This window comes from Staurois parvus, unplaced genomic scaffold (assembly GCF_062004578.1).
Source record: "Staurois parvus isolate SC_StPar_1 unplaced genomic scaffold, SC_StPar_1.0 ptg000019l, whole genome shotgun sequence".
NCBI lineage: Eukaryota > Metazoa > Chordata > Amphibia > Anura > Ranidae > Staurois > Staurois parvus.
The window spans coordinates 17,959,310-18,078,104 of NW_028317815.1; the positions used below are offsets into that span (position 1 = coordinate 17,959,310).

The following is a 118,795-nucleotide window of genomic DNA, read 5'->3' on the forward strand; positions in this document are numbered from 1 at the left end:
CTCAGGGAACTTGCTTTTCTGAAAGCTTTGTTGAAAGACAACATGCAACACAGGGTCCACATTTTAGCATAGCAGTTCTCTATAAGAAATCACAATTTCCTGCAGTTAGATATTTAGCCACCAGTTGTCTGAAACTGAATCCTTGCAATAGGATACTATCACAGCAATATTATTTCCCATTATTGACCCAAAGTTGGAAGAAAAGTACATCATACTCTCCATCACTTACTAGAGGGTCTCCATGGTTCTGCTCTTCTCTTTTACCACACCTCTAGCAGCTCCAATCAAGCATAAATACCCTGCAAGGGAAAGGAAGGAAACTCCGAATGGCTGGAGAAAGGGCATAGTCCCACCCTAAAGGCATACTAACCTGCTCTTATATGCTTGCATGTCCATCACAAAAGAAGTGTGTTACTTACTTCAAACTTTGGAGTAGTGGCAAGCAACTGGTGTGTAATGTTACACTCTTGTATTTTTTTGTACGCCAATATTTGCTTTAGGTTCTCTATGTGTTTTATCATATTTTACCTCTAGTATGGTATGTGTTTATTATAAGTCCTCCATAATAAAGTAATCATATTATTACAAATAACTAAAGTAACTATGCAATTAGATGAGATGCTTAATATCTTCAAGTCAGACAGAAACAGATATTATCTTCTTGTAACACTCATTTATTTCCGTTTTGTTTTAGTTTTGATGATCTTCTGGTTTTAGTTTCCTGTATCTTAAGCACTTAAACGCTCTGTTTGACAAAGCCGTGTTCCCATATGAAAGGTTCATGGTCACTTTGCGGTAAGTGCCACAGTGCATGTTCAGTAAAATAATATTCAAGCCATGAAAAACACAGAGTAGCCAGAGCCTTTGTCTAAGCATGAAAGTGATCAATAAGCTGTCTCTGCCATAGAAGAGAGGAAATAGTCACTTTTCCCACTGCCCACACTGCTGGATGCTGCTTGGTAGGTGAGCAAGCTTTCCTTGAAGTGGAGGTGACAATTGCTCTCTTCTTTGGCAAGGACAGCTTATTTGTCATTTTCATTCTGCGCAGATGGTAGCTTTAAAGTAATGTGTCAAAATAATTGTGTAAATGTGTATTTTGTATTTAATACATTGCACATAATCAGCATAACAAAAACTATTTTTATAAAATAACATACAAAATAAGCATTCATATTGAAGCTGTCATTTGCCGCAAAATTGTCACAATGACATCTATGACTTTGCTGTCTGTAGACCTGTATGGATTCAGGAACATTCATGCTAGCAGCTATAGTGAAAGGGGGTTCCTTGTGCAGCTTGCTCTCTCCCTTCTTCAAGTGGTGCAAGCTTTGGGTCTGGGTTGCCCAGCTCTTCCTCCTTTCCTTGCGCTGTCTTCCAAATGCTTTCCAGTTGTCAGCTCTTCCTCCTTCCTTGCGCTGTCTTCCAAATGCTTTCAGTAGTGTAAGAATAAAGCACGCCAGTAAGATGCATGTAACCAACAGTGTGCTGACAGAGAACCACCATGGTCTATACCTCTGTAGGTAGATGATCAGATCCATGAAGGGGGAGATCCCCCCCCATCAACCTGTTCCTTGCCTTACTCTTAAGACATTTGTTACATGTGCATTATATTAACAGGTGGATTACTGCAACACACCACATTGAGGAGGTGTGAATATGCATTTATAGTTTTCCATAATCTCTTCATGAATGCCACTGAAATTAATTCCAACATTTAATTCTTTTATATTTTTCTTTTAACCACTTGCCCTCCAGAGGATTTACCCCCCTTCCTGACCAGACCATTTTTTTGTGATACAGCGCTGCGTTGCTTTAACTGACAATTGTGTGGTCATGCAACGCTGCACCCAAATGAAATTTATGTCCTTTTTTCCCACAAATAGAGCTTTCTTGTGATGGTATTTGATCACCACTGCGTTTTTTATTTGTTGCGCTATAAGTAAGAAAAAAAATGACAATTTTGAAAAAATATATATATTTGTGACTTTTTGCTATAAAACTATCCAATAAAAAAATGTGAAAAAAATCGAATGTCATCATACATTTAGATCAGAATGTATTCTTCTACACGTCTTTACTAAAAAAAAATCCCAATGCGTATAAATTAATTGGTTTACGTGAAAGTTAGAGCGTCTACAAATGGAGGTGTATATATACTGGAATTTTTATTGTTATTTTTTTTATACTAGTAATGGCAGTGATTAGCAGCTTATAGCAGGACTGCGGGACTGCGATGGGCATTCTGACACTGGGGGGAACTGATTAACTGCCACGGACATCCCCAGCGACACTAATACAGTGATCAGTGCTAATAAAAAGCACTGACACTGTACTAATGACACTGGGCAGGAAGGGGTTAACATCTGGGGCGATCAAAGGGTTAACTGTGTGCTGTGTGTTACTAGGAGACATGCTGTGCAGAGAGATGCAAAGCAGCATGTCCTTGCTGACAGGAGAGAGATCTGTGTTTACAAACAGGTCTCTCCCGTCAGTGTTATTCATCAATCGCCGGGTGCCGGCGGAGAATCTCCAGCCGGGACCCGGTGATTGATATCCCTAGCCACCAATGGCAGCGCGGGTAGGGCGGTGCGTGCGCACCCCCTACCCTGAAATGCAAATCATGTATATATACGTGATTTTGCACAGACCTGACGCCTGTAGTAGTACTTCTACTATACTGCGGCAGGAAAGCGGTTAATGTTCCTTGCAACAGAGTCTTAGGCAAGGTTACTTTATGATTTTCTGATTGGAAGGTCAAGACCACTTACATGGTATTTCACTTTGGGATGTTGGGAGAGAATGATGAGGAAGCCAACCATGAAGGATTAAGAGGCAAATGCTGTTTTGATTTGTGAGCAGTGCAAGCTTTCATATTGTGTGGGGGCTATAGACTGCATACACATACACCTCATAATAGCTCCAGGGTCTGCAGCCCTCCTTCATCAACAGAAACGTGACTTTTCCAAGATCTCAACATCCTCTTAAGCTAGCTATATACTAGTAGAATTTTGGCTTGAATTTTTTGCTCCTGCTCTATTTTTTTTTTTTTTTTGCACACGTGTAATGTAAAAGTAAGCATTTTTGCCCATACAATTATTTTAAACCCCCAGAACATTATATATTTTCTGAAAGCAAAGACCCTGTAGATCAGGCATGTCCAAAGTATGGCCCGGGGGTCGGTTTAATACGGCCCTCCAACAGCCCTCCCTGCTCTGTGTAATGTGGCCCTCCCACGGCCCTCCCTTCTATGGCAGACAGTCTTCTGCTTGAGAGCAGAGGGCAGTGCGCATGCCTGACTGCGGCGCGTTCTCCCTGGTCTGTGTAAATGCGGCTGTCGCACGGCCCTCCCTTCTGTGGCACAGTCTTCTGCTTGAAAGCAGTGCGCATGCGTGACTGCGCTACGCTGGGAGCGACAGAGGGCGGTGACGTCAGGGCCGGGCTTCCAGCGTGAAGTGTGTTTCTCTTCCCCTCCCGGCTGCCGAGCAGAGACTTCAGCTCCAGCTACCTTTTTCACCCTTCACATTAGTGCAGGTAAGTTTTTTTTAAATTTATTTTCAAGACATTGTGAAAACTCAGCTGTCAGTTGATCTTAATGTTATGAAATGAAAAGTATGTCGTTTGCAATTAACTTGGCATAAAATAATTTATTTGCATTTAATTGTAATGGTTCAAAGAATGTTCGGAAAAATGTTCGGCCCTCCACCATGTTCACTTCATCCAATCTGGCCCTCTTTGAAAAAAGTTTGGACACCCCTGCTGTAGATGATTTTAGTTAGAGGTATCAGAGTAAAGGGGGCTGAATACAAACGCATGCCACACTTTTCAAAAAATTTTTGTAAAAATTTTGAAATCCATTTATCATTTTCCTTCCACTTCACAATTCTGTGCCACTTTGTGTTGGTCTATCACATAAAATCCCAATAAAATACATTTAAGTTTTTGGTTATGACATGACAAAATGTGGAAAATTTCAAGGGATATGAATACTTTTTCAAGGCAATGTACATTTGCACACCCTGTGGTCTATCACCTGCCCTCCAAAGCAACTAACCAAGCACAGATCTGTTCCATCAGCTGCTTCCCTGGCTGTTTCAGCCAGGAAATGACAGCTCTGAAACTGGAAGTGATGAAACCATTGTCATTCCAGCTTAATTCACTGCAGAGGATGTTCCTCAGTCTGTTCTTGCTAACCACTGTTTGATGTAGTCCCAGGATCCTGGGAACCACGCAGATAAGTGTCAACTGGGTAGGACTGCACTGCCCGCACTGTGAAAGCAGTCGGGTGGCTATATAGCTGTCTTGATCACTTTCACTTTACAGCTGAGAGCTGGCTGAAGAAAACAAGCAGAAACTTGTGGCTGCTACTGCAGCTATGAGTTTGTGCTGAACCCTTCACTCTTTGGACATACTACATACAATATTGTATGTCCAAAGAGTAGAGGTGGTTAAGAATGTTTGTTTTGTTTTCTAATCATAAGTGGGGTCAAATCGACATTCATCTTCGACTGAAGTGGAGAAGGATGGAAAATTTTTCTTAAATTAATTTCTAATAGTGAATTTGGTTTTTAATTTTATAAAGTCATTCATTCCAAAATTGAATGTTAAAAGCATGAAAAATTTAAGTACTTTCCAACAAAGCTGTCAACCGTACTGAAAATGCTTGTACAAATTTTAATAAGAATGTTCATTAGAAAATCTGATAGTGTATTGTCAGCCTTAGGATCTCTTCACAGTTTGAAAATCATGTCAGAGGCAGATGGACAGGGGATACTCTACATCTGCTCCACCAGGCCCCTACACATTATATCCTCTACTGACAAAACTGGTAAGGACTCCTCAGTTTGTTCCTTAGTATAGATTGTTTAAAACAGGTCATCATTTTAATCTACCGGAAATAAAAATCTAGATGCACTAACATCCTTCACTTGCTCCTTGGATCCTGCTAATAGCATAATACACTTTTCACAGGAAGGTTTATTCCAAGAACTTGAACACCATTTATATTACATTTGCCGCATTCCTTTTTTAGTATGACAGAATAATCAGGAGACTCATTCAAAGTGTGTCTGTATAAGCAGATGGGAAAACACATGTTGGATGAGATAGCAGCAGAATGAGCACCAACAACTGTACACAGAGGATAAACAGAGATCAGCACACTAGCTTCATTTTGCAATGTATACAAAAAATGTGGTTTACCTCTACCAGCAAGGATTTGTACATCGAAGAGGCTGCCCTCACCATTGCAACAATTTTCCTGGTATCTACATTTCCGCTTTCTACATTGTTCATGATAAGAGGGTACAGAGGAGAATTGTGTTACCATCTGATGAAGTAGCATGGCCAAGATAAGCAAAAATAAACTCCACTCCAGGCCATGGGAAGCACATACAGTATAGCTCCCAGCTCTTCTAAATTGTGTGGATGAACAAAGCAGGGTCCCTGGTAAAGTTGGCACTGGAATGGGAGTCACTTGAGGCATTGGAAAAGGCATCCAATGCCTCCATAGCCTGCCTATTTGTTCTTCCCTGGCTGCTGCCCAAAGGTCAGGAAGGACCAGATGCCATGCACCTCCCCTGGATAAACGCCCACCAGCATTGAAGATGATCCATCCTCAGGAGAGGGCCAGGCGCTTTCCCCACTCTCACCCACAAGCTGGGAGAACAGGCAAACATGCACAGCCAGAATCACAACCAAGAGCCAAGAAAACTCTAGGGGGCAACATCTGGACAAAATAGAATTGGATGCCCTCAGGTCTGGGGGAGGCATCTATTTAGGTAAACAGATGCCAACTATATTACTGATCCAAAAAACAAAACAAACATGACTGTAGGTCAGAAACAAAGTGAAACTGAAGATGAGGTGGATAGGAACTATTTTTTAGCTTGTGTTTCCTGTTGAAGGAGGAGCCAATCATCTCTCGGATAGCTGTCCTGAAAGATGATTGGAAAAACATTAGTTAATATACTTTACCCCCAGCTTCTGCCCATGGCGGTAGGTGAGGGCAACATTACCATCATTCTCATTCCAGAAGATCTTGCAAGAAAGCACTCCTGCACTGTACTGCATTCCCCAAAATATCATTGGGTGGATGTGCCACCTATTGCAGTACAGAAGGCAGTGGCAAGGTGTTACACTATTTGCCTTATAAAGATCAGGGAATGTAAAACCAGTTTGATGCAAAAGGAGGTCAAGTGCACCCGTGATTATATGAAGATGCATTTCTAGACATAGATAAATTGCACCCAGGGGCGTGTAGGCAGGTTGCCTACTGTGAGTTAGCATGGCTGCCGGGGGAGGTAAGTGGTAATGCCTTTGCCGCCATTCCTGATCTGAATTTGCAGGCTTTTTGGGTCATACCCACCTGTCCTGTGTGATTATAAGAGGGACAGGGGTCTGGATCCTGGGGGGGCTTCACTTAGCCTAAGAGAACCGCCAGTGAGGACTGCTGGGACCTGCAGTTCTCCCTGAAGACACCATCAGCATGGATATCCCCATTATAGACTTTGCCAGTGATGGACTCTTATCCTGTACAGGTATGCTGGGGTGGCCACAATTACAGGTAGGTACAGTTTGTAAAAGATTGTTTTCTATGAAACTGTTGCAGTGCATTTTTGCAGTAAAGCGTAGAAAGGTTATTCTGCTTTGTCTGAAATTATTCAAAGGGTTGTATGAAAGTAACCCGCATATTACACATAGCCTTCTACAGTTTAGGTCAGTTAAAGCACATTGGGGTATGAAGACAGCTCTGCAAGAGTTAACATGGTGCAGAGTTAAAACAAGCAGTTGCTATGAGTAACAGAAGTCTAGTAACCAATACTAGCAGCCTGTTGTGAAGCATGGTACCAGTGTCAGGTGAGGCATCATGGGGAAGAAAGGGGATTTAAGTGAACATGGCATGGTTGTCAGTGTCATACTGGCTGGTCTGATTATTTCAAAAACTGCTCATCTACTAGGATTTTCATGCATAACCATCTCTAGGGTTTACAGAGATTGGTCTGAAAATTAGAAAATATCCAGTAAGCGGCAGTTGTGTGGATGAAAATGCTTTGTTGAGGTCATAGGAGAATGGGCAGACTGGTTGCTGCGACATTCAGATGGTATGGTCAGAATTTGGCGTAAGCAACATGAAAGCATGGATCCATCCTGCCTTGTAGCAAGAGTTCAGGCTGGTGGTGGTGGTGTAATGGTGTGGGGGATATTTTCTTGGCAGTAGCATGCTGTACATAATAAAGTGGCTGCTGAGTGTAAATAAACAATGTGTAATGTGTGTAAAGTGTGCTGCTTTTTACTACAGATTGATTTGTTTCTTTTCCCTGCTAGTAGGTCTATGTGCCAGAGTCACTATAGCAGGTCTCCGTGCCGCAGTCACTATAGCAGGCCTACGTGCCGGAGTCACTATAGCAGGCCTACGTGCCGGAGTCACTATAGCAGGCCTACGTGCCGGAGTCACTATAGCAGGTCTCCGTGCCAGGGTCACTATAGCAGGCCTACGTGCCGGAGTCACTATAGCAGGTCTACGTGCCGGAGTCACTATAGCAGGTCTACGTGCCGGAGTCACCATAGCAGGCCTACGTGCCGGAGCCACCGTAGCAGGTCTACGTGCCGGAGCCACCGTAGCAGGTCTACGTGCCGGAGCCACCGTAGCAGGCCTACGTGCCGGAGCCACCGTAGCAGGCCTACGTGCCGGAGCCACCGTAGCAGGTCTACGTGCCGGAGCCACCGTAGCAGGCCTACGTGCCGGAGCCACCGTAGCAGGTCTACGTGCCGGAGCCACCGTAGCAGGTCTACGTGCCGGAGTCACCGTAGCAGGTCTGCGTGCAGCTGTTACTAAAGCAGGTCTGCGTGCCGCTGTTACTATAGCAGGTCTGCGTGCCGCTGTTACTATAGCAGGTCTGCGTGCCGCTGTTACTATAGCAGTTTTACATTCCAGTGTTACTATAGCAGGTCTGCGTGCCGCTGTTACTACAGCAGGTCTGCGTGCCGCTGTTACTACAGCAGGTCTGCGTGCCGCTGTTACTATAGCAGTTTTACGTGCCACTGTTACTATAGCAGTTTTACGTGCCACTGTTACTATAGCAGTTTTACGTGCCACTGTTACTATAGCAGTTTTACGTGCCACAGTTACTATAGCAGTTTTACGTGCCACTGTTACTATAGCAGTTTTACGTGTCGGTTACTATAGCAGTTTTACGTGTCGGTTACTATAGCAGTTTTACGTGCCGCTGTTACTATAGCAGTTTTACGTGCCGCTGTTACTATAGCAGGTCTACGTGCCGCTGTTACTATAGCAGGTCTACGTGCCGGAGTTACTATAGCAGGTCTACGTGCCGGAGTTACTATAGCAGTTTTATGTGTCGCTGTTAATATAGCAGGTCAACGTGCCACTGTTACTATAGCAGTTTTACATTCCAGTGTTACTATAGCAGGTCTGCGTGCCGCTGTTACTACAGCAGGTCTGCGTGCCGCTGTTACTATAGCAGTTTTACGTGCCACTGTTACTATAGCAGTTTTACGTGTCGGTTACTATAGCAGTTTTACGTGTCGGTTACTATAGCAGTTTTACGTGCCGCTGTTACTATAGCAGGTCTACGTGCCGGAGTTACTATAGCAGGTCTACGTGCCGGAGTTACTATAGCAGGTCTACGTGCTGGAGTTACTATAGCAGTTTTACGTGTCGGTTACTATAGCAGGTCTACGTGCCGGAGTTACTATAGCAGGTCTACGTGCCGGAGTTACTATAGCAGTTTTACGTGTCGGTTACTATAGCAGTTTTACGTGCCGCTGTCACTATAGCAGTTTTACGTGCCGCTGTTACTATAGCAGTTTTACGTGTCGGTTACTATAGCAGTTTTACGTGCCGCTGATACTATAGCAGGTCTACGTGCCGGAGTTACTATAGCAGTTTTATGTGTCGCTGTTAATATAGCAGGTCAACGTGCCACTGTTACTATAGCAGGCTTACGTGTCGGGGTTACTACAGTAGGTCTGTCAGTGTTACTGCAGTAATGTGGTCTGACTAGGCCTCATTTCAGCAGAAACTTGTCTCCTAGGGTGCCCGGATCTGTCAGAGTTAATGTTGGGGGTTGGTAAACCGGCCTTAATAACTGTGTGAAAACTCTCCCCTCAGAGTCTGTCAGTAACAACAGACAACTGTCTCCTGACCGCCTGTCATGCGACACTGCTGCCCCACACCAACAGGCAGACACGTGAGAGGAGGTGTAGCCGGATAATAGAAACTCCTCCCGCCATTGTGACAGAGCCACGCCCGGTAGGGGGGGATCACATCTCCCCGCCTGTTTTGTCAGTCTGAGGCGAACAGGAAACGCATCAGCAGGCGGAGAGACCCCGAAGGTCGTTATACCACAACGGGCACCGAGAAAACCGCCACTTCTAACTGCCCATAGCGTCCCGGAGAGAGCAGAACATTTCCTGTCAGTCTATAGTTCCTCCCCGGGGCGGAGCCCATCATAGCTTAGACCGGAGCGGGGCGGGCCTTCTCTCGGTAGGCGGCCTCCTTGTGACGTAGTAGATGAACCGGCTGACTCAGGTAGAGAAGGAGGCGGTTTGATTTGCGAGTGTTCCGGCTTCCTGCTTGCTGTGTCGGTAGTCCGTCCTCCTGTCACCGTAGAAGATGTCGGGATTTCAGTTTAATCTCACCGCGCTGAAGGAGCCCCTGGGGTTCATCAAAGTGCTGGAGTGGGTGAGTTATGAGGAGAGTCGGGCCTGTGCGGGGGCAGGGAGGCGTCAGCGAGCACCTGAGGTGACCCGTGATGAGGAGGGGGGGGGGAAGTCGGGCCGCTCATCTTGGACACGTGTGAGTGCGGGCGGTGACAGTCCGTGTGTATTCCCTCGGTGTCCGCCCAGACAGCCTGTTTTACCGAACACACTGCCCGCCGACTCGTCAGCTCCAGCCCGCCAAGAATCCTCTCAGCATTGCTGCGTGTGATGGAAGCGGCCTCTGCATACAGAGGGGCGATCCCTGGGATTCTTGTCATGGCTGGGCGCTGGCTGCTCCTTATTTGCCAAGTCTGGGTGGAGCCGCTGTCACGAGGAAGGCTTGTCCGACTGACATGCTGCTCTTCACAGCTGTGTGATAATGAAAGTGGGTGGAATTCCTCAGCGATCGCGGGGTCAGCACCGGCCGACCATGCTAGGAATGGGGGCGACTGAGCTAAGTGGTCTGCCTGGATATACACCTTAAAGTAGAAGGCTCAGTTCACATAGGCGATTTGGAATCACCGCAATTCTGCCTGTGTTTTAAAATGCGTTGTCATTTCATTGACCAATAAATGCAAGCGATTTTGGCCTGACACATGTCACACTGGAACTCCTTTTGGGCAAAACTCTTTGCACGATTCTTTATAGGTGAAGTTGGAGTGAGAATTGCCACGCATTTAGATGCCAATGAAATGAATGGCACATGAACACGTTGATGTGCGATTTGACATTGTGTTCTGAAATTGCGGGCTATTCTGTCACGATTGTTGCATGACAAATCTTGCTGCTACTGTGCATTAAAAAATAAAAAATTGTGCAAAAAGTGTTGGCTAAAAGAATTTCCAGAACTTATTTTGGGCGACACATGCTGGGCTAGAATCACCCCAACATTTTTGATGCCAATGAAATGAATGGCATATGAACAAGTGTGATTTGACATTTACCAGCGTGTTTTGAAATCGCAGGCAGAATCGTGATGATGCAACGACCCCTAAAAACAGAGGGCTGTTCTGCCATGATTGTTGCGCGGCAAGTCTCGCTTCAACTACACATTAAAAAAAATCGTGAAACGCATGTTGCCCAAAATAAGTTGCAGAACTTCTTTTGGGCGACACGTGTTGGACAATAAGCGCCCCGCTTTTTAGATGGCAGTTCAATAAATGGCATGTGAACATGTGCAATTTGACATTTTAACAGTGTTTTAAAATTGCAGGCAGAATCGTGGCGATTCAATGACACCTAAAAACACAGGGTTATTCTGCCAAGATTGTTGCGCGGTAAAGCTCGCTTCAACTGCGCACAAACAAAAATCATGCCATGCATGTTGCCCAAAAGAAGTTCTGGAACTTATTTTGGGCGACGTGTTGGGCCGGAATCGCCCTGCATTTCTAGATACAAATGAAATGAATGGCACATGAACACACTGATGTGCGATTTGACATTTGAAATCGTGGGCAGAAATGCGGCAATTTAAAACGCCTATATGTGAACAGAGCCTGACTAAAGGCGAAACCTTTTTTTAAATATTTGGATAGAATGGAGAGGGATTAGGATACCTGTCAGATTTAATTGCCGTCTCCACCCCTGTTAGGGAGATTCCCTTTCTCTTTGTCTCATTTACCATTATCATCAAAAGTGAAGAGGGGAAATCTTCCAATGGGGGCATTGGTTCTGGTGACCTGAAGGTCTCCAAGGAATTTTTTTTCAATTTGCAGAGGTTTTCTCTCTGCTTTCGCTATGGGACAGAGAGTGAATGGAAATCTCCAATGGGACACAGCAAAAAATAATCTGATGGGTTATAACCTCCCTTACTCTATCCAAAATTGGGTGGGGGAGGATTTTTAATGCCGAGCAGCCGCACATATACAGCCCTGTTAAATACTACTTGCTGTGCTGAGACTGCACTCCCAGCATGGTAGCCAGCAGTGGTCAGTAAGCTCCCAGGGCATACTTGCAATCACAGCAGTCACATGACCTGAGGGCCCGCCTCTGGCTTTTAGAACCCTTAAAGAGCTGGGAGGAAGTTGGTACCAAAGGGTTAAGGCCTGGTTTACACAGACTTAAGCTTGTAGAAGAGCAGTGTGAACAGCAAGATTTTTTTTTTTTTTTTAGCTTAATGTGTGTGTGTGTATATAAATAATCATAGAAGTGATACAGTGCAAATAATAAAAATGTGAAAAAATATATATTAAAGTTCAACAAAAAAGTTCCAAATTAAAGTCCAATATCCCAAAAATTTGTGAAAAAAAATATTTTATAGAACTAACTCAAATTTCATAAATTTTCCAGCATGCTCACATCTTCAGTGAAAAAAACCTTTGATCCACGTTCACCAAATACTGTGAATTCCCGAGTTAAGACAAAAAAAAACAAGCCTGCAGGTGGGGTGTGGTATCCTCAGAAGTTGTAATAGTCTTTTAAGCAATTTCTCACTGACTCTCCTTCCCAGATATTTCCACATATAGCGATAAAACAAAGGATGCCAATGATATATTACTATATAACGATAAAAAAATATATAAAGTGCCAAAAAACCTTCCTATACTCACATAAGGTGGTTAGACACCAATTTTCATGGAATTACTTGCTTCCCAAATCACAGATGATAATCCATCCTTAACTTCCTCCAAGCTCTCACTCATGGACGGATGGATGGATAGGGGTACTTTTGTGACCAGCTTGTAACTCTCAAGCCTTCGCCAATAATTCTTCCTTCGTTTACCCCGAATTCATTCTCGTGGACGTAATATTGTTAAAAAAAAATTTTAATACTCAAGTGATGCTCCAAATGCACTCACATTTTAAAACTGAATATAAAGCCTTTTTGTAAATAAATCAGGACTCAAACTTGTTCCAATAGCCCTTCTGACAATTCCAGCTAGGCAGACATAATTGATCAGCTTTGGCAATGAAGAACTGGCAAAATTGTGGAATCAGATCTCTTTGCCCACACTAAAGATGGCCACGGAATGCCGCATCAGCGTGCGTTCCACTCACTGGATATGACATCACACGTACAGGGTCGGAACCGGATGTTAAGTCAACGCACTTCACCTTCCCACAAGGCGTCGTCATGGATATATTTTGTATATAAATACTCGCCTTGTAAAACAACTCATGCAGTTTAAAATAGAAACGAAAGACAAAACCTTTTTCTATTGATATAAAAAATTTTAAGAGCAGCCTAAGTTCCCAACAACGAGAACTGACCACACTTTACTCTCATGCTTAGTTTGGTCAGTTTTTAATAGGACTGCAGAGGGATAGGCAGGAACACCAGGGATTTCACACAAAGGAAGCAATACAAAGAGAACAGGTTACTTTTTCATACAAGTACATGGTACAGCAGGCACATATCAGGAATATGAAATGATGGGTTTATGTACGCTTTAAAATCCTCAAGGCGGGGGTCAGCAATCAGTAGATGGTGATCTGCCAGTAGATCTCGACCAGGTGACTGGTAGATTGCAGTCTTGGATTGCTGACCCTCCATCCCAGAGCATCAAGCAGAGTGCAATGTAGAGGGACTACTTGTAAAGTTGGAGCTGTAGTAGGGAGCAAGAGCTGCATAAGCCAATGTCTCCTCTAGTGCTGGCTCCTGTCCTATGTGGAGTGATACCAATTGTACTCCCACCTATTATCCCAGCTAGCGGTCTCCAGAGTGGTGCGAGTAGCAGGAAAGAAGAGATACACTGATGAGCTGCGGTTTGCGACACAGTAGTACAGCAATTAGAGCTTTCAATCTGTGCCTGGTGGTCTTTGATTTCTCATGTTGTTCAGGTAGATCTGTAAGGCTTTATTTAGACATGGTTGGGGGTAGGTGACAGAAATGCACGGTTAAGCCATGTTTATACTGCTGCCCAAGCACTCCTCACCCCCAAGCAAATGGGGAAGCACTGCAAACGCCCTACAACCACATGCAATACACATGGTTGTGCTGCAGTTGTCAGCAAAAATGGGGTTAAAACAGGTGGTGAGGAGACAATGCTTTCTCACTGCCTGTCAGTAGCCACTGGAGCATGAGCTGGATTGGCTTCAAAGGCGCATTTCTAAATCTACCCTTAAAGTACCTTTTCAGCTCCAGTTTGTATCTGTTGAACACAAATCCTAATAGGACTGTTTGCCACCTTAAACACGCTGTTAGGCTTCAACACTATTTGAAGCTTGTTAAAAGCCTGCTAGCAGCTTGTTTAAAGTGAAAACCAGCACTCTCATTAACATCTGTTTATAACAAGAGGAGCTGAAGGGAGATTTTAAAGGCTTAGAAAAAGATGCTGGAAGCGTGGCAAAAAGCTTTTTGAAAGTTTCATAAAAGGTTGCTGTTCACACTGCTCTTATAAAAGCTGAAGTCCAAAGGAAGCAGGCCTTTGCGTTATGGCAGTTTGCATTGTACAGTAGGGGCTCATTTATACCGGAAAGTCAGGTGTATTTTTAAATGCAGTACGACTGCATATGCAAGAAAAACAAATGTTTTCCCATGAGCCTAGTTTACAGCATTACTGTAAATGCTTTAAAAACAAAAAAAAATAAATAAATAAAGTACAGCATGCTGTATTTTTCAGCACCATAAACAGACCTATTCAAACACGAGTAAATGCAACTTGAAGAAGATTTATTGAAATTAAAATTATTTAAAAAAAAACGCACTGTAAAAACGTTATCACACTGAGAATGCATGCACACCCTCATGGAGAAACACACAATGAACACAGATTATAGTGTAAATGAGCCATGAATCAGAAAGTTTGGAGCTCTGTTCATATAGGCACCCCATTCCTGACTCTAGACAGATTGTTTGCTGTGTTTGATTCAGAGTGGAAAGTGATGTCGTATACACAAAACAGCTATGACATTCTGACCACCCACCATTAGGGCCGCCGGTAGGGGGGTAGCACCGGCCCTCCAGAGGGGGCCCCAAAAAGTAGGGAAAACCAGTTTTGAGCAAGACAGGGAGAGGGATCGGGGCAGGGATAGTAATCACAGGAATGATGCCCTGTGTCTTTGTCTCTCCCTGCAGCAACTGAAAGCTAGTTGCTCCCCTCTCCCTCCTGACAGCTTTTGGCAGCTGTATGGAGAGACACAGCATCTTTCCTATGATTGCTCCCTCCGCCGCACCTAGAATTGCCACATTATTCAGACTGGACTGAGGAGTTGTGTTTGAGGTTCCCCAGGTGTCCCACTGTCACGTAATGTCCGGTGTTCATTTCGGTTTCAGTCTGCATGAAACCAGGACACATTATTCAGACCAGACCATGGGCAGAGCTTCAGGGTGGCAATACGGCTTCCCTGTCACACCTGGACAGAAGGGGTGTTGGGGCCAGCATTAACTTGACCCATCTTTTCCACTTGCCGGCATTCAGCTGCTGCAGGAGGAAAATACAGGTGAAAGATTTTAGCAAGCACTGCCGGCTCTCCTCCTCCCAGTGGCTGCTGTGGGCAATGTTTCAGGATGGACAGTGGGGGAAGGGGCCGGTAAATATTTAATTTACCAACCTCTTCCTTTTCCGATTGGACACAGTGAGTGATCAGTACCAGTCCCCCACTGTTTGTATCTGAAGTATATTAACCATTTGCCCTCCAGAGGATTCTTCCCATCCTTCTTGACCAGGACATTTTTTGCGATATGATGCTGCTTTAATTTAACTGACTATTGCGCGGTCATGCATTGCTGCACCCGAATAAAACTTGTAAATTTTTTCCCCAAAAAATAGTGCTTTTTCAGTGGTATTTGATCACCTCTGTTTTTTTGCACTATAAACAAAAGAAGAAAAAAAAGTTGAAAAAAAGAATAGTTTTGATCTTTTGCTATAAAACATATCCAGTAAAAAAAATATTTAAATCAAATTTCGTCATAGCGGTAGTTCTGCTAAAGTGCGGTGGGGAACCGGTTAAGTTATATTATGTTTGTATCAACTAATAATGGTTTTTTAGTGAACACATCTCTCATATATATATATATATATATATATATATATATATATATATATATATATATATATATATATATATATATATTTTATTTTTTTTGTGGGGGATTACTGTCAGGCTGTACAGCAGCCCTGCCCACCATAATCTGTTGATCCATGAATTCCACTAGAGCTCCGAAGTTATGCAATGGCGTCTGACACCAAGCTGTCAGTAGCTGATCTTGTAAGTCCTGTTAGTTGTAAGGTGGTGCTTTCATTAACTTGTTTATCCAGCACATCTAAGGCTGAAACAACTAATCCGCAAAATCAATTAATGAAAATTGTTGACAATTTTTTTTATTATCGATTAGTTGACCTGCATACAAAATGCATTATTGGTTTACATGTCAGTATAAACTATCCATATCAGTAAGCGCCTGAGAGCTTGTGAATATGTGAGGAGCCTTGCATCATAGGACATGTAGTCCTAGCAGGAGAAGGAAGGGATTTAAAGTGATTACAAGGCCCCTTTCACATGGGGTGGACCTGTCAGCAGAGCCGCTTGCTCAGCGAGAATCTGCCCGCTGAGCAAGTGAATGACAGGTCCTTGTCTGCTCTGCTTATGCAGAGCTCGCTGTCCTTTAGGGGCTGTTGAATGGAAATGGACCACCTCTGTTTCCATCCCACTGTCATCTAGTCCGATCTGCCAGATGGATGGGGAATGGATCCACATCTGTCTTTTTTTTTTTTTTTTTTTTTTTTTTTTTTTTTTTGTGTGTGTTTCCCTCAGATGGGATGCAGGTGGGTGTAAATGGACACGTCTGTTTACACCTACTGCTCCATAGAGAGTAATGGAGCATCTGATTGGGGCCGCTTGCAAGACAGACAGGTGGACCTGATTGGTCTCCTTGTGCGAAAGAGGCTTAACGGAAGAAGGTTTTTTTACCTTCATGTATTCTATGCCCAGGCCCCCTTCTTCCATTGCTCTGTTGTCCAGTTCCAATGCTCACATGCCCATTGTAAGCGCTTTTGGCTCTGGACACTAGGCAGCATGGGCATCCTGACTGTTCTGCAGCTTACACAGCCCCATATACAACAAACTGCGATTCACTGTGGGTTCTGACACTTTCTATTGGAACTCGCATTAATTTTTTTTAGCAATTTGAGCTGCAGTAGCTCTTCTATTGGATCAAACTACAAAGGCCAGCCTTCGTTCCCCACTCACATCTGTGATCCTTGGCAGACCATGACCCTGTCACCATTTATTTCTACTTCTTTAGAATTCTCGCCCAGCTTAGTTTTCTGCAATACCCCCCCCCCCCCCCCTCAAAAAAAATACATGTTCCATCATTACTCTCATATAACATAGAAAACCATCCGTTATATCCCCTGCTATCATTATTCCCATTACCCCCCTCCACCCATCCCCGCCCTCCCTGAAGCCTACCCCTTCCCCCCCAAAGAAAAAAATAAATAAATAAAAAATAAATCCACCCACTCTGCATCTCTCCATTACATATTTTCCTAAATAAGGGTTACTTTCACATATCCCACTCTACTGCTTTGTGTATTTCACCTTGGGCTCAAAATCTTCCCATTTTCCCCACCTCCTATAATATACCTCCATCTTGTCTTCTTGCATATAATAGTTTCTCCATTCTACATATCTGATTCACTCTTTCCGCCCAATCCTCTTCTCTCGGCACCTCTGAGCTATGCCAAAACATAGGTATTAGACCCTTTGCCGCATTTAGATTATACCATATGCTTGAATCTTTGTATTTGTTCACTGATAACTCTGTACCACGTAACAAACACAACTCTGGATCCAATCCTATCTTTATCCCAGATATTATCCCAATTAAGCGAACCATTGTCTCCTTGAACCTAAACCAAAAACCTTGAATCTTTGGGCACTCCCACCATATGTGGTATAACGTACCTAACTTTCCACACCCCCGCCAACACACTGGTGTATTCTCCCCACTCATCTTATATTGTACGTTCGGTGAAATGTGCCATCTTGTTAAACACTTATAATTTACCTCCACCTCTCTCATGCTTATGTTCTCGTGTGTTAATCTATATATTTTCCTCTGTTTATCTTCGTCTATCTCAATTCCCAAGTCCCTTTCCCATTTTGTTATATACATTAGCTTTGTGTGTGTGTCTAACTCTGTGAGAATCTTATAAACTTTTGCCGTGCCCCGTTTCCCATCTACACGTGATTCCAACAACCTCTCAAACATATTCCAATCCTTTCTCCATCTCAAAGGTTTCAGAAGACTCCCAACAAAGTGTTTTAATTGGTGATATCTCCACTCATCTATCTTAATAAAAAGTTCCCTTTTGTTTTCTCAAAACACCTTTCAAATATAACTCCGGTCTCTTATTTGGACAATAAATATTCGCAATTGTGCATTCCATTTCTTGTAACCTACCTCTCAAAAACCGAAATCTCCCCTCCGTATCTATTACTCTTTCCTCCAGCTCAAAGCTTATGTTTTTTGCAAGCCCTATTGCTACTCCCTTTTGGTCTCTTAATTGGGGAATCTGCGTAAAACCATGTTGGGTAGTTTCTAGAATTCAACTTAATGTTTGACTTAATCTCGAGATGTGTCTCCTGCAAACAGACCACAGAAGCTTCTCTATGTTGCAACTCCTTGAATAGCTTAAATCTTTTCCCAGGACAATTCAGCCCATTTATATTATATGTTATAAACCGTAACTCTTCCATATTTCTTGTATCTCTTTTTTTAAATTTTCTCTTTTCCACCCTCAATTCCTTTGTACTTCCCTTCCTTATGCAGAGTGTTAATTTTAATATCCCTTCCCCATTCCCTCCTACCCACCCTCCCCTGTTACTCCCCTCCCTTCCCAATACCCCTCCCCCCACCCCTCCCATTTTTAGGCCTCTAATTTGCCTATTAATCATTTGTGAGTCTATACCCACCCTTTTTCCACTCTCCATAACAGATGCCCCAAATCCTGTCGTATAGTTGTCATTTCTTGCTTTAAGACTTTTTCAGGTTTTTAAACATTTCTGCCATTTCTCTCTTGTTCGGCACTTGTAAGTCATTTTCCAGGTCCTTCCTCTCTGTTTTCTGACTCTTGTTGGCTACTACTACTATTCAGGCCCAACGATAATCTAGGGCTGTTTTCCAGGCTGATTTCCATTTCCCCTTTTTCACTTGCACCTTGAGACCTTTCTGGAGTCACATTCCCCTGGGACGTATATTTTTAATCGTACCTCTCTGGGAACCTTTAAGTCCGCTTCCTTTAACACCCTTATTCTTCATCCCTTCTGTGTATCTATTTCTCTTTTATCAGCCTAGAGGGAGACTGTAGGATATATATTAGGGTGCCAGCATTGGTCTGTTCTTTATCAGTTAACCCTTCCTTTCCTCTTCTCTTCCAGGGCCAATAACCTCTTATCTGCTTTCAAATGTCTTAAAATCCCCCTGGGAATCCCCCTGCTCTCCTTTGCAGGATTTTAAAATACATATTACACAGTCTAAGACACCATAGATTCATGGTTTACTATCAACTTAGGCCATCTTCACTCACCCTCCTTCATGAAAGTTCTCCTGTGAGCTGGCCCCAGACCACTGCTGTCCGCTTCTCTCTCCTGTGATGTGTCCTGGGGGGATTCCTACAGGGTCCCTACAGTCCCCTGTCATCTGCTGGTGGGTATCCGACCGCTGCCTCCACTGCCTCTGCTGCCCGGCGGGTTCGGGATTAAACTGGCGTCTTCCTCTCCTCTCTGAGCGCCGGCCGGCTTCTCCCCTTCCCAATGCTCCTTTGCGGCTGACCTCGTGGTGTCACTCCGTCACCTCGGCAACCCCACCGTCTTCTCTCAAGTCGCCGGGGGATCGTATCCTAGGGATCGGGCCAGCTTCCACTCCTGTCCCTCTCCCAGCTCCAGCATCCCACGTCCCAGGCTCAACTGACTCGGGTAGGGCTCCACACACCGCTACATTAGGGTTCTCGGGGTGGCGGCTATGGAGGTTTACCAGACAGCACTCACAGCGTGCTCTCCTGCACTGCCATGCTAAGGCTCCGCCCTGGTACCTAAATCTGTGGATCTAACATTTTGATTCTCTTATCAATTTGCTCTTTTAAGTTAACCATGTCTTCAATCTGCTGCTCAAGAGATGTTGGCAATTCATGGTTTTAGGCCGGCCATGGCAACAACCTGTGTTTTTAGAAATCTAGAATACAGGTTGGATTGGCTTAAGGCTGACATTTACAGCAGATGCCCCTGAGCAGACAATTTTAGATTCATTCTCAACTTTATCCTCAGCCATCACTTATGTAGCTGTTGCCTAGAATGTCGAACAGGTCAGCTACGTTAAATATTCCACTAGAAGAGCAGTACGGCTAAATACTTGGTTAGGAAGTGCACCAACTAAAGGTAAACTGTGGCATTCTGTTTGATGGAGATCTTTTTTTGCTCCAGAACTGGAGTCCATTTTGGATCATACAGCAGATAAAAAGAAACCCTTCCTGGTCAAAAAAGATTCAACCAGCTAAGCCTTTGTGTTTTTTTTCTTTTTTGTTTTTTTTAAACCGAAGGACAAATTTCAGGGAAAGAAGAAAGCTTGGTCCTCACAATAGTCAAAGAGCAAAGGAGAAGTACTTTCCCATCCTCCTGCGTAGTCTGTAAAATCCCATTGGCTGGTTCCTCCCAGTGGGGTGAAGATTGCAGGGGTTTATGCCACAGTGGGAGGCCATGACATCAAACTGGTACATTTTTAACCATTTGCCGCCCGCCCTGTGGCCGAATGGCGGCCGGCAAATGTCATCAGCGTTCCGGGTGGACGCCATATGGCGTCCACCCGCACATGCGCAGATCGCGCTCCTGCAGAGCTACGCAGCGGCGCGATCTGTCACCGGCCGTGTACCTCGGACACGGCCGATGACAGATCTGAGTATCGGCCCCCGTTGCCGGTACCATGTGTCAGGGATCTCCTCGATCCCTGCCGCGATGGTCCCGGCGCAGGCGCAGTGCACCGCCCTGTGCAGGGACACGGGCACTAGGTCCGGGCCGGCTGCGGCGTTCGAGTTCGCGCATGCGCAGTAGAAGCCGCGGCCGCCCGCTGGGCACCAATGGCAGCGCGGGGCGGGATATTTAAATGGCCCTGAGCTGTCATTCAGTGCCTTCTGGTCTTCCCTGCATCCTGTGAACCTGTGATCCTGTACCCCTTGTAAGTTTTGACCCGGATTGAACCTGACCTTGCTGCTTTCTCCTGCTCTGACCCTTGCTTTGCCTGACCTCTCTCCTGGATGCCCCCTATTGGATTTGACCTGCTGTTGCTGACCTGGCGTGTGACCCGACCATTCTATGCCCGCTGCCTTGTACCTTGCCGTCCTCTCTGTTACCTACCCGGCCCGTCTGACCTTGCTCATCCATCCATCCATCCCTTGCAGTGGGGTCTTCCGACCTCCTCACATCAGACTCTTCCCCGTGGGAGCCCCTTGCGCATACTACTACCACTGACGGGCGCACCCAGTAGTCACGACCTGGTCTCAGGGAGCTCCAAGTCCATCCCCACCATCAGGGGCCCTGGTGAACAAGCACCCTGGGACTTAGATTCCGTGCGCTGGGGGCGCCTATTCAGTGGAGTGCTAGTAGTACCGCCGGGCGGTCCCTTACAGTACCAGAAGGCCATGACTGAGTCTAGAGGAGGTCCCTCGCCGCTTGAGGAGATCTGCAGGCACCTGTCTAATTTGACACAGGCCGTATCGGCCCTGCAGGATAGATGTCAGCAGATTGAAACCCAATTCCAGACCTGCACTATATCCGTTCCCGTCCCACAGGCCGCGGTCCCCGCACCTCCAGCCGTAGCAGCCCCTGTGCTGGTGTCTGGGGCATCCGCACCACTCCCGGCGGCCGACCCCCGAGTACCCTTACCGGAGCGTTTCCACGGGGACCGCACACGCTTCAGATCATTCCGCGAGTCCTGCCTCCTCTATTTTGAGCTACAACCCCGAACCTTCGTGACTGAATCCGTGAAGGTGGGGTTCGTCATCTCCCTCCTGCAGGGTGAACCCCAAGACTGGGCCCATCGATTACGGGGAAAAAATGACCCTCACCTCAGTTCGGTTGTCAGTTTTTTTGATGCAATGGCCATCCTTTATGATGACCCGCAGCGGGCAGCTTCTGCTGAAGCTACTCTGTACACGCTCCGGCAAGGCCGCCGAGCGGCGGAGGAGTACGCATCTGAGTTTAGGCGGTGGATGGGGGATACTCGCTGGAACGAGTTCGCACTCCTGCATCAGTTCCGTATAGGCCTATCAGAAGGCCTGAAAGATGAGCTCGCCCGGGTGGAGGTACCTGAGACTTTAGAGAACTTAATAGCACTGACCATTAAAATTGACCGTAGACTGCGGGAACGCAGGTTTGAGAGGTCCGGCCAGGGTCATGGAAACCCCTGGGGATCATTTCAAGGTCCCAGTCAAACACCTAGGCCAATCATCCAAAACCGGCCACCTGGAGATAACCCCGAACCCATGCAACTCGGCCTGGCACGGCCTAAACTATCCCCAGAGGAACATCTGCGCAGACGATCCCAGAACCTGTGCCTCTATTGTGGCGAAGCTGGTCACATGGCACGTTCCTGCCCGCAGAAACTGAGTAAGTGCACCTCTTCTTCCTTATCCATTGGCAATGTTGGTCCATCCCAATACTTAGTGGTACCCCTTTCCTTTCAGCTTCCAGAAAGGACCGTGGAAGTATCGGCCATAATTGACTCTGGGGCATGCAGCTGCTTCTTGGATATTAATTTTGCTCACCAGCAGGGTATTCCTCTCCTATTGAAACAGAAGGGGTTCAATATTTATTTGGCCGACGGTTCCCGAATAAAATCGGGGGTAGTGAACCAGGAAACCCCCTCCATCACCACTATCATTGCCGGCCAGCACCAGGAACTCCTCCGCCTGGATGCTATAGCTTCACCCCTCTTCCCAGTCATTCTGGGGCTCCCATGGTTACGGGCCCATAACCCCCAGATTGACTGGGAGACCGGAGTAATCACGGTCCCTTCCCCATACTGTCGGGTATACTGCCGCACTTCGGGCCCGGGGGCCCCCCATATCCTCCTGTGCTCTGAGGGGGAAGCTGAATTAAAACAAGTAATCCCTGCAGTCTACCATGGGTTTCTAGATGTGTTCAGCAAACGGGGAGCCGATACTCTACCCCCCCACCGCCCTTATGACTGTCCCATTGACCTGTTACCCGGCTCAGAAATTCCTTTTGGGCGAATCTTCCCCCTTTCAGAGCCCGAATTGGGGGCCCTAAAGGAATATATCGAGGATAGCCTCCAGAAGGGGTTCATCCGCCACTCCACTTCACCGGCGGGGGCGGGAATCTTCTTTGTTGAAAAGAGAGACAAAACCTTAAGGCCGTGTATCGATTACAGGGAATTGAACAGGGTCACGATAAAAAACTGTTACCCACTACCGTTAGTACCAGAGCTGTTCCAAAGTTTAAAGTCAGCAGTGGTTTTTACCAAGCTGGATCTGAGGGGGGCGTACAACTTGATTCGCATAAGGGAGGGGGACGAGTGGAAGACGGCCTTCCGCACCCGCTTCGGTCATTTTGAATATCTGGTCATGCCGTTCGGGTTGTGCAATGCTCCGGCCACTTTTCAACACTTTGTGAATGATATTTTTAGGGACTTTCTGGATGTCTTTGTGATCGTTTATTTAGACGACATTCTGATTTTCTCCCCGTCTTTGGGGGAACACAGAATACATGTAGCAAAAGTATTGGGGCGGTTGCGGCAGCATGGGTTGTACGCCAAGGCAGAGAAATGTTGTTTTGAACAATCCAGCATTGCCTTCTTGGGCCTGATTATCTCCACTGCGGGGGTCGCGATGGATCCCCAGAAGGTCGCTGCAATACTGGATTGGCCTGAACCCACAGACAGCAAAGGCGTCCAACGATTCATCGGCTTTGCAAATTTTTACCGGAAGTTCATCAAGAACTTCTCGGGTCTGGTCTCCCCCATTACTCAGCTAACCAAGCTAGGAACCCGATTCAGATGGACACCAGAAGCGCAGGGAGCTTTCGAAGCCTTGAAGAAGCTGTTCACTTCGGCACCCATTTTGGGTCACCCAGACGCCGCCCTGCCCTATATCTTGGAGGTAGATGCATCGGAGAATGCGGTAGGCTCCATCCTCTCCCAACGAAAAGGCACCAAGGAACTGCTCCACCCTGTAGCGTTCTTCTCACGGAAGCTTACCCCAGCAGAGAGGAACTATGATATCGGTGATCGAGAGCTACTAGCGATCAAAACGGCGTTAGAGGAATGGAGGTACCTGCTGGAAGGTGCGGTGCACCCCATCTTAATATTTACTGACCACAAGAACTTAGAGTATCTGAGAACCGCCAAGCGTCTACGCCCGCGACAGGCGAGATGGGCACTATTCTTTTCAAGATTCAACTTCCACATTACGTACCGGCCAGGATCAAAGAACACTAAGCCGGATGCGTTATCACGGATGTACGAAGACGCCAAGGAGATCCCAGTACCCGACACCATCCTGTCCTCGGGTAACTTCTTGGTCCTTCAGTCGGACCTTTGTTCCATGCTAATGGAGGCATCCACAAACTTCTCTACCCCAGGCGGAGGGCCGCTCCAGAACAAGGGGGGACTCCTATGGAGGGAAGATCGAATTGTGGTGCCGGAAGAAGCCCGAACCCTGGTCTTGGGGCATTGCCACGACCACCCGATGGCGGGGCACTTTGGCCCAGAAAAGACCCTGGAACTTCTCCGACGCTCATTCTGGTGGCCAGACATGGCTAAGGATTGTAAGGGCTATGTAAGGTCCTGTGTCACCTGCCAGAAGAACAAGCCATCAAGAAACAAGGTTTGGGGTCTGCTGCGACCCTTACCTATTCCTGAACGACCTTGGCAAAAGATCTCATTAGACTTTATAGTCGAGCTTCCGCCATCCCGAGACCACACGGCAATCCTGGTGGTCGTGGACCGCTTGTCCAAGATGGCCCACTTCATCCCATTGAAGAAAACCCCCTCGGCGGCCGAGACCGCGCGAGTCTTCATTCGTGAGGTAGTCAGGTTGCATGGGGTCCCTGAAGACATTGTCTCGGACCGAGGGGTCCAGTTCACGTCCAGATTCTGGAGAGCACTGTGCAAAGCCCTGGACATCAAATTATCTCTCTCCTCTGCGTTCCACCCTCAAACTAACGGTCAAACCGAAAGGACCAATCAGACCTTAGAGCAATACTTAAGATGCTATACTTCGTTTACTCAAGATGACCGGCTGCCACTTCTACCTCTAGCGGAATTTGCGCATAACAACGCCCGCCACTCAGCAACAGGGCAGTCCCCGTTCTTTGCCAACTATGGCTTTCACCCAGTCTTCCTCCCGGATTTGGTTTCGGAATGCCCAGTACCAGCAACACAAGATGTGGTAACGTTCTTCGCTGCGAACAATAAGAAGCTTCAAGAGGCCATCAGTCGGGCCCAGGAAGACTACAGGAAAGCATTCAACAGGAAACGGAGAGGAGATCTGGTATTGCGGCCTGGGGAGAAGGTTTGGCTGGCGACGTCCAATTTAAAGATGCTTTGCCCGTCAAAGAAATTGGGACCCAAATTTATAGGCCCCTTCTGCATTAAACGGATGGTTAACGAAGTAGCCTACGAACTCGTCCTCCCTGACACGCTCAAGATCCACCCGGTCTTCCATGTGTCCCTGCTGAAGCCAGTGGTCCCAGATGCCTTCCCTGACCGGGAATCTAGACCCCCGGAAGCGGTAACAGTCGAGGGAGAAGAAGAGTTTGAGGTTGAAACAATCCTGAAGTGTCGAAGGAGGGGAGGCCAGACCCAATTCCTTATCAAATGGAAGGGCTATGGCCCTGAGGACAATTCCTGGGAACCAGCCCATAATGTCCATGCACCCAGACTTGTCCAGAGGTTTTTTCGCGATCACCCGTGGTGGAGAGATCGGGTGGGCATCCGGAGGCTGCCCGTAGGGGGGGGGCAATGTCAGGGATCTCCTCGATCCCTGCCGCGATGGTCCCGGCGCAGGCGCAGTGCACCGCCCTGTGCAGGGACACGGGCACTAGGTCCGGGCCGGCCGCGGCGTTCGAGTTCGCGCATGCGCAGTAGAAGCCGCGGCCGCCCGCTGGGCACCAATGGCAGCGCAGGGCGGGATATTTAAATGGCCCTGAGCTGTCATTCAGTGCCTTCTGGTCTTCCCTGCATCCTGTGAACCTGTGATCCTGTACCCCTTGTAAGTTTTGACCCGGATTGAACCTGACCTTGCTGCTTTCTCCTGCTCTGACCCTTGCTTTGCCTGACCTCTCTCCTGGATGCCCCCTATTGGATTTGACCTGCTGTTGCTGACCTGGCGTGTGACCCGACCATTCTATGCCCGCTGCCTTGTACCTTGCCGTCCTCTCTGTTACCTACCCGGCCCGTCTGACCTTGCTCATCCATCCATCCCTTGCAGTGGGGTCTTCCGACCTCCTCACATCAGACTCTTCCCCGTGGGAGCCCCTTGCGCATACTACTACCACTGACGGGCGCACCCAGTAGTCACGACCTGGTCTCAGGGAGCTCCAAGTCCATCCCCACCATCAGGGGCCCTGGTGAACAAGCACCCTGGGACTTAGATTCCGTGCGCTGGGGGCGCCTATTCAGTGGAGTGCTAGTAGTACCGCCGGGCGGTCCCTTACACCATGTGACCTGCTGTGACCAATCACAGCAGGTCACATGACAGTTGTATACAATGCATGGCTTCATTCATGCCATCCATTGTATACTGGTGTCTAGCTGTGAATGGTCACAGCTAGTCACATGCATATGTCATGTGATTTAGCTGTGGCCAAATCACAGCTAAGCACAAAAAAAAAACCCTGAATTAATCGATTGTCATTCAGGTAAATGCTTGCTTATAGCAAAGTAATTCTTTGCTATAAGCAAATTGTGCGTAAAAAAAAAAAAAAAATATATAAAATACTGATCACTTCCCCAAAGTAGTACCGTGTTACTATGGTAACATTGTACTACTTTGGACATTTGTGAAATCTTAAAAAAAAAAGAAAAAAAATTAATAAAAAAATATATATATTTTTTTTTTTTCATACTGTCACCAGTCAGTGACCCTGATCACCGCCATGCCAGTTATATGATGACGCTGTGCTCCATTGGTGACAATATGTAAAAAAAAAAAAAATAGTGAAACTAATTTTTTTTTAATTTTTCGAAAAATTCTGACAAAAATACAACTTCAAAAAACCCGCCATGCCTCTTATGAAGTGTGTCGGACTGTCTACTTTGCAAAAATGGGTCATTTGGGGGATATCTATACTGTTCTGACATTCTTGGATCTCAAGAAATTAGATTGGCTGTCAGTACTTCAGGATTGATCAATATTCAGATCTATACCATAGTTTGTGAACTCTATAACTTTCCCACAAACTAAAAAATACATCCTAATTTGGGTTATTTTCACCAAAGACATGTAGTAGAATACATCATTTTGCAAACTTATAACAGAAACAAAAAAGTGTGTGTGTTTTTTTTTTTTTTTTTTTTTTGTTAATTTAGCAAAAAATAAAAACCCCAGCGGTGATTAAATACCACCAAAAGAAAGCTCTAGTTGTGTGAAGAAAATGATAAAATTTTAGTTTGGGTACAATGTTGTATGACCGCGCAAAGTGAGAGAGCGCTGAAACCTGAAAAATGGCCTGGGCAGGAAGGTGTAAAATTGCCCGGTATTGAATTGGTTAAATACTCTTATCAGGGGTATGTATTCAAATTTACCAAAGCCCTCCTAGAAGATTTTTGGTGAAAAACCACCTGAAGGATCCAGTCTAAGCTCTGGCGAAGAAGTCCCTGATGCTATAGAGCAGTGGTTCTCAACCTTTCTAATGCCGCGACCCCTTAATACAGTTCCTCATGTTGTGGTGACCCCCAACCATAAAATTATTTTCATTGCTACTTCATAACTGTAATTTTGCAGTGGGAGGAGTAGTGCCACGTCATTGGTATCAGTGGTAGGAATAGTGCCCCATCATTGGTGTCAGTGAGGAATAATGCCCCATCATAGGTGTCAGTGGGAGGAATAGTGCCCCATCATTGGTGTCAGTGGGAGGAATAGTGCCCCATCATTGGTGTCAGTGGGGGGAATAGTGCCCCATCATTGGTGTCAGTGGGGGGAATAGTGCCCCATCATTGGTGTGTCAGTGGGGGGAATAGTGCCCCATCATTGGTGTGTCAGTGGGGGGAATAGTGCCCCATCACTGGTGTCAGTGGGGGGAATAGTGCCCCATCACTGGTGTCAGTGGGGGGAATAGTGCCCCATCACTGGTGTCAGTGGGGGGAATAGTGCCCCATCACTGGTGTCAGTGGGGGGAATAGTGCCCCATCACTGGTGTCAGTGGGAGGAATAGTGCCCCATCACTGGTGTCAGTGGGAGGAATAGTGCCCCAACACTGGTGTCGGTGGGAGGAATAGTGCCCCAACACTGGTGTCGGTGGGAGGAATAGTGCCCCAACACTGGTGTCGGTGGGAGGAATAGTGCCCCAACACTGGTGTCGGTGGGAGGAATAGTGCCCCAACGTTGGTGTCAGTGGGGGGAGGAATAGTGCCCCATCGTTGGTGTCAGTGGGGGGAGGAATAGTGCCCCATCGTTGGTGTCAGTGGGGGGAGGAATAGTGCCCCATCGTTGGTGTCAGTGGGGGGAGGAATAGTGCCCCATCGTTGGTGTCAGTGGGGGGAGGAATAGTGCCCCATCGTTGGTGTCAGTGGGGGGAGGAATAGTGCCCCATCGTTGGTGTCAGTGGGGGGAGGAATAGTGCCCCATCGTTGGTGTCAGTGGGGGGAGGAATAGTGCCCCATCGTTGGTGTCAGTGGGGGGAGGAATAGTGCCCCATCGTTGGTGTCAGTGGGGGGAGGAATAGTGCCCCATCGTTGATGTCAGTGACACCAATGATGGGGCACTATTCCTCCCACTGACACCAATGATACTTGCCTTGCTGACCCCTGCTCCAGCCTGGGCTCGCTCGCTCGCTCCCTCTCCCATGGTACAGACACTTACCGGTCAGATGTCTTCCTTCTCCGGCCGCTCTCCTCCTCTTCACTCGCTTGATCTTCGCGGTGCCGCTCGGCTCCTACTCTCCAAGCTCCACCTCCTCGCCGGTGATTGGCCACCTGTGTGCCTCTCCTGAGCTACAGTTCCGGCGGCCAAACACCGGCGAAGGTGATCCCGGGGGTGTGTCCAGATGACAGGGACGGCATGTCATCCCGCCCACACCTGGAGACGGATAGAGGAGCAGTGTCTCGGTTCCTAAGGCCATCGGAAATATGTGTTTTCCGATGGTCTTAGGCGACCCCTGTGAAAGTGTCGTTCGACCCCCAAAGGGGTCGCGACCCCCAGGTTGAGAACCACTGCTATTGAGGGTTATACGATTGCCACCAGAAGAAGTGGAACAGGGATTCTACCTTTGTGTTTCTGGTAGGGACAAATTTGCTTTTATTCTCAATTTAAGGCCTCTATCCAAGTGTTGGAGTCACTTTTTTGATCTGATTGCTTTAAAGTCCAAGAGCAGGGTAAATGGCAGTTACCTTAATGACAAGCATGGCCTTAAATGTATAAAATATCAATTTTATTGATCACGTCACTCCAATAAAAAACCATACCTAAAGGGCATGATAAACTAAACAATGTAGGTTAGTTGGCTCCTATCTAAATTGGCACTAATATGTGTGAATGTGAGTTAGGGACTTTACATTGTACAGTCCTTGAGGGTTAGGGACTGATGTGAATGTATATATGTAAAGTGCTGTGTAAATTGACTGCCTTATAAGTACCTGTAATAAATAAATATACACAAAGATGTCCGGACATCATACAATGAATGTACTGCAGCTCTCCAGCATAGGACTTAAGTCTGTAAGTTAATTAGGTAAAAAAAAGACAAATAAAATGTTATGTGATGTCATCTTGGCAACTCCCCCTTTCCTCTGCTCGAGCCATAGTGGGACTATACAGCCACCTTGACAGGCACAATGAGTGCTCAGATACACAGGCAATTCATGCAGTAAAGAGAGGCATTATGAAGGTGATTGTCAGAAGTGGTTGGCCATGTCGGCTGAGTGCGGTAAGGTGTCCATGAAAGACACTGATATCCAGAGACTGAGACTGCTATGCCCCATGCAGTTTGATTGGGTCTGTGAATCCCTGCTTTACACTCACTGGCTACTTTATTAGGTACACCTTGCTAGTACTGGGTTGGACCCCGTTTTGCCTTCAGAACTGCCTTAATTCTTTGTGGCATAGATTCTACAAGGTGTTGGAAGCATTCCTCAGAGATTTTGGTCTATACAGTGGGAAAAATAATTATTTGATCCCCTGCAGATTTTGTAGTCTGCAGGGGATCAAATAATTATTTTCCACACTGTATTGACATGATTGCATCATTCAGTTGCTGCAGATTTGTCGGCTGCACGTCCATGAACAATTGATACAAGGCAGGATGGATCCATGCTTTCATGTTTACATCAAATTCTGACCCTTCCAGCTGAATGTCGAAGCTGAAATAGACTCATCAGACCAGGCAACATTTTTTCCAATTTTTATTACTCAATTTTGGTGAGTCTGTGCAAATTGTAGTCTGTTTCCTGTTCTTAGCTGACAGGAGTGGCACCTGTTGAAGTATTCTGCCGCTGTAGCCGATCTGCTTCAAGGTTTGATGTGTTTTGCGTTCAGAGATTTGAGTTGCTGTTGCCGTTCTATCATCTCGAACCAGTCTGCCCATTCTCCTCTGACCTTTGACATCAACTAAGCACGTTCGTCCACACAACTGCCGCTTGCTGAATATTATCTCTTTTTGGACCCTTCTCTGTAAAACCTAGAGATGGTTGTGAGTGAAAATCCTAGTAGATCATCAGTTTTTGAAATACTCAGACCAACCCCTCTGGCACAAACAACCATGCCATGTTCAAAGTCACTTAAATCCCCTTTCTTCCCCATTCTGATGCTTGGTTTGAACTTCAGCAAGTCATCTTCACCATGTGTAGATGCTAAAATGCATTGAGTTGCTGCCATGTGATTGGCTGAATAGCAATTTGTGTTACCAAGCAATTGAACATGTGTACCCCATAAAGTGTCAGGTGAGTGTATATGTACATGCTCAATCACCAAGAGCTTGCTCAGCGGACTAGTGATTTGCCAAAATACTGGATCAGGCTGACTGGTAGTGGTAAAGTGTCCATGAAAGACGTTTGATATCCTGTGAGCGCTGTGCTCTGCAATGCTTGCCTGTGGCTACTAACCTTTTCACTAAGTGAGCTTGCTTTTCCAACGTTAGCCTTACTAGGCTATCAGTAGTTACCCATTACCGCATCCTACTATTGACTTGCCTTGCTTGCACTAAGCCATTCTATCCATGTAATATGTATATAACCACAATGTTGTATGGAAATGATATGCTTTTGGAAGGTGGACATTAAGTCATAGTAAGTCATAAATTAGTGACCAACACCACTGTTATGCAATTTATGCTGCTTTCATGCCTGCATTTTTTGGAACTGTTTAGCTTAACCGCATGCCGCCCAGCCACTGTACATATACGGCGGCACTCACAGGCAAAACCACGGTTTAAGACGTGTGTTTTTTAAACAAATAGGGGGTTCGCGTGAGGCGCGCCGCCGCCCTATCTGTCCTGCGGATCACCGCCGCAGATGTCAGTCGCCGGGTCACAGCCGCTCGTTAGCGGCTATGTCCCGACGATCGGCGGCAAACTGTGACAGACAGCACAGCTGCAGTAGCTGTGCTGTCTGTCACTTCCCTGAGAGCTCGAGGATGAGCTGATCGAGAGAAGAGTTTCACTTTCTCGATCAGCCTTGTCCCGCCCAGTACACACCCCCGCCCCCTAGTAAAACACTCCCCTCACTCCTATAACCCTTCCCTGCAAAATAAAGTTAACCCCTTCCTCCCCATTGCCATTAGTACAGTGTCATTTTTTTTTTTTTGCACTGATCACTGTATTAGTGTTTTTGGTGATGTCGGTGACCCCAAGTCAGTACCCCCAATGTCAGAATGTCCGCCGCAGTCCCGCCATAAGTCCGTGGTCGCCGCCATAAGTCCCTGATCGCCGCCATAAGTCCCTGATCGCCATCATAATTCACTGATCGCCGCCATTATTAGTATAATAAAAACCTAAAAATCCCAGTATCTTTCCCGCCATTTGTAAACGCTATAACTTTCACGTAAACCAATTAATTTACACGTATTGGGTTTTTTTTTTTTTTCTTTTAGCAAAGACATGTCGCAGAATGCATTTTGGCAGAAATTTATGACTAAATTTGATTTTTGCATTTTGTTTTTTACTGGACATGTTTTATAGCAAAAAGTCCAAAATATTGTTTTTTCCTCAAAATTGTCAACCTTCTTTTTTATAGCGCAAAAAATAAACGCACATGCGATCAAATACCACAAAAAGAAAGCTCAATTTGTGGGGAAAAAAGAATGTAAATTTCATTTATGTACTGTATTGCATGACCGCGCAATTGTCCATTAAACTAGCGCAGCGCTGTATAGCAGAAAAATGGCGTAAGTTGCAGTATTTATACCATAGTTTGTAAACGCTATAACTTCCACACAAAGCAATCAATATACACTCATTGGGATTTTTTTTACCAAAAACATGTAGCAGAATACATTTTGGCCTAAATTTATAACCGACTTTGAGTTTACTATATATTTTTTATAGCTGAAAGTAAAAAATACTGTTTTTCTTCAAAATTTTTGGCCTTTTTATGTTTATAACGTGAAAAATAAAAAGCGCACAGATGATCAAATACCACCGAAAGAAAGCTCTATTTGTGCGAAAAAAAGGACGTAAATTTCGTTTGGGTGCAGCATTGCATGACCGCGCAATTATCAGTTGAATTAGTGCAGCGCTGAGTAGCAAAAAGAGGCCTAGTCATTAAGGGGGGTAAATCCTCAGGAGCTCAAGTGGTTAATATTTCTGCTGCATACCAACTTACTGCTTTAGTTCTCTATCCATCTATGTTGTTGCAGCCTGTGCTTTTTTCCATGTGACAGGCAGTAGTGGGAATAAGTGTGACCGTTCTCAGCAAACATTTTCGTGGATAAGCTATAGGCCTGTGCTATTTATCCACCAGGAATGGGAGGAAACAGTTATTTGCTAATAACCATAGTGATTTGGCTATTGGGATACCTATTGTAGGCATCACGGCTCAAGCTTTCTCTGGGCATGAGTATACTGCAGCCCTGACTAATTTTTTTTGGTTATTTTTGACCTAATGAATTTATCCAGACTTTAGTTCTGTGCCAGAAAGCTGCGCTACATTCGTTATGACATCCGGATGTCTTTTTGTACATTGTTTAGTTTATCATGCACTTTAAGATATGGTTTTCATTGTCCCAAATAAAGGCACTGGGTTTTGGGCAGCAATAGTAAAACTGAGTACATTTTGTACTGGTTTTATGTTTTTTGATGTATTCAATAAAATTAATATTTTATAAATTTAAAGCCACACTTGTCATTAAAGTAATCACTATTTACCCTGCACTTAGACTTTACCCAAGTGTTGGGGTTGCTTTTTTTGTTCTTATATGTTTTTTTGGTTACAATGACAGCTCCAGATCCAGGGGTGTTACATTGCATTGATAGGAGAATCTGCATATTCCTATTTCTTTATCTCAGAAGTTTCTCAGGCTAGAGCTGAGGATGGAGGGTCAGATTCTTCATTTGCAGTTCAGGGCCCTACCCTTTGGCCTGTAATCTGCTCCACGTGTGTTTACAAGAATGATGGCAAAGGCACTGGCCTCTCTTCAGTTTGAGGTGGGTGCGGTGATTCCTTATCTCCACAATCTCTTCTTTGCAGCTTCAGAGGAGAAATTGCAAGCTCAAATTAGTTTGAGCTTGCAGCCACTTGGTTGCCAGGGTGGATTGTGAATCTTCAAAAATTAAATGTAGATCCTGCACAGGAAGTGCTGTTTTCTAGGCTGTTGGATCAGTTTGATGGAATAGCTAATCTTTTTATGCTGGAAGACAAGTGGTGAAATTTCAGTCCTATCAGCCCCTGTCCATCAGGAAGATGTCAGCTTTGAGAACTATGCCAGCCAGTCAGTGGGTGAGATAGCATTTCTGCCCACTTCAGTTTTTTTTCTTTTTAAAGCTTGAGATCACCAAGTGGAGTCTTCTGATTCCTCTGCCACCAAAGACTTTTTTTCCTTTGTGGGAATCCAAATTGTTTTTGGAAGGACCATTAACCACTTCCCGACCGGCCGTTGCATATAAACGGCCGGACGGTGGCAGTACAGGGTCGGGTGGCCGTTTATGAACGGCCTCCCCGCACCCTGCTTGTGCGCGCTCCCTGGGAGCGCGCAGCACCGCGCTCCGGTGCCCGCTGTGTCCTCCGGACACAGTGAAACACCGATCGTCGGACGGGACCTCTATACAAGGTCCCGATCATGTGATCACTGATTGGCCAATCAGTGATCACATGCAAAGTAGTAAGCAAGATGTCACTTGTGACATCATTGCTTACTACGTGTGAAATCTGTGAATGATCACACAGGTCACATGGTACAAGGCTATTCACAACAGCCTTGTACCATGTGACAAGGTGTGACCAATCACAGCTCACTCTGTATTTCTCAATGAGTGCAGGAATGCACACAGAGAGAAAGAGAAATGATTGATTTTACATCCTATATGGGTGTAAAAGCAATCATTGTAAAAAAAAAAAAATCTTCATCACCCCCCACAAGTAGTACAGTGTCACCATGGTGACACTGTACTGCTAGGGTGACAGTATGTAAAAAAAAAATAAATAAAAAATAATATAAAAAAAATAAAATAAAAATGTAAAAAAAAATGTTTAAAAATTATAATTTTTGGTTATAAACTAATTTGTTTTTGTGTTTTTTTACTAAAAAGATAACGAAATACATTTTGGCAAAGATTTATGATGAAATATTATTTATTTGCAAAATTTTATTAAAAAAAACACTTTTGTTCAAAATTTTTGGACTTTTTTATTTACATAGCAAAAAAAATAAAAATCCCAGCAGTGAATAAATACCACCAAAATAAAGCTTTATCTGTCGCAAAAAAAGGGTAAAAAATGTATTTGGGTACAGTGTTGCATGACTGCGCAATTGTCATTCAAAGTGTGATAGCGCTGAAAGCTGAAAATTGCCCTGGTCAGGAAGGGGGTAAAAGTGTCCGGTCTGGAAGTGGTTAAAGGTCTACTGCCAAAACGAGACGAAGTTAACTTCAGATACAAGTTCCTGGAGCTGGGGAGCTCACTTTAAAGGAAGGATGGCACAGGGAAGCTGGTCCAAGACAGATGCTTCAAGGTCCTTGAACTGGAGAGAATTAAGGGCTATTGCGATGACCTTTATTAGTGTTCTTTAACCCCTTCACGCACATCCTGGCGTCTGGGCCTACACGCTGAGCGCCCGCACATTTGCGTTCATGTAACAAAAAACGCGCTGAGAGCGCGCTCCCAGCACACATTTGCGGTACTCACGGAAAGGTCCCGGTCCGCTCTTTCGATCGGGACCTTTCCCGATCATGTGACGACGCGTCACGGTGGTCACATGATCCCTAAACCACACCCCACCCGCCTAGTCTCCCGGCGTCTGAAAATCTTAAGGCATCGGCGGGAAGGGGTTAAAGATCTTCAGGGTTGCCGTGTGCAAGTCCCCTAGGACAATGCCATGGCAGTGGCATACTTTAACAAGCAGGGAGGCACGAGGAGCGAAGCCCTTCAGTTTTTAGCAACAGAAATTCTGATTTGGGTAAGGTGACAGTTACTTTCCTTGTCAGCGATCCACCTCAAGTGCACACTTAATTCAGTTGTCTATTTTCTGAGCAGACACCAGGTTCAGGAACTGCTCTTTGAACCCGTAAATCTTTTCTGTTCACCAGAGAGCGGGGACAACCAAAAGTAAATCTTTTGCAACTTGAGAGAATGCGCAGGTTCCTCTGCTATCTAAAGAGAGACTGCGGTTCCCTGGGAATGGACGGTCTGGCGCATTCATATAGATTTCATCTGTTATACCTTCCCTATTAAGGAATATTGAAAAGATATTCATCCTTATAGTTCTTTTTTGGCCCCGAAGGCATGGTTTTTAACCCTGCTACAGCTGGTGAGCAAACCATATTGGCATCACCCGCTCACAGGACTTTCTGATACAGGGCTTGCTACATTACCCAGAAATAGCCAGGGTAACACTCACAGCCTGGTTTCTGAAGAAAAGCTCTTGAAGAAAAAGTTGTTTTCGGAGTGCTTGATGTCAACCTTTTTGTCAAGTCAAAATAACATTTTTAGAGCAATCTATAACATAAAAAACAAAAATAATGTGGTTGCAGAAGTGTGCACACCCTCTTATAACTGGGGATGTAGCAGTGTTTGGAATTAAGGAATCACATTCAAAATTCTGTTAAATGGGAGTCAGTACATACAAGTCATCATTTAAAGTGCCTTTGATTAACCCCAAATAAAGTTCAGCTGTTCTAGTAGGTCTTTCCTGGCGTTTTCTTAGTCGCATCCTACAGCAAAAGCCATGGTCTGCAGAGAGCTTCCAAAGCATCAGAGGGATCTCATTGTTAAAAGGTATCAGTCAGAAGGGTACAAAAGCATTTCCAATGCATTAGATATACCTTGGAACACAGTTAAGACAGTCAAGTGGCGAAAATATGGTGCAACAGTGACAAGAATTGGACGTCCCTCCAAAATTGAAGAAAAGACAAGAAAACTGGTCTGGGAAGCTGCCAAGGGCCTATAGCAACATTAAAGGAGCTGCAGGAATATCTGGCAAGTACTAGTTGTGTGGTATATGTGACAACAATGTCCCGCATTCTTCATATGTCTGGGCTATGGGGTAGAGTGGCAAGACTGAAGCCTTTTCTTACGAAGGAAAACATCCAAGCCTGGCTAAAGTTTGCTAAAACACATCTGAAGTCTCCCAAAAGCATGTGGGAAAATGTGTTCTGGTCTGATGAAACCAAGGTTGAACTTTTTGGCCTCATTCCAAAAGATATGTTTGGCACAAAAACAACACTGCACATCATCAAAAGAACACCATACCCACATTGAAGCGTGGTGGCAGCAGCATCATGCTTTGGGGCTGTTTTTCTTCAGCTGGAACTGGGGCCTTGGTCAAGGTAGAGGGAATTTATGAACCGTTCCAAATACCAGTCAATATTGGCACAAAACCTTCAGGCGTCTGCTAGAAAGCTGAATATGAAGAGGAACTTCATCTTTCATCATGACAATGACCCAAAGCATACATCCAAATCAACAAAGGAATGATTCACCAGAAGATTAAAGTTTCGGAATGGCCCCACCAGAAGATTAAAGTTTCGGAATGGCCCAGCCAGAGCCCAGATCTGAATCCGATGGAAAATCTGTGGGGTGATCTGAATAGGGCAGTGCACAGGAGATGCCCTCGCAATCTGACAGATTTGGAGTGTTTTTGCAAGGAAGAGTGGGCAAATATTGCCAAGTCAAGATGTGCCATGCTGATAGACTCATACCCAAAAAGACTTGAATGCTGTAATAAAATCAAAAGGGGCTTCAACAAAGTGTTAGTTTTAAGGGTGTGCATGAGATAGTGGGAAGCGCTTTATCAGGTCCTGTGTTCATGTCCTGGTGTTTTGTATGTCCTGGTGTTTTGTATGTCCTATGGATCAATTAATAAACACTATATTCATCTATCCTCCGGTGTGCGGCTGAAACTTCTTCCTATTGCAGTGTGCACACCCTTGCAACCGTGTTATTTTAGTTTTTTATTTTGAATTCCCTCCACCTAAAAAAGATTTCAGTTTGGTGTTCAACTGAGTTGTACAGTTTATAGGTTACATTAAAACTGGAAAATTCTGAAATAATTTTTTGTCTTTTACGTGCATAGATGTCATATATTTTGACTTGAACCACTAAGTGTAGCTTGCACTGGAATAAATATGCAGCCGGATTTTGTTGAAGGGTGTTTAGTCAATTTAGCTTGGGGGGGGGGGGGGGGGGGGGGGGATGTTGTAGACATGGGAAACGCACACTTTTTTTGAGAAAAAAAAAAGTTTTCAGCCTCTTTGTAATATTCCTTTGAGCTTCTGAAGCTAAATTTAGGTATACTTAGTTGATTAGAATTGTAAACCAGTATAGCGTTTCTGTAAGCTTTGGCCTACTTAAAAAAAAAAAAAAAAAATTGATTCATTAATTGAACTGCTGACTTTATTATATATTTTTGTCCCCTCTAGTTTTTCTCAATCTTCTCTTTTGCAACATGTGGGGGTTACAAGGGAGAAACAAGCCTATTTGTGACATGTACAAATAAGTCATTAACGGATAACCAAACGATGACGGCTCAGTTTGGGTACCCATTTAGGTAAGTTTAACCACCCAGTCTGTGTTTTCTGACAAGTCTTTTGTAAATTCTAAATGGGTTATTTTCATCTATTTTCTTCAGTTGTCCCTCATGACAACTCCATGAGAGAGACATGGCTGCCATTGTTAACCATCTTCTGAAAATGATAGTTTCAGTGCTTTGATTTGCTGACCTGTAATAAGTATGCAGCAAATAGTCAGGACTCCCTAATCTGTATAGTTATTTTGGGTCAGTGACTCAAAGCATTGAAGTCAGAAAACTAGCATGACATTAATATCATTAATGGTAACTAATGCTGTGTTTTATTTTGGATAGAACTAGTGTCAGGCTTTTAGTGCTATTCGGGACTCCATTAACCCTTTTGCTGCCAGGACCGTACGGACCTACAATACTGCTTCTAGCAGGCCAGGTCTGTACGCTGTACAGATCTACATTCCTTTTCTGCTGTAAGTTCATGGTCACTTCAGTGACCATGAACTTATAGCAGAGATGTTCATCAGACTGCTGAACAAAACAATATTTCCGATTAGCGGCTAACAAGCCACTGATCAGAGCTATGTTTCTTTCCTGAATGAACAAGGTCAGTAGTGATCACTCTGTTCGTTCATCACTAGCACATAGTAAACTGTCTCTGTACAGACTCTCATTCATTACAGTGCAGCTCAGGTTACAGAGAAAGGGACTGTCTTCAGTTCCGTTCTGTCTAAAGAAAAAAAAAAAAAAAAAAAGGCATTAAGGTCCCCCCCCCCCTTTATTTATATATATATATATATATATATATATATATATATACATACACACCCTGATGTCTCTCTCCAGAGCCCTACCTGAAAAAGAAATGCGTCAAAATGTCTTTTGCCGCTGAAGCCCACGTTCAGATCACGCTCTAGGAGCTAATGACTGGGTGAGGAAGCAAGTCGCTGCCTCCTCACCACCTATTTTAACCCCATTTTTGTCAACAAATGTGCTACAACAGATGAGGTGCTTGCTAAGACTTGAATGTATAGCATTGAGAAAGCGGAATCGCTACAAGTCAGGTCAACTGTGCTGCGGGCGTGCAGCAAAGCTTTACGGCTGCAGCTTTCAACCACTTGCCGCACAGTCATATATCTGCTACGTCATTGAACTTCAAGTGGTTGTACCGCCTTCCGTGGCTCCACCAGGAGACCCAAGCAATCGACTTGCGGAGTGTATTTTTAGCAAAAATTTTGTTTGATAAACATTTGCACAAATATCATGGAGCCTTAAGTATCCATATCGTGGAGCCTTAAGGATCCTTCTTTTTATTCTACTGGTCCTGTGCATTCAGAAAATATATGGTTTGGAGGGGTTTTTTACAAACTCTGAAAGCTGTTAAGGAAAAATTCAAAAAAGCAATGGAAAAATTGCAAAAATAGTCCGGCCAACTGAGTTTATAAAGTGGAGCAGAGGGCCTGGCAGAAAAAGGGTTAGAGATTTACCCTCACTGCCTGTCTTGCTGACAAGGTTTTACCAGATAGGAAGTGAGTGAAACTCTGCAGCGTTCCCTTTACTTCTTAGTGAAACTTTTGTCAGACAGAAAACAAAGGTAAATCTCTAAAATGGAGACCCAAATAGCAGTAGAAACACAGCAGGAGGTCTACTACTTCCTCACTGGAACAAAAAAAATAGAAAATGTTTTGGGTTTGATTTTAAATATGTAAACAAGTTTCTTGTATTTACTCTTATCAGCAATTTCTTTGGACTGCCAAGGGTGACAATGCTACTCCACCAATAGATATAATATGGTGATATGTCACCTTGGGACTGAAAATGTTACTGGCCTGGCTCATAAGGTAAAAATATGCAAGGGGAGTGTTAATCCAGTATAGTCTCTGCCACATACCATATCACAAGGTTGCACCAGAATATCTGATTAACTGCTGTATTCAGTCTCGGTTACAGACCTGCACTCGTTTCTATTCATTATGAAATAGAAACTGGTGGTGGCCCAAATAGACTTGAAACAGGTCTGTCTGCTCCATTAATGTGGTGCACACCACTTCTGACTGTGTATAATGGAGCAGGAAGCTTAAATAATCCCCCTGAAGGTTTTTATTAAGAATACAAATTCTTACATTTTTTTTTCTGTTTGTCTTCAGGCTGCATACTGTTTTATTTAAAGGATTTGATCAGATCTGTAAGGAGATATGGAAACCGTTCTACCTCTCCGGGGATTATTCTTCTCCAGCAGAGTTTTATGTTACCATTGCTGTATTGGCTTTCCTTTACTCTATGGCTGCCCTTGTATTGTATCTTGGGTACAGGCATCTTTATCAAGACTCTACAAAAGTGCCACTAATTGTAAGTCCTATCCGTTTTGCTGTGTTTTACTATTATGGTTGCTACAGCTATATGCAACATACAGTGCTACTCAAAATTAAATATATGGGGGAAAAAAACCAAATTCGTTCCATAATAAATCTCCACAGATAAAAAAGACCGCACGAAAACGATACATCCATAAATTTATATAAAAATAATTACAGAAAATGCTGTGAAAATCAATAAAGGTGCATCAAATCAATACATCAATAGTCCATCCAACAAACTATGTGGTGGAAAAGAAAAATGAATTTTGCAAAATCAATGCAATTGTATGTTAAAATTATCAATCCATGCAGTGTTTTTAAACAGAATTTCCAGTAGGTGTGAAATGTGATGGCAAATCTTCAATGTGGTAAAGTGCCTGTTCTTCACACACTTCAGAACGCACACCAATAATATGCACTCACCAGATTTGATTAACCACTTATAAAATGGTCAAACACAAAAATTCATAATGCTCATGAAAAAGAAGGTCCCTTTTTTAAAAAGGTACAAACAGAGAAAGAGCTGTTATTTTAAAATAACGTCTTTGTTTTAATGTGACCTTTTCCTACATTGTTGATTGGCCTCCTGTCAGTGTGCTAACGTCATAGTACTCAAGCTCCACCCAACATGTTATGTCTATACTTAACATCAAACTCCACATGACTGGGCTATTAATATTCCTGGCTATGTTCTCTTTCGGAGAGACAGGGTAAAAAGGAAAGGTGGTGTCTTTCACACTTTCTAAGATCACTTCTCACAGAGCCAGAGGACCTTGTTGGAGAGTGTGATGAGGCTGAAGCATTATGGGTGGAACTGCACATGTGGGTGCGTACTACAAAGGTAATCATCAGAGTTTTGTTATAGACCACCCAGTGTTAATGAGCAGGTGGAGACTGCTTCTTGCACAGGTCGAATGGGCTGGGACAGTGATAATGGGGGATTTTAACTACCCGGAAATTGACTGGAGTATGGCACTGCAGGTTGAAGTTAAAGGGCAAAAATGTATAAATCTACTACCGGACAATTTTATGGTACAATTTATAGAGGCCCCAACTAGGTGCTCTGCTGGACCTGGTAATCTCAAACCATGCAGAACTTATTACTAATGTCCATATAAAAGAACATCTGGGTATCAGTGACCACACCATGATTTCATTTATTGTTGGTTGTAAACAAGTACACGTGGGACAAATAACACTCAACTTTAAGAGAGCTAATTTTCCACGGCTGAGAGCTGCTCTCGAAGACTTAGATTGGGAGGGAATATTGGCATCGATGAACACAACACAGAAATGGTAGTTCTTCAAAAAGACTGTATGTGAACACACTGCGAAATATATTCCAATGGGCAACAAGTGTAAACGCTTCCTGTCCACCCTATAGCAGTAATACTGCTACAGGGTGGCACGGGTGCACAGAATTGTGTGTGATTTTGCATTTCTGGGTTGGGGGCGCCCTTCCCCTGCCGCTTTTTGCGGCCTCAACTGTCAATCACCAGGTCCCGGCTAGTGATTACACTCTGGCACCCAAGAAGCATTACCAACAGAGGGAGATAACTAAGTAAACAATACAGTTCTCTCCCCTGTCAGCTCGTGCACACTGCTATGCATGGCCTTGCATAGCAGAGCCATGCAAAGCAGTGTGCTTACAGTGAATCACACAGTTAACCCTTTGATCGCCCCTACATTATAACCCCTTCCTGCCCAGTGTCAGTACAGTGTCAGTGTTTTTAATTAGCACTGATCACTGTATTGGTGTTACTGGGGATGTCGGTGACACTAAGTCAGTTCCCCCCAGTGTCAGAATGCATGCCGCAGTCCCACTATAAGTTGCTGATTTGCCGCCATTACTAGTAAGAATTAAAAAAAAAAAAAAAAAAATCCCAGTGTGTATATATATACCACTATTTGTAAATGCTATAACTTTCACATAAACCAATTATTTTACACGTATTGGGATTTTGTTTAGCAAAGACATACATTTTGGCCTCAATTTATGACTAAATTAGATTTTTTTTTTTTTTTTTTTTTCTGGACATGTTTAATAGCAAAGTCAAAAATATTGCTTGTTCTCAAAAATAGTTTTGTTTTTTTTTTTTTGTTTTTTTTTTTTTGGGCAAATAAACGCACAGGTGATCAAATACCACCGAAAGAAAGCTCTATTCGTGGGGAAAAAAGATTGTAAATTTAATTTGAGTGCAGCGTTGCATGACCGCAATTGTCAGTTAAAGTAACACCGCGCCATAAAACAAAAAAATACCCTGGTCACTAAGGGGGGTAAATACTCTGGAGGGAAAGTGGTTAAAAGGCTAAAAATGAAACCTTCGTGGCTTATGGCCAAAGTTTAAAAAAAGAGGGAAAAAAAGCTATAATAAGGCTGGCCATACATTATACAATTATCTGCAGATTTTCTGCCCAATTTCCTTTAGATTTACCTTCAACTATGTAGTGCAAGGGCCTGCCTAATTGGATACAACTGAAAGTGTTGTTTAGGTTTGTCCTCCTATTATATGGTTTTTGGTAAATCTAAACCAAAAATCTGCAGATAATTGTATAATGTATGGCCAGCCTTAGAAAAGAGCTTTATAAAAAAATTGTACAACAGATTGCAAACGATAGCTGAACAAACCAAAATTTTTTCAGATATGTTAATTGTAAAAAGATCAGGTCTGAGCATGTAGGCCCTTTACAAAATCTAGAGTGGGTGATTGGGGACTGAGAAGGCAAATTTATTAACCACTTGCCCTCCTGAGGATTTACCCACCCCCCACCCCCCTTCTTGATCAGGCCATTTTTTGCGTTACAGCGCTGCGTTACTTTAACTGACAATTGTGCGGTCATGCAACACAACATCCAAATGAAATTTACGCCCTTTTTTTCCCAACAAATTGAGCTTTCTTTCAGTGATATTTGATTGCCTGTGCATTTATTTATTTTATTTTTTTTTGCGCTCTAAAAAAATTAAAAAGGCTGACCATTTTGAGAAACAATATTTTTGACTTTTTGCTATTAAACATGTCCAGTAAAAAAAAAGTAATGTAAACTTCGTCAAATTTACACCAAAATGTATTCTGCTACATGTCTTTGCTAAGAAAAAAAACCCAATACGTGTAAATTGGTTTACGTGAAAGTTAGTGTTTACAAATGGCGGTATATATACTGGGATTTTTTTTTTTCAATTTTGCTAGTAATAGCGGCGATCAGCAACTTATAGCAGGACTGTGGCGGACATTCTGACACTGGGGGGGGGGTGTAACTGACTTGGTGTCACTGACATCCCCAGTGACACCAATACAGTGATCAGTGCTAAAATTAAAAAAAAAAAAAAAAAACACACACTAATGGCACTGGGCAGGAAAGGGTTACCATGAGGGGCAATCAAAGGGTTAACTGTGTGCTGGGAGTATTTTACTAGGGGGCGGTATCAGTGTGCTTCACTGTAATTGCACTGCTTTGGATGCCTGTGCTTTGCACAGCCATCCAAAGCAGTGTGCCCAAGCTAACAGGGAGAATTGTTAGTAAACAAAACAGTTCTCCCAATTGGAGATCCTTGGAAATCACTGGCCGTGACCTGGTGATTGACAGCCATGGCTGCAAATGGTGACGCAGGAAGATCGCACGTGCAGCTCGTGCACAGAATCTAGGCGAATAAAGCACCTGGACCAGATGGCATACAGCCATGGGTCCTTAAAGAATTTAAGCTGTCATTTCAAAGCCATCGTTTTTAATTTTTAAGGACTGGCATAGTACCACTGGATTGGCGTAAGGTCAATGTGTTGCCTATATATAAAAAGGGATCAAAATTTTTATTAAGTAATTATAGACCTGTTTAACTTCTATAGTTGGGAAGATACTGGAGTGGTTAATAAAAGACCACATAGATGAGTTCTTGCTGGAAAAAAATAATTTAAGCAACAGGCAGCATGGATTCATGAAAGACAGAAGTTGTCAAAGAAATCTGATTTCTTTTTATGAGGAGGTGAGCAAAACTTTGGACTGAGGGTTGGTGGTGGTGGACGTGGTATACTTGCATTTTGCAAAGGTGTTTGACACAGTTACCCACACATGGCTAATGTGTAAGGTAAAGACTGCAGGCTTGGAAAAATCCGTATGTAAATGGGTAGAAAACTGGCTAAAAGACCAATTTCAGAGAGTAGTGGTTAATGATACATACTCTGAATGGTCTAGCATTGTCAGTGGTGTACCCCAAGGTTCAGTGTTGGGACCCTTTTTAATATATTTATAAACTATATAGGGTCTGGGATTATAAATCCAATTTCAGTCTTTGCAGATAACACCAAGCTGTGCAATGGAATAACATCCTTACAGGATGTCTCCAACTTACAAGCCAACCTCAATGCACTGTGTAATTGGGCAACTATGTGGCAAATTAAGTTTAATGTTGATAAATGTAAAGTTATGCACTTGGGGGCTAAGAATATGCATGCATCATACATACTAGGGGGGGGGGGTACAACTGGGGGAATCAATGGTGGAGAAGGATCTGGGAGATAGGTTCTGATAGATCACAAGCTTAATAATGGCATGCAATGCCAAGCTGCAGTTTCTAAAGCAAGCAAAATCCTCTCTTGTATTAAAAGAGGTATAGACTCCAGAGAGAGAGATATCATATTACCCCTGTACAAATCATTAGTAAGACCTCATCTGAAATATGCAGTTCAGTTATGGGCACCAATTCACAAAAAGAACATTGGGGAACTGGAGAAAATGCAGAGAAAGGCAACCAAACTGATGACAGGCATGGAAGAGCTCAGCTATGAGGGAAAAATTTAAAGGAATTGTATTTATACAAGTTGATCATATCCCCCCTTTAAATCTCTTCAAGAGATAAATTCATCAGTGGTTCATATAGTGAACTCTGTATAGTTTTTCACCCTCAGGTCATCGCAAAGGACAAGGGGGGCACTCTGTCTGGAGGAAAAGAGATTTTATTTCCAAATACGGAAAGGTTTCTTCACAGTAAGAGCTGTGAAAATGTGGAATAGACTCCCTCAAGAGTTGGTTCTTGCTAGCTCAGTGGATTGCTTTAAAAAAGGCCTGGATTCTTTCCTAGATACACATAATATAGCTAATATTTTATAGGTAAAACAGAGCTGTCAATGCAGACACCCTTGCTGCCTTAGTTATAGCAACCAGAAATGCCACCTTCCGAGTCAAAAAAAAAAACTAATGGAAAGATCTGAATAGGTTCAAAAGGTTGTTCTTGCAAAACCAGATTAGATTCCATGGAGGCAAGGGTGACCTCATAGTAACCAAATGCACGACTCCTTGAACAAAGGCTTGCACAAATGAATGCAAAACCTCTGCTAAAAAAAAAAAGAAAAAAACTGGATCTGGCCAATGGCATACTTCCAGGAGTGGAACCCCCTAGCTTCACACCAAGACAACAAAGTCCTATAAGAAATGTCCCTAGAAAAAGTCATCCTGGCTTTTTAAAGTAGGAATAACTGCATCAGCTGCCCCTCGATCCTTCAGAATTCTGGTTTCAATATTAAAGCCAGAAATCATCAAGGAGGATGAAAGACCAGACCCTGAAACGGGACATTTGGTTGAGCCAGAGGCGCCCATGGACAGTCTAGCTCCATATTTCTGGTTGCACTGTGATCGTCAGTGTTCCTTCCACCTGAATCCTATAGAACAGGCACGGAAGAAGTTGTATTGGGAACAAAAAAAACCATTGCAGAGAACTGGTCCTGACAGAATAAAGGGTCACCTGGCTACTACAGTCAGTCGACTACTGCCCGTTTGGTATTTATCAGCTAATCTTCCAACCCTATTGCCTACAGGAAAAGAATCCACCATTTCCAAATACTTCTCATTCTACCAGGAGTGTAGCTGCCTCCCAGGGCTATCCATCACTGAAAAATAAATGAAACCCCTGCGCAACAGTGTAAACTACACAACAAAATCACCTGGGTAGCTGCTGCTCAGGTAATATGAGCATATCAATTGTAAATTCCTCAGTCCTTTCCATTGTGAACATTAAAATTTCACACCTCATGATGACATCTCGGATGTGATGAAACACGTAGGGGGAGGAACTTCTGGTTCATGGGCCACTTCCGCATTGTGGAACGCACTCCGGCTCCCATGCTGGTCAGAGCGGTGGTAATCTATACGGCGTATTGACAAATGACTCCGGGGTGCCATGTTGGGCACTGAGTATTTTGTGTGACCTTTTTTTTTTTTTTTTTTTTTCTGTTTTTGTTTTAATAAACCATATTCCACTTTCATTTCTCCTACATGGACATGAGATATTTAATACATAGTGACTCATATAGGAGTATATAGTGTATTGCCAAACACAGCGGAGCTGTGGAAAAAGTGCCTTTTGACCTACCTTAGTATAAACTTGGGTTGTTGCCTTGTTCTGGTGACTTCAGACCCAGAGGGGCATGGGCATGGAGTGAACTGATTACTGTGGTGGAGTGACACAGATTGATTTGCACTTTGCTTAAGAAGATGGTGAACACAAGATTTTTGGCACTTTTCTTTATGCACTGGCATTTTACTAGAGACTTTTAGCACGTTCGTAATTGAGTTTGATTATTATGACTAGTAACCTTGTGTATGTATATATTTTTTAGCATTCACAAGGGGCAGGGCTGGGGAAGCACAGTTATCAATTATGTCTCTGTTAATCAGATTTGCAAGGCTGCAAGTGTTTCCCTCCCCTTATAAGCAGTGCTTTTGAACATCTCATTAGGTAGTGATATGATCCCTCTGTATCCTGTGATGTACGATAAAGAAAAGTGGATTTTTTTTACTTGCCTGTAAAAATCCATGTCTTGGAGTACATCGGGGAACACAGAGGTTCCGCCCATCTGTGGGGGATGCATTGCTTGTTGCAAAACTTAAGCACTTCCTGTATGAGAGGGGTCGTATAGGGGAGGGCTTCCTGTCTACAAAAATCCAGTTTTTAAACTTTGCTAAAATTCCACTACTTAGAGCTTATTCTTGGGTAGAAGGCTAGGTGTTGTATCACACCACTGGTTGTACAACTTAATCCGCCTTGAGCCCTTATAAGGTGTTCAGGCGCTTCCTCCTGTCCTCTTGCCACAAGGATTCATTTCAAGCTGGTCTACAACTGGGTTACAGCGTACACATCACCTATTTGGCAATGCCCTCACTTGAAGCTATGGCAGAGGCAAATGGGAGCCGGCTCTAACCAGCAGGTGAACATCCGCTTAACATTCCACCTTGGTGTGATGGTGTCCTTTGCATCGGAGGAAGGACCCGTTTTAACTCTGGTCTCTGCATTTAATTCTAGCTGCATTTCAGGCACTAATCAAGCAACCTATTTGACAAAAGCAGAATTCTCTGCACTTGCGTCACTTTTTTCTCAGACAGATTATAGCCTTAATTCAGCCATTTTTGTGCAGAGCTCAAACTCTCTCCACCTTCTCTGACACTCCAGTTTCCAACTGTAGGCAGGTCCTGATATGCCAGTCCTGAAGGATGCTGAATCAGAGAAATTAAAAGGATGTTGGAGGAAGCTGCAGAAGATTGCTATCCCCCCACACTGTTACTGTATTGAAGAGAGAGCGTCACAAAACATGCTTGCTAATGTTGAAAAGCTTAAATAAAATGTGAGGGCTTAGCGAATGCTTACTAGATAGCAGCTAAATGCACAAAAAGGAACCACAAACCTCAATAGATACCAAGAACAAATAAAGTGCAGAGCGAAAACATGCTGCAATGTGTATGCATAATATATACACTGTGATGCTAATATTACACAAACTAGCAGTCCACATAAAATATTATCCTCAATAACGTGATTAGCATAATAACCGCCCCATATATGGTGTACAGATAAAATCGGAGTGAATTCCCAAAAATGAATATTTGAACAGTTGTTCAAGCTTAAAAATCTGTGTGGCCCCAGTGTGGGAAATATTAATCCGGTGGTGGGCGATAAAACTGTAAGATTACAAACTCACCAGAAGCGCAATCTTAATGCGCATTTAATCATATCAATCAGCCAGAGGTTCTCCCATCTAAAAAGGAACAGCCTGGTGTAGAAATCACATCCTGTTGGTCTGGGCGCTTAAGATGTCAAAGGTCCCTCAAGGGGGTGTGCTGTATAAGGGTCTGGTCACAAATAGGATCCCTTCTCTAAACTGGAGACACACACCCGGGGTCCTGGGGGGTTTAAGTGCTCGTGGTGGAGCAAAAGATATAGGTACCCATAGTGTAGTATGTTTAAAGTTTTATTGGGAAGTTATCCAAAATAGTAGTAAATAAACGCACACATAATGCAGAGTTTCCAAATGAATAAAAGAATGCAGCTTAGGAAGCTGCTTAATATACCGACCAGTGAGAAAGAAAGATGGCCGCCAGACCTCCATGATCCGGCGGCGTGATGTCACAGCGTGGCTAGGCTCCTCCTTAACGCGTTTTGTATACCAATACGTTTTCAAAAGGGGCAACACCCTCTTCAAGGCTGTACTTCTTTTTTTTTTTTTTTTTTTTTTTTTAATGTAATTCCAAGAATTCTCCAATTAAATGATCTGTCAGCATGGAAAAAGGGTCTTTCAGTAGATCTACCCAAGCTTCTATCCTCCCAAACAAGATAGTTCTTGACCTGGTGGATCACCACTTCAACTCTGAACATTGGGGAAAATGTTTCCTTCCTTTTACAGTTGGAAAGTTCTTAGAACAGACATAAAGAGTATTACAATCATGCACATTTAGGGAAGATGGTCAAGAGAAGACAAATTCCCCATCAACATCTTGGTGCTCAGAGCTTGTCAGGCTGTACCTCCAACACCGGACCTCCCCTTTCTAAAGGGACACCAATTTCAGGTACCACAACAAACTACCACTTTGTATATCCAGTACTAGGGATCCTGTAGCTCTAGCCTTAAATACTCTAGCTATCCCCTGGTCTCAGTTCAGGCTAACTTGTCCCTTCCCTCCACTGAGGATTCTGCCTTGTCTGCTTCACAAAAAAGCAAGAGGAAAATAGTAATTCTTTTGGCACCAAAGTAGCCCAAATAAACCTGGTGCAGAGACATACTGTGCACAATTATTAGGCAAGTTGAATTTTTGAGGATTAATTATTGAACTACAGTGCTCTCGGTCAATCCAAAATGTTAATAAACCTCATACGTGAATATTTAATAAAGTGAAACTGAGGTTTTGGCTTTCTTAGGAGAATGTGTGCGCGCACAATTATTGGGCAACTATTAGTGTGCAGAATTATTATGCAACTAAATGAAAAACAAAAATTTTTCCTTCTCACTTGTTTGTTTTCATCTGTTAAAGTGAAAATAAACTCAAAATTTACAACTTAAAACTTACAAATAAACATTTCAGGAAAAAAAAAATCAGTGACCAGTATAGCCACCCTTTTTCAATACCAGTCAACAGATCAAGAAATTGACAGACTCCATGAATGGAAGTCTTTGACTATCAACTTTTTGTGCAGCAGCAACCACAGCCTCCCAGACATTATTCATAGAGATGTAACGTTTTCCTTCACCGTAAATCTCCCATTTAAGGAGCCACAAGTTCTCCATAGGGTTTAGGTAAGGTGAGGAAGGGGGCCATGTCGTCGCTCATCTTTTGAGGCCTTTACTGGCTAGTGACGCAGTGAAGTACTTCAGTGCATGTGATGGAGTATTGTCCTGCATAAATATCATGGTCTTGAAATATGCAAACTTTTTCCTGTACCGCTGCTTGAAGTTAAGTGTCATAAAAACTGGCAGTAGGTTTGGGAGTTAATTTTTACGTCTGTCTTCAACCCAGAAAGGTACAGCTAGCTCATCTTTAATAATACCAGCCCATACCACCTCCACCTTGCTAATGTCTGAGTTGAAGTGAAGCTCTGTGCCCACGACTGATTCAGCCACAGGCCCATCCATCTGGTCCATCAGTCACTCTCATCTCATCAGTCCATAAAACCTTTGAAAAATCTGTCTTCAGATATTTCTTGTCCCTATCTTGTCTTGTTCAGTGGTGGTCGGGTTTCAGCCTGCCTTATCTTGGCCATGTCTCTTAGCACTGAACACCTTGTACTTCTGGGCACTCCAGGTAGATTGAAGTTTTGGAATATGACAACATTGGAGGATAGTAGGTTCATGGTAGCTTCACGATTGATTCTTCGCAAATCTTTGGCAGTTAATTTACATTGTTTTGTTTTTTTTCTCAACACATTTCTTGCGACCCTGTTGACAAAAAGTTTGGTTCTGTGATCACGCTCCAATATCTTAGTAATTTTAAGAGTGTTGCATCCCTCCTGAGATTTTTTTTTTTTTTACAATTTTTGACTTTTCAAATCTTTTTGGCCCATTTTGCCTGAGAAAAAGAAGCGGTCTAATTATGCACACCTTGATATAGGATGTTGATCTTCTTAGGCCACATTACACAAATGCACCTCACCTGATCAGCTTAAATCCAATAAGCAATCAAGTTTATACAGCTTGGAGGTGGACAATATGCATAAAAATTATAATTTGGTCAATATACTTGCCTAATTTGTGCGAGATCGCAGAAGACCCCTGAACTCTTCCCAACAGGCTAGATCTGCTTTCTCAAGGCACCTCTACTCCATCCTGTTTCAGTCTGTGAATGACTATTGAAATCCAGCCTCAAAGGATAGGGAGGGGCTCAGAGTCTGCGATTCATACCTTGCTGAAAGCAAGAAAAGCTACTTCCAGGAAAATGTTTTCTCATACCTGGACCTACAGACAAATCCATTCCCAGAGATTACTCTGTGCTTTTGCACTCTGGCCTTCCTACAAACAGGCTTTGACCAAAGCCTAGCTCTTAGTATGCTGAATGGGCAGTTTTTGGCCTTTTGGCTTCACATTCCCTTTATTGAATCCTTTTATTCAAGGTCTTTCTTGTAACAGGTCTCCTTTTGAAGCATCCTATGCTTCCCTGGGACATCAATGTGGCTTTTTCTGCCTTGCAGAAACCACTGTTTTTGAATCTCTGAGATTTTCCCTTGGAGATTCTTGATGCAAAGTAGTCATTCTGGTGGCTATCACATCTGTCTGTGTCTGAACTGGCAGCCCTTTCCTGTAAAGAGAAGGTTGTATTACACCCTAGACCAGGGGTCTTCAAACTTGCCAAACAAAGTGCCCACCTGCCCTGACTCACCCTCCTATGTTGAGGGCATGTGGCCTGGTATGGTTTGGAGGGGGGGGTGCACTCGCTCACAGCCCCGCCCCCGCCATTATTTATGGCGTGGGAGTTTCCCTCAAAATTCATACCAGACCCAAAGGACTTGGTATGGATGGGAGGGGGGAATCCCACGCTATTTTTATGTAATTTTTTTTTTTTTTTTTTTTTTTTAATTGCCAGCAATTCTTTTGCATTCAGCTGTCAGTTGGGAACCCTGCTGTCGGCTGTAACATTAACATATTGTCACTACTAAAATACCGCATGACTTAATAAAATAACTAATGCAGTATATTAGTAGCATTTATTTTTTTCTGACCTCCGGAACGGATTAATTGGTTTTCAGTGCATTCCTATGGGAAATGGCCTTTCGGTTTACACATTTTTCTCCCTACGTCTTCCAGGACAGCCACTTGAGACTTAGAGCTCCTCCCTCCAGATCAGGAAACACACCATCCCCCCATGCCTTTTAAAAGGCGAACCATCAGGATCCTCACACTCTTGGGAAGGCTGTCCTGGAAGGGTGTTAGCAGGTCTGTTTACCTCCTCTCCCTGGTGCCTTCCACGGTGTGGGGCTGGTACCGGTGGTGGCCTTCTTACCCAGGCGGGTGACCGGCGTTGGCGGTATCACGGGGAAGGGGACGGGTTAAGTTCGCCCCTTCAGCCTGCCGTTCTCTTTCCCGGGCATTCAGTGGAATGAACGTGGGGGCAGGCGGGACTTCCGGTTGGGCGGGGCCTTGCGTTCCAATGGCCGGAAGTCGGGTGACTTCTGGCAAGCAGGGCCCTCCATTTGCAGTGCCTGCGCTCCAAGGACCGGAAGTAGCGCGGTTTCGAGGGGGCGGATGCGCTCTAATGGCCGGAAGTCCGCCCAGTGACGTCAGCGTTGGACCCCGGAGAGGCGGTTCCGGTCTCCATTAAAGAGGTGCAGGCTGCCACCCGGGAAATGCTGGATGAGCGTGCAGAACAGCGGCGCTGTCTCCACGCAGGGGGGAAAAGATGGAAGCCGGACCTTTGCAGGCTGATCCTGGTCCCAGCACCGGCTCCTCACAGGTAAGCTTGGGAAGGCCCCCCGTTTATGCTTGATCCCTGGGAGGTTTATAGGAGGTCCCTCAGTCCGCATGGCTGGTGATTGTGGGCACACTGCAGGTTCCCCGTAGCACTGGGTACAGTAGGGGGTCTTAGGAAATTGGATGATAGGTGCCTATTTCTTTTTGTCGTTTTTAGGTTAAAATGCAGGACAGGCCCCAAAGAGGAAATGTGCAGTGTGTGCGGCTAAGTTAGGGTCGGGATATGAGAAGCCCCTATGCCGCAGCTGCGTTGATAGTTTAGTTAAGGACGAGTCCTTCACGCCATGTCATAAAGTTTTGTCCTCTATTAAAGAGGATATGACGGCAACATTTCAGGCGTTTCGGTCCCTCCTTGATGGGGTCCAGACGCCGCTAGAGCTTGGGACGCAGTCTGCCATGATGGTAGGGGCCTCTAGGCGGGAAGTCCCGGAGGAAGAAACAGGAGGAGGTGCCTCGATCCCGTACGTCTTCACAGTTGGGTTTGGGGTCTGAGGAATCTCCTGCTTTTCAGGGCTTTAAGTATAGATCGCCTTAGAGGAGGTGGACGAGCTTTTGAAAGCGATTTATGAAACTCTGGAGATTGAGGAGGAAGAAGTAGCCTTGTCCAAGCATGATCTCATGTATCAGGGGCTTCACGCTAAAGACCAGGGTGTTCCCAGTGCATAGTTCCCTGGTGGAGACTATCAAACAAGAGTGGGAAAACCCGGAGAGGAAGCCTTTCTTTTCGGGTGCATTGAAAAGAAGGTTCCCCTTTGATGAGGATCCCTCGCAACCTTGGAATAAGGTTCCAAGGTTGGATGCTATTTTGTCTAGAATTTCGAGGAAAACAGATCTGGCCTTCGAGGACATGGGGGCCTTAAAGGATCCTATGGACAAGAGGGGGGAGGTCTTATTACGGAGAGCTTGGGAATCCGCATCAGTTAGTTTAGGGCCAGCCCTTTCTGCGACCTGTGTGGCCAGGAATTTGGAATGCTGGTGGAAAATCATTTAGCAGCAGGAACCTCGAGGCAGCAAATTTTAAAATCACTACCGCTGCTTCTTAAAGCAGCAGGGTTTTTGGCGGATGCCTCGGCGGAGTCGGTCAAGCTCGCGGCCAGGTCTTCAGCCTTGGTGAATTCAGCTAGGCGAGCTTTATGGCTAAAAACTTGGACAGGGGATTCAGTGTCTAAATTGCGCCTATGCGCATTGCCATTTTCGGGGGATAACCTCTTTTGCCTGGGCCTGGAAGAGGCTCTAGAACGTACCGCAGATAGGAAAAAGGCTTTTCCGGAAAGTAGAAAACCTTTCCTAGGAAAACTTTTCGCCCTAAAACCCAGATGCTGGGTAGGGAGATACAGCCAAAGAAGCATTGGACAGGGCATAAAAACGGGACGAGGAGGAATATTATTCAATCCTCCTCAAGGATCCTCCAAGTCGCTATGACTTGGGCGGCCCAGTAGGGGGAAGGCTGGGGTCCTTTCTCCCTCAGTGGGCTTCTATCTCCCCGAACCCCTACATTTGGAGCCTGATTCAGGGAAGCTACAGACTGGAGTTCGAGGCCTCCCCTCCAAGCAGGTTCTTGATTACCAACCTTCCCAAAGATTGCAGGAAGTCTCAGGCGCTGTGCGGTCTTATTGGGGAACTGGTGGACCAAAGAGTTCTGGTTCAGGTGCCTCAGAGCGAGCTGGGTTTGGGGTGTTATTCCCACGTCTTTGTCGTGGGAAAGCCCTCAGGCAAGTTCAGGTTGATCTTGAATCAGGCCCTAAAGTACAAGCACTTCAGAATGGAATCGATATATTCGGTAACGAATATCCTTTTCCAGGGGTGCTTCATGGCCACGTTAGATTTGAGGGATGCTTACTTTCACATTCCCATCCATCAGGCAAGCCAGAAATTCCTGAGGTTGGCCATAAGGATGGGGTCGCAGACCTTCCATTGGCGGTTCCGGGCCTTGCCCTTCGGGCTGGCGTCGGCACCAAGGATCTTTACAAAAGTTTTGGCAGAGGCTCTGGTTCCTCTAAGACTGAGGTCAATAATGATAATTCCATATTTGGATGACTTACTCGTGGTGGCCGGGTCTCGTCAGCAGTTGGTCGAGGACCTAGGGGTAGCTCAGAATCTCCTTCTGGGTTGGCTCATCAACATGAAAAAGTAGTCTCTTATACCCGCTCAGAGGGTGGTTTACCTAGGGTACGAGATCTCATCTCTAGAGGGAAAGATTGTTCTACCTCAGGAGAAGGTCAGGAAGATGGATCGGGTATTGGCAGGGTTGCAGTGCAGCCTGCCGGTCTCAGTGAGGGAAGTCGCAAGGGCAGTGGGTCTCATGACATCCTGTTTTCCAGCAGTTGCGTGGGCAAGGTTCCACCAAAGACCACTACAGGCTGTCTTATTGAAAGTATGGGACGGGGATATCTTGACATTGGATCGGATGATCCAACTTCTGTCCAGGGTCAAGAGATCTGCAGTTTTGGTTGGGGAGCCCATCTGCAAGGGAGAACGGCTCAGGGAAGTGGTCCCGGGAGGACTTGTTAAGGCCCTCAAATCAAAGGGAACTGTTGGCGGTTTGGAAGGCCTTGGAGGCCTTTCAAGCAAGGTTAGAAAACCATAATTTGCAGATTCCTTCAGACAACGTAGCAACAGTAGCCTATATAAACAAGCAGGGGGGTACAAGGAGTCCTTCACTGCAGAGGATCGCGGGCAGTATTTTGACCTGGGCGGAACAGAATCTGCGGTCGATATCGGCGGTGCATTTTGAAGGGTTCACACAATTGGCTGGCGGATTTCCTAAGTCGTCGATCTTTCAGTCACGACGATTGGTCACTCAACCAGGAGTTTTTTCGGGAGATAGTGTTCAAGTGGGGGAATCCGGAGGTGGATCTGTTTGATTCACGGGAAAATAGGTCGATCAGTTTTTTTCCCTGAACCCGCGAGAGCAGAGTTTGGGGATAGACGCCCTGTCAACCTCTTGGGACTTCATTTTGGCCTATGCGTTCCCTCCGATCAGACTGATCCCGGCGGTCCTGCACAAATTTTTGAAGGAAAGGTCAGATTTGATCTTAATTGCACCCTTCTGGCCAAAGAGGCCCTGGTTCGCTCTACTGAACAGGCTGGCTTCAGCTCGCCCGTTTCCTTTACTGGAAAGGGGGGATCTGATTGCGCAGGGTCCTCTTCTGCATCCGTGGGTCAAGACCTTACGGTTGACGGCTTGGTTTCTGAGGAAGAGATCCTCAGGGCCAGGGGGTTCTCCAATTCGGTGGTAAAGACTTTAGTAAACTGTCGTAAACCAGTAACCAGAGCCATTTATTCTAAGGTCTGGAGAAAATTTAACTCGTGGTGTTCAGGCCGACCAAGGCCTCTGGACATTCCGACAATTTTGGATTTTTTTCAGGAGGGTGCGGATCGGGGCCTCTCGATCAGCACCTTGAAGGTACAAGCATCAACTTTGAGTATTTTTTTGCAGGTCTCTTTGCAACAGAACCCTTTTGTAGTGGATTTTTTCAGATCTCTTTCCAAGGCTAGGCCTACTAAGGTAGGATCTTGTCCGGTTTTGGGATCTGTCCTTGGTTCTAAAGGCCTTGGTCCAGGAACCTTTTGAGCCTTTGGAAGAGTCAACAATTATGTTTTTAACCTTAAAGATTGTTTTTTTTTGGTAGCCATCACGACGGCCCGTAGGGTGAGTGAGCTGCAAGCGCTTTCTATTAGGGAGCCTTACCTGACCATTCTTAAGGACAGGGTAGTGCTTAGGACGGATCCAGGGTTTCTTCCTAAAGTATCCTCCTCTTTTCATAGGTCGCAGGATATAGTTCTACCGACCTTTTGTTCTTCCTCTGAAGGTAAAGAGGAAGAAAGGCTGGGGTTGCTAGATGTGAAGAGGAGTCTTATAATTTATTTAGACAAGTCCCAGGAATTTAGGAAGTCAGATTCCCTTTTTGTTTTGTTTTCGGGGCAGAAAAGGGGTCTTGCAGCATCTAAGGCCACGATAGGCAGGTGGATTAGGCTGGCAATAGGGGAATCTTACAAGGTTTTAGGGATTCCGCCTCCTTTTGTTAAGGCTCACTCGACTAGATCGTTGGCAGCGTCCTGGGTGGAGAGAGCCGAGGCTTCACCGGAGGAAATCTGTAAGGCAGCCACTTGGTCGAAGTACTCTACCTTCGTGAAGCATTACCGCTTGGACATCCTGTCGGATAAGGAGCAGGCGTTCGGACACAAGGTCCTCCAGGCGGTGGGCCCACCCTAAGGGGGTAAGTTCTTGGTTATCGTCTCAAGTGGCTGTCCTGGAAGATGTAGGGAGAAAACCAGAGTTAGACTTACCGGTAACTCCTTTTCTACGAGTCTTCCAGGACAGCCGGTAGTTCCCACCCTTCTAATGTGCAACCGAAAAATTTAAGGTTGAATGAATAGAGATATATTTAGGTATAATTGTGTCTTTCAGTGTCTTCCGCTAGTTCTCAATTAAAAACTGGATTGGAGGCCTGGAGGTCCGCCTTTTAAAAGGCATGGGGGGATGGTGTGTTTCCTGATCCGGAGGGAGGAGCTCTAAGTCTCAAGTGGCTGTCCTGGAAGACTCGTAGAAAAGGAGTTACCGGTAAGTCTAACTCTGGTTTTCACTATACAAAAAGTCCCGCAGAATTAATTACATTCGTAAACAGAGGTGTGTGTATATATTAGTAATATAGGTAGAGGGCACAACGGTGATCAATCACAGTGCATAGCAATCAGGCCCTCCCAAAGGCCATATTTAGAAAAAAGAAAATTGGATTGCTGCACATAAACTTTATTGTTGAAAAATCGCCATACAAAAGAGTGATCCCCAAAATAATGGACAAAGCCATACATGAACACTATGATATGGCTTTGTCCACTTGTTTTTTTTTTTAGGTGTGTGTATGAGCGCATTAGTTTTACACAAACTGTTAGACAGGGCCAAATTGGTGGTTTTGCAGGCTGGCTGGTAAGTGTTGCTAGGAAGTCCTTTGTGAGATAGATCCCTTCTAAAGCCGGGTTCATACATACCAAAATTTGTTGAACAGTCCTGGTAGAAAATCGGCATTCAATCGGCGTATACAGCCAATGGCTGCAGCACAGATCAGTTCTGGTGGGTGGGTAAGGCGGGGGGGGGGGGATCTGGGCTTGTGGATGCAGGGATCTGGCAAGTGTTTTTTGGTGTGGTTTTTTTGTTTTGTTTTTTCACTTAACCCACTGGTTTAGCAAAAAAAAACTGTGCATGTATACCCTGCCTTTAGGTACAACCTTTTCGATGACCAATTTGAATGCATGTTGAAAGCTGTGTTTTTTTTGTTGGGGGGGGGGGGGGTTTGTTTTGTTTTTTTTTTTCTTAAAAGCTGGTTTTCTGTTTTGGTGGTGGTCAAGTAAATTAATTGTCAATTATTCCTTATTGCTGCATGGATGATACAGTATGACTGTTCCCACTGGTAAGTGCTGTTAATGTGATTTCTGATGGTTTATTGCAAAGTGGTAATTCTAAATCGTATGGATTTTTAAAAATCTGATATCTTTTTAAGTTACGTTATGTTGAAGCCATTTTTATTTGGCAAAATCCTAAAATTAAACATGCTTTTCAACATACTATTCTATACCGGTAGACCTAATGTCCTTACTATTTAAAGGGAAACCATTACGAAGAAGCAAGTTTACTAGCTGGGTAAAATAACTAGTTCCTGTCAAACCTGCCACTGTCTAATTAATTATTACATTGTAATTCTGAGGGATCAGCCTTTTCAATAAATGTCGTCCATTTCCAGTTCCAATGTAGTGTTATAGCATTAGAAATGTGAATTTTAAAGGTGGCAATTGCATTGTATTGTTAATTAGAATTCAGCTCTACAATAATGATCATGTATGAGATGACAGAATTGTTTTTAATCATATAACTAACCAATGTTTCACTCAAAAGTTATTTTTAGATATTAAAAAGAACCTGTGCCCAGATCATGCATATTAAAGTATTTGTATATTTGGAACAAGCAGTAAAAGCACTTTAATGCAAACCCTTCTTCACCCCTGTAGCTATAGGAATTGTGAAGAAGTTCATCTTCATAATTTGTAATCTCAGCTATTTTCTGTCTTGACCGCCTTCCAGCTTTCTAATGTTAACACACAGCAGATGTTTTTAAGCTCTTAAAAACCTAACCTTTAGAGTCTTGTGATCTTTTGAGCATTAATTACAGTCCAACAGTACAAACAGCTGGGAAAGTTGGGCTTCTCTGTCAGCTAACAAAATGGGTCACAGGAGTGCAGAATGAACTCCACTCCTGTGATCCACGGAAGTACAGTCAAAAGAGCTTTGGTTGTACTTCTCTTTTTTTTAATATCCACAGTCTGGGCCCAGGTGCATTTTATCAAAAGGTTCTGCTTACACCAAAATATTTATACCTGTGACTATTCCTTTCTAGGATTTTATAATCACAGTCATTTTTGCCTTTATGTGGCTTGTGAGTTCCTCTGCATGGGCTAAAGGATTGACTGATGTTAAATCTGTGACCAACACGGAAAATATTGCTAAATATTTATGCAATCAGACCAGTTATTATGTTTGCCATAGTGAAATGGAACCACATATGGGATCGCTAAACATTTCCGTGGTAAGTAGATTTGTCTTGTTTTTTTTTTTTTTTTTTTAAATATTATGGAGAAGAAAAAAATGGAGACATGCTTAAAGTAAAACTAAAAACTCCTATCCACGGAAGACAGTGCTATCTTAGCTTCCATGTATATCTGCCTTTTTCCCATGGTGCTGCACATATGAGCAGCTATAACACCAGCAATTTGAGAGCTTACAAGATTGGTTGAGAGCCTACATAAGCACACTGGTAGCTTTGACAGTTTGTCCTGGCTCACACATATGCAGTTTTCTTTTGTTCCTTTTCTGCAGTGCTTTTTGTGGGGTTTTTGGGTTTGTTTTGTTATGCAGGTTAAAAACTCCTCTAAAATACACTACATGCATTTCTGCCATGTGTCCAATGATCTCTTATTGAGCCAAAAACACCATGTTGCGTAAAAAAAAAAAAAAAAAAAAAAGTCTCTGGCTCTTTCCAAAAACAGCGGCTGAAAAACAGATGTGGACATGTTCCATAAGAAACCATGTCAAATGGACTTTGGGGCGTTTCTGCAAAATTCACTAAATGCATGAGCCAGGTCTTATCCAGAAGCTTGGCTTAAATTTACCATGTACTATGCATGTGCTGGTAGGCAGAATGTAAATAACACAGCAAAAATCGACATTGGTATATATTTTTTTTTATTTCGATCTTATTTTATTGTTTTAAAAAAAAAAAAAAAAAGCAAAAATGGTGCTTGCACAAAATTTGTAAATGGGGTTACACACCTACACAACACAGGTATGATCGCTGGTTACAGCGCTTGGGAATGTTCTGGAGACTAACTTCATGATGAATGCAATAAAATAAGCCAATCCATGCAGCAGTTACTGTGATAAAAATGTTTTGGCATCCTGGATTAACAAAAGTACTCCTGTCAGATAAATAGGACTGCATTCAGAATATCTCCAATTAGGCAAGTAGTGATTTGGTATTGGGCACATGGAGGGATGCACATCTGACAGGAATGTAAAGTATGGTAAGGCATTAGGAATCCAAATGCATAGTAGCAAAAAAGAGAAAAGGTGGGGGTGGTTGAGGAAAAATAGAGGAAAAGGGGGAGGACGGGGAAATGCTCTAAACCATACCCCCGTGCCCCATGCCTGACATTTCCAACTCATGAGGAAAGCATGGCTTGAAATTCCTGTGAGTTACAGAACATGCTTCAGATGACCCCCCCCCCCCCCCCCCAGGTCTTGGTATGCTTATCCAACCTGTCGTGTTCTGCTGCCAGTGCTCCGATCAATAAGCAAGTACATTTCCAGTACCCATAAAGCCAGCATAGGTACATAAAAGGATCTCCAGTTGAGAGGATAATGGCTTTAGCAGCTGTCAAAAAAGGATGACGCCAGTTTAGTGGTTTTAAATTATCCAGGTAAGATACTAAGGTAGCTTGAGAGGTATTGGGGACAAGTGTCCCCATGACTTTACAATATAGTTGAACAGAAGCCCAGAGCCTCTTAATTGGGGGGGGGCAGTTTGCCCAAATATGAAGTGGAGTGCCCTCTAAGTTCCCTCATTGCCGGCACATATTGGAGAGTAATGGATAAATTGATGCAGAGGGTCTGGGCACCTGTACCACCTTGCTAAAATGATGGCTACAGAAAGGTTGTGTGACAGATTAAATGCTTTCTCCCAGTCATCTTTTTTATCAATTTGGGTCTTCAATTCGCTCTCCCAAATGACTGCATAGGCCAGAGGGTTTGGAGGAGAAATGGAGAACCGGATTGAGCAATTTGGGGAAATTGCCTGCCTCTGGGTTAATCATGGAGTAGTAGGTCCCCAGATGGGGAGGGCCACAATGTGAGCTTTTGTTTGTTAGTGGAGTAAGGAAATCTGTTGCTATAATAACCAATGTTCCATCCCATATAGAGTACAGTGCAAAAGTCTCAGGCAGGTGTGAAAATGCTGTAAATTAAGAACTCTTTAAGAAATAGAAGTGTTTATTTTTATTAACAAAATAGAAACTTTTAAAGTAAATGAACAGAAGAAAAATCCTAATCAAATCAGTATTTGACTGTACCATGTACGAGTTTTGCTTGAGCACTCCTGGGCGTTCTAACTCTTTCCCCATATCACATCAGCAACTGGACAGAAGCTGTCCGCTTCGGGCTCTATGGCTGCCGAATTCCATTTTTTTTTTTTTTTTTTTCCGGGCTCTGTATAACCTCACTCTGAATGCCCCCTGGGTCTCCCTCCAGGTGCTCAGTTGAAGATGCATTCTTACATTGCCTCCTCTGGCTTGCCCACCCTCTCCTCTGTTTGCCAAGACCTGGAAGCTCCAATCACTGTAGAGGACCTGGGGGTGACGCTCTCTCATTCTAAGCCAAAGAGAGCCCCAGGCTCGGATGGTTTGACCGCAACCTACTATAGGACCTTCTTTGACCTGCTCTCTCCAAGTATGGTGGCTGCTGTCAAAGGGGAAGGCTATGACCCCAGACGCACTCAGGGCCTATATTTTGCGAATTCCCAAGAAAGGCAAGGATCCTGCACCATGGCAGTTACAGGCCCATTGCACTGTTAAAGACCAATCGTTTGCGAAAATCCTTGTTAATAACACCATTCATGTTCTCAGCCTGATTTCATGCTGCCAGGACCTCTAAAAAAAAATCCTCTTATTTTACTCTCTACCTATGCCGAAAAGGCTTTTGATTGTGACAATTCTAATTTTTTGCAGGTGACCCTGGCCCATATCAGTCTTGACACTTCCTTGTTACAGTGGATCACCTCCCTCCTACTCTGTCCCTCGGTCTCTGTCAAGGTTAACAAGACCAGATCAGCCTTCTTCCCTATCTAACGGGGCACACCAAGGGTGCCAGCTTTCTCCATTAATCTTAACTACTTGCCCTCTGCCTTATAGCAGAAGTACTGCTACAGGGCGGCATGGCTACGCAAAATTGTGTGTGTGTGTTGCATTTCCGGGTTGGGGACGCGTGCATGCCGAGTCCCAGCCGGCACTCTGCAATTGTCGGCAAAGCTGTCAGGGGACAGACCTGTGTGTAAACAACACAGGTCTTTCTCCTCTCAGCATGGACATGCTGCTTTTTATCTCTGTGCACAGCAGAAAGATCGAAAACATCATGTCTCCAAAGTAAAACTGCACATGATGTAAAACACATAGCACACTGTTAACCCTTTGCCCAGATGTTAACCCCTTCCTGCCCAGTGTCATTAGTGCAGTATCAGTGCTTTTTATTAGCACTGTTCACTGTATTAGTGTCACTGGGGGTGGCAGTTAGTCAGTTCCCACCCAGAATGCTGCAGCCCTGCTATAAGTCGCTGATCGCTGCCATTACTAGTATAAAAAAATAAAAATTCCGGTGTGTGTATATACCACCCCTTGTAGACACTATAGCTTTCGCATAAACCAATTAATATTCAATTATTGGGGTTTTTTTAACAGACATGTAGCAGAATACATTTTGGCCTAAATTTATGAAGAAATTTGATTTTTTTTTTTTTTTCAAAATTGTTCTCTTTGTGTATAGCGCAAAAAAATAAAAACCGCAGACGTGATCAAATGCCACCGAAAGAAAGCTCTATTTCTGGGAGAAAAAATAACAAATATCATTTATGTACAGTGTTGCATGATCGCACAATTGCCGGTTAAAGTAACGCAGCACTGTATTGCAAAAAATGGCCTGGTCGGGAAGGGGAGTAAATCCTCTGGAGGGCAAGCGGTTAATCTTAACCCTGGAGCCCTTCCTGTGCATGATTCATGCGGACCCTAACATCTCTGGCTACCGTAAGTCCTCCGGTGAGCATAAGGTTGCAACATATGCCGATTTTTTTTTTTTTTTTTTTTTTTTTTTTTTTTTTTTCCTTCTTTCTTTTGAATCCTCTCACCTCTCTTCCTAACCCTATACAGGCCCTTCAGGGTTATGGCTCTCTGTTGTTCTTTAAAATTTAACTGTGCAAAATCATCTGCCATGAATGTTTCCTCTGACTCTGGCGCAGTCTGACATCTTCACTTCTCCTAGTCGTTCCGATTGCAGTTTTTCCAGAGTCAGTGCGATGTTCCAGGCCTTTGTTTGGTCCCATAAGAAACCCAGGCTTGCTTTCCATCTACTGACTCCACCAAAGATATGCGGAGGGGGTAGGCTTACCTGATATCTGTTCCTGCTATAGAGCTGCCCACCTTAAATGCCTGGTTCGCTGGCACACTGCAGCCAAACTTTCATTGCCATGGAATTAGAGAATTCCCAGGGCACTGCCCTAAGTTAGCCATGGCTGGCTTGTTCCTTATCACGGGATCTCAGTGCTCACCTGACTGAGTACCACCCTGAGGGTCACCCAGGAAGCATTCCGTACTACGTCTATTTCCCCTGGCCCTTCCCCATCTGGTCCCCATACAGCATGATTGTGATTTTTACCCCAGCATTACCTCTGTCTCACCCTTGGTGGACATACTCGCCTGATTTTTTTACTCCAGATGGGGATCTTATCTCCTCCAGTCTCACTCAGTTTGGTGGATCCTTCATTGAGCTTCTGGGGTGTTCTTCAGCTTTGATCCATACTTGCGCTCCCTTCTGCATTCACCTGACATAGCCCACGCCCTAACTGCTTTCGTGACTGTGCCACAGAGGCGAGCCAGTCTGGCATAATCTTTCTACTATTTACTTGTCTCTCTTCCACCCTGAGACTGATTTTATTCTTCCCCCTTTTTTTTTTTTTTTCTTTTCTAATTGGGAGTAAGATCTAGGTATGACCTTTTCGACAAAAAAGAAAAAAATTCAACACTTTTTTCACATTGCCCTAACCTCCCTCACCAACAGGTACATTCCAGCATAACTGTTTTATGGTTTGACTGTGCTGGTCTTTTCTGGTCTGCTGTGTGATTGTAATTTGCTGTCTTCAGCTCCCCCCATTACTGTCCTTAGTCCCCTCATTACAATACTCTGCTCCCCCACCTTATTGTACTCAGCACCCGCCCATCTCTCTCTCCCCCCCCCCCCCCACTTCCTCCCAGTACTCAGCCTTTACACTTTTTTTTTTTTTTTTTTTTTTTTTATACCTTTTTATTTTCTGTTGCCCACCCCTCTTATGTATTGCTTTTGGATCTGTCAGTCATCTAAGACCAAATATTTTTGACTTAAAATAGACTTCCTGAAGTGCTGGACCCTCCCAAAAATAAAAAAGAGAACTGAGGATAACGGTCAGAGCTGCAATGATCCCCCATATAACCCCCTCCCACTGGTTTCCAGTGTCCTGTCACTTGAAGATGGAAACCTGTAACCCAGCCATCTAAGACTAAACCTTACCCTATTCCGAACCCTAGATTTTACACAAAAGTGAAAAATGCAATCCTTTTACTGTGAACTTTATAATATACATGATACAGAGCATTCTTAAAAAAAATCTACCCATCGCATTGTACATTTCGGACATAAATATGAAAATTACACATTCTCTTTAGCAGTGGTTTTCATCCTCCCCTTTTTATATTTTGTGTGTGCTTGTTAAATAGTTGCTGTTTTAATTCAGACATGTACCTGTAACGTAACTAAATTTCCAAGAAACTGGATTAAAAAACAATGCAATAATGCAATTTCTGGCCTTGATTCATAATGTGATGAGGTTCACAGACTTGCGCAGGACAGACGCTGTCAATTTTGTCCCCCCTCCAGGCTCTCCCCCCTAAGCCTAGAGTACGTCAGGCCATGGTCTCTGGCAGCACCAAGCAAAAATTATGTAACAGGGATCACCTAGTGGGTATGTTAATAGAAACAGGTACTTGGGCACCATGAGGCTCCTCTCTGTATATTTCCCCCCAAGGCCTGCAGTTCATTGTGCACCTGCAGAGTACATGGCAGCTTGCTGTGACTGCTGCTAGTGGGTGTAATTGTAGCAGGAAGAGGCTGGCGTTGGATCGCTCTGCTCCTTCCTGCCAGGCCTGTACTGTCGCAGCCTAATGTCATTTAGTGATGCTTGCTTTGGTCACAATATTTAATTGCACTTCACCTTTCAGTTTTTTTTTATGTACCCCAGGTTGCAAACCACTGCTTTATAGTAATTTACCTGGTAGGACTCTAGTCATCCAATTAATGTGGGGGGGGGAGCAAGACCGTGGCTCTGCTCTTACAAAGGGGCAGCAGAAGGTGATGACTCTTCCATGTTACTTTGCACATATGGACGTTTTTTTGTTAGATGGATGTTGGCCAGCTGTATGTTTGTTTGTTTTTTAAATTTTTTTTGTATTTCATTTTAAGGCTTTTGGGTTCCTGAACTTGATTTTGTGGGCAGGCAATGCATGGTTTGTCTACAAGGAAACCAATCTGCACGGTCCACCACCAGCTTCAAACCCTGAACAAGGCCCACCACCTTCATCAAAGTAATAAAGAATCCAATACAGATGTCCATTTTATATTTCTGCCTGTGATTCTGTGTCTTTAAATACATGAAAACATAATTTTGCGTGTTAAAGTCAACTGAGGTTATCTGCACGCTCTTCGCCCCTCCCCCCCCCCTTTTTTTTTCTGCTTAAAAGATGGCCGTCTCAGAAAAAATTGTATTCTGATAACTAATCTACATGATAGTGTTCAGTATATAAATTCTTTTCTACACATGCCTCAGTTTTTTCAGTTTTTCTCTACATTGCCATGCTGCCCAGCAAAAGTGGTAGTACCAGGTTGAGATCACAGATGGGCTTGGGTCTGGTCCCAACTTGGAAGGAAGCTGTTGATGCTGGCCCAATCAGCTGCAGCTGCTCAAGCACTACTAGTAGTGTTTTCTCAAATCCCTTGAACTTTCACATATAAGGATAACTACGACTGCATACAAACGTGGAAGAAAAATATAAAGGCATGTCAGGAAAAAAAAAGTATACCAAATGCTGACTAGATATGACCAAAATGGTTACCAGAATACAGTATTTTTGTGTATGGTTGTCCTTTAAAAAAAAAAAAAAAATAGCCATATGATGGGATTAAACTATATATGTGAAAGTGAACATGTAAGGATCTGACCTTTGTTAACCCAACAAACCTGTTAGTGTGTGTGATGTGTTGGGTATGTCATCTTCACTGTTTTTTTTTTCAAGGAGCATGGCTACAAAGAAAACCTAGCCCATTTTTGAATGCTAAGTGACACTTGAAACACTAAGAAAACTTACACATGTAATGTAAATAATTCAGATTTTTGATTTATAAAAACATTTAAGTACTGTAGTAGTAACAAGTTGGCAAACTGCTGTAACATTTTTGAGCTTTCCCTTTTTAAAGGAAAACCACGTTGAGAAACAGGCTGTCATTTCTGATCACCAACGAAAGCCATTTTCCTGGATTTAGAACTGCAGATGCTAACCTGGGACAAGCATGCAGCATGTTAAGTCAGAACTGCTGGTCTGCATATTTGTTCCAGGTAAGTAACTTAGAGGGGTTGATTTACTAAAGGCAAATAAATGGTGCACTTTGCAAAGTGCAGTTGCACTCTGCAAAAGCAGTTGCTCCAGAGCTTAGTAAATGAGCAAAAGCTTTGCTGACTTCCATCATCCAATCATGCGCAAGTAAAATGCAGGTTTTTTTTTTTACTTGCACATGATTGGGTATTCTTTGCAAAGTGAAGCTTTACCTCATTTACTAAGCTGTGGAGCTACTGCACTTGCAGGGTGCAACTGCACTTTGCAGAGTGCAGTGTCTATTTGGGTTTCATTTACTAAAGGCAAAGTATTTAAGCCAATTCAATAGCATGACATCCAGGCAACTTGCATTGCTTATATATGGGCCCTCAGTACAGGTTTCCTTTTTTTTTTTTTTTTAAAGTGAACCACTTCGGTTCAAACATTTCTATGGTCACAGTGCTGAAGTGCAGAAATATTGTGGTGGCTTACCAATGAATCCTCTTGGAGACCCAGATAGTAAATGGGGGTCTTCATTGTCCACATTAAAATTAAGCCCCGCCATGCCCCTTGTCATTCAACTGTCAAATACTGCAAAATCTGCAGGTGGTATAGGCTCTGACAGTTGAATGATGGAGGTGAGTCTTTTAAAGGTGCAGGGCTTAATCTCACCTTGTGCAAAATGTAGAGCCTAGAGGCCCCAGAGACTGGTTTGAAGGCTAAAGTTGGGTATACACTAGTAGATTTCCTTTCAAAGTTTCATTTTAGTAATGGTTTGTGCCATTTCTCTCATTGTTAGTGAGGTCAAATTGACGTTTGATATTTGTCTAGAGTGTTAAATTTATTTATTTTGTTTTGTTTTTTTAAGTTGCAGGATGGAAAATATATTTTTTTCAACACATTCTAATGGTAGTTTTTGATCTGTAAAGTCTATTCACTCCAAAATTGAATGTTAAGAGCAAAGAATGTTTTGAAAATTTTTGAACAACCTTGATTAAGCTGTTCAGTGTACAGAGAATTTTTGTACAAATGTTTGTTCGAAAATTTACTAGTGTATACCTAGCATAGCACAGTGCTAGCCCTTGCATTTTCTTTCACAAATGTTGTGAACCATTTTAGGCCCAGTCATGTTTATTTTAGGTAGATAAACCGATCTGTAACAATTACAGTAATATACTGTAATATTGTAGTATCTGTTAACATGCACCACGCCTCCCTTTTTGCTTTTTTTTTGGTGTTTTTTTTATGCAGCACATTGGGAAGTATTTGTTTTTGTATTTTACTATACCAAGCTCCGCTATGCATAATTTCCACGTTGTTTGTTTCTGAAAGTTTTATACTTTATTAAAGACAATTGTGTTAGGTTCATCGTTCTTCATTTGGAGGACATTTAAGTTTATTTTACAAATGGAAGTCCAACATCCTCAAATGTGTAAGCACCTATTTTGTAAAGACTAACTTTAGCCGTATATTGTTAATACATGTAATTTTATAGCATTTAGTATATAAATTCCTCTATTGTGGTTTTATTTTTCACTAAGCTGTGACCACGACATAGGAGGTAAACTATAATACTGTCTTGATTGCTGTAACCGTTGTTACAATATCGTTGACAAAAAATGTAAGAAATGTGATTAGACTAAATGTAAGAATCCTTGTTAGGTAGTTTGTCCCTCTCCCTAACTTACTGGTTTGTAGGTAAATGTGAATATGACTGTAAAGGCATATGAAATTTAAAAGGAATTCATATACAAATATTTTCATTACATGTATTTAACTAAATAGTTATTAAAATTCAAAATATTTGCGATTGGGTGTAGAGCTTTAAATTAAACCAATGTTCACAATATTTTTTTTTTTATTTAGGCTCCTGTATCATTTGTTATGACCCCTTTTAGAGTTATCTGTACCAACTTGCACCATATTAAAATGCTTTGTACTTCTGGTTTTGTGTTCATTACTGTAGCCAAAAACTTAGTAGGGTATTGTTTTGAAATCTGATGAAATTGCTATATCTACCTGAATTTCCTGCCTTACTTGGCTATGAAATGTTCCTATACAGAACATGGAATAAAACTGGCATAAAGATTCAAATGTTTGCATATACTTGGCGTTTGACATATATAAATCTTAATTTCATGGGTTTAGCGTTTTTAAAGAGTTGCCAGTTGTTTTGAGCAGTACTTTAACCACTTTATGACTGCCGTATAGCACTGTTGCGCCTACAGGGCGGTGTATGCGTATTTTGCACTTACACCACATAGGGTGCAGGTGTGCTGCTGGCAGATCGCGTCTGCTGTGAGCTGTCGCAGCAGAACCTGATCTGCAAGTTCAGGTGAATGGATCTGCGCCTACAGATCGTCAGGCAGGGAGGAAGATCAGAGCTGGGAACACTATCACTCTCTTGTACCAATGCCATCTAGTGTACACCAAACACATAGCTAGGTGCATGGTTTAACCCTTTGCCCTAGATCTTAACCTCTTCCCAACCAGTTTAGTACAGTGATCAGTGTATTTTTCTTATTTATTTTAGCACTGATCACTGTATTAGTTTCACTGGTTCCCACAAAGTGTCAGTATAAAAATGTCTGCTGCAATATTGCAGTTATAAGTAGCTGATGCTGCCAAAAAAAAAAAATTGTCAAAATTCCAGTATATATCCCATAGTTTGTAGATGCTATAACTTTTGTGCAAACTAATCAATATACACTTATTGGAATTTTTATTTTCCAAAAACATGTAGCAGAATACATTTCAGCCTACATTTAGGAAGAAATTTGATATTTAAGATCTATTTTCAATATGGAAAATGTGTAGCCTCTTCGAGCAAACCCAGGTTCCTTTCCTAGGCTACATAGTCACGGATAAGGAACTGTTTATGGATCCTGCCAAACTCCAAGCCACTCCAACTGGCCTCAGCCCTCTGGTTTGAAAACCACACAGCGCTTCTTGGGATTCACAAACTTCTGTAGCCAGTTCATTCTTAACTGTTCCGCGCTGGTGGCCTCAATCACTTCTTTGACCCAGAAGGGTTCCAACGCCAGAACCGGGCCTCCTGAGGCAGTCAAGGCATTCCACACACTAAAATACGCCTTCCTCTCTGCATCTATTCTACATCTGGACATTTTCCAGCCTTTCTTCTTGGAGGTAAGATACTTCATCTTTGGGAGTGGGGGCTGTCCTTCTCCAAATGCATGATGGTAAACTCTGTCCTTGTACCTTCTTTAAGAAGTTTTCAGATCCTATTGGTGAAAGGGAACTTCTGGCTATAAAGCTGGCACTGCAAGAATGGCAACATCTGCTGGAGGAATCTCCACATCATATCCTTATTTATATTGATCATAAGAACTTCCACTATCTCCAATCCGCCTGCCGTTTGAATCCCAGCCAAGGCTGATTGGCTTTCTTCTTTGCCAGATTTAACTTTGCCATTACCTTCCATCCCAGTTCCAAAAATGCCCGTGCAGATGCCTTGTCCAAATCATTTAGCGTTGCTGACTCTTGAGTGTCATGTTGACCCATAACCTATCATTTTTGCCAATCGTGTCCTGGACACCACTCATCTTCGTCCTAAATGCATCCCACCTAAAAAGACCTTTATGGTCCCCGCCCTTTGCTCCAAGCTACTCAAATAGGTACACGACTCAAAACTCTCTGGACATCCTGGTGTGCAACGCACCTGTGCCTTCCTGCAGCGTCATTACTGGTGTCCCTCACTGTGGAGGAATGTTGAAGAATATGTTCAGGCTTGCTCCATTTTTATGAAGTATAAGTCCTCCACTGCCGGTCTTCTTTTACTTCTGCCTGTTCCAGATGAACCTTGGCGTTGCATTTCTATGGACTTTATTTCTGAACTACCCCATTCAGCAGGTTCCACCATTATCTGGGTGGTTGTGGACAGGTATTCTAAAATGTGTCACCTAACTTCACTTCCAGGACTACCTTCTGCTGTCACGTTGGCTTCCAACTTCGTTAAGGAAATCTTCCATCTTCACGGGATGCCCTCACACATCATCTGTGATAGAGGTATTCACTTTACAGCTCGATTCTGGAGGGCTCTGGCCAAATCCTTTGGAATCAAGTTGGACTTCTCCTCAGCCTCTCAGTCTAATGGCCAAACTGAAAGGGTCAACCAGAACGTTGAACGGTATATTCGTGCCATCATTTCGGCCCATCAGGATGATTGGGTAGACCTTCCCCTTAATAACCGTGCCAGTACTGGTCACTCTCCCTTTTTCACTGTGTATGGTTTTCATCCTTCTGTGCCATTTCCTGTTCCTATCTCTTCTGCGTGCCTGCGTCTGCAGAGACACAACGATCATTCAGTTCCATCTGGGCAGAGGTTTCCAAGAATTTACCTCTGGCAGCTTCCAAGTACAAAGTAGCTGCAGATCACCATTGTGGTGTGAGTCCCAAATTACTCCTTGGTGATAAGGCTTGGCTCTCTACCAAGAATATCAGTCTACGAGTACTTCTATGAAATTTGCTCCTTGTTAAATTGGTCCCTTTACCATTCTCCGCCAGGTCAATCCTGCTGCTTTCAAACTTCACCTCCCTTCACATCTGAGAACTTTCCATGTTTCCCTTCTGAGACCGTACATCATCCACCAGTTTTCCCATCCTCATTGTTGCCCTTCCCCAATAGTGAGTACTTCGGGATTATTATGAAGTCAAGCAAATTTTGAATTCCAAACTCATCAGAGGCAAGCTGTCATATCTAATTGACTGGAAGGGATATAGTCCTGAGGAGAGGTGTTGTGTTCCTTCTACTGATGTTTCTGCACCCCATCTGGTGGAATTTTTTGATCAGAAGTTTCCTCTTAAGCCTGGCCCTAAATAATAGGTGGGGAGACCTCGTGGGGGGGGGGGGGGTGTACTGTCACAAGTTAGCCTGCAGTATCTTGTTTGTCTATTTTTACCTCCCTGCTGCAGTGCTGTTCCTGATTCCTTTCACATGTGTGCTTTGTCTGTGCTCACCTATGGGCATCGTCTGCTATTCTCTGGGTTTTATTTTCTTCCCTTCCATCACTTCCTGGCCTGTCTCCTAGGTTGCTTGTCTATATAAGACACACTCAGTCTAGCCCACTTTGCCTGAGCAACATCTTAGTTCTCTGAGCGCCTGTTGCAAACTTCTGTATCCTGCACCTGACTACACGTGTACTGACCCCAGCTTTGTTCACCGACTGTGCTTGTTTTCTGCCCGTCCTGACCTCGGCTTGTCTATCGGATTTCCTGTTGTCTCTTCCCATTGTACTCTGCTTACGCGAGCGGTTTCCGCATCCTCAGCTGGGCATACCTGGGGGCCACAACTTGGTTCCAGCTTGCTGCAAGTCCATCCCCACCATCAGGGGCTCTGGTGAAGAAGCAGGCTGGGGCTTAGACTCTGCACGCTGAGGAACCCCAAGTTGGCAATCTACAAGGGCTCACTACCACAGGTGCTTGACGAATAGTGGAAAAGTAAATGGAAAAAAAAAAACCTATACTGCACTACTCAATGGCTAAAGGAAAACTGACCCGTGTACTATAAATAATCAATAAGTGACATATTTGAGGAAAAAAAAAATGAATAAAAATGGATGCATGTGATAAAAGTGACAATCTAAACAAAAAACATGAACGTGACCCAATACGTGATCAATATGAATATTGTGTGAGCAAAAGATATCAGAATATATAAATCACAAATATGTAAATAGTCTGCAATAATGTGAAAAATGCAACAATGACGTGCACAGTCCCAATAAGTCTGTATCTTAAAAAAATTGTGACATCCAGTGACCACTACAAAGATCAATCCTCCACCAGCTAGCGTGTACGCTCACCTCCAGGCTGTGACCCACAAAGCATCACATGGCTTCAAATACACTCAACCGATGTTCTTCCTGTATATCCCCTCGGCAATAATCAGACAATTCTCTTGGCGGAAATAGTAAACACTCATAAGCATAACTGCAGTTGTGATGTCCCCTCACGGAATTGGCCAAACCCCTCTCAAGTGACCCCTACATGGAAAACTAAACCAGAAAACTTCCCATAGTGTAGTAAGCAAGAACAAGAAAAACAGCAAAGTGCCTACTCACATAAGAACAAGGGTCCACAGACCCATAAGGCATATAAAACTAACAACACACAGGTGTATTACACTGAGGTGTACCAAGATGGCAGCTGCCGTCTGTGCCAAAAATGACATCACCACGCTTCCGTCCTATGTGTTGCGTCACGAATCACGTGACTTCCTCAGGGCACGCTTGCTTTTCCATTTAAGGAAAAATGCATGGTGCCTACAGTGAAACATGGTGGTATCAGTGTTCTTATGTGGGGCTGCATAAGTGCTGCTGGTGTCGGGGAGCTGCATTTCATTGATGGTATCATGAATTCACAGATGAAGATGCTACCATCATTCCATGTCCTTGGTCGTCATGTGCTTTTCCAACATGACAATGATCCAAAACCCACATCTAAGGCCACTGTTGCATTCTGAAGAACAGGATGAACGTGAGAAGCTGAGCATCACTCTCCATCCAGCATTCAGGCTGTAAGAGGTCGTTCTTGAAGAATGGAAAAGGATGTTGCAATATGTCAGCAACTTGTTCATTCCATGCCTAGAAGAGTTGGTGCTGTCCTTACAAATCATGGAGGCCATATAAAATACTAGATGTAGTAGTTTTTTTTGTGGGGTGTATTTATTTTTCCATGAACTAATCTGAGTAAAACTGAAGATTTTGTAATCTAACCTTACTCTCATGTAAGGAGCTAAACAAATGTTCTATAAAACTCAGTTTTGTCAAAAGTGTGGAAATTGTTCTTGTGTTCACTGAGATATTGATTAAAATCTTACTTTTCAAAAGAGGTGTACTCATTTATGCTGAGCACTTTATATGTTTTTGAAAGCATTCTTTACAGCATTTCTCCAAGCCTGCCTAAAACTTTTTCACAGTACTGGGGCTTAATGATACAGTACAGGACACAGACATCTTATTCATACACTGGGATGTGAGCTCGCACCTTTATGTTCAAGCTTTTGAAACTACGTCTCCCTGGAGTGCCTCCCCCTCTAACCCTACCCCACTCTGAGTACTCCGTGAGTTTTTGTTGCTAGTGTCGGCGATGGACCTCTTCTTTTCAGAGAAATCAGCTTCACTAGTTTTATTTTTTCTTAAGAATAATTCAACCAACCTCACCATCTTTTTGCCTACCCAGAAGCAGTGTATCCAGATTGGTGAAACCTCAGTATAATTGTGAGAGCTGTACATGCACCCCACACTGTGGGTGCAGCCTGAATTGATACTTCAGCCAAGGGAAAAGGATGTTGCAATATGTCAGCAACTTGTTCATTCCATGCCTAGAAGAGTTGGTGCTGTCCTTACAAATCATGGAGGCCATATAAAATACTAGATGTAGTAGTTTTTTTTGTGGGGTGTATTTATTTTTCCATGAACTAATCTGAGTAAAACTGAAGATTTTGTAATCTAACCTTACTCTCATGTAAGGAGCTAAACAAATGTTCTATAAAACTCAGTTTTGTCAAAAGTGTGGAAATTGTTCTTGTGTTCATTGAGATATTGATTAAAATCTTACTTTTCAAAAGGGGTGTACTCATTTATGCTGAGCACTTTATATGTTTTTGAAAGCATTCTTTACAGCATTTCTCCAAGCCTGCCTAAAACTTTTTCACAGTACTGGGGCTTAATGATACAGTACAGGACACAGGCATCTTATTCATACACTGGGATGTGAGCTCGCACCTTTATGTGCAAGCTTTTGAAACTATGTCTCCCTGGAGTGCCTCCCCCTCTAACCCTACCCCACTCTGAGTACTCCGTGAGTTTTTGTTGCTAGTGTCGGCGATGGACCTCTTCTTTTCAGAGAAATCAGCTTCACTAGTTTTATTTTTTCTTAAGAATAATTCAACCAACCTCACCATCTTTTTGCCTACCCAGAAGCAGTGTATCCAGATTGGTGAAACCTCAGTATAATTGTGAGAGCTGTACATGCACCCCACACTGTGGGTGCAGCCTGAATTGATACTTCAGCCAAGGGAACTTTGGCACAACACATTAAGTTAGTCACAGAGTGCTATACAGGTCCAGGGCCATGGTCCATCTCTATGGAACCCAGTCCTTGAAGACCCCTTCAGGACTATGGATACATCACACCACTGGTCACACTTAACTTCTCTTCCCCCTAGAGCCCTTATACAGTACTCAGGCCCTTCCTCCCACTCTTTCACCATGTTGCTGGATGGTCTACACCTGGGTTACCAAATTCACCTACTGGACATGGACACGCTCACCCAATCTCCCAAACTCTTCTCTGTGAGTACCTGAGGAATGCCCTCACTTGTATTTATGGTAGAGACCAGGTGAAAGGGAGGCAATTATAAACAGCTAGTAGACATTCACTCTAATGAAGGCTTGCACAACACAAAAGTGACAATGCATCCCTTGCAAAGTGGAAAACCTTTTTAAACACCAGTCTCAGCATCTGATTCCAGCTCTGTTTCAGACACGAAGCAATCAGCCTATTTGGCAAAAGCAGAATATTCATGCATCCATGCCACAATTCCTAGAGTAGATTATGGCCCTAAGTTAGCCATCTCTGTCCAGGGCTCAGAAAACACCCTGCCACTTCTACCACTCTAGTTTTTCAACTGGAGTCAGACCCTGGTATACTGGTCCTACATAATAAAAAATCATAGGGGAATGGAGAGGTTGTTGAAGCAGTATTGTAGGAAGCTGTGGAAGATTCCTTTCCCCTGTCACTATATTGGTGAGGCAGCTTCACGCAACTTCCTTGCTAACGTTTAAAACCTCATTGCCTCAGTTTGCAAAAAGCATTGTCATTGTGTAAATTGATTGTCCTCTATCTCACCAGGCCCCTTTGGGTACAAAAATTTTCCATGTTCATATACTGATACAATGTGCAGTCTATGACAATCATGTCACTCATGAAAGGATGTTCTCTGTCTAGTGAAAAAAGAGTTCACAAAAAGTGAGATATTCCTGGGGTTGGCCATCTCTGTCCTTAGAACATCTTCAATAGGTACAGTGAAATGTTTGACTTCTAAAGATTCTGCTGGCAGAGAATTTGAGATGCTCTTAAAAGCTCCTTTTAACTTGGCAGGCCCAGCCTTGTAAACCTGCCATTTCTGTATGTCAGACCACAGCTAATTCGACTAGAACAATAAACAACCACCATGACCCTGTCTTTCAGGATTGTGTAGTCACAGAGTAATTACAACAGCTTCCATCTGCTCTTAGTTACTGTGTTTATGCCCTGGAACATGAGACAAATATCCATAATAGCTCTAATCTCTGTTCATATGTGTAGCATGCTCTGGAGAAAGGCTTGAGCAGTAGAAGCTGCCTCTAAGCAGCAGCTTAGACATTTTTTTTTTTTGGGCAGGGCCACCTTGCCTGTGCACATGATGCCTTTGCTCTCTCCTACCCTTCTGCAATGCCTGGGACCAGGTAGGGCCACGTTCATGTGAGGTTCAACATTAAGGTGGCACCACAAATTAGTAAGCCACACACTGGTAACTGTATCACTTCCTGAGGCTTGCTGCATGCGCTACATTATCCCATGATACATACGCCCATATGGTAAGTGACATTTTGAAGGAGATACCAGGGAGCAATGTCCCCACCAGTCCAGCTCTCTTATCTCTGTCTCCTCCTCAGGGGCTCCTAGCTCCTCTATACATAGAGCACCTCCATGCCCTTCCCAGGTTTCAGCTTCAAAACGTAAGTTCAGCCCTTCATTTTGACACACAGCTTAACCCAAAAAAAGCCACCAAGCCCTCCCTAAAGTCCTCTTCACAAGAAGGGGGCACCCTCACTTTTAAGAGTGGTGGGATATCTGTTGCACTTTGCATCTCTCTTTGTCACAGACGCCCCAGACCTGTGGGTTTAATCGGATGTTTTAAACAGTTATAAGATGGTGTCCAAAACTCTACTGCCTCATTACCTTTTTTCAGATCATCTAAAAACTGTTCAAGGACAGTTTGATTTACAGAAAGACTTGAACTATCTCCTGTTCCATGGAGTCTTCGTACCATTACCACCACAAAATGGGTTCAAGGGATTGTACTTAAACCTGTTCAAGGTACCAAAGCCTAATGGAAGTATCTGTCCTATCCTGGACTTAAAATACCTCCAACAAATTCCTTCACATTGCAAAGTTTCAAATAGAATCTGCAGTGTCAATAATTGCCTCTCTGAGACAAGAAGTACACATGGCATCTGTAGATATCCAAGCTCTCATCTACATGTTCCCATTTACTGTTTTGTCAGATGACCACTTACAGTTTCTTGCCTAGCCCTTCGACCTGTCCTCTAGTCCCTTGGATGTTCACAAAGACCTTAGAACCCTTGCTTGCTCTGCTCAGAACTCAGGGCATCCAGGTGACAGGCTATCTAGACAGCATACTTCTGTAGGAATCTCCCCTACAACTCTCAGAGTATGTCCAAAAGACAATTCAGCTGCTTCAGGCCTTTGGCTCAGTGATCAACTTAAAAAAAAGCAGCCTATGCACCTAGGGTATCTAGGTCTGGTACTTGATACATCTCAGGCAAAGAAAAGAAAGTTCTCTTTCTAAGAGCTCTTGTTTGACTAATGAGATTCAAAAGAAATCCCACAATAAGATTCGCCATGAGGGTTCTGGGTCTAACAATGGCCTTTTTTGAGGAAGTACAATTCTCAACTCCATTCAAAATCTCTCCAGCTAAATCCTTTCAGCATAGAAAAAAAAGCAAAGTTACACTTACGGTAACGCCTTTTCCAGGAGCCTTTCAGGACAGCACCTTGAGAGACCTCGGCTCCTACCCACCTGAGGAAACATCTCCACCCAGAATAAAAGTATGACCTCCCTACTCTGACCTCAGTTCATGACTTATGCCTCCGGTCACCCGGGGAGACACAATACAAGACACAAAAAAAAAAAACCGTACCGTATAACCAACTGCTAAAAAAGGGTGGGTAACTGGAGCTGTCCTGAAAGACTCCTGGAAAAGTGTAACTTTGCTTTTTCCCTTCCCCGTCTTTCAGGACAGCACCTTGAGAGGATACAAAAGCACTAACCCCTAGGGCACGGCCACCGCTTGTAGAACCTTGCGCCCAAAGTCCTGCTCCTCTACCGAAACCAGGTCAAGTCTAATGCTGAACAAAGGTGTTGTAATTGGACCAGGTAGCAGCCCTACAGATCTGTCCTGGGACTGCACTAGCCAGCTCAGTGTACGTGGCCGCCATGGTACGGGTGGAGTACGCCACGATTCCCTCCGGGACTTCCAGTCCCTCATTCAGATATGCCTGTCTAATTGCCAGTCTTAGCCACCTAGTTAAAGTGCGCCTAGAGGCCTAACAACCCTTGCTTGCTCCTGAAAATGATACGAAAAGGGAATCTGACTTCCTGATCCCTTTAGTCCTATCTAAATAAAGAAGAACACATCTAATATTCAACGTGTGAAATTTCCTTTCCTGGTCACACGAGGAATTAGAACAAAAAGAAGGTAAAGTAATTTCTTGGCCTCAATGAAATCTCAAGGCTATCTTGGGTAAGAAGGCCGGGTCTGTCCTAACCGTTACCCTATCCACAAAAATCTGGAGGAAGGAGGCCCTGATTGATAGGGCTTCCAACTCACTCTCCTCACTGTAATAACCGCTACCAGGAATGCTGTTTTGAGGGTCAGGATCTTGAGAGAACTTGAATCCAGAGGTTCAAATGGGGGGCCTGTCAGCACATTAAGCACCGTCGTCAGGTTCCACTTTGGAAAGGGCCTCTTTCTGGTCAAGGACTTAAACAATCTAGCCACCAATTCCTCTCTGGATAAGGGAGACTCCAGGAAACCGCTAAGAGACAACACTTGGGGCTAGCAGTGAGTACGCTGAAAGGCCTTGTCAGCCCCCGCCTGCAAAAATTCCAGGACTGAAACTAAGCTATATGTTTCCAAGGAAGTCTGAGCACACCATTTGTTAAAAAGCTTCCAGACCTTAAGGTAGATAGAACGGGTCTCCTTTTTTCTACTATTTAGGAGAGTGGATACTACCCTAGCCAAAAACCCTTTGCTCCTCAGCAGCTGTTCCTCAGAAACTAGGCCGCTAGGTTCCATTGGTCTACTTGGGGACACAGAACCGGACCCTGAGACAGCAAGTTCTCTATGCCCGACAATATCCAAGGAGGGTAGATGGCCAGGGTTGAAAACCAAGCTCATCTGGGCCAGTGCCAAGGAATCAGGGTCTGGGAAGTTCACTCGGATCTGAATTTCCTCAGAACTGCTGGCAATAAGGAGACTGGGGGAAAAAGGCGTAACACGGGAAAGTCCCACCGCTGCGTTAGTGCATCCACTGCCAACGCCCCGTCTCATCGGTTTAGAGAGAAGAAAGCCTGAACTTTGGTATTTTGGCCCAACGCAAAAATTTCTATGAATGGAGACCCCACTCCCTTATGATTGCTTAGTAGATCTCCCAACTGAGCACCCGTTCTGATTCCCTCAGCTGCCTCCTGAGAAAGCCTGCCACCTGGTTTAGATCCCCGTTCAGGTGGACGGCTGATAAGGAGGCTACTTTGGTCTCGGCCCAGCTGAGCAGCTCTGAGGCCAGGGACCACAGAGTCTTGCTTCGAGTCTCTCCCTGTCTGTCGACATACGCCATGATAGAGGAGTTGTCTGAGAGGATCTGCACGAGCTGGCCCTGAAGCTGCTCCCAGAAGGCCACAGGGGCCTGCGATACCGCTTTGATTTCTTTCCAGTTCGAGGTTCTGTTCCTCTTCTGATAGCTAATAACCCTGCGCCATGGACCCCTCTGGGTGCGCTCCCCAACCCCTGGCACTCGTGTCCATCACAACTTCCCTTGAGATGGGAAAGGCCCATAACAGCCCCTGAGCTAAATTGGTTGACCTCCTCCACCACCAGAGGGTTCTCTTCACCAGGGGGGGGGTACCTGTATCAAGGAGACCAAAAGACTCCTGCCAGCGATCCCAGACGTCCAGAATGAAAAGCTGGAGAGGCCGCAAATGCAAACCTGCCCACTGTACCGCCAGGATGGACGAGGTTAGCAGGCCCAACACGGACATGAATTCTCTATGGGACACGGCCTGGTTCTCTAGCTGCTGCCTGATTCCCCTGCCCAATTTTAGGATTTTCTCCTGGGGTAGAAAGGTTTTCTGAAGGGTGGAATCCAGTTCTTAGCCCAGGTACATCCTTTGGGCCGGGACCAAATTCGACTTGGGTAAGTTTATTAGCCAGCTTAAATTTTCCAGGTGTCTCACCGCCAAGGTTATGTCCCACGACAGCTGTTCCACTGAGTCTGCAAACAATAGGAGATTGTCCAGGTAAGCCACCAGCGAGACTTTCCTTAGACGAAGAGACATCAGGGCCTCGGCCATGATCTTTGTGAAAATCCTTGGTGAGGAGGAAAGCCCAAAGGGCAAGGCTCGGAACTGCAGGCGAAGTATTTCCATGGAGCCCCGTACTGCCAACCTGAGGATTTTTGAAAGGCCTCTGCAATTGGAATGTGTAGGTAAGTGTCCCTTAGGTCTATTGAGACCAGAAAGCAGTTGGGGGGAAGAAGAGACCTGACCGAGAAAATTGAATCCAGACTTGGGAATAGAAACCTCTGCTTATCTCTGCAGAGGGGACCCTGATAATGACCCTCTGCTCTTCCAACTCCTGCAAAGAAGAGAGTAGGACCATGGCTTTCTCTACACGTCTTGGGAGCTCCATCACTAGCTGACGGCGGTCTCTGAAATTCCAGGCGGTACCCCCTTCTCACTATACCCAGGATAAAGCACCTCTGAACTCGCTCAAGGGATCTTCCCCTTCCTGAGTCTGCCTGTGATTCCGAGTCCAGGGAAGGGTCCTCCACCACCAACTCGGCTCTTGGGCCCCTCGCCTCCCTACTGGTCGCTGGGGAAACTTCGATCTGTTGGGGGGTAGGGAGTGCAGTCTATCTGAGGCAGAGATAAATTCTCAACTAGAGACCTAAAGGAATCAAAGGTAGCCATCAGTTCCCTAACTGACTTAACCAGGTCCCCCTGAGAAGGAACCTCCCTGATCAGGCCCTCAACACAGGATTCACACAACACCTCATCCAGGAGTCCTTGAGGGTCACCTTGCATGAGGGGCACTTCTTTGTAGCCCTGTGGTGTGGCTTAGGCTTCTCCCTGGCTTTTACCTGCAACATAGCAAACAGAACAGGGGTCCCCCCTGGCAGGGCATAGGAGACTTTTGAGACCCCTCCCCCCCCCTTCTTTACCAAGATGGCTGAGGACACCCCCGGAGCTAGGGGCCAAACAGACGGGAAACAAAGGCTCCTCTGAGCTACCTACCTAAGGCTGGCTGATGCCGGCATCTCCTGGTCCCAGTGCCTCTGCTCCAGACATGTTCCAGGTGGTGGTCCGCCCCGAGGTCCTGCGTCACCTGCCTCTGCAGGATGCAGCCCTTCGACACCGCCGAGCTCCGGCTCACGCTTCAAGGGACGCAGCCAGAAGCCACCTCCCAGGAGGAAGTTCCGCCCCTCCAGCAGAAGTGACATCATCCGGCCCGGCCATGGCTCCATTGCCGGTACATCGTGGGGTGGCAGTACCTCTCCCTCAGTCCCCGTGGGCGCCCAGCACCCCAGACCTCCCCTGGTGGGGGCCGGGGTGGAGCCAGATGCCTGCGCCAAGGGTATCAGTCCTTCGAGACCACACCTGGTCTAAATGCCCCCATCTTCCAGGCACAGCGTGATCCTCTGACTGCCCCTGGAAGGGCTTCTGTGACTGTCTCCCCACAGGAGGAAACACTGTTACTGAGGTCGGATTGGGGAGGCTATACTTTTATTCTACGTGGAGGTGTTATCTCAGGTGAGGAGGAGCCGAGGTCTCTCAAGGCGCTGTCCTGAAAGACGGGGAAGGGAAAGCAAATACCCCCCAAATTCCCTGTCCTGGTGAATCACTTCTTTAACAATGGGAAAATCCTTCCTCCCCCTACAATTGGAAAGCTCTTACAACAGGCGCAACAGGTTGGAGAGTTGTCAAATCTTTGAAAGTTTATGGGGCATGGTCAAGAGAAGAAGCCAAACTCTCCATCAACATGTCCCTCCAACACTGGACCCCCCTTCTAAAGAGACACCCCCATTTGGGTTCAGTCCAACAATGCCACCAATGTGGCACATATCAATCATTAAGGAGGCAGAAGGAGCTTGCCTACTTGAAGGAAGCAAACCAGATCTTTTATGGACAGAAAGTCACTGTCCAGCAATTGCTGCATTTCACATCCCAGGAGCGAACAACTGACAGGCAGATTACACTGTTCAACAAATTTTTATTTTTTGCCAGTTTTGGAAACAAAAGGATCCATTTCTTAATGAATTTCACATTCTGAGTTCAAATATAACAATGAAATTTGTCAATTGGCTCTAGTTTTTCTGTAAACGGAAAGTTTTCTACTATAGGCGTAATGACTACATAATGCACAATAATTATATAGATAGATGTCTTTCCACAAATATAAAGCAAGTGATATTGACTACATAACAAAGCCTAAATGGCATAATATATTGCATAGGATTACCAAGAAAAATTATAGCCATAAGCTAAGTTGAATCATTTTAATACTTTCTCACTAGTTTTGTCTTCAGTTTGTGTCGGTTTTGCTTCTCTTGGCTTTTCTCTTGTATTCGAGGAAAGGGCTATCTCTTACAACTGCACGTGACTACACGCTTTAGGTTCTTCCTTACTTGACTCAACCACGAAGGATTCTGGTGCTTTAGGAATTGGTAGCCCCTCTCCATGAGGAACTGGACGTATTGCCGATGGAATATTTGGATAGTGCACAGATAACTTTTTCTTCTTATTTAGCCCTTTTACAATTGGAGGCACCATACAAAAGTAACAATTACTAACATGATCTGTTGGCTCTCTCCAAATCATTGGCACAGCGAAAGGCATAGATGCCTTTTTTCCATTCAACCATTGCTCCAGTGCCGTCCCACAAGAATTGCAGCATATATGTGGTGCCCAGCTCTTGTCCTGGTCTCCTATCTTGCAGCCAAAATACAAGTTGTAGGCTTTCTTAATCATTCCTGTTATCCTCCTTTTTTGTGAGATAAAAGTTATTTCACCGCAGATATAGCAGAAATTATCTGCTTTATTCACACAAGTTCGAGGCATTACTGAGTAGCCTATATAAGCATAAAACGAAATGTAAAGACGCTGTCGAACTACAATCAGCTACAGATACTGCAGCTTTTATGCAGTGAAGGGATGCAATTAAAGGCTAATATTGCATCATCTCAGTATACATGCAATTTTCTATTGGTCACCAGTATCAATTGCGCAATATGCAGCTGAAGTTGCATCATAATTTTGAATGGCTTACGTCATTAGATGGGTGAATATATCATGGAAACTAGAGCCAATCAACATTTTTTAGGGTCATTTTCGTTTTCAGCACCCCAAAATTATGTAAGATTAGCTAATTTTACGCCCAAAACTTTTTACCTGTTGAACAATGTTACCGGCACTATCGCCCCCCACCACCTGGACCATGGGGATTAGTCTTTTCATCCAGAGGTGTTCAATCTGATATGCCAAAAATGGTGGACTCTGGTTGTTGATATCCACTGAGCATTCTGCCTTGCCTGCTCCACAAAATAGAACAAGAGAGGAAGACACCAAAGAACCTGGTATACAGACGTACTCAGACTTCCTGCAGGAGTCTTCCCAAGAGGCCAGATTTGCCATCTCAAGGCCTTCTAGTCCACCCTGCTTTACAGATTCTTGCTTTAAGGCATGGCTGTTGAAACCCTGGTCTTAAAACAGGGGTGTTCAACCTGTGGCCCTCAGAGCGCTCTGATAAGGCCCTTGACCTCAATACAGAGAAACACTCCTGCTATATCCTTCAGGTTCGGTGTGCTTTCTGAAAGCGAACCAAAACTCTGGAATGCAAAGGTTTTGGTGCGCTTTGAGAAAGTGCACCACACCTGCAAGACATAATAGAAGTGTATGGAAGAGCGTAGCTAACCTGCAGGAAAGCCATAGGTGCACTGTGCTGTACACACAGTGCAGGTAAACCATATTGCATCAATGTGAAAGCAGTCTTATAGGGGGCTTAGGACAGTAAGGGCTCATCTACATTTGCGGTTTGGTGGGCGGTAAAAGCCATAGTTGAGATGTGGTTTTACCACACCTCCCCAACTACTGGTGTAGCATCAGGGGTCGCAATGGTGACCCCTCCGCATGCTCCAGGGGGCCCATGCGGCCTCCCTGTCACATTGTTTTACACTTGGCCAAGAGGGGTGGTGGGGCAGCATATGCAGGTACCGATCTTCTCCATTTTACTCCTACAGCCACGAAAGCCAGCTTCTCTTTTTCTACCATCGGCATTCAGCAGCTGCAGGAGGAAAATGGTCATCATGCTAGTCAAAACATAAAATGTAAGTTTTGAACCATTGCATTTCATTGTGGCCCATGACCGGGTACCAAATCACTCAATCAAAATTGCCCTCGCTCTTCAAAAGGTTGATCACCCCTGTCTTAAAAGATTTAGCAAGGTATGAATTTTATTACCTAAAAACCTCTCAAACAAGAAAAGTCAATTCCGGGAAGATTTATTATCATACCTGGAAATGTAACTTTGCCTGGTGTGAGTGCAGCCAATTCAATTCCAAAGCTTACACTGTGCCTCACATTCTGGCCCTCATACCAGCAGGTCTTGACCAGAATCTAGCTCTTAGCACCCTGAAAGGGCAAATTTTGGCCCTAGCCATCCTTTTCCAAAGGCCTTTTTCTTCTCATTCGCCCTCCCAGTACAACCCCCTCTCCACCCCAGCACTAATCCTTCTTCCCCCAACAAAAATTCCCTCCCGCTTCTAACACAAATTCTCTCTGCCAAATCCTTCCTCTCAGCATAACCCCCCCCCCCCCCCTTCAAATCCTGGCACAAAGCCTCCTCTAATCATCTCCAGCACAAATTCTCTTACACCCCCCCCCCTGAATCCCTCCTCCCAGCACAGCCTCTATGCACCCCAACACTAACCCTTCTCTCCCCACAATCTACCCTCCCAACAAAAATTTCCCTCAAGTCCCCCCTCCAAACTCAAATACTCTCCCCCGAATTCCCCCTTCTAGCACAACATGCCATCCCAGCACAGAATCCTCCTTCCCCAATTATTCTTCCCCCACACTGTACTGTGAGGAGGCTGCACTAAGTTGTTACAGGCAGTGGTCTGGGAGAGATGCCAGCTGCCATAGGGGGGGCCCATCGTGCCATTGCACCCCTACCAGGTCTATTTTTGATGTCTAGTGGCGTAACTTGTTCAGTCCAGATTTGTGGGATGCTGGAATTTAGTTGAAATTTTGGGGTGGTCCTGACAAATCTGGAATGGTTGGGAGGTATGCTTTTATTACTGAAAGTTGCACGGGAAATCTTCCATTTGGAACACTAGTTCCAGTGACTCAGATTTTCATCCATATAGAGGGAATTTCTCACTTCCTGTTGTGGCTATGGAACAGGAAGTCAATGGAAATGGCAAAAAAAAAAAAACCTGACAGAGGTTACAATCTAACCCTACTCCAAATTGGAAAAAAAAAAAAAAGCTTTGCTCACAGTTCTGCTTTTTGAGAAGTGCAGTGAAAGTGCAAAAGCATTGCATCTATGTGAACATGTGGGTAAGTTGAACAAAACCTTCTTATCCTTTACAGCCAAGGAAGCTGCCATCTTAGCCTCCGTTTGACCTGCAGTTGCCATGGTCCTGCACATGTGATCAGCTTTGACATCAGCCATTGGATGGCTTGATAGTTTGATGGAGAGCAGAAGCAGCCATGACAGTTTTATCCTGCACTGCATGCCTTGAATATAACGGTTTTGGGAAATCATTAAATACGTGGGTTTAGTTCTGAATTACAAGAAGAATTGTAGGTTACCATTACTTAACTCTTTTTGAAAATGCTATTTAGATGGCTGCTATATAAATCTGAAAGCTATGATTACTTTCAGTTACTGACCTAACAGAACACACAGATCAGATGTTCTGACTTTACTGGCTGCACACTTGATGCCACGCATGGAGAGTGAGTCAGACATGTTAACTGGTGCTTTCAGAAGGGGGTCAGCAACAGCTTTAGATTTCCTTTTAGTACAGGATTCCTTTAATGCACTGACAAGGAGGGCGGACTGACAACTCATGGGGCCCCTGTGTCCTCGCCCACACTCAAAAAAGCCTATAAAAAGGTACCAGGGGCATCTCATGGTGCCCCCTACTGACCCTGGGCCCTCAGGCAGTGCCTGAATGGTCAGTTCGCCGCTGGCACTGACTTGAACCCTAAGGCCCCATGCACACTGCACATTTTGGGGCCTGGCATTTTTACCTCTGCTTGTAAAGCCCCTGCATGTTAGCCTGTGTGAGCATACACACATAGGAGTTTACAAGCACGGGCATTTAGACGCAGAAAAAAAAAAAACACTGCCAGTGTACCCAGGAGCAGCAGAGTTTTGGCAGAGAAAATGCTCAACAAGTATAAACGCATCTAAGCGCACGTTAACTCTTGGCGTGTCAAGCGTTTGACCGTTAATTCATTTCAATGGCCAGAAGAAATTGTTATTCTGGCCATTGAAATGAATTAACTCCCAAGCACTTGACGCACCTAAACGCTCTTAGATGTGTTTAAATGAGTTTTCAAGCATCAAGCTGCCAAAATGCTGCTGCCAGTAGGAAAGGCATCTAGGTCAGATGTGTGCATGAGGGCTAAAGGTTTCAGTGTAAGTAGTCTTTTATCCAAGGGAACACTAGATGGCAGTGTTCAACAGTAATATTTTACTATGCAATTTGAAGGGATATTAAAGTGTTTGGAAACACCAAGGCTAGGTTCACACCTATGCAGTTTGCCTTCGATCTGTTATTGCAGTGCGTTTTTGCACATGCGTTTGAGGTTTTTTTTTTTTACAACTTGTTGCTGGGCAGATTAAAACACATCAAAAACGCACTACATGCATTACTCCAGTGTCTCCATTGAAGTCTATTGAACCAAAAATGCAATGTTTTGTATTTAAAAAAAGTCCTTGACCCTTTCTAAAAAACACACTGTGGGAAAACACGGAGATGTGAACCTGTCCCATAGGAAATCATGTTCAAGGGACTTATATAGAAAAAAACCTCAGCTCAATATGGTGTTAATATGATTACACAGCGATGTACTGCCCGCATAAAATGTGTTCCCACATACAGTAAAATAAAGTGCATATGCAGCGCACAAATAATGCTCAAATATATTAGTGTTATAGGTAGATGTATACCATAAACATATCATTGTGCGTAGTGAACAGATATACTCAAATACCAAATATACACAATTCACTACAAAAAACTGTTTAATAGCGTATAGTGAATTTCCAACAGCTCATACATTAAGTTCCTTACATGGATGTATGATACTGGAAGTGATTTATGATGAATTTTGCACTTAATATGTTTAATTTTCTTTGATAGACATATGATTATTTTTGGATAATTTCAATGCACGTTTGGGCATATGTGTTTGTCACTTATGACACAAGGATTTCCATGTTTTTGTATGTATATTTGGTATTTGAGTATATCTGTTCACTACGCACAATGATATGTTTATGGTATGGGAATTGGATTACATGGATGTCAATACCCATGTATGTCAATACCCATGAAATCCCATTCTAATGCAGACAAAAAAAAAAAAAAAAAAAAAAAAAAGGGTCCTGCACCTTTTTTGGTGCCAATGCTGTGCAATTTGAGCCATATAAAATGTATGGCTCAAATTGCACCACACAGAATTTGCACAGGAATGCAGAAGTGTGAACCCAGGCTAAAGATTTTTTAGCTTAAAGTGTTAGTAAACCCAGGACCCTGTGTTCACTCTCTCTGGTCTCCCACAGTACACACAACTTGGAAAATCAATTCTTTTAGTAAATATAAACTGCTAAATACCTTTTCTCATCAGCAGTTAGAGCAGTCTTGTGACTTCGATCAGTGTCCAGCAGAGCACTGGTTAAAGCTTGTAAGAGGAGTTTTCATTTTGCTCTATGAGGATGCAGAACCCCTGACCTCTCTGGACAGTGCTGATTGGCACTGTGCTGATCACATGCACTCTCCCAAGAAAAAAGGAAAAACTCTAGCAATACACAACAAACTGAGCATGTGCAGAGTGACTCTACAAGATATATGTCTTATCAGGAGATAAGAGGGGGACATTGGAAGAAGGGGAGGATCAGAGAAGTCAGGATCAAACAGCCTTTTTACACAATGCGTAGGATTAACCCCTTAGGTTCCACAGTGAGTATAACAAGCATGCTTTACTGCATATACAGACTGATTTTACTGTTGTGGGTTTAGTAACACTTTAATGGATTCTGTGCATAACGCTGCATTCAAATTTGTGGGACTTCAAAATCGTGTGATTTACAGTGTGACTTGATGTGACTTTGATGCAACTTTGGATGGGTGGCTTTGACCAAAGATGATTGTGCTGTACAAAGTCGCACACAAGTTGAATGTATATCATTCAGGAGCGACTTTCCTGCAACTTTGGAGGGTTTATATTGAAGCCTGTGGCCCTCAAGTCCAATGAAAGTCGGACTAAAGTAGTGCAGAAACTACTTTCAAGTGTCTGCGAATTGAAGTCACACATATATGAATGGTGCTCATTGGGAAACCTGGGGTGTGACTTGTCATGTGACTTTGGACCCCAAAGTCGCACAAGTGTGAATGGGCTTTTAAGATAAAAAAGCTTACAATGTTTGTTTCCCCCTCCCCCACACTTACCTGAGTCCTTTATCGATCCAGAGCTGTGCCTGGCTGCAAGTCTTCTCTCCCCTCTTCCTGGTCTCACAAGCTTTGCTAAAAGCAGCCATTGGGGGGTGGGGCTGAGTTGTGCTGTACCGGGAGTGAGTCCGCATGTCAGACCCCATAGCAAGCAGCTTGCACTGAAGGCAGACACGGGCCCGGAGCTTTCAAAGCTTCGGGGCCACTCTGTGCAATACCATTGCACAGAGCAGGTAAGAATATACATGTTTATTATTATAATTAAAAAAAATGACAGTCACTTGAATCCCTCACAATGCTTATATTGTTGTAGATGTCAGCTCCTACTATCATTGCGGTGCGCCATTCTTTCCTACATTGTGGTCGTCTTTTCCCCCTTTGAATATGCTCTCTTCCGGGTTTGGGTTACCAGGTGTCTGTATTCTCACCTTACGGGTGCCACCAGGAGACACCTTTGGTTTTGTGCTCCTGCTGGCACTGCATACATCTCCTCCTTCTAGTGTCTGGGTTCCTAGGACAAAGCCATTCCCATGCTCCTTCCTCTTGGAAGTGTGTTATTGGTGGTGCAGCTCGAGGCTGCGCAGTCTCTAGTACACAGCTGATGTATGTAACACTATGAGGGTGCTGACAGTAGTGAAAACAGACCCAAATCTATCTCTTGACTCCTCATCTCATACCTTTTGTGTTCCCACGCATCACTAACTTACTAATTGACATATCTGCATGGATGTTGCACTACTTACTCAAACTCACACTTTCCAAACTGAGCTCATAAATACCCTCATCTCCCAATTTCTCCATCAAGATCAACAAACGCAGCAATCAAGCACACTCCTCACGCCAAGATGTCAGGTATATTCTTGGACTCACTCCCCAAATCTTATCGCCTACATCAGGGGTCTCCAAACTGCAGCCCATGGGCTGGATGTGGACCTTTGCTTGCCTTTATTCGGCCCTTGTGGCACTTTTCCTTCCACTGATAACAAGGATGGGGCAGTATTCCCCTCACGAACACCAATGATGGGGCACTATTCCTCCCACTGACACCAATGATGGGGCACCATTCCTCCCACTGACACCAATGATGGGGCACCATTCCTCCCACTGACACCAATGATGGGGCACCATTCCTCCCACTGACACCAATGAGGTTGATTTTTAAACACCCACTGACCACCAAGCCTATAGCATAGTTTACTTCCAGAAATGCCAGGTCATTTTCTACTCCCGCTGGCCACAGTCTGGCCCCCCCTAAAATTTGAAGGATGGTAAACTGGCTCTTTGTTTCTAAAGTTTGGAGGCCCCTGGCCTACATGCTTGCAAAATTTGCAACATCTGCCCTTCCTAAAGTATAACTAAAGGCCAACTTTGTTGTGGATAGAATGAGTGGGATTAGAAAACCTGTAGTTGCTTTTTTTGCCGTCTGTGCCCCTGTTGGTGAGATTCACCTTTTTGTCTTATTTACCTTTATCACCGAAAGTGAAACAAAATCCAAAATTTTTATTTGTCCCCAGAGTAGGAATAGAGGGGACTTTGCAGGGAATTTGGCTATGGGACAGGAATGAAGAGAAATCTCTGCAACGGGATACAGATGCCAAAAAAAAAAAAAAAAAAAAATTGACAATGGTTATAACCTTCCCTTACTATCCAACATAGAAAAAGGTTTTACCTTTAGTTCTATTTTAACCACTTCCCCTCCAGAACATTTACCCCCCTTCATGACCAGGCCATTTTTTGCTGTTCGGCACTGTACTATTTCAACTGGTAATTGCGCAGTCGTGCAATGCTGTACCCAAACAAAATGTATGTCTTTTTTTTTTTTACACAAATAGAGCTATCTTTTGGTGGTATTTGATCACCTCAGAAGTTTACTTTTTGCACTATAAACAAAAAAAAAAAAAAAGAAAAGTTTGAACAATATTTTTAACTTTTGGTTATAAAAAAAAATATCTAATATACTCAAAGTTAGTCATACATTTAGGCCAAAATGTATTCTGCTACATGTCTTTAGTAAAAAAAAAATCTCAATACATGTATATTAATTGGTTTGTGTGAAAGTTATAGGGTCTACAAACTATGGAATATATTGGAATGTCCACAACTTTTTACTTTCTGACTGCCTATCACATTTCTTGAGCTGCTAAAATGCTAGGGCAGTATAATCCCCCCCAAATTGCCCCTTTCTGGAAAGTAGACACTCCAAGGATATTGCAGAGAGGCATGTTGAGTCCATGGAACATTTTATTTTTTTGCCACAAATTTTTCAAAAATGACAAATTGTTTTGTTTTTTTTTGTTTTTTTTATACAAAGTTGTCACTTTAATGATATATTGCTCATGCATGCCATGTGTATATGTGAAATAACACCCCAAAACACCTTCTTCTACTTCCCCCAAGTGGGGATACCACATGGAAGAGACTTTTCGGCAGCCTACATAAAAGGCCCCCAAAATCCAATGACCACCTCCAGGCTTTCAAAGGGCATATTTCCTCATATCACTTCCCCACTACCTATTACAGTTTCAGAGGCTCTAAAATGCCAGGATAGTACAAACAGCCCCCCAAATTACTTTTTGGAAAGTAGACGCCAAGAAAATTTGATAAGAGGCATGATGGGTATTTTACAGATGTAATTTGTCACAGGGTTTTGGAAAAAAAACAAAAACACACAAAACAAAATGAGATCTGCAAAATACTCACCATGCTAACATTAGAAGCTTATGTCACACATCACCCACTCTTTTCTGACACTTTTTGTTCGCATGAAAAAAAGTTTTTTTTGCTAGAAAATTACTTTGCACCCCCAAACATTATATATTTTTTTTAAAGCAGAGGCCCTAGAGAATAAGACAGTGGGTGTTGAAATTTTTTTCACATCACACAGTATTTGCGCAGCGATTTTTCAAATGCAAATCTTTTGGGAAAAATACACTTTAGATTTTTAATGCACAAAAACAATATATTGCCCAATTTGATGAAATATAAAAGATGGTGTTACCCTAAGTCAGTGGTCGGCAAGCCGCGGCTCGCGAGCCACATGCGGCTCTTTACACGCTTTAATGCGGCTCTTGTGTGCCGGGCGCCCGCTCCCCTCCCTCCTCTCGGGCGGCAGGGACTCTGCAGCGTGATCCAAAAAAATAACAGCCAGGGCAGCGCGCTCAAATGCAATGATTGGCCAGTCTCGCTGCCACTCACATCCTGATAGCCAGTGATTGGCTGTCAGGATGTGTGTAGGCGGGGCAGCGTGACGAACGAGGAGCTAGGCTCCTCTCACAGTCCGCCCTAAAGACCGGAACGGCGCGGGAACACGGCGAGAGGAACGCGCGGAGCAAAGGTAAGTGAATTGACACAGGGGGGACTTGGCTTACTACTTGCTACTTACTTACTTACTACTACTATATGAGGGATGAATTAATATGGGGGATGAATTACTATAGGGGGGGATGAATTAATATGGGGGATGAATTACTATAGGGGGGGATGAATTACTATAAAAACTTATTGAAACTAAAACAGTGTACCATCCTATGTATTTTCAGTTTTAAAAATGTGGCTCTCAAAATAAATTTCAATCGTGGTTTTGGCGAGATTTGGCTCAGTTGAAAAAAAAAAAAAAGGTTGCCCACCACTGCCCTAAGTAAATAGATACCAAACATGACATGCTTTAAAATTGCGCATGTCCGTGCAATGGCGATAAAGTACATACATTTTTATTATCGATAGGCAATGCTTTAAAAGCCTTTACAGGTCACCAATTTATAGTTAGACAGCTCTAGTGCTAGAATTACTGCCCTCGATCTGACATTTGCGGTGATACCTCACATGCATGGTGCAACCGCTGTTTACAAACAGGGTCAACGCTTGCGTGCGCAGGGGGGCGAGGGTGCTTATTTTTTTTTTAGTTATTTTGATTTTTTAAATTATTTTTACACTATCCCTTCTCATTTTTTTTATCACTTTTTTTGCTATCACAGGGAATGTAAATATCCCCTGTGACTGCAATAGGCATTGTCAAGTATTCTTTTTGGAGAAATCTGGGGTCTAGACTAGATATTTCCTCTGCCCTTACATCATCTGACCTCACCAAAAATCGGTGGGATCAGATGCTTTCCAAATGGTGCTATTTATATCCTGCGAAAATGAAATGATGAATGCTTGTAGCTTATGATTTCTTCGACTATAGAGATAATTGGAGCCATTCTATGGTCAGACAGCGTAACTGCTGGCTACATTCTCGGATTCCCCTGTGGGACAGGAGAGCCCAAGAAAACTGTGGAAGGCAACAGGAGGAGGGGGGGATGTCCCTTTCAGCTGCTTGTAGAAAATGATTCAGCAGCTAACTGGCCACTAGGATTGCTTTTACATGAAAGCCTGTAGCTGCAGGCATCATCCTGGTATAACCACTCAAAGTCCAGCAACATACCTCTACATTACTGGTCCATGTTGGGCATATATGTAACAGCAGAGAACACAGGCATATGATGAATTGAGTCTGTGGACCAATATGACCGCAATTCATTCTTTTTTGTAAAGCCCATGTTGAGGGTTAGGCCCAAAAAAGTTTTAAATTCAGAAACTGATAGGTTTGCATGCGGATTGTCTGGCAAGAGCTGAATTTAGGAGGGTGGTGATGTGTTGTTGTGCATATAAATTATCTTGGCCCACAATCAATTAGTATAAATCTTCCATGAAAAACAGTGAAGGGGCTAAATGCTAGTGCTGGCAGCGAACAGGGCTGATCCTGCTATCACACTGCGTTTTTGGGGACACTATACAAAGCAGGCACTAGTATAGTTCTGTTCATGACCATTATATTGACCCGTACAAACACTACACTGTATAAATACTGTATAATAATGGCAGTGATCAGCGACCTATAGCGTGAGTGTGTGGGCAATCTAATGCTAGCTGACCTTGACACTATCTGATGTCGCTAGTGGCAGGAATACAGTGATCAGTGAAAAATTCTATATACTGACACTGTACTAATAGCACTGGTTGACTGACGGGGTGATCAAAGGGTTAAATGTGATAATCTAACGTGTGCATGTAAAATGTAGTGCTTTTACTTGGTGCGGTGTTCTCTCTTCTCTCCCAGGACCGACCGGGGGGCGGGGGGAAGGCGAGTTTACACCCTGAAATAGGAAGCAACATAAGATTACGTCGCTTTGCCCATTGCCGCTGCTCGCCTATAAAATGCTGGTAAGCAGTCGGCGCAACTAACAAAAAAAAAAAAAAAACCCAGACAATTTTTTTTTTATTCTCAATATGGTATTTTTTGTTTTATTATAATTTATTTTTTTTACACTTTTATCAAAATAGTACAATGTTACCATAGTAACATTATACTACTGTGGGGGGGGGGGGGGGGGGGAATCAGGGATTTTTTTTTTTTTTTTACACTTTGCTTTGCAGGAGAAATACAGATCATTTCTCCTGCAATGCAAAGCTTGCTGTCATGAACCCAACTCATTCATAAACTGTCATGCATGAGTTAGGTTTTTGACAACTCAAGATAGTGATCTGTGATTGGCTGGAGCTGGTCACATGGTACAAGGTACTGTGATTGGTGCCATGTATCATGTGATAGCTCTGCGCCAATCACAGCTCACTAGGAAGAGTCCGCCAGACACAGCAGTCGTGGGTGGGGAGCCCAAATCCCTTCAGCTCTCCGAACGCATAAAATACTAACTACAACATATGATCCATCCACGATTCTGCCTCAAGCTACATCACCACCTCATCTCAAAATATCACCCAAACTGCCCCCTTCACAAGACCTCCTTCTCTTGAGTGACCTCATCACCTCCTCCTGTGGTCATCTACAGGACTTCTGCAGAACCTCTCTTCCTCTGAAACTCCCTACCTCAAACCACCTATTTATTAGCCTGTACACCTTCAGATAATCCTTGAAAACTCATCACTTTAGGGAAGCCCGTACCTAACAACTGGAATTTTAGTTTTACTTTCTCAATCAACTCATTCCCTACTGCTCTTAACTTTTGTATCAGTTGCATCTCTGTTTAGCTTGTAAGCTCTCAAGAGCAGGGACCTCCTAACCCTCTTGTGTTGAATTATATTAACTGTACTGTCTCCCTTTATTTTGTAAATAAACTGTAGATGCTATATAAATCCTGTATGATATTAATGTGGTTCTAAAGGCTGAAGGGTTTTTTGCCTTCATGCATTCTATATATGAAGGTAAAAAAACTTCAATGTGCAGCTCCCCCTCAGCACCCCCTAATGCTTACCTGAGCCTAGTCTCATTACAGCAATATGCATGAGAGCAGCAGCTCTCCCAGGTCTCTCCCTCCTCATTGGTTCAGACACAGCCATTGGCTCCCGCTGCTGTCAATCACAGTCAGTGATGAGGAAGTTGGGGGGAGGGCTGAGCCATGCTCTGTGCGTTTTATAGACACAGATGTGGCTCAGGAATGAGCATGCACAAGAGCCCCCACAGCAAGCAGCTTGTTCTGGGGGCACTTAGCAGTGCAGAGGAGCCAAGAGTGATGGCGGGGGACCCAAGAAGGGGAGGATCAGAGCTGCTCTGTTCAAAACCATTGTACAGAGCAGGTAAGTATGACAGGTTTGTTATTTTTAAACAAAACTCTGAACCTTTAGATAATGTATTTATCCTGGCCTGGGCAGATGTTGCAGCCCTCTCTGCTATGTACATCCCCCAGCGTGGAGAATTGTCTGGTGGATTTTCTCTGCTAGCAACTGGGCTCAAGAGAATGGTCCCTGATCCAGATGTTTTCAGAATTTTTGCTGTCATTGGTGGATGCTGGTGTGGATCAACTGGCGTCACTGTTCAACAATAAACTTAACAAGTTTGTCTCCAGGTACCGGTATTTGCTTCCTCACATGCAAGGTTCAGGATTGTGCTATGTACAAAGTGCAGGGTTCAGGAGTATGCTACAAACAGAGTGCAGGATTCAGGACTGTGCTGCGCGCAGAATGCAGGGTTCAGGAGTGCCTTACATACAGAGTGTAGGATTTAACCCTCATCTCTAACCTCTACAGCCCTCCTTCTCCAAGCCCTCACCTCTGCACACACACACCCTCCATTGACCTCCCTTCCTTCAAAGTTCCACAATCTTACACAGGTTTGCCTTGTAAAGAGCACCTGTCAGCAGCACACTCATTTGGCTTTGCCTCTTCCTCACTAGGCAAGAGATTTAGAGGTAACGCCCCTCTCCTGCCTACTAACACAGCGCCCACCAGGCAGCTTCCCCACCCTTGTCCTGGCATTAAATCCCAGGGCAAGAATAGTATTGTGGGAGCCACCCACACTTGTGTTACAAGTGATAGTAGTGAGCAGGGCCAGCACTGGAGGCAGAATAGTGCCAGTATGTTATAGCTCAAAAAAAAAAAAAACATTTCCACAAATATGTATCTGCTGCACCTCATGTAATTTATTAGTGACAATGAAGATCTATATCAATGAATGATTAAAACAGCAAACTGGAATGTGATGATTTACTCTTCTATAGGCTGTGCATACAGGGCAACAAATGAAACAACATGATCAATGCACATGAAAAGCACAAGGTGCAGGAAGGAAGGTTTATAATGCCTCTGTAACAAAATAGAAACAAACACTGTGCTAAAGGTAACAATCAACATAAACTGCCTGCACAACACATAGGATGCACTATACACCTAAATAGTTAACCACTTCAGCTCTGGAAGACTTACCCCTTCATGACCAGGCAATTTTTTGCTATTCAGCACTGCCCTATTTCAACTGGTATATGCATGGTTATGCAATGCTGTACTTAACGAAGTTTATGTCATTTTTTCACATTAATAGTGCTTTCTTTTGGTGGTATTTGATCACCACTGGGTTTTTTTTTTTAAAAAATATAAACCAAAAAAGACCGAACATTGAGAAAATGATGTTTTCTACTTTCAGTTAGAAAAAAAAAAATGTCCAATAAACTCAAAAGTTAGTCATAAATGTATGCCAAAATATATTCTACTGCATGTCTTTGGTAAAAAAAAAAAAAAAATCTTAATACCTGTATATTAATTTGTTTATGTGAAAGTTATAGCATCTACAAATTACGATAGATAGAATGATATTGCTCGCACCTACCCCTGTCCTGCCCAGCACCGCCCCCATCTCTCTGGGTCATCTGAACAGACACAGATGCATGTGTGTGAATCTGCTGAAACTAACTTCCTCCAGCCAAGGAGGCACTGCAGTAACAGATGTCTGTCTGGCATCCTATTACTATGAAACACCAAAAAACCAGCCAGGGGATACATCATTTCTGGAAGTGACAGTGCTAGCCTTCAATGTTAATGCTTGCCAGCTAGCTACTTCACTTCCGATTATGATGATCCTAAGGGGATACTAATGCAGGCCATAGATGGGGAGAAAAACTGCAGATTTTTCTTTTAAAAAACGAAAAATCGGTTGTTCAAGTGGCCGACGTTACCATCAATGGTAAAAAAAAAAAAAAAAAAAACGGCCGATTTTCTACCCGTCTAGAGCCGGCAAAAAGTGTCCCTGCAGAGAGCTCTGCTATTTCTTTGACAGTTCTCTGACAGTTCCTTGACATTTATAGAAGTTGCAACAATGTATCTATTTGTTTCCATTTAGGATACAGATGTTTTTATTCGGAAACAAATAGATACAATGTTTCAACCGCTGTAAATGTCAAGGAACTGTCAGAGAACTGTCAGAAATAGCGGAGCTCTCTGCAGATACACTTTATGCTGGACTGGAATTCTTCTTATTTTCATCCTACTTCTTCTTCTTCTTCTTCTTCATCCTCATCCTCTTCTTCTTCCTCATCCTCTTCTTCTTCTTCTTCTTCTTCATCCTCATCCTCTTCTTCTTCATCCTCATCCTCTTCTTCTTCTGCATCCTCATCCTCTTCTTCTTCATCATCCTCCTCATCCTCTTCTTCTTCATCATCATCCTCATCCTCCTCTTCTTCTTCTTCATCCTCTTCTTCATCCTCATCATCATCCTCTTCTTCATCCTCATCCTCTTCTTCTTCATCATCATCCTCATCCTCTTCTTCCTCCTCTTCTTCATCCTCTTCTTCCTCATCCTCTTCTTCATCATCCTCTTCTTCTTCATCATCCTCTTCTTCTTCTTCTTCATCATCCTCATCCTCTTCTTCTTCATCATCCTCTTCTTCTTCATCATCCTCTTCTTCATCATCATCCTCATCCTCCTCTTCTTCTTCTTCATCCTCTTCTTCATCCTCATCATCATCCTCTTCTTCATCCTCATCCTCTTCTTCTTCATCATCATCCTCATCCTCTTCTTCCTCCTCTTCTTCATCCTCTTCTTCCTCATCCTCTTCTTCATCATCCTCTTCTTCTTCATCATCCTCTTCTTCTTCTTCTTCATCATCCTCATCCTCTTCTTCTTCATCATCCTCTTCTTCTTCATCATCCTCTTCTTCATCATCATCCTCATCCTCCTCTTCTTCTTCTTCATCCTCTTCTTCATCCTCATCCTCTTCTTCTTCATCATCATCCTCTTCTTCATCCTCATCCTCTTCTTCTTCATCATCATCCTCTTCTTCATCCTCATCCTCTTCTTCTTCATCATCCTCCTCATCCTCTTCTTCTTCCTCCTCTTCTTCATCATCCTCTTCTTCATCATCCTCTTCTTCTTCATCATCCTCTTCTTCTTCATCATCCTCATCCTCTTCTTCTTCATCATCCTCTTCTTCATCCTCATCCTCTTCTTCTTCATCATCATCCTCATCCTCTTCTTCCTCCTCTTCTTCATCCTCTTCTTCCTCATCCTCTTCTTCATCATCCTCTTCTTCTTCATCATCCTCTTCTTCTTCATCATCCTCTTCTTCTTCTTCTTCATCATCCTCATCCTCTTCTTCTTCATCATCCTCTTCTTCTTCATCATCCTCTTCTTCATCATCATCCTCATCCTCCTCTTCTTCTTCTTCATCCTCTTCTTCATCCTCATCCTCTTCTTCTTCATCATCATCCTCTTCTTCATCCTCATCCTCTTCTTCATCATCATCCTCTTCTTCATCCTCATCCTCTTCTTCTTCTTCATCATCCTCCTCATCCTCTTCTTCTTCCTCCTCTTCTTCATCATCCTCTTCTTCTTCATCATCCTCTTCTTCATCATCCTCTTCTTCTTCATCATCCTCATCCTCTTCTTCTTCATCATCCTCTTCTTCTTCATCATCCTCTTCTTCTTCATCATCCTCTTCTTCTTCATCATCCTCATCCTCTTCTTCTTCATCGTCTTCCTCTTCTTCTTTTTGTCTTCCTCTTGCAGGTCACTGCTCATGCGCAGATTTTTTAATCGGTAAAAAAATCGGCCGATTTGCCCACTAATTGCCGCGAAAATCGGCCGATCGGCAAAATCGGCCGATTTTTTTCCAACTTTACCAAAAAAAAAAAACGGCCAAAATACCGAAAAACGGCCGACCAAATCGCCCACTAACGATCCGAAAATCGGCCGATTTTATTTTCGGCCGAAAAATCGGCCGATTTTCGACCCATCTATGGCCTGCATAAGAGACAAGTTTAGACAATTTGAACTATGCTGATTTTATGCTATTGTGGGTATTGATTACTTAGCAGTGACTTAACAGGAAGCCTTTCCTTCCACTTTAAATATAAAGTGCAGAGCTAAAATAGGTTAAATTAATTAAAATAGTAACACAAACATCCACAAAGTCATCAGTGAGCAACTTCCAACAGCGAGTTCATTCTGAGCAATTGAAAATGCCAAAAAAAAAAAAAAATGAAATCTTTTCAGGTTCAAAGAAGTATAAGTAAACACCACGTGTGCTCCACCAACCCCTCTGAGGCTTACCAGGGAGATTGTGACCCTCATATGAGCAGTCAAAGGCCCCTTGCATACGGCGTCATAATTTACTGATGTTTACTCAATATTGTGATGCCTGTGTGCAAGGGGCCAAAAACTGTTTTAAGACCTGAGTAATGTTGAGTATAGATGTTTAAGCATTTAGATGAGTATAGACGAGTAAAATACTTCATTTCCAGTATTGTGGCCCTTTGCACAGTCGTCACAAGTTTGAGTAAACATCAATAAATTATGATGCTTGTGTGCAAGGGGCCTAAACGAGTAAACACGCAAGCAAGTTACTGTACTCAAATGGAAAATGTTCTATTTTTATTTTACTGCTCTGTACTCAACACTGTATTATTGATTTTTACTCAGCTGTGTGCAATGTCCCATAGGCAACAATGCATCTCATTTCAGATCATTAAAAAAAACTCAGCATTTTTTTACTCCTGTGTGCAACAAGCCTAAAAGCACTTTGTTTCCATTAACACAACCACTACAGGATTTGGCAACTCTCAGGACCAATTTTCCCATCATCTCAGTCAGGGTAAGGACATTATACATAAAAAAGGTAAAGAGACCTCTACCAATAGTGTAAATCGGCATATGCTTTACTTAACCAGTTCCGCACCACCTTATAGCAGAAATACTGGGTAGGGGGCAGCCTCAGCTGTCAATCACCGGGTCCCGGCCAGATAATTACTCTCCGGCACCTGGGGATCGCCGAGCATCTCCAATGGGGGAGAGACCTGTATGTAAACAATACAGATCTCTCCCCTGTCAGCTCCTGCATAGCAGAGCCATACAAAGCAGTGTGCTTACAGTGAAGCACACACACAGCCCCCTTAGTAAAACAGCACACAGTTAACCCTTTAATCGTCCCAGATGTTAACCCCTTCATGCCCAGTGCCATTAGTACAGTGTCAGTGCTTTTTATTAGTACTGATCACTGTATTGGTGTCACTGGGGATGTCAGTGACACCAAGTCAGATCCCCCCAGTTTCAGAATGCCCACTACAGTCCCGCTATAAGTTGCTGATCGCCGATATTACTAGTAAAACAATTAAAAAGAAAATTCTAGTATATATACCACCATTTGTAAACGCTATAAAACTTTCATGCAAACCAATTAATTTACACGTATTGGGATATTTTCTAAAAAAAGAGATGTCGCAGAATACATTTTAGCCTAAATGTATGACGAAATTAGATTTTACTGGATATGTTTAATAGCAAAAAGTCAAAAATATTGTTTTTTTCTCAAAATTGTCGGGTTTTTTTATTTATAGCGCAAAAAATAAACACATAGGCAATCAAATACCACCAAAAGAAAGCTCTATTTGTGGTAAAAAAAAAAAACAAAAAAAAAAAAAACACACACAAAACAAATTTCATTTTAGGTACAGTGTTGCATGACTGCGCAATTGTCAATGAGTCCTCTTTATTGGTGGGACTTTAACGGCACAATTTACTTCTATGATAAATTTCAAACAATTCAAAAGAACTTTTTTATAAATAGTATGAAATTTTATTTATTTTTACAATCTTCAAAAATATAAAGCTACAATACATATTGCAGCGGTGTCATCAGAGAGGGTATTGCAAATCTAATCATGGATCATGCATGGTTCGCACTTGACACATTTCAAGATCAATAAAAATCTTTTCTTCAGAAGTGCTCAAGAAGGCATGACGTCTATAACAAACATACATACATGACGCAATCAGATTATTGTAAACAATTTGATACTTTACAATATAGTTATACACTTACATGATTCCATGTGAGGTAAAAACCCTTACTACCCATGTGTTGCAAGAAACAAAAAAAAAAATATATTTATATTTTTAGGTAAATAAATAAATGAATGCATAAATATAAATAAAAAAAGAAAAAGTGCTTGCAAAAATTAAGCGGCATGTATGATAAACCCACCAGGTCTGTCCAAGGAAGCATGCTTGATGGCTGTGAGCAAAGAAATGAGCTCATTAGCCCAGATTAAATACAGCTAGGGTGGCGTGAAAAAGCTCCAATCAGCTGCAATCAAAAATTGGTCCAATCAAACGGATCAATAACATTTTGTTCTGATAAAAATTAGGATTGAGATGTGAAAGACAGCCCAATATGGGACAATATACCTAAAGAAGAAAATGTGTGCAAACCAATATAGTAATCTTAAAAAAAAATAAAAACAGAAAACAAACTAATAATAGAATTAAAAAAAACATAAAAAATGCAACAGAATGCAAAACAGGATACTTTGAAAAAAAAACAAGAGGGGGAAAAAAACGCACTGGAACGTATCAAAAACTTGCATGCAGGAATGCATCTGGAATGCACCTGTACTGCATTTTAGTGGTGTTTACCGGCTATATATGGCATATAAATATATATATATTTATAAAGTTAAGAGGCATCTGTTTATATATCTTCCCCTGCACTCACATACAACACACAAAGTTTTTCTGTGAGCATTGAAACCCATCTTTTTATTACAGAACTTTGTTAATCTAAATAAATTTAATCTGATTTTTGCTGCGGGTGCCTTGTTGGCATCACCCAACTCCACAAAAGTAGATAGAAAAGATTAGTTAGATAGACCCCAGAATTTCACTTTAATGTTATGGAGTTGGAGCGAATTAAAATTTCAGACCATTTGGAGACACTAAACTGAACAAGGAATGTCACCAACAACCAAGCATGTTCTTTCATGTGTATATTTAAATTGCATCTGTTCTATGGATAAGAAGTGATTTTGTGCAACACAATAGTCCAAGATATAGTCATAAATCAAAAAGGTGTTTGTCTCTTTCCCATGTGGTGTGGGAGTGTGAAGGTTTTAGACTAGTAAATAAAGGTTGGTCAAAGACGTCATGCTGTAAATAGCTGTAACATAGTTACTATCAAAGCATCATACCAGCCATGGTAACCAACAGATTTAAGTACACTAGTGATAGGCTAGTGTACACTTTGCCCACATATTTTAGTAATTAGACAGTACAGTGTTGTTTCACTTTGCAGCTATTCAGACTTTAATAAAGCGTGCCTAATTCCTCTAAGGTAAAGGTTTAAAAAGGCAAAAAATGTATGCAGGTGCATTAATGCATTTAAAAAAAAAACCTAGGTTTTAAAGGCAGAAAACAGGAAAAAAAAAATTCTGAACTAATGGACTGCAGACATAGTACAGGAGATGACCAGAGACTGCGGACACAGTACAGGAGATGACCAGAGACTGCGGACATAGTACATGAAATGACCAGAGACTGCAGACACAGTACAGGAGATGACCAGAGACTGCGGACAGCACAGGGATGACCAGAGACTGCGGACACAGTACAGGAGATGACCAGAGACTGCGGACAGTACAGGAGATGACCAGAGACTGCGGACAGTACAGGAGATGACCAGAGACTGCGGACACAGTACAGGAGATGACCAGAGACTGCGGACAGCACAGGGATGACCAGAGAGTGCGGACAGCACAGGGATGACCAGAGACTGCGGACAGCGCAGGGATGACCAGAGACTGCGGACAGCACAGGGATGACCAGAGACTGCGGACAGCACAGGGATGACCAGAGACTGCGGACAGCGCAGGGATGACCAGAGACTGCGGACAGCGCAGGGATGACCAGAGACTGCGGACAGCACAGGGATGACCAGAGACTGCGGGCATCACAGGGATGACCAGAGACTGCGGACACAGTACAGGAGATGACCAGAGACTGCGGACACAGTACAGGAGATGACCAGAGACTGCGGACAGTACAGGAGATGACCAGAGACTGCGGACAGTACAGGAGATGACCAGAGACTGCGGACAGTACAGGAGATGACCAGAGACTGCGGACAGTACAGGAGATGACCAGAGACTGCGGACACAGTACAGGAGATGACCAGAGACTGCGGACACAGTACAGGAGATGACCAGAGACTGTGGACAGCACAGGGATGACCAGAGACTGCGGACAGCACAGGGATGACCAGAGACTGCGGACAGCACAGGGATGACCAGAGACTGCGGACAGCACAGGGATGACCAGAGACTGCGGACAGCACAGGGATGACCAGAGACTGTGGACAGCACAGGGATGACCAGAGACTGCGGACAGCACAGGGATGACCAGAGACTGCGGACAGCACAGGGATGACCAGAGACTGCGGACAGTACAGATGACTGCTGACCTTTGGGGAGGTGGGGAGCGGGTACCTGAATTTGACAGGTACCCGCTCTTACTTCCGCAGAGTTTTTGTTTGATCTTACCTGTTCCTCGATCCAGCCGCGTGCTGTCTTCCCGGCTTCTGTAATGGCGCTCGGCATGACAGCCAGGTGCCCAGTGCGCATTGAGGAATGCGTGCCGCTGGATAGAGGAACAGGTAAGGTCCCGCTGCAGAGCTGAGCGGCCGGCCCGGTATTCTGACACGGCCGCGGTGAAAATACCGGACCGGCCGCTCCATATTCGCCCCATAAGACACACTGACATTTCCCCCCCAGTTTTGGGGAAGAAAAAGTGCGTCTTATACGGCGAAAAATACGGTATATGTGTATGTGTGTGTGTATATATATATATATATATATATATTTTTTTTTTTTTTTTTAATTGTCTGTATTTTTTATTTATAGCGCAATAAATAAAAACCGCTGTTGTGATCAAGTACCACCAAATAAAGCTCTATTTGTGCGAAAAAATAACATAAATTTTATATGGGTACAGTGTTGAATGACCACGCAATTGTCAGTTAAAGTAACAAGGGGGGTAAATCGTCCGTAGGGCAAGTGGCTAATATGAAAGTAGATTTACTAAAATTAGTGAACTCAGAACCTGGTGCAGCTTTGCATGGTAACCAATCAGCTTCTAACTTCACCTTGTTCAGTTAATAAAACCTGGAAACTGATTTATTTTCAGAAGTGAACCTAATTTTACACTCTCCAGCTTTAGTAAATAAACTCCATGGCATGTATATAAATATCTGAAAGATACTAATAATAATAGAACCAGTGATAAAGACAAACTAGGAAAGTAGGTATTGAGTTTTATTCACGCAGCATAACTTACGTAAAATATACAAAACTTTATTGTGAACAATAATTCATAAAAAAATTTTAAAAATCCACCAATGTTAACATTTAGAATTTTAACACCAAAGCCTCCCACCTTGGTAGTGACAACATTGTCAACCCAACAACAATAGGTTTGGACTGCAGTAATTAATCAGCCAATGATATGTGTTTTTGTTGGTGTATTAACCAATTAAAGTGAGGCTAGCTCCAGTCTAAATATTTCCCAGTTAAATGGAGGGCCAACGTGCCTATTGAGTTAAAAAATATGTTAGACTGAGCAACTCATTTAATAGATTATTAATGGGGGATATCAAAGCAAGCTGCACCCTGCAATTGACTCCTGATTTTTTTATGTTTCATACCAAACACAGAACAGTCCTCACTTGAAGAACCATTCAATTGGTCATTTGAAATTATATAAATAATGAATTGCAACAAGTTTGAGATGTTCTTGAAACATTGTAGCTGAAAGGACTGAGTGATAACTAAAGCAGTATACACTGCAGTATAACAGACTGTCTTATTAGGGGAAACTGTCATTGTGAGGCTGTCCTGATGAAGAGAGACCGTGGTATGATAGACTGCAATGTTAGAGGGAAACTGTTCTGTTGCAAGCAGGGGCGAACTGACCATTCGAGCACTCGGGCACTGCCCGAGGGCCTGGGGTCAGTAGGGGGCCCCATGAAATGCCCATAGTACCTTTTTTATAGGCTTTTTTGAGTGTGGTCAAGGACACAGGGGCCCCATTATCCCCTATTGCCCGGGGGCCCCATGAGTTGTCAGTCCACCCCTGGTTGCAAGACTCTTCTGGTGGAGAGAGAATGCAGTACGTTAGAGAGAAACTGTCCAATTGTGGACTGTCTGGATGGGAAGAGGCTGTAACACTGTTCAACAAATTTTTATTTTTTGCCAGTTTTGGAAACAAAAGGATCCATTTCTTAATGAATTTCACATTCTGAGTTCAAATATAACAATGAAATTTGTCAATTGGCTCTAGTTTTTCTGTAAACTGAAAGTTTTCTACTATAGGCGTAATGACTACATAATGCACAATAATTATATAGATAGATGTCTTTCCACAAATATAAAGCAAGTGATATTGACTACATAACAAAGCCTAAATGGCATAATATATTGCATAGGATTACCAAGAAAAATTATAGCCATAAGCTAAGTTGAATCATTTTAATACTTAGGATTCTCACTAGTTTTGTCTTCAGTTTGTGTCGGTTTTGCTTCTCTTGGCTTTTCTCTTGTATTCGAGGAAAGGGCTATCTCTTACAACTGCACGTGACTACACGCTTCAGGTTCTTCCTCACTTGACTCAACCACGAAGGATTCTGGTGCTTTAGGAATTGGTAGCCCCTCTCCATGAGGAACTGGATGTATTGCCGATGGAATATTTGGATAGTACACAGATAACTTTTTCTTCTTATTTAGCCCTTTTACAATTGGAGGCACCATACAAAAGTAATAATTACTAACATGATCTGTTGGCTCTCTCCAAATCATTGGCACAGCGAAAGGCATAGATGCCTTTTTTCCATTCAACCATTGCTCCAGTGCCGTCCCACAAGAATTGCAGCATATATGTGGTGCCCAGCTCTTGTCCTGGTCTCCTATCTTGCAGCCAAAATACAAGTTGTAGGCTTTCTTAATCATTCCTGTTATCCTCCTTTTTTGTGAGATAAAAGTTATTTCACCGCAGATATAGCAGAAATTATCTGCTTTTTTCACACAAGTTCGAGGCATTACTGAGTAGCCTATATAAGCATAAAACGAAATGTAAAGACGCTGTCGAACTACAGTCAGCTACAGATACTGCAGCTTTTATGCAGTGAAGTGATGCAATTAAAGGCTAATATTGCATCATCTCAGTATACATGCAATTTTCTATTGGTCACCAGTATCAATTGCGCAATATGCAGCTGAAGTTGCATCATAATTTTGAATGGCTTACGTCATTAGATGGGTGAATATATCATGGAAACTAGAGCCAATCAACATTTTTTAGGGTCATTTTCGTTTTCAGCACCCCAAAATTATGTAAGATTAGCTAATTTTATGCCCAAAACTTTTTACCTGTTGAACAGTGTAATATGAGATTGCCATGTTGGAAAACCGTTATCTTGAATACTGTTTTTAAGTATTTCTGGAAAGAAAAACATCCAAAGGCCAGACTCCAAGAAAGAATAGTGGATACCATCCATTAAACTGTTATCAAAAGAAAGCTCAAGTTAAAAATGTTCAACATATGTTATTTAAAGTGGAAGTTCCACTTGCTTGCCTTCTACCGCCCTCCACTGCCATATTTGGCACCTTTTGGGGGGGGGGCGGGGAGAGCGGATACCTGTTTTTGACAGGTACCCGCTCCCACTTCTGGCTCAGTTCGCTATGGCAAAGTGTGCCGGAAGTTCGACCCCCTCCTTCCTGCTACCGTCTTGTGGGAACCTTCACAGGTCCCAGAAGACTGCCGGACCAATCAGAATGCGCAGTGCGACTCGTGCATGCACAGCAGGCACCTGGCTGTGAAGCTGCAAGCTGTCAGAGCCTGGTGCCCACAGTTGTGATGCCAGTGCCAGGGAGAGAGGAGAGAAGGGACCGCGAGGGTGAGTACATCACTGGACCCTGGAACGGGTGAGTGTGTATTTACTAAAAGTCAGCAGCTACAGTTTTTGTAGCTGCTGATTTTTAATAAACATAAAACTGACTGGAAGTCCGCTTTAAGGCCAGTTCACACAGTGCAGTGACCACCGTTGTTCAGCACTGGAGTTCAAAAAACAATTGTTTTATGTGTGTCCTGGTCACACTGAAATGCAGCCTGGAGCTGTGTTGCAGTGATCTGTGCAGTACAGTGACATGAATGAAGTATCACCATTGTGCACTTCAAAAAAAGTTCCTTGGAAAAAAAAGAAAAAACAAAAGGGATCTATGTGATGCCCTGAATTACACCACTTCCCCCTACCGCCAGCTAACTGCAGCCAGAATGGACAGCTGTCGCACAATAAGTTGCTTTGGGTTACTGTGCAGCAGCTGTCCATTTATGTGTAATCAGGCCCTAAATCTTAAATCCAACATACCAGTGTTGTTTTCTGCAGTGTCTTCATTTACATTCTGCCTATAGGCACATGCACAGTGTACGCTATATTTATGTTATGCTTCTGGAAAACTTTCATCGTTGCCAGTGTTTGCTTGTGTCAGTTGTCAACCAATATTTCAAGCCCTCAAATGGCTAGTCTTATAGGTAGTCAAGTGTGCATCACTATAGCATCTACAGGTCTAAATAGAGACTAAAATGCACCATCTCTGGATGCAAAAAGATGGTGGGTTTAGTTCCACCTTGAGCTAAAGATAAAGTCAAAATGGAACGATAAAGTGGTAATAAATAAGAAAAGATAAAAATGTTATATATTGCAGCTTACCGATCTCTTCAGTGGAACTAAAGACATTAAACCTAGTTCCTTTCCAGAGTCATAGCTTGAAGCGTGTGGGCGCTGATGCAAAACTTGACATGGGGCCCTAAACTACTACCCACAACTTCACTGACCACCAATATACCCCCACCACACATCAAGATACTCCAAGAGCCTGAAGAGTTATATCAGATTTTTACTTACATATTGAGGGGTAATTCAAAAGATTCTGGAGAAACTGTCCACATTTTGACATACCTCTCCAATTCTTTTGAATACCTTGGAGTAGGGGTAGGTAACCCTTGAGAGGTGGAGTTCTACCTGAACAACATGAAAAAAAATCAAAGGTCACTGGGGGGGGGGGGGGGGTGACACCCTTTATTTATTTTGTAAAGAATTAAGGCCTAAATAAACAGGTGAACTTAGAAAAATATAATAAAACAAACGTCTCTGTAGCAATATATACTTAGCTTACCTTAAAAGTGGACAGTGTAATTCAGTAGGACAGTAGAGCAGTAGACAGGGCAGTGTCAGTAAAGCAGTGGCCAGTGTCAGTCAGTAGAGCAGTGGAGGGTGTCAGTAGGGAAGAGGTTGGTGTCAGTAGGACAGTGAATGGTGTCAGTCAGTAGAGTAGTGGACCTTGACAGTATGGCAGTGAACTTTGTCAGTAGAGCAGTGGACGGGGTCAGTAGGGCAGAGGACGGGGTCAGTAGGGCAGAGGACAGGGTCAGTAGGGCAGAGGATGGGATCAGTAGAACAGTGAATAGGGTCAGTAGAGCAGCACGTTTTTAATTTTTTTTTATAATTTTTTACCATTTTCATTTTTTTTATTTATTTATTTATTTTTTATTATTTTCTACAATTTTTTAAGGAGCCCATTTGGGGGCTTTGGTGAAATATCAGGGGTCTAAACAGACTTCTGATGTTTCACCTTTGAGACAGAGCATGGAGATTGAAGATACAGCCCTCAGATATTAATAGACACAGGAGCGATCAGTATCAATCACTCACTTCAGAAAATGAAGAGGCCAGTAAATGACATGCTTACCGACACCTTCCCCTTCTGTCCATCCTGAAGCTTCCCCTGCAGCAGGAGAAGGTAGGGGGAAGAGCTCTGGGGGGATGAGGGGGGGCCAGGGGAGCACACAGGGACCGCAGGAAACAAGCAACCTGGATAGGAGGGGCGGTGGGGGTGGCATATAGAGGAACCCATGCCTTCCATTTTTCTCCCACATCCGCTGAATGCAATTGGGAAGGAGAGGAGGAGAAGCAGGCTTTTGGAGGGCTGCAGGAGGAAAATGAACGGCATCAGTTTCTCTCAATGCCACCCCTCCAATGCAGTAAAACCAAAGGTGACTGGGGAGCTGCATGGGGCCAGGTCACAATTGCGACCTCTGCTACCCCTGTAGCTATGCCAGTTTTCCTCTATAATGGTCTAGGTCCCTTACATCTTCTCCCTGGATGCTGGTCTTCAGGACATCTCCACTGGCTGACACAGGAAGATGTAACTCCAGTGCATGCACAGGCATCAGTCATCCTGACACACAGGGACTGTGCTGGCGATGTGAGCTAAGCTGCGTATGAGCAGCTCAGTTTAGATGCCACAGAAGACTTCAAACAGACAGGTGTATTTTATTGGAGAAGTGACATTGCATGTCTCTTCTGTGATAATAGCTTGCCTGCTCACAGTCTTTTGTTAAATGCCTTCAGTTGTTCTTTAAATGTGGTGGCTGCATTACTTTTTCTATTTTTAGACTTTTTTCCTTTTTTTTTCACCTGGTGATCCAGCCAGTAACACACTGCCTGCCTTAGGGTGTCTCAACTCTGGATGGAGAAGGAGCAACATAGACACCTTTGGGCAGCAGCACTGTCAGTCTGGGGAGAGGTCATGACATAAAGCGTATACTGCGTATAGGCACCAATGTTAACTTCTTCAATACAGGGCACTTTTACCCCCTTCCTGCCCAGGCCAGATTTCAGTGACAATTGCGCGGTCATACAACATTGTACCCAAACTAAAATTTTATCATTTTCTTCACACAACTAGAGCTTTCTTTTAGTGGCATTTAATCACCACTGGGGTTTTTATTTTTTGCTAAATTAACAAAAAAAGACCGAACATTTTGAAAAAAAAACTTGTTTTTCTTTGTTTCTGTTATAAAAGTTTGCAAACAAATAATTGTTCTTCATAAATTTAGGCCAAGATGTATTCCGCTACATGTCTTTGGTGAAAATATCCCAAATTAGTATTTATTATTTAGTCTGTAGGAAAGGTATAGACTTCACAAACTATGGGATATATCTGAATATTGATCAATCCTGAAGTACTGACAGCCAATCTAATTTCTTGAGGTCCAAGAATGTCAGAACAGTACAGATATCCCCCAAATGACCCCTTTTTGCAAAGTAGACAGTCTGACGTACTTCATAAGAGGCATGGCAAGTTTTTTGAAGTTGTATTTTTTTGTCATAATTTTTCAGAAAATGAATAAAATTATTTTCACATTTTTTTTTTTACATACTGTCACCAGTGCAGTACAGCGTCATCACATAACTGGCATGGCGATGATCAGGGACACTGACTGGTGACAGTACGAAAAAAATATATAAAATTTTTATTTTTTTTTTATTTTTATTATTTTAAATTTTTTATTACATTTTTTTTAAAGATTTTTTTTCATATTTCACTATGACCAAAGTAGTACAATGTTACCATAGTAACATTGTACCACTTTGGGGAAGTGATCAGTATTTTTTTTTACACAATTTGCTTATAGCAAAGAATTACTTTGCTATAAGCAAGCATTTACCTGTATGACATCGATTCATTCAGGGTTTTTTTTTGTGCTTAGCTGTGATTTGGCCACAGCTAATCACATGACACAGCTGGGCTGTGATTGGCCCAGCTTGTGCATATGATCGCTGTGACCATTCACAGCTAGACACATTAGTATACAATGGATGGCATGAATGAAGCCATCCATTGTATACAACTGTCATGTGACCTGCTGTGATTGGTCACAGCAGGTCACATGATACCAGCAACGGGGCCGGTACTCAGATTTGTCATCGGCCGTGTCCACTGCGTGGCTCTGCAGGTGCGCAAATTGCGCATGCCCGAAAGGATGCCATATGGCGTCCACCCGGAACGGTGAGGGTTTTTGCCGGCTACCATTCGGCCATAGGCCGGGAGGGAAATGGTTAACAATAAAGAATAAAAACATAGCGTATTTTTCGCTCCATAAGATGCACTTTTTTCCCCCAAAAAAAGGGGGGAAAATGTCAGTGCGTCTTATGGAGCGAATGTAAAGCGGCCGGTCCGGTATTTCTACCGCCACCATGTCAGAATATCGGGCCGGCCGCTCAGCTTTTCTCTCCTGCAGGACCTTACCTGTTCCTCGCTCCAGCGCTGCAGTCTTCCCGCGGCGGCTTCTGTGACAGCCGGGTGCCCACTGCACATGCGCGAGAAGCGCTACGCTTTGTGAATGGTCCAGTGTCTTCTGGGACACATGACAGGTCCCAGAAGGCTTCGGGCCATTCACAAAGCGCAGCGCTTCTCGCGCATGCGCAGTGGGCACTCGGCTGTCACAGAAGTCACCTTGATCCGGCCAGAGGTGATTAAGCAAAGTAACCTCATCCCAGGAAAGTTCCTTACCCTCACAGGAGTTGGGGGAACCAGTTCACGCATACCCTATGCAAAGGTATTCATTGACTGGGGTGCGGGAAGGGGGATGAGGGAGGTGGGGGTCTCGGATGAAATTCCCACACCTGTTTTGTTGGGTGCCGATTTGGGTACTCTTGTGTCCTGTTACGCCCCTGCCGAGAATACCTGGAAGGCCCCCCTGGAACTCTCTGGACATGCCAAGGTGTTAGGGTAATATCAGGGCAACCTGTGGATGGACAGAGGAAGGGGGCTGGGAATGGAGTGGGGCTACAGGATTCTCCATTAGCTGGAGAAGGAAAAGAAATCCCCTTGTCTGGGGAGGTATCAAACTCATGTGTCATGGACATTAGAAATGCTCCAGCTCCAATCACCTCTCCTTTCCATTCAGGTACAGGAGCTGCTGGCAAGGCCTATGAGAGATGGTGTCAGAGTTCAGGAACACCCGGGGAGAGCTCACTGTGCTGTTCATGAGTTGGACGGCAGGTCGTATCTTTCCCCCATGCCTTTAGCCAACCTCATCTCACAGGAGGTGCAGACTGAACAGGCCAAAGAGACAGAGGGAATGGCGCAGTCAGGAATCCAGGGGTCAGCTGGAGTCTGGGCATCCCCGGTAGTCTCGGTTCCCAAACAGGATCAGATGACCAGACTTTGTGAGGACCTTGGAAAACTGAGCGCCAGCCCTGTGGTTGTGGCCTACCCCATGCCCAGGAGCCATGAGGTAATGAAGCATCCGGAAGGGGCCCGCTGTCAACCATCATGTACCTGAGCATGATGAGGGTCTGGGCCACCATCTCTAACCCAGGAGGCTCCGGACGAGTCAGCCTTCACCACCCCATGTGGCTTGCCTAAATTCCCGGGAAAGCAAACTGGGGTTGAGATTGCACCAACCACCTCCCCAGGGGTCAGGAATGGCCTACAATGTGGAATGGAACTGGGTGCAGTTGCCCACTTTAGGGGCCTTGCGGTGTTCGGCCCTGTCTGGGAAGAGCAACTCGGGCCCCTGTCACTAGTCAGGAGCGAACTGCCTGTGCCTAGTCTGACAGTTGAGAATGGTAACTGTCAGAGGGGCATGTCAGTGATTCAGCTTTGGGAACCACCGGTAGGAAGAAACCCCCAGAGGTCTAGGAATGGAGAGACTGAGGCAGTTATGGCCTGGCCAACTCCCCAGGTCAAGAAGCAGGTTTCGTCAGTTTTGGATGCAGCTGGCTACGGTAAGACGCCTGGGTGCAACTATCATGGCTCAGCTTGACACGTGACTGACCTAGCAGACAGGAAACTGACAGAACTGGTGTCTTGGATGCTAGCAGGTAAAGAGGACTGTTCATCTTGGACGAAGGTACCTGTGGACCCATCCGGGCAGCGATTTCCAGAACTCGCCTGTCCGGTTCCGGTGCACACAGGCGCCACTACCTTCGGGTCAGATGTAGTCCTGGTTCAGAGGAAGGAGATGGGAGAGGGAAAGCTCATTCTCTACCTCGACAAAAAGCTACATCTCAATATGTTAGCAGATGACACCCCTGAGCCAAAGTGTTTTGTGAACAGGTTGGCACCCCGGCAGTCGCCACGATATCCAGATAGTCACAGCCAACTGGTGCTCCCCCTAGACCACTCACTTGGTCGGCACAACAGAAGGAACCTGGTTCTCCTGCAGTGCAATGACACCCTGTCAACCCAAAGTGAACCTTTGGGCAGAGGTTGGTTGCATCAGGAGGGAAATTGTAGTTCCCTCCCATGCAATCACCTGAGGAGGGAGGTGTCACAATCATGCCCACAGGGAGAGGTGCGGTTCTCCATTTTGCTTTAAACTTCTGCATTTTGGTATTTTTCTTAAACTAATATGCAGTCACCTGAGAGGGCGGGGTGTAGCAGCCTGGACACCAGAGCCAGGCGCGGCTCTCACTGTGTCAAGAAGTCTTCATGTATCCCCGTGGACGTAACGCGTAGGTACGCCAATACGCATCTTCCGGTTTTGAAGTGACGCACTTCCGGTACGGGACGCCATCTTGAAACTCCCAGGAAGTACCACATGAATGCAGTTTACCCATGCAGGGGAGAGGCAGAAGCTGTATTTCAATGTGAGTAACTTCTGTATACAAATAAACGAACTGCAAGCTTGATTTACTACACTATGGAGCATCTCTTTTTTGCTCACTAATATGTGAGTGAGATTTCACAGAAATTCTGCTTAAAGGACCCCAAAGGTCGCAGAGGAGAAAAGGTGGAGGAGGCTTAATAGGAGAACTAAGGAGGTTTACCAGACGGGATTGTTGAGGATCCAGGGTGATCCTGAAAGCTTTTTGGCCCCTAGGGCTCATAGGAGGTGAGGAGGCACTGCAGCTGGAGTGGATAAGTGTGTTGGCACTTACACGATTGAGCACCAATTGCACATTGCATGTGTATGTTGCATCACTGAATTATTCATATTGGACTTATATATTTATGCATTTGTTCATTTATGAGATTTGAAGTGGCACTATCACGTGATTTATGTTTGTTATCTTTATTCCAATATTATTTGTTGGCACGTGTGTGGGGCACTAAGATGATTTGGTCACTTTAAGATGTGTCATATTTTTCACATTTCATATATCTTCATTTTTATTTTTTTCATGTTTTCAATATCAGTATTTCACATGTAGGTGTGTTTGGCTTTTTTAGCCCATGTAGCATTATTTATAGTGATTTAGTTTATTAGCGCTGCACTATTTGTTTATTATTTATTGTTATGCACGTGACATCGCGGTTTTAGATTGGCTAGTCCTTCGGTCACGAGTTTGGTAAGAAGGGCTGTGGTCTGATGCCGCGCCCGTCACAGATGGCACTTGGAGAAACACATGAGGATGGAAACACATGCAGGGACCCAGAAACATACGCATGCATAAGAGAGTGCTACAACATAATAAATATGGTGGCATAATAAATCACAAGTTTGCATATTGTCAGGCATATAATGTATTGCATATGCATGTCACCCTTCCCTTATATCAAGCCAACAAAAAATTGTTTATGCACTGCCAGCATCTCACATATACAGAGTATAATGTGTAAAGACCTCAGTTCCCAAAAGGTTCAAATATATGTATATCAAGGTGAGTGTTCGCACATAGAATTAGAATGGGAAATTGTATATCTCCAAAGAGATGAAATACCACCATGAATATTGAACTAAAATTTTCAAAGAATATATATATTATGTTTAAAAAAGAAAATAGTTATTAATGTTACCATTCAAAAAAATCAACATACCAGCAATGTGTGACTGATGGGAGTATCCGAGAGAACCAGCTGACAGCACCAGTCCCACTGGAAACAGCAACAGTGGCTGGAGTCAATTTATAGCCCCTTATACAGTGTATTTTGGAAAATTAGTGAGGGAGGAGGAGCCTCAATGCATCACCCTAACATCAATGCGCTCAGTAAATCAACAATCTCACTTTTATAAGCACTGTGTGTCTAATAATACAGAAGAAAATAAAGTGGTGACCGCACATTTTGATGCCCCTGGTGACATTGGTGACATCACTTCACACACGCAGCATGTTTACAGTGGTTGCCACTATCCCAAAAATAGTTCTTTTTTAGGGAGAAACGGAGAAGGAGAGCCATTCCTGAGAAGGCTGAATACAGACAAGACGAGTTAAGCATTATCAATCCATCTTTATATGCCTTGTCCACTGACAGGTGTCACTAGGCCATGGTTTTTGCCCCAAGGAAAATGTGTACAGATTTGAGATTGCAAAAAATCTATATATGTTCGCTCGTAAACATTGAAAATGTTACATTCCAAAAATAGCAATGTTTCCACTAACAAGATAGACTTCAATGAACTTTCCCAGTATTGCATCAGGGATTTAAAAGCTTTACAAGATCTTTCCCTATTTTGGAGAAGAGTGAAACTACAAATCTGATTGATACCATTGATCTAGATTATTTGTAATCCAATATGGAGGACCATAGCAGCATACTGACCACAAATACCCTGAAGACAAAGTCACACAAATAACCTACATTGAATACTAATCCAAATGTATTTATGTCCCTCCAGCATATGGTGAAAGAAACTGAATCCCTATCTATACCAAATAAGGAATCTAATAACCCTCTGAAATCTCAATCTACAGCCTTTAACAAACTGAGTAAAAAATATGAAATTAAGGTAAGCCACCGGATAAGGGCGGGAACACTTATTATGGACAACATTCAATATGAACATACAGTATGTGTATGAAATTTCTCCAAAACAAAGATTGGTACTGCCAAATTTCTCATTTGTTGATCAAGAATTCAGTCAGGATTTTATGGGTTTGTGGATAGTAAATGAGAATGGCATAATCCAAAACCTACCTGAGATTTCATTAGAATGAAATGACCTAACATTCTGGTGTTTTACACCCTTGTTTAAGATTCAAAAAAATACTAGTGATCTACCTGGCAGGCCTATAGTATCTGGCTGTGGCTCCCTTACCGAAAACGTAAGTAGTCTTGTGAATTCTCACATGCGACCTCATGTAACTAGTATGCCCTCTTACATACATAACACCATTCATTTTTTTAAATCATTGATGATTTCTGTATACCCCAAAGACAACCCTAGTGACACCCTATATAGAGCATGTAATTGCTCTATATAGTAGCATACCCCACAAACCAGCACACACATTAGATTAGAGATTACGGTTGTTCATCTTGAGGGCATTGGAGTTTATTTTGATACACAATATGTTTTGTGTTGGTGATTCCCACTACCTGCAAGTGCAGGTCATGGTGATGGATCGATGTTGTGCCCTATCTTATGTGAACCTGTACCTGGGGGAGTGGGAGTGCCGTCCTTTCATGACAATTTGTTTACTTACACTTGCCATGTTTTATTGTGGTATCATTATATTGATGACATTTTTATGGTATGGCACTAATATTATACTTTCCAAAATCTCCCACCTTGCCCTTTTGGTAGCCTTGTTTCCCTATAGCCAGTTTCTGAGGCTGAGGAATAATTGCTCAGATGAGCATGATCCTTAAGGAGGTAAATGTAATTTGTGAACGTTTAACAACAGGAGGCTATAGTCAGTCCTGCCTTAAGAGGGCCTTCCGGAGAGCCCTCTACTAACCCAGGGACAAGTTAATCTATAAGTCAAAAAGAGTGAACATTGAGGATACCACTAGAATTATTACTACTTACTCTAAGCAACACAGACAGATCAGTCAATAATCAATGGCATTAGTTAACTTCAGACAAAATAGTCAGGAGACTTGTCCAGGATGCACCCCAAAACACTTTTAGGAGAGCTGCCTCCATTAGAGATAATCTAATACATAGCAGATATTGAGGTAAAAGTTCCCTGTACACTAGTGGGTACTTACCGGGGTTGGAATTGCAAATATTATCAGTTTATTAACCCAAAAACAATTCATGTTGCCTAATGGAGAATGCTTTAAACCACACAATTTCACAAACTGAAACACCATGGGTATCATTTACTTGATGAAAAGGGAATGTGGTTGCTTTTATGTAGACAAGACTAGGAAAGAGTTTTGGAGAAGGATTTATAATCACGCAAATGTCATGAAGGTGGGGAACCTCTATCTCCCTCTTGAGAGACAGGTTGCAAGGGTCTATAATTATAGATTCCCCAAAGTACTATTCACTACACTGGACAGGATACACCAGGACTATTGGGGTGGGGATTGGGATAAGGCCCTCCTACAATGTGAATTATGGTGGCTCTTCAAATTAAAAGCAACTACTGCCCCTGGTTTTAATGGCGCTATGAATTTCCATCTTTTTTTGAAAGGCCTTTTTTTGAAATGCTGTTCCTCCAAGCAAGGTGACGGAAAGAAGGAGTAATTTGTTAGGTAGGCCCTCCCCCAGTTACCCACATTGTGCAGAATTATGATAGGGGAAGTACTACATTTAGTTACCTTTATGGCAGCTGTTTTTTGGCCTTTGTTCTTATGATAGTGCTTGTGATAATATTTAGAAATTTTGGATTTTTGTTAATTTGTATTTTGAGTTTAGGTTGGTGTATTTTATTATGTATATTTATATTCCTGCAATGTTTTTGTATTTGTTTTTCCTGTGACCTTTCCTGTTTCTGGGGGACATGTGGGGGTATGTCACACTGCTCAGCACGTATGGCCCTCCCCTGTGAATACATTATAAGTGGCAGGCTTTTTTGGGTTAACTGGCCATGTCAGGGCAGGCTGACACTTATTTTGAGATGTGTTGGGTTTTCAATTCTTTCCCCATGCTCTGTGGCTGCCTGGGACTGCCTGTCAGTCTGCAGCCACTATATGAAATGCAAGCTTGCATTCCAAAATGGCCACTACGTGCTGACACCAAGGTGGGTGGAGTGATGCCACCACCCGATCTGGTGGTGGAGGTCTGACTGTACCTGCATGGTGGGGACCATTAGGAGGATAGTGTCATCCCTTCTCCCCCTTGCCAACAGATGGGACTAGAGATGCTGGAGCACACTGACTTCAGGGAAATGCACTGCAGCCCCGACTCCACCTCCCCCCCAATTTCCACAATATGTGAGGGGCTTTCTAGCTGCCCAAAGCTAAAAGCAGATGGATTCCAGGAAGTAAATGTTTGCATTGTTGTCCCTGTGCTTGCATGGGTTTCCTCCGGGTACTCCAGTTTCCTCCCACGCTCCAAAGACATGCTGGCAGGTTAATTGGCTCCTGTCAAAATTGGAATTGGCCCTACTATGTGTATTGTCACATTATGAAAGGTGAGATGATTGATGGATGCTATGTGTCACCTTGCATGCGTTCATATCTGGGAGACTAAGGTGGAGTCTAGTTCGGGTTTTCCAAGCCGCTATGGCAGAGTTTGTTTCGGACTGGATTTTGTGGTCTACTGATGACGACCAGCAGGTGGTATAAATCAAGCAGGACTTGAGCAAGAAGTTGCCTGGGACTCAGGGAGCCATACCTGACAGAGCTGTGGATGAAAGAGTTTGCTTTGTACAAGAAAGGAAAAGGTTTGCACACCGTTTTGTTTTGTTGGTGACAGGGAGAAGCCCTTCACCTGTGAGATAGGAAACTCCTCTGTTTAGTTAGTGCCTGGATGGCGAGGGTTTATTTTCTGTTCTGTTTTGTTTATAATGCATGCAAACTTTTAAATAAAACTGGCTACAAGTCAGATTTTTAAGAAAGACCTGCCGTCTGGACTACCTTTTTCCCAGGGAAGGTGATCCCCCACCTGAGCTAACCCCACAGTATGTATGACTGTAAGTTAGGAACCTTAGTTTGTACGCTCCTTGAGGGTTAGGGACTGATGTGAATGTACAATATATATATGTAAAGCGCTGCGTAAATTGAAAGCGCAATATAAGTATCTGAAAGGTATTTAAAGAATCCCCTCGCTGCTCAAGGCCCCCTGCTAAACTCATGGGCCCAGGACCCATACAGGAGGGCCAGCTCTACCCCCTTATCGACGGCGCTGGCGTATGCTGATAAAATTACTTACATAAAGCTTTAGCTTACAAAGTTTCAGATTATATTTGTGTAGCGCCCTCCTAGGTAGGTTGCTAGGATGTATATAGCCTAGTTTAGTATATTG

At 43.7% G+C, this 118,795-nt stretch overlaps 1 protein-coding gene across 1 annotated transcript; it reads left to right on the forward strand.

Moving 5' to 3' along the window:
• The first annotated feature begins 9,296 nt into the window (after positions 1-9,296).
• On the forward strand, positions 9,297-68,452 carry SYPL1 (synaptophysin like 1). The gene is made up of 5 exons (XM_089685298.1): positions 9,297-9,703; positions 37,900-38,027; positions 40,148-40,349; positions 58,968-59,156; positions 65,381-68,452. Exons 1-5 carry the CDS (start codon positions 9,635-9,637, stop codon positions 65,504-65,506), a joined length of 714 nt encoding a protein of 237 aa, XP_089541424.1. The 5' UTR covers positions 9,297-9,634; the 3' UTR covers positions 65,507-68,452.
• Positions 68,453-118,795: the final 50,343 nt, after the last annotated feature.

What these genes read in the sequence shown, in the direction of transcription:
- SYPL1 (XM_089685298.1), top strand. Translation starts at nt 9,635, where the DNA reads ATGTCGGGATTTCAGTTTAATCTCACCGCGCTGAAGGAGCCCCTGGGG. An exon ending in CTACAAAAGTGCCACTAATT is followed by an intron (nt 40,350 to 58,967) that starts GTAAGTCCTATC and finishes ATTCCTTTCTAG; the next exon opens with GATTTTATAATCACAGTCAT. An exon ending in GATCGCTAAACATTTCCGTG is followed by an intron (nt 59,157 to 65,380) that starts GTAAGTAGATTT and finishes TTTCATTTTAAG; the next exon opens with GCTTTTGGGTTCCTGAACTT.